Source organism: Cherax quadricarinatus, unplaced genomic scaffold (genome assembly GCF_038502225.1).
Source record: "Cherax quadricarinatus isolate ZL_2023a unplaced genomic scaffold, ASM3850222v1 Contig37, whole genome shotgun sequence".
Taxonomy (NCBI): Eukaryota; Metazoa; Arthropoda; class Malacostraca; order Decapoda; family Parastacidae; genus Cherax; species Cherax quadricarinatus.
The window spans coordinates 414,390-529,564 of record NW_027195063.1 but is presented as its reverse complement, the minus strand read 5'-3'; the positions used below and the strand labels follow the sequence as shown (position 1 = coordinate 529,564).

Genomic DNA, 115,175 nt, shown 5'->3' with positions numbered 1-115,175 from the left:
TTATTCCTTTATCACCCATTTTGTGCGCTATTACACCATAGTCACACTTTTGCAAAGTCTGTGAATAATACATTTGCATTGTGTTTGTCCTCCAGTGCATCCAGGACCTTGTCATAGTGGTCCAGTAGTTGAGACAGACAGGAGCGACCTGCTCTAAACCCGTGCTGCTCTGGGTTTTGTAATTGATGGGTATCTAGATGGGTGGTGATCTTGCTTCTTAGAACCCTCTCAAAGATTTTTATGATATGGGATGTTAGTGCTATTGGTCTGTAGTTCTTTGCTGTTGCTTTACTGCCCCCTTTGTGGAGTGGGGCTATGTCTGTTGTTTTTAGTAACTGTGGGACGACCCCCGTGTCCATGCTCCCTCTCCATAGGTTATTTAAGGCACGTGACAGGGGCTTCTTGCAGTTTTTGATGAACACGGAGTTCCATGAGTCTGGGTATGGGGTAGAGGGCATGGGCATGTCATTTTTTTTCTTTTTCAAAGTCTTGTGGTGTTCGGATAATATCAGAGATTTCTTTAATTGACCAAATTTTGAGTCTCGGTCATAAAAAAATAATTTAGATTGTCGACCCTTAGTCTAATTAACGTCTCAGTAAACACTAAGTCATATTGGGACTTCAATATCTCACACATTTCTTTGTCATCAGCTGTGTAGGTCTCATCTCGTCTAAGCAGCAGTCCAGTACTGGTTGTTGTTTACCCCTTAGATTTGGCATACGAAATTAAATATTTTGAGTTTCTTTCAATTTCCTTTATGGCCTTCAGTTCTTCCTGAGATTCTTGTCTCCTGTAAGATTCCTTAAGCTTAAGTTAGATATTTGCTATTTCTCTGACCAGTGCCTCCCTTCGTATTTCAGATATATTGGCCCCTCTCAGCAGCTCTGTGATTCTTCACCTTCGTCTGTATAGGAAGCATCTCTCTCTTTCTAGTTTACATCTTCTCTTTCTTTTTCTGAAAGGAATATGCCTTGAGCAGACCTCAAGTGCCACAGAGTTAATTCTTCCTAGGTAGAGGTTTGGATCCGTGTTGTTTAGAATATCTTCTCAGCTTGTTTCATTTAGGACATGGTTGACTTGTTCCCATTGTATGTTTTTGTTACTGAAGTTGAATTTGTTGAAGACACCCTCATAACTGACCACCTTATGCTGGTCAGAAGCCCTGGACATACATGTCTGTACCTCTATTATGTTGTGATCCGAGTATATTGTCTTTGATACCGTTAAATTTCGTATCAGATCATCACTGCTAGTGAAGACAAGATCTACTGTATTTTCCAGTCTTGTTGGCTCCACTGTTTGCTGGTTTAAAGTGAATTTGGTGCAGAGATTTAATAGCTCGTGTGTGTGTCAATTATCATCTGAGCTGCCTCCTGTGGTTACTTCTGCAAGACGTCTGTTCAGATGCAGGAAGCTTCCCTCCGCCGACCCCGATGGTATTTTGAGATTTTTTTTTAAGGGGAAGATTCTTTTGTGGATGTTGATAGTGGTGAGGGTAGAGAGAAGGAGAGGGAGGGAAGGAAGGAGGGAGGGGGGGGAGGGAAGGAGGGAGAGAAAAGCCAGAGGCTGCCTCAGTCTCCAACATCAGCTTTAAATCACTGATCACAGCCTCGGGTACACACACACACATACACACACCATGGGTATGTGGTCACTACGACTTGCTGTAAGGAAGTTTATGCTAAAAGCGTCCTTACAGCTATATACAATCTTGAGTTACATTGTGGCAACACCAGCAGTGTTGCTACACTATTCTTATTGATAGTTACATTGTGGGAACACCAACAGTGTTGCTACACTATTCTATGTGATAGTTACATTGTGGTAACACCAGCAGTGTTGCTACACTATTCTATATGATAGTTACATTGTGGGAACACCAACAGTGTTGCTACACTATTCTATATGATAGTTACATTGTGGTAACACCAGCAGTGTTGCTACACTATTCTATATGATAGTTACATTGTAGGAACACCAGCAGTGTTACTACACTATTCTGTATGACAGATACATTGTGGGAACACCAGCAGTGTTGCTACACTTTTCTATATGATAGTTACATTGTGGGAACACCAGCAGTGTTGCTACACTATTCTATATGATAGTTACATTGTGGCAACACCAGCAGTGTTGCTACACTATTCTATATGATAGTTACATTGTGGGAACACTAGCAGTGTTGCTACACTATTCTATATGATAGTTACATTGTGGGAACACCAGCAGTGTTACTACACTATTCTATATGATAGTTACATTGTGGGAACACCGGCAGTGTTGCTACACTATTCTATATGATAGTTACATTATGGCAACACCAGCAGTGTTGTTACACTATTCTATATGATAGTTACATTGTGGGAACACCAGCAGTGTTGCTACACTATTCTATATGATAGTTACATTGTGGGAACACAAGCAGTGTTGCTACACTATTCTATATGATAGTTACATTGTGGGAACACAGTAGTGTTGCTATACTATTCTATATGATAGTTACATTGTGGGAACACCAGCAGTGTTGCTACACTATTATATATGATAGTTACATTGTGGGAACACCAGCAGTGTTGCTACACTATTCTATATGATAGTTACATTGTGGGAACACCAGCAGTGTTGCTACACTATTCTGTATGATAGTTACATTGTGGCAACACCAGCAGTGTTGTTACACTATTCTGTATGATAGTTACATTGTGGCAACACCAGCAGTGTTGTTACACTATTCTATATAATAGTTACATTGTGGGAACACAAGCTAGTTGTGTTTCCCTGACACACAAGTCTTGTGGTGAAGGGTAGGTGTGTTGTTTGTGTTCTATACAAGTCAATCAATATTGTACTGACAGCTGATTGGTTGTCACATGTTGGTCTGGAAACATGACAGGTGTTGTTCTGACACAGGTGTTTGTGTTGTGTTTGGTCACGAAACACACGAACACACCACGGTATTGTGTTAACAACTGTTACAGCTGTGGTATTGTGTGTTGAGAATTGTTGGAGCTATGGTATTGTGTGTTGAGAATTGTTGGAGCTATGGTATTGTGTGTTGAGAATTGTTGGAGCTATGGTATTGTGTGTTGAGAATTGTTGGAGCTATGGTATTGTGTGTTGAGAATTGTTACAGCCATGGGGAAGTGTGTTAAGAATTGTTACAGCCATGGTATTGTGTGTTAAGAATTATTAAATCCATGGTATTGTGTGTTAAGAATTATTACAGCCATGGTATTGTGTGTTAAGAATTATTACAGCCATGGTATTGTGTGTTGAGAATTGTTACAGCCATGGGGAAGTGTGTTAAGAATTGTTACAGCCATGGTATTGTGTGTTAAGAATTATTAAATCCATGGTATTGTGTGTTAAGAATTATTACAGCCATGGTATTGTGTGTTAAGAATTATTACAGCCATGGTATTGTGTGTTAAGAATTATTACAGCCATGGTATTGTGTGTTAAATGTTATCCAGGTACATGTGTTGTGTGCCAGGATTATTACAGCCATGTGTGTGTATTAATGAGCGTAGTGTCAGCTATGGTATTGTGTATTAATAATTGTTACTGCCATGGTATTGTGTGATTTATTCTCTTCTACGATTCAGAAATACTTTTTTCAGCTTCATTGCTGCAGGTGTTCTTGTGTTCTGTGATCGTAACATCCAGGGACCTGGCAGTTTCTCCCACATATACTTTGCTACATCCCCCACATGGTTTATACTCCTGCACTCATGCCAGTCATTCTTGGGTATATGTACCGGGTTTCTAATAGTGGTTGAGGAGCTGGTGGATATTTTAGCTAGTTCTCTGTCAAAAAATTTAGAAATGTTAGTTTGGAAATAGGGTAGTTGATAAGTGAAACAGTCTGCCTATTAGGATTATTGAAGCTAAAACCCGTGTGCTCAACACAGAAACGATGTTTGACACCTCATGAAATTCAGTGAGGCTAAACTAGTGATTAATGAAGACGATTTAAGACGGAGAAAGTGTATAGAAGCTGCCCTAATTACTGTCAATCACACCAGCCATCAAAAGTGCGGTAGTTACACAGTCTCTAAATGAATTAGTCCTGCTGACTTCGACCTCTCTCTCTCTCTCTCTCTCTCTCTCTCTCTCTCTCTCTCTCTCTCTCTCTCTCTCTCTCTCTCTCTCTCTCTCTCTCTCTCTCTCTCTCTGACTCTCTCTCTGACTCTCTCTCTCTCTCTCTCTCTCTCTCTCTCTCTCTCTCTCTCTCTCTCTCTCTCTCTCTCTCTCTCTCTCTCTCTCTCTCTCTCTCTCTCTCTCTCTCTCTCTATCTCTCTCTGACTCTCTCTCTGACTCTCTCTCTCTGACTCTCTCTCTCTGACTCTCTCTCTCTCTCTCTCTCTCTCTCTCTCTATATATATATATATATATATATATATATATATATATATATATATATATATATATATATATATATATATATATATATATATATATGCAGTATGTCATCGTAAACAGGCGATTTATAGCATGCAAAATAAGCCATTAGCAGAGAGACAGAGAGACAGAGAGACAGAGTAAAAGAGAAGAATGGTGCAGCATTTCTGTAATGGGAGAAAGAAAGGTATTGTTGGGTGTAAAATAGTAAGAGACAGAGACTTCAATCTCTGAATGTACCAGCACAACACTGGCGGTGGTAGTGGTGGTAGTAGTGGTGATAGTGGTAGTAGTGGTGATAGTGGTAGTAGTGGTGATAGTGGTAGTAGTGGTGATAGTGGTAGTAGTGGTGATAGTGGTAGTAGTGGTGATAGTGGTGATAGTGGTGGCAGTGGTGGTGGTAGTGGTGATAGTGGTAGTAGTGGTGCTAGTGGTGGTTCAGTCAACTGGTGTCAACAACAGGTACATATCACTCACCTGTTTCTTACACTCATCCTGCAGCCACCAGCTAGACGCAGTGCTAGCCAGCTGGTGGCAGTGATAGCCAGCTGGTGGCAGTGATAGCCAGCTGAAGGCAGTGATAGCCAGCTGGTGGCAGTGCTAGCTAGCTGGAGGCAGTGCTAGCAAGTGTAGTGATGGCTAGACCATCCTAGTACAGGTCTAGTTAGCTAACTGCTGAGTCATTCTGACCTGTCAGTGGGAGGGTGGCCACCATGGTAATGCTGGAGCAGGTTGGCCAGGTGTTGGTATGACAGTGGTAATGGTTCATGGTAGTGCTGGAGATGGTTGGCCAGGTGTTGGTATGAGAGTGGTAATGGTTCATGGTAGTGCTGGAGATGGTTGGCCAGGTGTTGGTATGACAGTGGTAATGGTTCATGGTAGTGCAGATGGTTGGCCTGGTGTTGGTATGACAGTGGTAATGGTTCATGGTAGTGCTGGAGATGGTTGGCCAGGTGTTGGTATGAGAGTGGTAATGGTTCATGGTAGTGCTGGAGATGGTTGGCCAGGTGTTGGTATGAGAGTGGTAATGGTTCATGGTAGTGCTGGAGATGGTTGGCCAGGTGTTGGTATGACAGTGGTAATGGTTCATGGTAGTGCTGGAGATGGTTGGCCAGGTGTTGGTATGAGAGTGGTAATGGTTCATGGTAGTGCTGGAGATGGTTGACCAGGTGTTGGTATGACAGTGGTAGTGGTTCATGGTAGTGCTCGAGATGGTTGACCAGGTGTTGGTATGACAGTGGTAGTGGTTCATGGTAGTGCTGGAGATGGTTGACCAGGTGCTGGTATGACAGTGATAGTGGTTCATGGTAGTGCTGGAGCAGGTTGGCCAGGTGTTGGTATGACAGTGGTAGTGGTTCATGGTAGTGCTGGAGCAGGTTGGCCAGGTGTTGGTATGACAGTGGTAGTGGTTCATGGTAGTGCTGAGGAGGATGGCTGGCCAGGTGTTGGTATGACAGTGGTAGTGGTTCATGGTAGTGCTGAGATGGCTTGGCCAGGTGTTGGTATGGACAGTGGTAGTGGTTCAAGTGGTAGTGCTGAGCAGGTTGGCCAGGTGTTGGTATGACAGCAGTGGTTCAGGGATGCTGGCTGGTGTGTGGTTGGGACAGTGGTAGTGGTTCATGGCGGTGCTGGGAGATGGCTGGCCAGGTGTTGGCATGACAGTGGTAGTGGTTCATGGTAGTGCTGGAGTGGCTAGGCTGATCAGCCTGTTGGTATGACAGGTGGTAGTGGTTCATGGTAGTGCTGAGATGGTTGGCCAGGTGTTGGTATGACAGTGGTAGTGGTCTATGGTAGTGGGAGATGGCTGGACTTGGTGTTGGGTATGACAATGGTTAGTGGCTTGGCGGTAGTGCTGGAGCAGGTTGGCCAGGTGTTGGTATGACAGTGGTAGTGGTTCATGGTGGTAGTGCTCGAGATGGCTGGACCAGGTGCTGGTATGACAGTGGTGTGGTTCATGGTAGTGCTGGGAGATGGCTGACCAGGTGCTGGGTATGACAGTGATAGTGGTTCATGGTGGTAGTGCTGGGAGCAGGTTGGCCAGGTGTTGGTATGACAGTGGTAGTGGTTCAATGAGGTGCAGTTGGCAGGTGTTGGGTATGACAGTGGCCAGTGGTTCTTGGTATGCTGAGATGGTTGGCCAGGTGGTATGACATGGTAGTGGTTCATGGTAGTGCTGGAGATGGCTGGCCAGGTGTTGGTATGACAGTGGTAGTGGTTCGTAGTGCTGACAGGTTGGCCAGGTGTTGTTGGTATGACAGTGGTGGTTCATGGTAGTGCTGGAAATGGTTGGCCAGGTGTTGGTATGACAGTGGTAGTGGTCTGGTGGTAGTGCTGAGATGGTTGGGCCAGGTGTTGGTATGACAGTAGTGGTTCTGGGCGGTAGTGCTGGAGCAGGTTGATCAGATGTTGGTATGACAGTGGTAGTGGTTCATGGTAGTGCTGGAGATGGTTGGCCAGGTGTTGGTATGACAGTGGTAGTGGTTCATGGTAGTGCTAGAGATGGTTGACCAGGTGTTGGTATGACAATGGTAGTGGTTTATGGTAGTGCTGGAGCAGGTTGGCCAGGTGTTGGTATGACAGTGGTAGTGGTTCATGGTAGTGCTGGAGCAGGTTGGCCAGGTGTTGGTATGACAGTGGTAGTGGTTCATGGTAGTGCTGGAGATGGTTGGCCAGGTGTTGGTATGACAGTGGTAGTGGTTCATGGTAGTGCTGGAGCAGGTTGATCAGGTGTTGGTATGACAGTGGTAGTGGTTCATGGTAGTGCTGGAGATGGTTGACCAGGTGTTGGTATGACAATGGTAGTGGTTCATGGTAGTGTTGAAGCAGGTTGGCTAGGTGTTGGTATGACAGTGGTAGTGGTTCATGGTAGTGCTGGAGCAGGTTGATCAGGTGTTGGTATGAGTGGTAGTGGTTCATGGTAGTGCTGGAGCAGATTGATCAGGCGCTGGTATGACAGTGGTAGTGGTTCATGGTAGTGCTGGAGCAGGTTCATCAGGCGCTGGTATGACAGTGGTAGTGGTTCATGGTAGTGCTGGAGCAGGTTGATTAGGTGTTGGTATGACAGTGGTAGTGGTTCATGGTAGTGCTGGAGCAGGTTGATCGGGCGCTGGTATGACAGTGGTAGTAGTATACGGTAGTGGTAAGGCACTCAGGAGGCTGACCATGGGAGTTATGGTGGTGTAATATGGTAGCGGCGGCCATAGTTGCCGGAGAGCGGTCTGTGCTGGGTGATAACAGTGTGTGTGAGTGTGTGTGAGTGTGTGTGTGTGTGTGTGTGTGTGTGTGTGTGTGTGTGTGTGTGTGTGTGTGTGTGTGTGTGTGTGTGTGTGTGTGTGTGTGTGTGTGTGTGTGTAATTACCTAATTGTAATTACCTAATTGTGGTTGCAGGGGTCGAGACTCAGCTCCTGGCCCCGCCTCTTCGCTGATCGCTACTAGGTCCTCTCCCTCTCTGCTTCCTGAGCTTTGTCATACCTCTTCTTAAAACTGTGTATGGTTCCTGCCTCCACTACTTCACTTGCTAGGCTATTCCACTTCCTGACGACTCTATGACTGTGTACTCACCTAATTGTACTCACCTAATTGTGGTTGCAGGGGTCGAGACTCAGCTCCTGGCCCCGCCTCTTCACTGATCGCTACTGGATCCTCTCTCTCTTTGCTTCCTGAGCTTTGTCATACCTCTTCTTAAAACTATGTATGGTTCCTGCCTCCACTACTTCACTTGCTAGGCTATTCCACTTGCTGACAACTCTATGACTGAAGAAATACTTCCTAACGTCCCTGTGACTCGTCTGAGTCTTCAGCTTCCAGTTGTGACCCCTTGTCCCTGTGTCCCCTCTCTGGAACATCCTATCTCTGTCCACCTTGTCTATTCCCCGCAGTAGCTTGTATGTCGTTATCATGTCTCCCCTGACCCTTCTGTCCTCCAGTGTCGTCAGTCCGATTTCCCTTAACCTTTCCTCGTACGACATTCCCTTGAGCTCTGGGACTAGCCTTGTTGCAAACCTTTGTACTTTCTCTAACTTCTTGACGTGCTTGACCAGGTGTGTGTTCCAGACTGGTGCTGCATACTCCAGTATGGGCCTAACATACACAGTGTACAGTGTCTTGAACGATTCCTTATTAAGGTATCGGAACGCTATTCTCAGGTTTGCCAGGCGCCCGTATGCTGCAGCTGTTATTTGGTTGATGTGTGCCTCCGGTGATGTGCTCGGTGTTATGGTCACCCCAAGGTCTTTCTCCCTGAGTGAGGTCTGTAGTCTTTGTCCACCTAGCCTATACTCTGTCTGCGGTCTTCTTTGCCCCTCCCCAATCTTCATGACTTTGTATTTGGCTGGATTGAATTCGAGAAGCCAGTTGCTGGACCACATGTCCAGCCTGTCCAGGTCTCTTTGCAGTCCTGCCTCATCCTCGTCCGATTCAATTCTTCTCATCAACTTCACGTCATCTGCGAACAGGGACACTTCAGAGTCTATTCCTTCCATCATGTCGTTCACATATATCAAAAATAGCACTGGTCATAGAACTGACCCCTGTGGGACCCCGCTCGTAACAGGCGCCCACTGTGATACCCCTTTACGTACCATGACTCGTTGCTGCCTCCCTGTCAGGTATTCCCTTATCCATTGCAGTGCCCTCCCTTTTACGTGCGCCTGATCCTCCAGCTTCTGCACTAATCTCTTGTGGGGAACTGTGTCAAAGGCCTTCCTGCAGTCTAGGAAAACGCAATCTACCCACCCCTCTCTCTCGTGTCTTACTTCTGTTACCTTGTCATAAAACTCCAGGAGGTTTGTGATACAAGATTTGCCTTTCATGAACCCATGCTGGTTTTCATTTATAATCTTGTTCCTTTCCAGGTGTTCGACCACTCTCCTCCTGATAATCTTCTCCATGACTTTGCACACAATACATGTCAGAGACACAGGTCTGTAGTTTAGTGCCTCGTTTCTGTTTCCTTTCTTAAATATGGGGACTACATTAGCTGTCTTCCATTTCTCAGGTAGTTGCCCAGTTTCAAGGGATGTGTTGAAGATTGTGGTTAGAGGCACGCACAGCATCTCTGCTCCTTCTCTAAGGACCCATGGGGAGATGTTGTCCGGTCCCATCGCCTTTGAGGTGTCAAGATCACTTAAGAGCTTCTTCACCTCCTCCTCAGTTGTTCGTATGTCATCCAACACTTGTTGGTATATTCCCTCTTGATGTTCCCTTCTGTGCTGTCTTCCCACAGCCCTTCCTGTCTCTACTGTAAAAACTTCCTTAAATCTCCTGTTTAGCTCCTGTGTGTGTGTGTGTGTGTGTGTGTGTGTGTGTGTGTGTGTGTGTACTCACCTATTTGTGGTTGCAGGGGTCGAGTCTTAGCTCCTGGCCCCTGTGTGTGTTGTGTGTGTTGTGTGTGTGTTGTGTGTGTGTTGTGTGTGTGTGTGTGTGTGTGTGTGTGTGTGTGTGTGTGTGTGTGTGTGTGTGTGTGTGTGTGTGTGTGTGTGTGTGTGTGTGTGTTGTGTGTGTGTGTTGTGTGTGTTTTGTGTGTGTGTGTGTGTGTGTGTACTCACCTAATTGTGGTTGCAGGGGTCGAGACTCAGCTCCTGGCCCCGCCTCTTCACTGATCGCTACTAGGTCCTCTCTCTCTCTCTGCTTCCTGAGCTGTATCATACCTCTTCTTAAAACTATGTATGGTTCCTGCCTCCACTACTTCACTTGCTAGGCTATTCCACTTCCTGACAACTCTATGACTGAAGAAATACTTCCTAACGTCCCTGTGACTCGTCTGAATCTTCAGCTTCCAGTTGTGACCCCTTGTCTCTGTGTCCCCTCTCTGGAACATCCTATCTCTGTCCACCTTGTCTATTCCCCGCAGTATCTTGTATGTCGTTATCATGTCTCCCGTGACCCTTCTGTTCTCCATTGTCGTCAGTCCGATTTCCCTCAACCATTCCTCGTACGACATTCCCCTGAGCTCTGGGACTAGCCTTGTTGCAAACCTTTGTACCACCAGTGTCATTCTAACACCACCAGTGTCATTCTAACACCACCAGTGATATTCTAACACCACCAATGTCATTCTAACACCACCAGTGTCATTCTAACACCACCAGTGTCATTCTGCCACCACCAGTGTCATTCTAACACCACCAGTGCCATTCTAACACCACCAGTGTCATTCTAACACCACCAGTGTCATTCTAACACCACCAGTGTCATTCTAACACCACCAGTGTTATTCTAACACCACCAGTGTCATTCTAACACCACCAGTGTCATTCTAACACCACGAGTGCCATTCTAACACCACCAATGTCATTCTAACACCACCAATGTCATTCTAACACCACCAGTGTTATTTTAACACCACCAGTGCCATACTAACACGACCAGTGTCATTCTAACACCACCAGTGTCATTCTAACACCACCAGTGTCATTCTAACACCACCAATGTCATTCTAACACCACCAGTGTCATTCTGACACCACCAATGCCATTCTAACACCACCAGTGTCATTCTGTCACCATCAGTGTCATTCTAATACGACCAGTGTCATTCTAATACCACCAGTGTCATTCTAACACCTCCAGTGACATTCTAACACCACCAATGTCATTCTAACACCACCAGTGTCATTCTAACACCACCAGTGTCATTCTAACACCACCAGTGTCATTCTAACACCACCATTGTCATTCTAACACCACCAGTGTCATTCTAACATCACCAGTGTCATTCTAACACCACCAGTGTCATTCTAACACCACCAGTGTCATTCTAACACCACCAGTGTCATTCTGTCACCACCAGTGTCATTCTAACACCACCAGTGTCATTCTGTCACTACCAGTGTCATTCTAACACCACCAATGTCATTCTAACACCACAAGGGTCATTCTATCACCACCAGTGTCATTCTAACACCACCAGTGTCATTCTAACACCACCAGTGTCATTCTAACACCACCAGTGTCATTCTAACACCATCAGTGTCATTCTATCACCACCATTGTCATTCTAACACCACCAGTGTCATTCTGTCACCACCAGTGTCATTCTAACACCACCAGTGTCATTCTAACACCAAAAGTGTCATTCTAACACCACCAGTGTCATTCTAACACCACCAGTGTCATTCTAACACCACCAGTGCCATTCTAACACCACCAGTGTCATTGTAACACCACCAGTGTCATTCTAACACCACCAGTGTCATTCTAACACCAGTGTCATTCTAACACCACCAGTGTCATTCTAACACCACCAGTGTCATTCTAACACCACCAGTGTCATTCTAACACCACGAGTGCCATTCTAACACCACCAGTGTCATTTTAACACCACCAGTGCCATTCTAACACCACCAGTGTCATTCTAACACCACCAGTGTCATTCTAACACTACCAGTGTCATTCTGTCACCACCAATGCCATTCTAACACGACCAGTGTCATTCTGTCACCACCAGTGTCATTCTAACACCACCAGTGTCATTCTAACACCACCAGTGTCATTCTAACACCACCAGTGTCATTCTAACACCACCAGTGTCATTCTAACACCACCAGTGTCATTCTAACACCACCAGTGTCATTCTAACTCCACCAGTGTCATTCTAACACCATCAGTATCATTGTAACACCTTCTAACACTACCAGTGTTATTCTAACACCACCAGTGTCATTCTAACACCACCAGTGTCATTGTAACACATTCTAACACCACCTCTAAGTAAAGGGGCCAGGAGCTGTGACTCTACCACTGCAACAACAAACACATGAGCACATAAGTGCAAATAACCCACATTATTCATCACAGGTGAAAATTATCCAAGACAGACATAATGACGATATTATAGACAAGTTTGTACTCTATCTGTCAAGTGGTTACAGTGCAACAGATACCACAACGGTCTGTTGATGGTGCATGTTGAATGTTGCAACAGGCATGTTGCATGGATGTGCCACACGATAACAGGTTAACAGTAACTTCACTGGGTTATCCTGGCTGGCTAATGCTATATTGGGTTATCCATTTTCATGATTATTATTATTATTATTATTATTATTATTATTATTATTATTATTATTATTATTATTATTATTTCTTTTTTTTTTATTTGAACCATGATTTTAGTGGTTGCGGGGGAAGCCAGTGCAAGGCCTCATTCAGATGACCAAAAGTTCCAGCTGTGAACAGGACAGGCGTTTCCTGACCTGCATCAGGAAACACCTGTCCTGTTTCCTGACAAACATAATACCTAACATCATATGACCAACACCCACATCAGGAAACACCTGTCCTGTTTCCTGACAAACATAATACCTAACATCATATGACCAACACCTGCATCAGGAAACACCTGTCCTGTTTCCTGACAAACATAATACCTGCATGGACTGGAAAACCTGATCAATTTCGTACAGTGACAATCTAAAAACCCACTTCCGTGGTTTTTATGGAGATCTCGAGAACCTAACCCAATTTATTCCCTATGTCCTTGTGTTCACCTTACGAAAATTCCATCAACGCATCACTTTAGAGAACGTAACTATATCGTTATCGAATAGTCATTTATACTGTCTCTCTCACTCTCTTTCTTTCACAGGGTTACGACCCATGATGTGTAGGGTATTAGGTAGGGCCCGAGCCGGGGTTTCCGGGTAAGCCAGCTTTACCCAGGTGAAGCCAGGGATGGTCCCTTCCTCCACAAGCTTAACAGAAGGACAATGGGATTGCAACTGAAGCAAATGTAATTGTTTTCCCTCCCAGCAGACTGTGTTGAGGACCTGTGTGTGTGTGTGTGTGTGTGTGTGTGTGTGTGTGTGTGTGTGTGTGTGTGTGTGTGTGTGTGTGTGTGTGTGTGTGTGTGTGTGTGTGTGTGTGTGAGAGAGCCAACCAATAAACCACCATAAGCTTCACGATAGTTCCCTCTTTATATAATGGTTACCAACTACCATCATCTCAGCCAAAAATTAAACACATCCTTGTAAAATAAAACAGTCTGATAAAACGGCTTTAGTTACATTTCCTAAGAACTTCTATTACATTAAACCACCATTTTATGGCAGTAACCTTCTAAGTTACTACAAGTTACTACAAGTTACTACAAGTTACTACAAGTTACTACAAGTTACTACAAGTTACTACAACACAACCATACACACATTGAATTATACTTTTATCAACACTCTGAATGTTGGTAGTTATTTAAGGTTGTAGGATCCTGTGTTGAAGCTCTGAGTGTTCCTGTGTTGTGTTCCAGTTATATTAAGCTTAAGCTTGAAGGATCCTGTGTTGAAGCTCTGAGTGCTCTTGTGTTGTGTTCCAGTTATATTAAGCTTAAGCTTGAAGGATCCTGTGTTGAAGCTCTGAGTGCTCCTGTGTTGTGTTCCAGTTATATTAAGCTTAAGCTTGAAGGATCCTGTGTTGAAGCTCTGAGTGCTCCTGTGTTGTGTTCCAGTTATATTAAGCTTAAGCTTGAAGGATCCTGTGTTGAAGCTCTGAGTGCTCCTGTGTTGTGTTCCAGTTATATTAAGCTCAAGCTTGAAGGATCCTGTGTTGAAGCTCTGAGTGCTCCTGTGTTGTGTTCCAGTTATATTAAGCTTAAGCTTGAAGGATCCTGTGTTGAAGCTCTGAGTGCTCTTGTGTTGTGTTCCAGTTATATTAAGCTTAAGCTTGAAGGATCCTGTGTTGAAGCTCTGAGTGCTCCTGTGTTGTGTTCCAGTTATATTAAGCTTAAGCTTGAAGGATCCTGTGTTGAAGCTCTGAGTGCTCTTGTGTTGTGTTCCAGTTATATTAAGCTTAAGCTTGAAGGATCCTGTGTTGAAGCTCTGAGTGCTCCTGTGTTGTGTTCCAGTTATATTAAGCTTAAGCTTGAAGGATCCTGTGTTGAAGCTCTGAGTGCTCCTGTGTTGTGTTCCAGTTATATTAAGCTTAAGCTTGAAGGATCCTGTGTTGAAGCTCTGAGTGCTCCTGTGTTGTGTTCCAGTTATATTAAGCTCAAGCTTGAAGGATCCTGTGTTGAAGCTCTGAGTGCTCCTGTGTTGTGTTCCAGTTATATTAAGCTTAAGCTTGAAGGATCCTGTGTTGAAGCTCTGAGTGCTCCTGTGTTGTGTTCCAGTTATATTAAGCTCAAGCTTGAAGGATCCTGTGTTGAAGCTCTGAGTGCTCCTGTGTTGTGTTCCAGTTATATTAAGCTTAAGCTTGAAGGATCCTGTGTTGAAGCTCTGAGTGCTCCTGTGTTGTGTTCCAGTTATATTAAGCTCAAGCTTGAAGGATCCTGTGTTGAAGCTCTGAGTGCTCCTGTGTTGTGTTCCAGTTATATTAAGCTCAAGCTTGAAGGATCCTGTGTTGAAGCTCTGAGTGTTCCTGTGTTGTGTTCCAGTTATATTAAGCTCAAGCTTGAAGGATCCTGTGTTGAAGCTCTGAGTGCTCCTGTGTTGTGTTCCAGTTATATTAAGCTCAAGCTTGAAGGATCCTGTGTTGAAGCTCTAAGTGTTCCTGTGTTGTGTTCCAGTTATATTAAGCTTAAGCTTGAAGGATCCTGTGTTGAAGCTCTGAGTGTTCCTGTGTTGTGTTCCAGTTATATTAAGCTCAAGCTTGAAGGATCCTGTGTTGAAGCTCTGAGTGCTCCTGTGTTGTGCTCCAGTTATATTAAGCTCAAGCTTGAAGGATCCTGTGTTGAAGCTCTGAGTGCTCCTGTGTTGTGTTCCAGTTATATTAAGCTTAAGCTTGAAGGATCCTGTGTTGAAGCTCTGAGTGCTCCTGTGTTGTGTTCCAGTTATATTAAGCTCAAGCTTGAAGGATCCTGTGTTGAAGCTCTGAGTGCTCCTGTGTTGTGTTCCAGTTATATTAAGCTTAAGCTTGAAGGATCCTGTGTTGAAGCTCTGAGTGCTCCTGTGTTGTGTTCCAGTTATATTAAGCTTAAGCTTGAAGGATCCTGTGTTGAAGCTCTGAGTGCTCCTGTGTTGTGTTCCAGTTATATTAAGCTCAAGCTTGAAGGATCCTGTGTTGAAGCTCTGAGTGCTCCTGTGTTGTGTTCCAGTTATATTAAGCTCAAGCTTGAAGGATCCTGTGTTGAAGCTCTGAGTGTTCCTGTGTTGTGTTCCAGTTATATTAAGCTCAAGCTTGAAGGATCCTGTGTTGAAGCTCTGAGTGCTCCTGTGTTGTGTTCCAGTTATATTAAGCTCAAGCTTGAAGGATCCTGTGTTGAAGCTCTGAGTGTTCCTGTGTTGTGTTCCAGTTATATTAAGCTCAAGCTTGAAGGATCCTGTGTTGAAGCTCTGAGTGCTCCTGTGTTGTGTTCCAGTTATATTAAGCTCAAGCTTGAAGGATCCTGTGTTGAAGCTCTGAGTGTTCCTGTGTTGTGTTCCAGTTATATTAAGCTCAAGCTTGAAGGATCCTGTGTTGAAGCTCTGAGTGCTCCTGTGTTGTGTTCCAGTTATATTAAGCTCAAGCTTGAAGGATCCTGTGTTGAAGCTCTGAGTGCTCCTGTGTTGTGTTCCAGTTATATTAAGCTCAAGCTTGAAGGATCCTGTGTTGAAGCTCTGAGTGCTCCTGTGTTGTGTTCCAGTTATATTAAGCTCAAGCTTGAAGGATCCTGTGTTGAAGCTCTGAGTGTTCCTGTGTTGTGTTCCAGTTATATTAAGCTCAAGCTTGAAGGATCCTGTGTTGAAGCTCTGAGTGTTCCTGTGTTGTGTTCCAGTTATATTAAGCTCAAGCTTGAAGGATCCTGTGTTGAAGCTCTGAGTGCTCCTGTGTTGTGTTCCAGTTATATTAAGCTCAAGCTTGAAGGATCCTGTGTTGAACCTCTGAGTGCTCCTGTGTTGTGTTCCAGTTATATTAAGCTCAAGCTTGAAGGATCCTGTGTTGAAGCTCTGAGTGTTCCTGTGTTGTGTTCCAGTTATATTAAGCTCAAGCTTGAAGGATCCTGTGTTGAAGCTCTGAGTGCTCCTGTGTTGTGCTCCAGTTATATTAAGCTCAAGCTTGAAGGATCCTGTGTTGAAGCTCTGAGTGCTCCTGTCTTGTGCTCCAGTTATATTAAGCTCAAGCTTGAAGGATCCTGTGTTGAAGCTCTGAGTGTTCCTGTGTTGTGTTCCAGTTATATTAAGCTCAAGCTTGAAGGATCCTGTGTTGAAGCTCTGAGTGTTCCTGTGTTGTGTTCCAGTTATATTAAGCTCAAGCTTGAAGGATCCTGTGTTGAAGCTCTGAGTGCTCCTGTGTTGTGTTCCAGTTATATTAAGCTCAAGCTTGAAGGATCCTGTGTTGAAGCTCTGAGTGCTCCTGTGTTGTGTTCCAGTTATATTAAGCTCAAGCTTGAAGGATCCTGTGTTGAAGCTCTGAGTGCTCCTGTGTTGTGTTCCAGTTATATTAAGCTCAAGCTTGAAGGATCCTGTGTTGAAGCTCTGAGTGTTCCTGTGTTGTGTTCCAGTTATATTAAGCTCAAGCTTGAAGGATCCTGTGTTGAAGCTCTGAGTGCTCCTGTGTTGTGCTCCAGTTATATTAAGCTCAAGCTTGAAGGATCCTGTGTTGAAGCTCTGAGTGCTCCTGTGTTGTGTTCCAGTTATATTAAGCTCAAGCTTGAAGGATCCTGTGTTGAAGCTCTGAGTGTTCCTGTGTTGTGTTCCAGTTATATTAAGCTCAAGCTTGAAGGATCCTGTGTTGAAGCTCTGAGTGTTCCTGTGTTGTGTTCCAGTTATATTAAGCTCAAGCTTGAAGGATCCTGTGTTGAAGCTCTGAGTGCTCCTGTGTTGTGTTCCAGTTATATTAAGCTCAAGCTTGAAGGATCCTGTGTTGAAGCTCTGAGTGCTCCTGTGTTGTGTTCCAGTTATATTAAGCTTAAGCTTGAAGGATCCTGTGTTGAAGCTCTGAGTGCTCCTGTGTTGTGCTCCAGTTATATTAAGCTCAAGCTTGAAGGATCCTGTGTTGAAGCTCTGAGTGCTCCTGTGTTGTGTTCCAGTTATATTAAGCTTAAGCTTGAAGGATCCTGTGTTGAAGCTCTGAGTGCTCCTGTGTTGTGTTCCAGTTATATTAAGCTCAAGCTTGAAGGATCCTGTGTTGAAGCTCTGAGTGTTCCTGTGTTGTGTTCCAGTTATATTAAGCTTAAGCTTGAAGGATCCTGTGTTGAAGCTCTGAGTGTTCCTGTGTTGTGTTCCAGTTATATTAAGCTCAAGCTTGAAGGATCCTGTGTTGAATCTCTGAGTGCTCCTGTGTTGTGTTCCAGTTATATTAAGCTTAAGCTTGAAGGATCCTGTGTTGAAGCTCTGAGTGCTCTTGTGTTGTGTTCCAGTTATATTAAGCTTAAGCTTGAAGGATCCTGTGTTGAAGCTCTGAGTGTTCCTGTGTTGTGTTCCAGTTATATTAAGCTTAAGCTTGAAGGATCCTGTGTTGAAGTTCTGAGTGCTCTTGTGTTGTGTTCCAGTTATATTAAGCTTAAGCTTGAAGGATCCTGTGTTGAAGCTCTGAGTGTTCCTGTGTTGTGTTCCAGTTATATTAAGCTCAAGCTTGAAGGATCCTGTGTTGAAGCTCTGAGTGCTCCTGTGTTGTGTTCCAGTTATATTAAGCTTAAGCTTGAAGGATCCTGTGTTGAATCTCTGAGTGCTCCTGTGTTGTGTTCCAGTTATATTAAGCTCAAGCTTGAAGGATCCTGTGTTGAATCTCTGAGTGTTCCTGTGTTGTGCTCCAGTTATATTAAGCTTAAGCTTGAAGGATCCTGTGTTGAAGCTCTGAGTGTTCCTGTGTTGTGTTCCAGTTATATTAAGCTCAAGCTTAAGAACATAAGAACATAAGAAAGGAGGAACACTGCAGGAGGCCTGCTGGCCCATACTAGGCAGGTCCTTTACAATTCATCCCACTAACAAAACATTTACCCAACCCAATTTTCAATGCTACCCAAGAAATAAGCTCTGATGTGAAAGTCCCACTCAAATCCAACCCTTCCCACTCATGTACTTATCCAACCTAGATTTGAAACTACCCAAAGTCCTAGCCTCAATAACCCAACTAGGTAGACTGTTCCACTCATCAACTACCCTATTTCCAAACCAATACTTTCCTATGTCCTTTCTAAATCTAAACTTATCTAATTTAAATCCATTACTGCGGGTTCTCTCTTGGAGAGACATCCTCAAGACCTTATTAATATCCCCTTTATTAATACCTATCTTCCACTTATACACTTCGATCAGGTCTCCCCTCATTCTTCGTCTAACAAGTGAATGTAACTTAAGAGTCTTCAATCTTTCTTCATAAGGAAGATTTCTGATGCTATGTATTAATTTAGTCATCCTACGCTGAATGTTTTCTAACGAATTTATGTCCATTTTGTAATACGGAGACCAGAACTGAGCTGCATAATCAAGGTGAGGCCTTACTAATGATGTATAAAGCTGCAGTATGACCTCTGGACTTCTGTTTCTTACACTTCTTGATATAAATCCCAGTAATCTATTTGCCTTATTACGTACGCTTAGGCATTGCTGTCTTGGTTTAAGGTTGCTGCTCACCATAACCCCCAAGTCCTTTTCGCAATCTGTATGGCTAAGTTCTACATCATTTAATTTATAAGTACTAGGGTTATGGGCACTCCCAAGCTTCAGAACCTTGCACTTATCTACATTGAACTGCATCTGCCACTTTTCTGACCAAGAATAGAGTTTGTTTAAGTCCTCCTGAAGTTCCCTAACATCTACGTTTGAATCAATTATCCTACCTATCTTTGTGTCATCGGCGAATTTGCTCATATCACTAGTAATTCCCTCATCAAGATCATTGATATATATTATAAACAACAACGGGCCCAAGACTGATCCCTGTGGAACGCCACTTGTTACAGATCCCCACTCGGATTTAACCCCATTTATGGACACTCTCTGCTTCCTGTCAGTGAGCCATGACTCGATCCACGAGAGCACTTTTCCCCCAATGCCATGGGCTGCCACTTTCTTTAACAGTCTATGGTGCGGAACTCTATCAAAAGCCTTACTAAAATCTAAGTAAATAATATCAAATTCTTTATTGTGGTCAACAGCCTCAAAAGCTTTACTGAAGAAAGTTAATAAATTAGTTAGACAAGACCGGCCTCTTGTGAATCCATGCTGAGTATCATTAATCAAGCTATGCTTATCGAGATGGCTTCTTATAATCTCAGCTATAATTGACTCTAGTAATTTGCCTACAATTGAGGTCAGGCTTATTGGGCGGTAATTTGACGGTAACGACTTGTCCCCTGTTTTAAAAATAGGAGTTACATTAGCCATCTTCCACATATCAGACACTACACCTGTTTGAAGAGATAAATTAAAAATATTAGTTAATGGTTCACAGAGTTCCATTTTGCATTCCTTAAGAACCCTTGAAAAAACCTCATCAGGACCCGGCGACTTATTTTGCTTCAGTCTGTCTATCTGCCTCACAACCATCTCACTAGTGACTGTGATGTTACATAATTTATCTTCTTCTAGCCCACTGTAAAAATTAATTACTGGAATATTGTTAGTGTCTTCCTGTGTAAAAACTGAGAGAAAATAATTATTTAAAATCAAGCACATTTCATTCTCATTGTCAGTAAGGTGCCCATAGTTATTTTTAAGGGGACCTATCTTATCTCTAACTTTTGTTCTATAGACCTGGAAAAAACTTTTTGGGTTAGTTTTAGAATCCCTAGCAACTTTAATTTCATAGTCCCTTTTAGCTTTTCTTATCCCCTTTTTAATGTCCCTCTTAATGTCAATATACTGATTCATAAGATGACCCTCACCTCTTTTGATACGCCTATAAATTCCTTTCTTATGCCCTAGTAGATATTTGAGCCTATTATTCATCCATTTTGGGTCATTTCTATTTGATCTAATTTCTTTATATGGGATAAACGCTCTTTGAGCAGCATGTATAGTGTTCAGAAAACTGTCATATTGATAGCTCTCTTCGTTACCCCAGTCAACAGATGATAAGTGTTCTTTAAGCCCATCGTAATCTGCTAAGCGAAAATCTGGGACTGTTACTGAGTTATCGCTACTATCGTACTTCCATTCAATGCTAAATGTAATTGATTTGTGGTCGCTAGCACCCAGTTCCTCTGAAATTTCTAAATTATTAACAAGGGATTCATTGTTTGCCATAACTAAGTCAAGCAGGTTATTTCCCCTTGTAGGTTCTGTCACAAACTGCTTCAAAAAACAATCCTGAAATACTTCTAAGAAGTCGTACGATTCTAAATTCCCAGTCAAGAAATTCCAATCAACATGACTAAAGTTAAAGTCTCCTAGAATTACTACATTATCGTGCCTTGTGGCCTTAACAATTTCCTCCCATAGTAGTTTCCCTTGGTCCCTATCTAAGTTAGGGGGACGGTATATCACTCCTAAAATCAGTTTTTCATGCCCCTCTGAAAATTCTATCCAAACAGACTCTGTATGTGTTACTTCAGACTTAATACCCGTTTTTATGCAACAGTTCAAGCGATCTCGGACGTACAATGCCACCCCACCCCCCCTCCCAATACTTCTATCTTCTTGGAACAATTTAAAACCCTGAATATGACATTCCGCAGGCATGTCCCGACTTTTTGAATTAAACCACGTCTCAGTTAAGGCAAATACATCAATGTTACCTACACTAGCAACTAATCTCAACTCGTCCATCTTATTCCTAGCACTACGGCAATTAGCATAATAAACATTGAAAGACTCTCCTTTCTCTTTACCCTTCCTGCTCATTTCTATTTTTCTACTAAACCTATTACCGTCTTTATCACCCAAGGTCCCTGGCTTTTCAATATCTATCTCGTTCTTATTATTACTAGTTCCCCTAGAACTCGTAATATTACTACACTGGGACTTCACTGTTTTCCTGCCAAAACCCATACCACTAACTATTCCTAGTTTAAAGTCCTAACTGCTCCCTCCACTGCAGTTGCCAGTGCTCCCACCCCACACCTAGATAAGTGAACCCCATCCCTAGCATACATGTCATTTCTGCCATAGAAGAGGTCCCAGTTGTCAATGAATGTTACCGCATTTTCCTTACAGTATTTGTCCAGTATTTGAAGGATCCTGTGTTGAATCTCTGAGTGCTCCTGTGTTGTGCTCCAGTTATATTAAGCTTAAGCTTGAAGGATCCTGTGTTGAATCTCTGAGTGCTCCTGTGTTGTGTTCCAGTTATATTAAGCTCAAGCTTGAAGGATCCTGTGTTGAATCTCTGAGTGCTCCTGTGTTGTGTTCCAGTTATATTAAGCTTAAGCTTGAAGGATCCTGTGTTGAAGCTCTGAGTGCTCTTGTGTTGTGTTCCAGTTATATTAAGCTTAAGCTTGAAGGATCCTGTGTTGAAGCTCTGAGTGTTCCTGTGTTGTGTTCCAGTTATATTAAGCTTAAGCTTGAAGGATCCTGTGTTGAAGCTCTGAGTGCTCTTGTGTTGTGTTCCAGTTATATTAAGCTTAAGCTTGAAGGATCCTGTGTTGAAGCTCTGAGTGCTCTTGTGTTGTGTTCCAGTTATATTAAGCTTAAGCTTGAAGGATCCTGTGTTGAAGCTCTGAGTGTTCCTGTGTTGTGTTCCAGTTATATTAAGCTTAAGCTTGAAGGATCCTGTGTTGAAGCTCTGAGTGCTCTTGTGTTGTGTTCCAGTTATATTAAGCTTAAGCTTGAAGGATCCTGTGTTGAAGCTCTGAGTGCTTTTGTGTTGTGTTCCAGTTATATTAAGCTTAAGCTTGAAGGATCCTGTGTTGAAGCTCTGAGTGCTCCTGTGTTGTGTTCCAGTTATATTAAGCTCAAGCTTGAAGGATCCTGTGTTGAAGCTCTGAGTGTTCCTGTGTTGTGTTCCAGTTATATTAAGCTCAAGCTTGAAGGATCCTGTGTTGAAGCTCTGAGTGCTCCTGTGTTGTGCTCCAGTTATATTAAGCTCAAGCTTGAAGGATCCTGTGTTGAAGCTCTGAGTGCTCCTGTGTTGTGCTCCAGTTATATTAAGCTCAAGCTTGAAGGATCCTGTGTTGAAGCTCTGAGTGCTCCTGTGTTGTGTTCCAGTTATATTAAGCTCAAGCTTGAAGGATCCTGTGTTGAAGCTCTGAGTGCTCCTGTGTTGTGCTCCAGTTATATTAAGCTCAAGCTTGAAGGATCCTGTGTTGAAGCTCTGAGTGCTCCTGTGTTGTGCTCCAGTTATATTAAGCTCAAGCTTGAAGGATCCTGTGTTGAAGCTCTGAGTGCTCCTGTGTTGTGTTCCAGTTATATTAAGCTCAAGCTTGAAGGATCCTGTGTTGAAGCTCTGAGTGCTCCTGTGTTGTGTTCCAGTTATATTAAGCTCAAGCTTGAAGGATCCTGTGTTGAAGCTCTGAGTGCTCCTGTGTTGTGCTCCAGTTATATTAAGCTCAAGCTTGAAGGATCCTGTGTTGAAGCTCTGAGTGTTCCTGTGTTGTGTTCCAGTTATATTAAGCTCAAGCTTGAAGGATCCTGTGTTGAAGCTCTGAGTGTTCCTGTGTTGTGCTCCAGTTATATTAAGCTCAAGCTTGAAGGATCCTGTGTTGAAGCTCTGAGTGCTCCTGTGTTGTGTTCCAGTTATATTAAGCTCAAGCTTGAAGGATCCTGTGTTGAAGCTCTGAGTGTTCCTGTGTTGTGTTCTAGTTATATTAAGCTTAAGCTTGAAGGATCCTGTGTTGAAGCTCTGAGTGCTCCTGTGTTGTGTTCCTGTTATATTAAGCTTAAGCTTGAAGGATCCTGTGTTGAAGCTCTGAGTGCTCCTGTGTTGTGTTCCAGTTATATTAAGCTCAAGCTTGAAGGATCCTGTGTTGAAGCTCTGAGTGTTCCTGTGTTGTGTTCTAGTTATATTAAGCTTAAGCTTGAAGGATCCTGTGTTGAAGCTCTGAGTGCGCCTGTGTTGTGTTCCAGTTATATTAAGCTTAAGCTTGAAGGATCCTGTGTTGAAGCTCTGAGTGTTCCTGTGTTGTGTTCTAGTTATATTAAGCTTAAGCTTGAAGGATCCTGTGTTGAAGCTCTGAGTGTTCCTGTGTTGTGCTCCAGTTATATTAAGCTTAAGCTTGAAGGATCCTGTGTTGAAGCTCTGAGTGTTCCTGTGTTGTGTTCTAGTTATATTAAGCTTAAGCTTGAAGGATCCTGTGTTGAAGCTCTGAGTGTTCCTGTGTTGTGCTCCAGTTATATTAAGCTCAAGCTTGGAGGAACCTGTGTTGAAGCTCTGAGTGTTCCAGTTATATTAAGCTTAAGCTTGAAGGATCCTGTGTTGAAGCTCTGAGTGTTCCTGTGTTGTGCTCCAGTTATATTAAGCTCAAGCTTGAAGGATCCTGTGTTGAACCTCTGAGTGTTCCAGTTATATTAAGCTTAAGCTTGAAGGATCCTGTGTTGAAGCTCTGAGTGTTCCTGTGTTGTGTTCCAGTTATATTAAGCTTAAGCTTGAAGGATCCTGTGTTGAAGCTCTGAGTGTTCCTGTGTTGTGTTCCAGTTATATTAAGCTTAAGCTTGAAGGATCCTGTGTTGAAGCTCTGAGTGTTCCTGTGTTGTGTTCCAGTTATATTAAGCTTAAGCTTGAAGGATCCTGTGTTGAAGCTCTGAGTGCTCCTGTGTTGTGTTCCAGTTATATTAAGCTCAAGCTTGAAGGATCCTGTGTTGAAGCTTTGAGTGTTCCTGTGTTGTGTTCCAGTTATATTAAGCTTAAGCTTGAAGGATCCTGTGTTGAAGCTCTGAGTGCTCCTGTGTTGTGTTCCAGTTATATTAAGCTCAAGCTTGAAGGATCCTGTGTTGAAGCTCTGAGTGTTCCTGTGTTGTGTTCCAGTTATATTAAGCTCAAGCTTGAAGGATCCTGTGTTGAAGCTCTGAGTGTTCCTGTGTTGTGCTCCAGTTATATTAAGCTCAAGCTTGAAGGATCCTGTGTTGAAGCTCTGAGTGCTCCTGTGTTGTGTTCCAGTTATATTAAGCTCAAGCTTGAAGGATCCTGTGTTGAAGCTCTGAGTGTTCCTGTGTTGTGTTCTAGTTATATTAAGCTTAAGCTTGAAGGATCCTGTGTTGAAGCTCTGAGTGCTCCTGTGTTGTGTTCCAGTTATATTAAGCTTAAGCTTGAAGGATCCTGTGTTGAAGCTCTGAGTGCTCCTGTGTTGTGTTCCAGTTATATTAAGCTTAAGCTTGAAGGATCCTGTGTTGAAGCTCTGAGTGTTCCTGTGTTGTGTTCTAGTTATATTAAGCTTAAGCTTGAAGGATCCTGTGTTGAAGCTCTGAGTGCTCCTGTGTTGTGTTCCAGTTATATTAAGCTTAAGCTTGAAGGATCCTGTGTTGAAGCTCTGAGTGTTCCTGTGTTGTGTTCTAGTTATATTAAGCTTAAGCTTGAAGGATCCTGTGTTGAAGCTCTGAGTGTTCCTGTGTTGTGCTCCAGTTATATTAAGCTTAAGCTTGAAGGATCCTGTGTTGAAGCTCTGAGTGTTCCTGTGTTGTGTTCTAATTATATTAAGCTTAAGCTTGAAGGATCCTGTGTTGAAGCTCTGAGTGTTCCTGTGTTGTGCTCCAGTTATATTAAGCTCAAGCTTGGAGGAACCTGTGTTGAAGCTCTGAGTGTTCCAGTTATATTAAGCTTAAGCTTGAAGGATCCTGTGTTGAAGCTCTGAGTGTTCCTGTGTTGTGCTCCAGTTATATTAAGCTCAAGCTTGAAGGATCCTGTGTTGAAGCTCTGAGTGTTCCATTTATATTAAGCTTAAGCTTGAAGGATCCTGTGTTGAAGCTCTGAGTGTTCCTGTGTTGTGTTCCAGTTATATTAAGCTTAAGCTTGAAGGATCCTGTGTTGAAGCTCTGAGTGTTCCTGTGTTGTGTTCCAGTTATATTAAGCTTAAGCTTGAAGGATCCTGTGTTGAAGCTCTGAGTGTTCCTGTGTTGTGTTCCAGTTATATTAAGCTTAAGCTTGAAGGATCCTGTGTTGAAGCTCTGAGTGCTCCTGTGTTGTGTTCCAGTTGTATTAAGCTCAAGCTTGAAGGATCCTGTGTTGAAGCTTTGAGTGTTCCTGTGTTGTGTTCCAGTTATATTAAGCTTAAGCTTGAAGGATCCTGTGTTGAAGCTCTGAGTGCTCCTGTGTTGTGTTCCAGTTATATTAAGCTCAAGCTTGAAGGATCCTGTGTTGAAGCTCTGAGTGTTCCTGTGTTGTGCTCCAGTTATATTAAGCTTAAGCTTGAAGGATCCTGTGTTGAAGCTCTGAGTGCTCCTGTGTTGTGTTCCAGTTATATTAAGCTTAAGCTTGAAGGATCCTGTGTTGAAGCTTTGAGTGTTCCTGTGTTGTGTTCCAGTTATATTAAGCTTAAGCTTGAAGGATCCTATGTTGAAGCTCTGAGTGTTCCTGTGTTGTGTTCCAGTTATATTAAGCTTAAGCTTGAAGGATCCTGTGTTGAAGCTCTGAGTGCTCCTGTGTTGTGTTCCAGTTATATTAAGCTCAAGCTTGAAGGATCCTGTGTTGAAGCTCTGAGTGCTCCTGTGTTGTGTTCCAGTTATATTAAGCTCAAGCTTGAAGGATCCTGTGTTGAAGCTCTGAGTGCTCCTGTGTTGTGTTCCAGTTATATTAAGCTCAAGCTTGAAGGATCCTGTGTTGAAGCTCTGAGTGTTCCTGTGTTGTGTTCCAGTTATATTAAGCTCAAGCTTGAAGGATCCTGTGTTGAAGCTCTGAGGTCTCCTGTGTTGTGTTCCAGTTATATTAAGCTCAAGCTTGAAGGATCCTGTGTTGAAGCTCTGAGTGTTCCTGTGTTGTGTTCGAGTTATATTAAGCTCAAGCTTGAAGGATCCTGTGTTGAAGCTCTGAGTGTTCCTGTGTTGTGTTCCAGTTATATTAAGCTCAAGCTTGAAGGATCCTGTGTTGAAGCTCTGAGTGCTCCTGTGTTGTGTTCCAGTTATATTAAGCTCAAGCTTGAAGGATCCTGTGTTGAAGCTCTGAGTGCTCCTGTGTTGTGTTCCAGTTATATTAAGCTCAAGCTTGAAGGATCCTGTGTTGAAGCTCTGAGTGTTCCTGTGTTGTGTTCCAGTTATATTAAGCTCAAGCTTGAAGGATCCTGTGTTGAAGCTCTGAGTGTTCCTGTGTTGTGCTCCAGTTATATTAAGCTCAAGCTTGAAGGATCCTGTGTTGAAGCTTTGAGTGTTCCTGTGTTGTGTTCCAGTTATATTAAGCTCAAGCTTGAAGGATCCTGTGTTGAAGCTCTGAGTGTTCCTGTGTTGTGTTCCAGTTATATTAAGCTCAAGCTTGAAGGATCCTGTGTTGAAGCTCTGAGTGTTCCTGTGTTGTGTTCCAGTTATATAAAGCTCAAGCTTGAAGGATCCTGTGTTGCAGCTCTGAGTGCTCCTGTGTTGTGCTCCAGTTATATTAAGCTTAAGCTTGAAGGATCCTGTGTTGAAGCTCTGAGTGCTCCTGTGTTGTGTTCCAGTTATATTAAGCTTAAGCTTGAAGGATCCTGTGTTGAACCTCTGAGTGCTCCTGTGTTGTGTTCCAGTTATATTAAGCTCAAGCTTGAAGGATCCTGTGTTGAAGCTCTGAGTGTTCCTGTGTTGTGTTCCAGTTATATTAAGCTCAAGCTTGAAGGATCCTGTGTTGAAGCTCTGAGTGCTCCTGTGTTGTGTTCCAGTTATATTAAGCTCAAGCTTGAAGGATCCTGTGTTGAAGCTCTGAGTGTTCCTGTGTTGTGTTCCAGTTATATTAAGCTCAAGCTTGAAGGATCCTGTGTTGAAGCTCTGAGTGTTCCTGTGTTGTGCTCCAGTTATATTAAGCTCAAGCTTGAAGGATCCTGTGTTGAAGCTCTGAGTGTTCCTGTGTTGTGTTCCAGTTATATTAAGCTCAAGCTTGAAGGATCCTGTGTTGAAGCTCTGAGTGTTCCTGTGTTGTGTTCCAGTTATATTAAGCTCAAGCTTGAAGGATCCTGTGTTGAAGCTCTGAGTGCTCCTGTGTTGTGTTCCAGTTATATTAAGCTCAAGCTTGAAGGATCCTGTGTTGAAGCTCTGAGTGCTCCTGTGTTGTGCTCCAGTTATATTAAGCTCAAGCTTGCAGGATCCTGTGTTGAAGCTCTGAGTGTTCCTGTGTTGTGTTCCAGTTATATTAAGCTCAAGCTTGAAGGATCCTGTGTTGAAGCTCTGAGTGTTCCTGTGTTGTGTTCCAGTTATATAAAGCTCAAGCTTGAAGGATCCTGTGTTGCAGCTCTGAGTGCTCCTGTGTTGTGCTCCAGTTATATTAAGCTTAAGCTTGAAGGATCCTGTGTTGAACCTCTGAGTGCTCCTGTGTTGTGTTCCAGTTATATTAAGCTTAAGCTTGAAGGATCCTGTGTTGAAGCTCTGAGTGCTCCTGTGTTGTGTTCCAGTTATATTAAGCTCAAGCTTGAAGGATCCTGTGTTGAAGCTCTGAGTGTTCCTGTGTTGTGTTCCAGTTATATTAAGCTCAAGCTTGAAGGATCCTGTGTTGAACCTCTGAGTGCTCCTGTGTTGTGTTCCAGTTATATTAAGCTTAAGCTTGAAGGATCCTGTGTTGAAGCTCTGAGTGCTCCTGTGTTGTGTTCCAGTTATATTAAGCTCAAGCTTGAAGGATCCTGTGTTGAAGCTCTGAGTGTTCCTGTGTTGTGTTCCAGTTATATTAAGCTCAAGCTTGAAGGATCCTGTGTTGAAGCTCTGAGTGCTCCTGTGTTGTGTTCCAGTTATATTAAGCTTAAGCTTGAAGGATCCTGTGTTGAAGCTCTGAGTGCTCCTGTGTTGTGTTCCAGTTATATTAAGCGTAAGCTTGAAGGATCCTGTGTTGAAGCTCTGAGTGCTCCTGTGTTGTGTTCCAGTTATATTAAGCTCAAGCTTGAAGGATCCTGTGTTGAAGCTCTGAGTGCTCCTGTGTTGTGTTCCAGTTATATTAAGCTCAAGCTTGAAGGATCCTGTGTTGAAGCTCTGAGTGCTCCTGTGTTGTGTTCCAGTTATATTAAGCTCAAGCTTGAAGGATCCTGTGTTGAAGCTCTGAGTGCTCCTGTGTTGTGTTCCAGTTATATTAAGCTCAAGCTTGAAGGATCCTGTGTTGAAGCTCTGAGTGTTCCTGTGTTGTGTTCCAGTTATATTAAGCTCAAGCTTGAAGGATCCTGTGTTGAAGCTCTGAGTGTTCCTGTGTTGTGTTCCAGTTATATTAAGCTCAAGCTTGAAGGATCCTGTGTTGAAGCTCTGAGTGTTCCTGTGTTGTGTTCCAGTTATATTAAGCTCAAGCTTGAAGGATCCTGTGTTGAAGCTCTGAGTGTTCCTGTGTTGTGTTCCAGTTATATTAAGCTTAAGCTTGAAGGATCCTGTGTTGAAGCTCTGAGTGCTCCTGTGTTGTGTTCCAGTTATATTAAGCTCAAGCTTGAAGGATCCTGTGTTGAAGCTCTGAGTGTTCCTGTGTTGTGTTCCAGTTATATTAAGCTTAAGCTTGAAGGATCCTGTGTTGAAGCTCTGAGTGCTCCTGTGTTGTGTTCCAGTTATATTAAGCTTAAGCTTGAAGGATCCTGTGTTGAAGCTCTGAGTGTTCCTGTGTTGTGTTCCAGTTATATTAAGCTTAAGCTTGAAGGATCCTGTGTTGAAGCTCTGAGTGTTCCTGTGTTGTGTTCCAGTTATATTAAGCTCAAGCTTGAAGGATCCTGTGTTGAAGCTCTGAGTGCTCCTGTGTTGTGTTCCAGTTATATTAAGCTTAAGCTTGAAGGATCCTGTGTTGAAGCTCTGAGTGTTCCTGGGTTGTGTTCCAGTTATATTAAGCTCAAGCTTGAAGGATCCTGTGTTGAAGCTCTGAGTGTTCCTGTGTTGTGTTCCAGTTATATTAAGCTCAAGCTTGAAGGATCCTGTGTTGAAGCTCTGAGTGTTCCTGGGTTGTGTTCCAGTTATATTAAGCTCAAGCTTGAAGGATCCTGTGTTGAAGCTCTGAGTGTTCCTGGGTTGTGTTCCAGTTATATTAAGCTCAAGCTTGAAGGATCCTGTGTTGAAGCTCTGAGTGCTCCTGTGTTGTGTTCCAGTTATATTAAGCTTAAGCTTGAAGGATCCTGTGTTGAAGCTCTGAGTGTTCCTGTGTTGTGTTCCAGTTATATTAAGCTCAAGCTTGAAGGATCCTGTGTTGAAGCTCTGAGTGCTCCTGTGTTGTGTTCCAGTTATATTAAGCTTAAGCTTGAAGGATCCTGTGTTGAAGCTCTGAGTGCTCCTGTGTTGTGTTCCAGTTATATTAAGCTTATTCAGCTACACAATAATATAATCATCACATTTATCTAAATTACTCACCAGGACAGCCAAAGAAAGTCACACAAAGTGACTTATTTCCAGTGGGGTTCTTGTATTACCAGTGGGGTTCTTGTATTACCAGTGGGGTTCTTGTAATACCAGTGGGGTTCTTGTATTACCAGTGGGGTTCTTGTATTACCAGTGGGGTTCTTGTATTACCAGTGGGGTTCTTGTATTACCAGTGGGGTTCTTGTATTACCAGTGGGGTTCTTGTATTACCAGTGGGGTTCTTGTATTACCAGTGGGGTTCTTGTATTACCAGTGGGGTTCTTGTATTACCAGTGGGGTTCTTGGTTCTTGTATTACCAGTGGGGTTCTTGTATTACCAGTGGGGTTCTTGTATTACCAGTGGGGTTCTTGTATTTCCAGTGGGGTTCTTGTATTACCAGTGGGGTTCTTGTATTACCAGTGGGGTTCTTGTATTACCAGTGGGGTTCTTGTATTACCAGTGGGGTTCTTGTATTACCAGTGGGGTTCTTGTATTACCAGTGGGGTTCTTGTATTACCAGTGGGGTTCTTGTATTACCAGTGGGGTTCTTGTATTACCAGTGGGGTTCTTGTATTACCAGTGGGGTTCTTGTATTACCAGTGGGGTTCTTGTATTACCAGTGGGGTTCTTGTATTTCCAGTGGGGTTCTTGTATTACCAGTGGGGTTCTTGTAATACCAGTGGGGTTCTTGTATTACCAGTGGGTTTCTTGTATTACCAGTGGGGTTCTTGTAATACCAGTGGGGTTCTTGTATTACCAGTGGGGTTCTTGTATTACCAGTGGGGTTCTTGTATTACCAGTGGGGTTCTTGTATTACCAGTGTGGTTCTTGTATTACCAGTGGGGTTCTTGTATTACCAGTGGGGTTCTTGTATTACCAGTGGGGTTCTTGTATTTCCAGTGGGGTTCTTGTATTACCAGTGGGGTTCTTGTATTACCAGTGGGGTTCTTGTATTTCCAGTGGGGTTCTTGTATTTCCAGTGGGGTTCTTGTATTTCCAGTGGGGTTCTTTAATAACAGTGGGGTTCTTGTATTACCAGTGGGGTTCTTGTATTTCCAGTGGGGTTCTTGTATTTCCAGTGGGGTTCTTGTATTACCAGTGGGGTTCTTGTATTACCAGTGGGGTTCTTGTATTACCAGTGGGGTTCTTGTATTACCAGTGGGGTTCTTGTATTTCCAGTGGGGTTCTTGTATTTCCAGTGGGGTTCTTGTATTACCAGTGGGGTTCTTGTATTACCAGTGGGGTTCTTGTATTACCAGTGGGGTTCTTTATTACCAGTGGGGTTCTAGTATTACCATTGGAGGTTCTAGTATTACCAGTGGAGGTTCTAGTATTACCATTGGAGGTTCTTGTATTACCATTGGAGGTTCTATTATTACCATTGGAGGTTCTTGTATTACCATTGGAGGTTCTAGTATTACCATTGGAGGTTCTAGTATTACCAGTGGAGGTTCTAGTATTACCATTGGAGGTTCTAGTATTACCATTGGAGGTTCTAGTATTACCATTGGAGGTTCTTGTATTACCAGTGGAGGTTCTAGTATTACCATTGGAGGTTCTTGTATTACCATTGGAGGTTCTATTATTACCATTGGAGGTTCTTGTATTACCATTGGAGGTTCTAGTATTACCATTGGAGGTTCTAGTATTACCAGTGGAGGTTCTAGTATTACCATTGGAGGTTCTAGTATTACCATTGGAGGTTCTAGTATTACCATTGGAGGTTCTTGTATTACCAGTGGAGGTTCTAGTATTACCATTGGAGGTTCTAGTATTACCATTGGAGGTTCTAGTATTACCATTGGAGGTTCTTGTATTACCATTGGAGGTTCTAGTATTACCATTGGAGGTTCTTGTATTACCATTTGAGGTTCTAGTATTACCATTGGAGGTTCTTGTATTACCATTGGAGGTTCTAGTATTACCATTGGAGGTTCTAGTATTACCATTGGAGGTTCTAGTATTACCATTGGAGGTTCTAGTATTACCATTGGAGGTTCTAGTATTACCATTGGAGGTTCTAGTATTACCATTGGAGGTTCTAGTATTACCATTGAAGGTTCTTGTATTACCATTGGAGGTTCTAGTATTACCATTGGAGGTTCTAGTATTACCATTGGAGGTTCTAGTATTACCATTGGAGGTTCTAGTATTACCATTGGAGGTTCTAGTATTACCATTTGAGGTTCTAGTATTACCATTGAAGGTTCTAGTATTACCATTGGAGGTTCTAGTATTACCATTGGAGGTTCTAGTATTACCATTGGAGGTTCTAGTATTACCATTGGAGGTTCTAGTATTACCATTGGAGGTTCTAATATTACCATTGGAGGTTCTAGTATTACCATTGGAGGTTCTAGTATTACCATTGGAGGTTCTAGTATTACCATTGGAGGTTCTAGTATTACCATTGGAGGTTCTAGTATTACCATTGGAGGTTCTAGTATTACCATTGGAGGTTCTAGTATTCTTAATATTAAATCAGTAAGTAGCTTCAGGAAGTTTACATCTGGAGTTAGTTAACACAGAGAGTTCATGCTGGACCCTAATGGAAATATGTAATAATAACAATAATAATAACGATTATCATCATTATTATTATTATTATCGTAAAAAACCTTCACGTAAGAACATAAGAACATAAGAACGAAGGAATACTGCAGAAGGCCTACTGGTCCATGCGAGGCAGGTCAAGTCTCCTACCGGCTTAAGCCAATGCACCCAACCTAGTCAGGTCAGGTCACATTGACTTAAGGGAGGAACACGGCAACCGACCTGGTAGCACAAGCTAGTCAGGTCCAACTCACACCCACCCACACCCACTCATGTATTTATCCAACCTATTTTTAAAGCTACACAACGTTTTAGCCTCTATAACTGTACTTGGGAGTTTGTTCCACTCATCCACAACTCTATTACCAAACCAGTACTTTCCTATATCCTTCCTGAATCTGAATTTTTCCAACTTAAAACCATTGCTGCGAGTCCTGTCTAGGCTAGATATTTTCAGCACACTATTTACATCCCCTTTATTTATTCCCAGCCATTAATAACCTACCACCTGTTCCATACACTTGCAACATCTGCAACATTGCAACGTGGCTGGTGGCCTGGTGGCTAAAGCTCCCGCTTCACACACGGAGGGCCCGGGTTCGATTCCCGGCGGGTGGAAACATTTCGACACGTTTCCTCACACCTGTTGTCCTGTTCACCTAGCAGCAAATAGGTACCTGGGTGTTAGTCGACTGGTGTGGGTGGCATCCTGGGGGACAAGATTAAGGACCACAATGGAAATAAGTTAGACAGTCCTCGATGACGCACTGACTTTCTTGGGTTATCCTGGGTGGCTAACCCTCCGGGGTTAAAAATCCGAACGAAATCTTATCTTATCTCTTATCTCTCTATCCATCCTATCACACGCCCTTTGCAAACCCATAAATGTAACGGTAAGACCTCTTTACTTATATCTTAAATATTGAATTTGAAGTTGAAAAAACTCGTAAACTTTTGGTTTAAGAGTTTTAAACTTACGTGCAGAAGAACTTAAAACAAGTTTTACTGAGAGTGATTCTATAATTAACGAAGAGAATGGTAGTTTATCCAAACACACTCACATGATGACACTGGACAACCAGCACGGTTTCAGGGAAGGAAAATCCTGTGTCACAAACCTACTGGAGTTTTATGACAAGGTGACAGAAGTAAGACAAGAGAGAGTGAACATTAAAATGGTATAAAATACCGACAGGTTGTTAGGTAAGACACATATGCAACAGTTAGGTATCTTTATTATTGTTGCATATGTCTTACCTAACAAGACAAGAGAGAGACGGGTGGATCGACTGCATTTTTTTGGACTGCAAGAAGGCCTTCGATACAGTTCCTCACAAGAGGTTACTGCAAAAGCTAGAGGATCAGGCACATATAACAGGAAAGGCACTGCAATGGATCAGAGAATATCTGACAGGGAGGCAACAACGAGTCATGGTACGCGACGAGGTGTCAGAGTGGGCGCCTGTGACAAGCGGGGTTCCACAGGGGTCAGTCCTAGGACCTGTGCTGTTCTTGGTATATGTGAACGACATAACGGAAGGGATAGACTCAGAAGTGTCATTGTTTGCAGATGATGTGAAGTTAATGAGAAGAATCAAATCGGACGAGGATCAGACAGGACTACAAAGAGATCTGGACAGGCTACAAGCCTGGTCCAGCAACTGGCTCCTTGAATTTAACCCTGCCAAATGCAAAGTCATGAAGATTGGGGAAGGGCAAAGAAGACCGCAGACACAATATAGTTTAGATGGCCAAAGACTGCAAACCTCACTCAAGGAAAAAGATCTGGGGGTGAGTATAACACCGAGCATATCTCCTGAGGCGCACATCAATCAGATAACTGCTGCAGCATACGGGCGCCTGGCAAACCTACGGATAGCGTTCCGATACCTCAGTAAGGATTCGTTCAAGACTCTGTATACCATTTACGTCAGGCCCATACTGGAGTATGCAGCACCAGTTTGGAATCCACACCTAGTCAAGCACGTCAAGAAATTAGAGAAAGTGCAAAGGTTTGCAACAAGACTAGTCCCAGAGCTACGGGGATTGTCCTACGAAGAAAGGTTGAGGGAAATCGGCCTGACGACACTGGAGGACAGGAGGGTCAGGGGAGACATGATAACGACATATAAAATACTGCGCGGAATAGACAAGGTGGACAAAGACGGGATGTTCCAGAGAAGGGACACAGACACAAGAGGTCACAATTGGAAGTTGAAGACTCAGATAAATCAAAGGGGACACAGCAACAAGGGGACACAGCAACAAGGGGACACAGCAACAAGGGGACACAGCAACAAGGTGACACAGCAACAAGGGGACACAGCAACAAGGGGACACAGCAACAAGGGGACACAGCAACAAGGGGACACAGCAACAAGGGGACACAGCAACAAGGGGACACAGCAACAAGGGGACACAGCAACAAGGGGACACAGCAACAAGGGGACACAACAACAAGGGGACACAGCAACAAGGGGACACAGCAACAAGGGGACACAGCAACAAGGGGACACAGCAACAAGGGGACACAGCAACAAGGGGACACAGCAACAAGGGGACACAACAACAAGGGGACATAGCAGCATGGGAACATAGCAACAAGGGGACACAGCAACAAGGGGACACAGCAACAAGGGGACACAGCAACAAGAGGACACAGCAACAAGGGGACACAGTAAGAAGGGGACACAGCAACAAGGGGACACAGCAACAAGGGGACACAGCAACAAGGGGTCACAACAACAAGGGGACACAGCAACAAGGGGACATAGCAACAAGGGGACACAGCAACAAGGGGACACAACAACAAGGGGACACACCAACAAGGGATCACATCAACAAGGGGACACAACAACAAGGGGACACAGCAACAAGGTGACACAACAAGGGGACACAGCAACAAGGGGACACAGCAACAAGGTGACACAACAAGGGGACACACCAACAAGGGATCACAGCAACAAGGGGACACAACAACAAGGGAACACAGCAACAAGGTGACACAACAAGGGGACACAGCAACAAGGGGACACAGCAACAAGGGGACACAGCAACAATGGGACACAGCAACAAGGGGACACAGCAACAAGTGGACACAGCAACAAAGGGATACAGCAATAAGGGGACACAGCAACAAGGGGATACAACAATAAGTGGACACAGCAACAAGGGGATACAGCAATAAGGGGACACAGCAACAAGGGGACACGCAACAAGGGGACGCAGCAACAAGGGGATACAGCAATAAGGGGACACAGCAACAAGGCGACACAGCAATAAGGGGATACAACAATAAGGGGACACAGCAACAAGGGGATACAGCAATAAGGGGACACAGCAACAAGGGGACACAGCAACAAGGGGACACAACAACAAGGGGGCACAACAACAAGGGGACACAGCAACAAGGGGACACAGCAACAAGGGGACACAGCAACAAGGGGACACAGCAACAAGGGGACACAGCAACAAGGGGACACAGCAACAAGGGGACACAGCAACAAGGGGATACAGCAATAAGGGGACACAGCAACAAGGGGATACAGCAATAAGGGGACACAGCAACAAGGGGATACAGCAATAAGGGGACACAGCAACAAGGGGACACAGCAACAAGGGGACACAGCAACAAGGGGATACAGCAATAAGGGGACACAGCAACAAGGGGACACAGCAACAAGGGGACACAGCAACAAGGGGACACAGCAACAAGGGGACACAGCAACAAGGGGACACAGCAACAAGGGGACACAGCAACAACGGGACACAGCAACAACGGGACACAGCAACAAGGGGACACAGCAACAAGGGGACACAGCAACAAGGGGACACAGCAACAAGGGGACACAGCAACAAGGGGACACAGCAACAAGGGGACACAGCAACTAGGGGACACAGCAACAAGGGGATACAGCAATAAGGGGACACAGCAACAAGGGGATACAGCAATAAGGGGACACAGCAACAAGGGGATACAGCAATAAGGGGACACAGCAACAAGGGGACACAGCAACAAGGGGACACAGCAACAAGGGGACACAGCAATAAGGGGACACAGCAACAAGGGGACACAGCAACAAGGGGACACAGCAACAAGGGGACACAGAAACAAGGGGACACAGCAACAAGGGGACACAGCAACAAGGGGACACAGAAACAAGGGGACACAGCAACAAGGGGACACAGCAACAAGGGGACACAGAAACAAGGGGACACAGCAACAAGGGGACACAGCAACAAGGGGACACAGAAACAAGGGGACACAGCAACAAGGGGACACAGCAACAAGGGGACACAGAAACAAGGGGACACAGCAACAAGGGGACACAGCAACAAGGGGACACAACAACAAGGGGACACAGCAACAAGGGGACACAGCAACAAGGGGACACAACAACAAGGGGACACAGCAACAAGGGGACACAACAACAAGGGGACACAACAACAAGGGGACACAGCAACAAGGGGACACAGCAACAAGGGGACACAGCAACAAGGGGACACAGCAACAAGGGGACACAGCAACAAGGGGACACAGCAACAAGGGGACACAGCAACAAGGGGACACAGCAACAAGGGGACACAGCAACAAGGGGACACAACAACAAGGGGACACAACAACAAGGGGACACAGCAACAAGGGGACACAACAACAAGGGGACACAGCAACAAGGGGACACAGCAACAAGGGGACACAGCAACAAGGGGACACAGCAACAAGGGGACACAGCAACAAGGGGACACAGCAACAAGGGGACACAACAACAAGGGGACACAACAACAAGGGGACACAGCAACAAGGGGACACAACAACAAGGGGACACAGCAACAAGGGGACACAACAGTAAGGGGACACAGCAACAAGGGGACACAACAACAAGGGGACATAGCAGCATGGGAACATAGCAACAAGGGGACACAGCAACAAGGGGACACAGCAACAAGGGGACACAGCAACAAGGGGACACAGCAACAAGAGGACACAGCAACAAGGGGACACAGTAAGAAGGGGACACAGCAACAAGGGGACACAGCAACAAGGGGTCACAACAACAAGGGGACACAGTAAGAAGGGGACACAGCAACAAGGGGACACAGCAACAAGGGGTCACAACAACAAGGGGACACAGCAACAAGGGGACATAGCAACAAGGGGACACAGCAACAAGGGGACACAACAACAAGGGGACACACCAACAAAGGATCACATCAACAAGGGGACACAACAACAAGGGGGCACAGCAACAAGGGGACACAACAACAAGGGAACACAGCAACAAGGTGACACAACAAGGGGACACAGCAACAAGGGGACACAGCAACAAGGGGACACAGCAACAATGGGACACAGCAACAAGGGGACACAGCAACAAGTGGACACAGCAACAAGGGGATACAGCAATAAGGGGACACAGCAACAAGGGGATACAACAATAAGTGGACACAGCAACAAGGGGATACAGCAATAAGGGGACACAGCAACAAGGGGACACGCAACAAGGGGACGCAGCAACAAGGGGATACAGCAATAAGGGGACACAGCAACAAGGCGACACAGCAATAAGGGGATACAACAATTAAGGGGACACAGCAACAAGGGGATACAGCAATAAGGGGACACAGCAACAAGGGGACAGCAACAAGGGGACACAACAACAAGGGGGCACAACAACAAGGGGACACAGCAACAAGGGGACACAGCAACAAGGGGACACAGCAACAAGGGGACACAGCAACAAGGGGACACAGCAACAAGGGGACACAGCAACAAGGGGACACAGCAACAAGGGGATACAGCAATAAGGGGACACAGCAACAAGGGGATACAGCAATAAGGGGACACAGCAACAAGGGGATACAGCAATAAGGGGACACAGCAACAAGGGGACACAGCAACAAGGGGACACAGCAACAAGGGGATACAGCAATAAGGGGACACAGCAACAAGGGGACACAGCAACAAGGGGACACAGCAACAAGGGGACACAGCAACAAGGGGACACAGCAACAAGGGGACACAGCAACAAGGGGACACAGCAACAACGGGACACAGCAACAACGGGACACAGCAACAAGGGGACACAGCAACAAGGGGACACAGCAACAAGGGGACACAGCAACAAGGGGACACAGCAACAAGGGGACACAGCAACAAGGGGACACAGCAACTAGGGGACACAGCAACAAGGGGATACAGCAATAAGGGGACACAGCAACAAGGGGATACAGCAATAAGGGGACACAGCAACAAGGGGATACAGCAATAAGGGGACACAGCAACAAGGGGACACAGCAACAAGGGGACACAGCAACAAGGGGACACAGCAATAAGGGGACACAGCAACAAGGGGACACAGCAACAAGGGGACACAGCAACAAGGGGACACAGAAACAAGGGGACACAGCAACAAGGGGACACAGCAACAAGGGGACACAGAAACAAGGGGACACAGCAACAAGGGGACACAGCAACAAGGGGACACAGAAACAAGGGGACACAGCAACAAGGGGACACAGCAACAAGGGGACACAGAAACAAGGGGACACAGCAACAAGGGGACACAGCAACAAGGGGACACAGCAACAAGGGGACACAGCAACAAGGGGACACAGCAACAAGGGGACACAACAACAAGGGGACACAGCAACAAGGGGACACAGCAACAAGGGGACACAACAACAAGGGGACACAGCAACAAGGGGACACAACAACAAGGGGACACAACAACAAGGGGACACAGCAACAAGGGGACACAGCAACAAGGGGACACAGCAACAAGGGGACACAGCAACAAGGGGACACAGCAACAAGGGGACACAGCAACAAGGGGACACAGCAACAAGGGGACACAGCAACAAGGGGACACAGCAACAAGGGGACACAACAACAAGGGGACACAACAACAAGGGGACACAGCAACAAGGGGACACAACAACAAGGGGACACAGCAACAAGGGGACACAGCAACAAGGGGACACAGCAACAAGGGGACACAGCAACAAGGGGACACAGCAACAAGGGGACACAGCAACAAGGGGACACAACAACAAGGGGACACAACAACAAGGGGACACAGCAACAAGGGGACACAACAACAAGGGGACACAGCAACAAGGGGACACAGCAACAAGGGGACACAGCAACAAGGGGACACAGCAACAAGGGGACACAGCAACAAGGGGACACAACAACAAGGGGACACAACAACAAGGGGACACAGCAACAAGGGGACACAACAACAAGGGGACACAGCAACAAGGGGACACAGCAACAAGGGGACACAGCAACAAGGGGACACAACAACAAGGGGACACAACAACAAGGGGACACAGCAACAAGGGGACACAACAACAAGGGGACACAGCAACAAGGGGACACAACAACAAGGGGACACAACAACAAGGGGACACAACAACAAGGGGACACAGCAACAAGGGGACACAACAACAAGGGGACACAGCAACAAGGGGACACAGAAACAAGGGGACACAGCAACAAGGGGACACAACAACAAGGGGACACAGCAACAAGGGGACACAGCAACAAGGGGACACAGCAACAAGGGGACACAGCAACAAGGGGACACAGCAACAAGGGGACACAGCAACAAGGGGACACAACAACAAGGGGACACAGCAACAAGGGGACACAGCAACAAGGGGACACAGCAACAAGGGGACACAGCAACAAGGGGACACAGCAACAAGGGGACACAGCAACAAGGGGACACAGCAACAAGGGGACACAACTGGAAGTTGAAGACTCAGATGAGTCACAGGGATGTTAGGAAGTATTTCTTCAGTCACAGAGTTGTCAGGAAGTGGAACAATCTGGAGAGTGACGTAGTGGAGGTAGCATCCATACATAGCTTTAAGAAGAGGTATGATAAAGCTCATAGAGCAGGGAGAGAAAACCCAGTAGCGAGCAGTGAAGAGGCGGCGCCAGGAACTGTGACTTGACCCCTGCAACCACAAATAGGTGAGTCCACACACACACACACACACACACACACACACACACACACACACACACACACACACACACACACACACACACACACACACACACACACACACACACACACACACACAAAAGACCTGTTGTTGGCCTCAGTAATTAATAATTACCTTGCCTCATTAGGCTCATAATTGCGTGTTATCCTCCTTTGTAATCTTCTGAGGGCAGACAAGTTGCATTCTGGACTCCTCCTCACCTAGATGTACTCACCTACATGTACTCACCTAGTTGTACTCACCTAAGAAGAGGCATGATATAGCTCATGGAGCGGAGAGTGACCTAGTAGCCACGAGTGAAGAGGCGGGGCAGGAGCTATGACTCAACCCCTGCAACCACAACTAGATGAGTAGAGTTTGGTGAGTACCTAGATGTACTGAACAAGGACTGTGATAAGTCACACTATGTACATAACTGTACTTATGTGTACCTGTCCCTAAATACACCTACTAACTTACCCACCTAGATGTACTCCCCTGGATGTACTCACCTAGTAGTACTCAGTCTGAAGTGAACACCATGGCCTACGTTTGTACTTAATACATGTACACTGCAGGAAAAAAATTATTTGTATTTGTAGATGTACTCAGCTAGAAGTACTCAAGGAGATGTACTCAGCTAGAAGTACTCAAGGAGATGTACTCAGCTAGAAGTACTCAAGGAGATGTACTCAGCTAGAAGTACTCAAGGAGATGTACTCAGCTAGAAGTACTCAAGGAGATGTACTCAGCTAGAAGACGGGCTGTGACTGGTGAGTACACTTCAAGACTGACTCAGGGGTGACAGTCTTCACTGGAGTGGTAATCATTATTGTTTTTGCTTAACTCTGGGGTATTTTTGTGATCCAGGATTGTATAGTGAGAATGATGGGGGTATTGCCTTCTAGGTAGAGGGAGGGAGGGAGGGAGAAGTGAGAGAAGACAGCCTTTGTTAAGTATTACGTTCACTTCTACTGCTACTACTACTACTACTACTACTACTACTACTACTACTACTACTACTACTACTACTACTACATAAAAATGAGGGAACAGTGAAGTAGGCCTACTGGCCAGTGCTAGGCAGGTCCAACTCACACTCACAACAGTTTGTTCCACTTATCTACACCTCTGTTCAGCCCTTTACCAACACGTCTCATCCAGAGAGACAGGAGACAGGCACACGGAGGCTCATGACTTCCTCCGACAGGAAGAGGTCACCATGTTCCCAGGACAGAACTCGGGTTTGGAAATGCGGGGTGCAGTTCTGGCGAAGAAGCTGTGAGACTACTCCCTGGTCTCACGGGGACAACGATACAAGTGAAACCAAGCCGGGCCAGTGAGATAGGTATGCATCAAGAAATACCCATCACAACCTCTTAAATACCGTATGGCGAGGGTTGGCTGGGAGTACGATCTTCGAAGTCCAGTGGAAGGCACAGAGGTCCCTTGCCGATCAGTCTAGCTAAACCGTCAGCAGACAACAAATTCACTCATGAACAAAGGACACCACGACACACCGTATGTTGCTATAATTCACCCGGAGAAAAAATACGGTCTGAAGATATCAGTCCCCAAATCTGATAAGAGAGTTTTTTCTGGCTCCCAGAAACAGCACGGGTCCTGTGAGGTATTGTAGAAGGTGAGCGACCTGGAATCACCATTCGTTCTCAAAGAACTCAGATTCATAGAGCAGGTGATAAAAAGACATGACTCTTGATGCAGTCCATAGTACCACAAACATCCTAAAAGTTGAGCGACTCCGAGCCAAGAAGGACAGCATACCTACGAGGCAGGTCTTGATCCAACACAGACGACCTCTCAGCTCAACTGGATCTCCGTTGCTGAGGAAAATACCAGGTTAGAACGTACAACCCTGAACCTTTGAAGTGGTTTAGGTGCCGGAGGTACAACCATCTCAGTGCCTGATGTCAGTTTAAAGAAGAATGTGACATCTGTGGCGGGTCTCAACTTACCAAGGACTGCTTGGGTAATCTGAAGAGCGGTGAGGCTACGGAACCTCGGTGTCTGAACTGCAGCAAGAAGCATCATGCCTGGAACCTGCACTGCCTGGAACCTGCACTGCCTGGAACCTGCACTGCCTGGAACCTGCACTGCCTGGAACCTGCACTGCCTGGAACCTGCACTGCCTGGAACCTGGACTGCCTGGAACCTGCACTGCCTGGAACCTGCACTGCCTGGAACCTGCACTGCCTGGAACCTGCACTGCCTGGAACCTGGACTGCCTGGAACCTGCACTGCCTGGAAAGGCTCCGCCGGGCCATTGCAGCATGGAAACCCCCGTTTGTCAAGCCTCCAACATCAAATAGAGCCCCACCACTGAGCAGCAGCCTCGTCCAGAGGAGGCTACACTAACATGGAATCCAGTGCCACTTTCCCAGCTACAGTGATGAAAGACGGAGTCGCATCGTTGCTTAACCAGCTTCCGATTCTCCTGCTCAAACTCCCACCTGACAAAAACAGCCAACGGGCCCCATGATGCCCCATTACAACCAACGCGTCAACCCTAACACCGCAAGTCACCAACGAGAAGCACTATAGCCCAGGAAAACACTATCACACCCTTCACTAACATATAAGCGACCTGATGCACTAAGATGAAAACAAAAGACGTTGAGAACTACCCTAAAGACCTTCAAGAACATACCCATGATGACCAGAACAGAGGCCATGCGTTTATTTGCGAAGTTACCCGACCACCCAACACCTGACCCACAGATAAAACGCCTGGGTAAGGTCATCTGGCCTCCCAGATGACCTCACCCAGACACAAAACGCCTGGGTCAGGTCATCTGGCCTCCCAGATGACTTCACCCAGACACAAAACGCCTGTGTCATGTCATCTGGCCTCCCAGATGACCTCACCCAGACACAAAACGCCTGGGTCAGGTCATCTGGCCTCCCAGATGACCTCACCCAGACACAAAACCCCTGTGTCAGGTCATCTGGCCTCCCAGATGACCTCATCCACACACAAAACGCCTGTGTCAGGTCATCTGGCCTCCCAGATGACCTCACCCAGACACAAAACGCCTGTGTCAGGTCATCTGGCCTCCCAGATGACCTCACCCAGACACAAAACGCCTGGGTCAGGTCATCTGGCCTCCCAGATGACCTCACCCAGACACAAAACGCCTGTGTCAGGTCATCTGGCCTCCCAGATGACCTCACCCAGACACAAAACGCCTGGGTCAGGTCATCTGGCCTCCCAGATGACCTCACCCAGACACAAAACGCCTGGGTCAGGTCATCTGGCCTCCCAGATGACCTCACCCAGACACAAAACGCCTGTGTCAGGTCATCTGGCCTCCCAGATGACCTCACCCAGACACAAAACGCCTGTGTCAGGTCATCTGGCCTCCCAGATGACCTCACCCAGACACAAAACGCCTGGGTCAGGTCATCTGGCCTCCCAGATGACCTCACCCAGACACAAAACGCCTGTGTCAGGTCATCTGGCCTCCCAGATGACCTCACCCAGACACAAAACGCCTGGGTCAGGTCATCTGGCCTCCCAGATGACCTCACCCAGACACAAAACGCCTGTGTCAGGTCATCTGGCCTCCCAGATGACCTCACCCAGACACAAAACGCCTGGGTCAGGTCATCTGGCCTCCCAGATGACCTCACCCAGACACAAAACGCCTGTGTCAGGTCATCTGGCCTCCCAGATGACCTCACCCAGACACAAAACGCCTGTGTCAGGTCATCTGGCCTCCCAGATGACCTCACCCAGACACAAAACGCCTGGGTCAGGTCATCTGGCCTCCCAGATGACCTCACCCAGCTATCCTATATTAAATATATCACAGTGAAGCCAGTCCTTATACGGAACATCATAGGATTAAGCCCAGCGTCAGGACGCAGATCCTGACGAATCAATTAACCAACTCTATTACCAAACCTGTTCTTTCAAATCTTCTTTCTAAATCTAAATTTCTCTAACTTGAGTCTTGCGTTGGTGAGATATTTTTATCACGTTATTTCTATCCCCTTTATTTATTCCTGTATTCCATTTATACACTTCAATTCTACCTCCCTTAATTCTACGTCTCTCCAGAGAGTGTACGTTCACTGCCCTGAGTAGGATAGACAGTGCCATGAGTAGGATAGACAGTGCCCTGAGTCTATCATCGGGGGATAGTGCCCTCAGTCTATCATCGTAGGATAGACAGTGCCCTGAGTCTATTATCGGGGGATAGTGCCCTCAGTCTATCATCGTAGGAGAGACAGTGCCCTGAGTCTATTATCGGGGGGATAGTGCCCTCAGTCTATTATCGTAGGATAGACAGTGCCCTGAGTCTATTATCGGGGGGATAGTGCCCTCAGTCTATTATCGGGGGGATAGTGCCCTCAGTCTATTATCGTAGGATAGAGAGTGCCCTGAGTCTATTATCGGGGGGATAGTGCCCTCAGTCTATCATCGTAGGAGAGACAGTGCCCTCAGTCTATCATCGTAGGATAGACAGTGCCCTGAGTCTATTATCGGGGGGATAGTGCCCTCAGTCTATCATCGTAGGAGAGACAGTGCTGAGGGACTGACCACCTTGTTCCAGACCATGGTGCTGGACTCTTCTCCAGGCTGAGGGACTGACCACCTTGTTCCAGACCATGGTGCTGGACTCTTCTCCAGGCTGAGGGACTGACCACCTTGTTCCAGACCATGGTACTGAACTCTTCTCCAGGCTGAGGGACTGACCACCTTGTTCCAGACCATGGTGCTGGACTCTTCTCCAGGCTGAGGGACTGACCACCTTGTTCCAGACCATGGTGCTGGACTCTTCTCCAGGCTGAGGGACTGACCACCTTGTTCCAGACCATGGTACTGAACTCTTCTCCAGGCTGAGGGACTGACCACCTTGTTCCAGACCATGGAGCTGAACTCTTCTCCAGGCTGAGGGACTGACCACCTTGTTCCAGACCATGGTGCTGAACTCTTCTCCAAGCTGAGGGACTGACCACCTTGTTCCAGACCATGGTGCTGAACTCTTCTCCAGGCTGAGGGACTGACCAACTTGTTCCAGACCATGGTGCTGAACTCTTCTCCAGGCTGAGGGACTGACCAACTTGTTCCAGACCATGATGCTGAACTCTTCTCCAGGCTGAGGGACTGACCAACTTGTTCCAGACCATGATGCTGAACTCTTCTCCAGGCTGAGGGACTGACCACCTTGTTCCAGACCATGGTGCTAACTCTTCCGCGGGACGGTCCATAACCAGGCCTGGTGGTGGATCAGAACCTGATCAACCAGGTTGTTACTGCTGGCTGCACGTAAACCAACGTAGGAACCACAGCCTGGCTAGTCAGATACTGTGTCTGTCCAGCTCCCTCTTGAAGACAACCAGGGGTCTTGAAGACAACCAGGGGTCTTGAAGACAACCAGGGGTCTTGACAACCAGGGGTCTTGAAGACAACCAGGGGTCTTGAAGACAACCAAGGGTCTTGAAGACAACCAAGGGTCTTGAAGACAACCGGGGGTCTTGAAGACAACCAGGGGTCTTGAAGACAACCAGGGGTTTTGAAGACAACCAGGGGTCTTGAAGACAACCAGGGGTCTTGAAGACAACCAGGGGTCTTGAAGACAACCAAGGGTCTTGAAGACAACCAAGGGTCTTGAAGACAACCAAGGGTCTTGAAGACAACCAGGGGTCTTGAAGACAACCAGGGGTCTTGAAGACAACCAGGGGTCTTGAAGACAACCAGGGGTCTTGAAGACAACCAAGGGTCTTGAAGACAACCGGGGGTCTTGAAGACAACCAGGGGTCTTGAAGACAACCAGGGGTCTTGAAGACAACCAGGGGTCTTGAAGACAACCAGGGGTCTTGAAGACAGCCAGGGGTCTTGAAGACAACCAGTGGTCTTGAAGACAACCAGGGGTCTTGAAGACAACCAGGGGTCTTGAAGACAACCAGGGGTCTTGAAGACAACCAGGGGTCTTGAAGACAACCAGGAGTCTTGATGACAACCAGGAGTCTTGAAGACAACCAAGGGTCTTGAAGACAACCGGGGGTCTTGAAGACAACCAGGGGTCTTGAAGACAACCAGGGGTCTTGAAGACAACCAGGGGTCTTGAAGACAACCAGGGGTCTTGAAGACAACCAGGAGTCTTGAAGACAACCAAGGGTCTTGAAGACAACCGGGGGTCTTGAAGACAGCCAGGGGTCTTGAAGACAACCAGGAGTCTTGATGACAACCAGGAGTCTTGAAGACAACCAAGGGTCTTGAAGACAACCGGGGGTCTTGAAGACAACCAGGGGTCTTGAAGACAACCAGGGGTCTTGAAGACAACCAGGGGTCTTGAAGACAACCAGGGGTCTTGAAGACAGCCAGGGGTCTTGAAGACAACCAGTGGTTTTGAAGACAACCAGGGGTCTTGAAGACAACCAGGGGTCTTGAAGACAACCAGGGGTCTTGAAGACAACCAGGGGTCTTGATGACAACCAGGGGTCTTGAAGACAACCAGGGGTCTTGAAGACAACCAGGGGTCTTGAAGACAACCAGGGGTCTTGAAGACAACCAGGAGTCTTGAAGATATACACCTCTCAGTGTATATACACTGAGATATACACCTCTCAGTGTATATACACTGAGATATACACCTCTCAGTGTATATACACTGAGATATACACCTCACAGTATATATACACTGAGATATACACCTCTCAGTGTATATACACTGAGATATACACCTCACAGTATATATACACTGAGATATACACCTCTCAGTGTATATACACTGAGATATACACCTCACAGTATATATACACTGAGACATACACATCTTAGTGTATATACACTGAGATATACACCTCTCAGTGTATATACACTGAGATATACACCTCTCAGTGTATATACACTGAGATATACCTATCTTAGTGTATATACACTGAGATAAGAACATAAGAACATAAGAAAGGAGGAACACTGCAGGAGGCCTGCTGGCCCATACTAGGCAGGTCCTTTACAATTCATCCCACTAACAAAACACCTCTCAGTGTATATACACTGAGATATACACCTCTCAATGTATATACACTGAGATATACACTTCACAGTATATATACACTGAGATATACACATCTCAGTGTATATATACACATCTCAGTGTATATATACACCTCTCAGTGTATATGTACACCTCTCTGTGTATATACACTGAGACATACACATCTCAGTGTATATATACACCTCTCAGTGTATATATACACCTCTCAGTGTATATACACTGAGACATACACCTCTCAGTGTATATATACACCTCTCAGTGTATATGTACACCTCTCTGTGTATATATACACCTCTCAGTGTATATACACTGAGACATACACATCTCAGTGTATATATACACCTCTCAGTGTATATATACACCTCTCAGTGTATATACACTGAGACATACACCTCTCAGTGTATATATACACCTCTCAGTGTATATATACACCTCTTAGTGTATATACACTGAGACATACACATCTCAGTGTATATATACACCTCTCAGTGTATATATACACCTCTCAGTGTATATACACTGAGGCATACACATCTCAGTGTATATATACACCTCTCAGTGTATATATACACCTCTCAGTGTATATACACTGAGACATACACATCTCAGTGTATATATACACCTCTCAGTGTATATATACACCTCTCAGTGTATATACACTGAGACATACACATCTCAGTGTATATATACACCTCTCAGTGTATATATATACACCTCTCAGTGTATATACACTGAGACATACACATCTCAGTGTATATATACATGCTTATTGTATTTATATTCAATAAAATACAATTTGTATTTCATTACGGATGACAGAGAAGCGCTAAAGCCTTATGGAAATGGCATGTAATGGGCAGTGGTAGTTGGGTAGTGGTGGGCAGGACAGAGAGAGGGTATCAAGAGAGAGGCAGCAGTCAGTACCCAGCCAGCACTGGCAGTGAGTGTGTCTACGTGTGTATACTGGATATATACGTGTGTGTATACTGGATATATACGTGTGTGTATACTGGATATATACGTGTGTGTATACTGGATATATACGTGTGTGTATACTGGATATATATGTGTGTGTATACTGGATATATACGTGTGTGTATACTGGATATATACGTGTGTGTATACTGGATATATACGTGTGTGTATACTGGATATATACGTGTGTGTATACTGGATATATACGTGTGTGTATACTGGATATATACGTGTGTATACTGGATATATACGTGTGTGTATACTGGATATATACGTGTGTGTATACTGGATATATACGTGTGTGTATACTGGATATATACGTGTGTGTATACTGGATATATACGTGTGTATACTGGATATATACGTGTGTGTATACTGGATATATACGTGTGTGTATACTGGATATATACGTGTGTGTATACTGGATATATACGTGTGTGTATAGTGGATATATACTTGTATAGCCCTCCTAGGGGGGTCAGTCCCTTGACGGATAGGGGGGTTAGCCCCTCAACCTAGACAGATAGGGGGGGTCAGTCCCTCAACCTAGACAGATAGGGGGGGTCAGTCCCTCAACCTAGACAGATAGGGGGGTCAGTCCCTCAACCTAGACAGATAGGGGGGGGTCAGTCCCTCAACCTAGACAGATAGGGGGGTCAGTCCCTCAACCTAGACAGATAGGGGGTTCAGTCCCTCAACCTAGACAGACAGGGGGTCAGTCCCTCAACCTAGACAGATAGGGGGGTCAGTTTCTCAACCTAGACAGATAGGGGGGTCAGTCCCTCAACCTAGACAGATAGGGGGGTCAGTCCCTCAACCTAGACAGACAGGGGGGTCAGTCCCTCAACCTAGACAGATAGGGGGGGTCAGTCCCTCAACCTACACAGATAGGGGGGTCAGTCCCTCAACCTAGACAGATAGGGGGGTCAGTCCCTCAACCTAGACAGACAGGGGGTCAGTCCCTCAACCTAGACAGATAGGGGGGTCAGTTTCTCAACCTAGATAGGGGGGTCAGTCCCTCAACCTAGACAGATAGGGGGTCAGTCCCTCAACCTAGACAGACGGGGGGGTCAGTCCCTCAACCTAGACAGATAGGGGGGTCGGTCCCTCAACCTAGACAGATAGGGGGTCAGTCCCTCAACTTGGACAGATAGGGGAGGTCAGTCCCTCAACCTAGACAGATAGGGGAGGTCAGTCCCTCAACATGGGGTCAGTCCCTCAACCTAGACGGATAGGGGGGTCAGTCCCTCAACCTAGACGGATAGGGGGGTCAGTCCCTCAACCTAGACGGATAGGGGGGTCAGTCCCTCAACCTAGAGAGATAATGGGTCATTCCCTCAACCTAGACAGTTAGGGGGGTCAGTCCGTCAACCTAAACAGATAGGGGGGTCAGTCCCTCAACCTAGACAGATATGGGGGTCAGTCCCTCAACCTAGACAGATATGGGGGTCAGTCCCTCAACCTAGACAGATAGGGGGGTCAGTCCCTCAACCTAGACAGATATGGGGGTCAGTCCCTCAAACTAGACAGAAGGGTCAGTCCCTCAAAATAGATATGGGGGTCAGTCCCTCAACCTACAGATAGGGGGGTCAGTCAACCTAGAAAGATGTGGGGGTCAGTCCCTCAACCTACAGATAGGGGGGTCAGTCAACCTAGAAAGATGTAGGGGTCAGTCCCTCAACCTAGACAGATAGGGGGGTCAGTCCGTCAACCTAGACAGATAGGGGGTTCAGTCCCTCAACCTAGACAGATAGGGGGGTCAGTCCCTCAACCTAGACAGATAGGGGGTTCAGTCCCTCAACCTAGACAGATATGGGGGTCAGTCCCTCAACCTAGACAGATATGGGGGTCAGTCCCTCAACCTAGACAGATATGGGGGTCAGTCCCTCAACCTAGACAGATAGGGGGGTCAGTCCCTCAACCTAGACAGATAGGGGGGTCAGTCCCTCAACCTAGACAGATAGGGGGTTCAGTCCCTCAACCTAGACAGATAGGGGGGTCAGTCCCTCAACCTAGACAGATATGGGGGTCAGTCCCTCAACCTAGACAGATAGGGGAGTCAGTCATTCAACCTAGACAGATAGGGGGGTCAGTCACTCAACCTAGACAGATATGGGGGTCAGTCCCTCAAACTAGACAGATGGGTCAGTCCCTTAAAATAGACAGATAGGGGGGTCAGTCCCTCAACCTATAGATAGGGGGGTCAGTCAACCTAGAAAGATGTGGGGGTCAGTCCCTCAACCTAGACAGATAGGGGGGTCAGTCCCTCAACCTAGACAGATAGGGGGGTCAGTCCCTCAACCTAGACAGATAGGGGGGTCAGTCCCTCAACCTAGACAGATAGGGGGTCAGTCCCTCAACCTAGACAGATAGGGGGGTCAGTCCCTCAACCTAGACAGATAGGGGGGTCAGTCCCTCAACCTAGACAGATAGGGAGGTCAGTCCCTCAACCTAGACAGATAGGGGGGTCAGTCCCTCAACCTAGACAGATAGGGGGGTCAGTCCCTCAACCTAGACAGATATGGGGGTCAGTCCCTCAACCTAGACAGATAGAGGGGTCAGTCCCTCAACCTAGACAGATAGGGGGGTTCATCAACCTAGACAGATGGGGGGGTCAGTCCCTCAACCTAGACAGATAGGGGGGAGTCAGTCCCTCAACCTAGACTGATGGGGGGTCAGTCCCTCAACCTAGACAGATAGGGGGGAGTCAGTCCCTTAACCTAGACAGATAGGGGGGAGTCAGTCCCTCAACCTAGACAGATAGGGGGGAGTCAGTCCCTCAACCTAGACAGATAGGGGGGAGTCAGTCCCTCAACCTAGACAGATAGGGGGGAGTCAGTCCCTCAACCTAGACAGATAGGGGGGAGTCAGTCCCTCAACCTAGACAGATAGGGGGGAGTCAGTCCCTCAACCTAGACAGATAGGGGGGAGTCAGTCCCTCAAACTAGACAGATAGGGGGGGTCAGTCGCTCAAACTAGACAGATAGGGGGGGTCAGTCCCTCAATCTAGACAGATAGGGGGGTCAGTCCCTCAACCTAGACAGATAGGGGGGTCAGTCCCTCAACCTAGACAGATAGGGGGGTCAGTCCCTCAACCTAGACGGATAGGGGGTCAGTCCCTCAACCTAGACAGATAGGGGGTCAGTCCCTCAACCTAGACGGATAGGGGGGTCAGTCCCTCAACCTAGACGGATAGGGGGTCAGTCCCTCATCCTAGACAGATAGGGGGGTCAGTCCCTCAACCTAGACAGATAGGGTGGTCAGTCCCTCAACCTAGACAGATAGGGGGGTCAGTCCCTCAACCTAGACAGATAGGGTGGTCAGTCCCTCAACCTAGACAGATAGGGTGGTCAGTCCCTCAACCTAGACAGATAGGGGGGTCAGTCCCTCAACCTATAATCGAATGAAAGATTTCTGGGCGTAACGTTGAGGTTATAAGACACACAGTGGCTGCACAATCATAAATCGTCACCTAATCAACACAGGATCGAGTCAGACAAAAGATAATCTTCAATTCTCTTATCAGGAGTCCACAAGAGGATCAGAGATAATACTCAATCCCATTAAGATACCCTCACAGATATTTGTCACTTGAGATATCTGTACATAGCGTTGGTGGCTCAGAGATGCTGGAACGATATCGTTCCAGACCATGATGCTGAACTCTTCTCCAGGTTGAGGGACTGACCACCTTGTTCCAGACCATGGTGCTGGACTCTTCTCCAGGCTGAGGGACTGACCACCTTGTTCCAGACCATGGTGCTGGACTCTTCTCCAGGCTGAGGGACTGACCACCTTGTTCCAGACCATGGTGCTGGACTCTTCTCCAGGTTGAGGGACTGACCACCTTGTTCCAGACCATGGTGCTGAACTCTTCTCCAGGCTGAGGGACTGACCACCTTGTTCCAGACCATGGTGCTAACTCTTCCGCGGGACGGTCCATAACCAGGCCTGGTGGTGGATCAGAACCTGATCAACCAGGTTGTTACTGCTGGCTGCACGTAAACCAACGTAGGAACCATAGCCTGGCTGGCTAGTTACTGTGTGTCTGTCCAGCTCCCACTTGAAGACAACCAGGGGTCTTGAAGACAACCAGGGGTCTTGAAGACAACCAGGGATCTTGAAGACAACCAGGGGTGTTGAAGACAACCAGGGATCTTGAAGACAACCAGGGGTGTTGAAGACAACCAGGGGTGTTGAAGACAACCAGGGGTGTTGAAGACAACCAGGGGTGTTGAAGACAACCAGGGGTGTTGAATACAACCAGGGGTGTTGAAGACAACCAGGGATCTTGAAGACAACCAGGGGTGTTGAAGACAACCAGGGGTGTTGAAGACAACCAGGGGTGTTGAATACAACCAGGGGTGTTGAATACAACCAGGGGTGTTGAAGACAACCAGGGATCTTGAAGACAACCAGGGGTGTTGAAGACAACCAGGGGTGTTGAAGACAACCAGGGGTCTTGAAGACAACCAGGGGTCTTGAAGACAACCAAGGGTCTTGAAGACAACCAGGGGTCTTGAAGACAACCAGGGGTCTTGAAGACAACCAGGGGTCTTGAAGACAACCAGGGGTCTTGAAGACAACCAGGAGTCTTGAAGACAACCAGGAGTCTTGACAACCAGGGGTCTTGAAGACAACCAGGAGTCTTGAAGACAACCAGGAGTCTTGAAGACAACCAGGGGTGTTGAAGACAACCAGGGGTGTTGAAGACAACCAGGGGTGTTGAAGACAACCAGGGGTGTTGAAGACAACCAGGGGTGTTGAAGACAACCAGGGGTGTTGACAACCAGGGGTGTTGAAGACAACCAGGAGTCTTGAAGACAACCAGGGGTGTTGAAGACAACCAGGAGTCTTGAAGACAACCAGGAGTCTTGAAGACAACCAGGGGTGTTGAAGACAACCAGGGGTGTTGAAGACAACCAGGAGTCTTGAAGACAACCAGGGGTGTTGAAGACAACCAGGGGTGTTGAAGACAACCAGGAGTCTTGAAGACAACCAGGGGTGTTGAAGACAACCAGGAGTCTTGAAGACAACCAGGAGTCTTGAAGACAACCAGGGGTGTTGAAGACAACCAGGAGTCTTGAAGACAACCAGGAGTCTTGAAGACAACCAGGGGTCTTGAAGACAACCAGGAGTCTTGAAGACAACCAGGAGTCTTGAAGACAACCAGGAGTCTTGAAGACAACCAGGGGTGTTGAAGACAACCAGGAGTCTTGAAGACAACCAGGAGTCTTGAAGACAACCAGGGGTGTTGAAGACAACCAGGAGTCTTGAAGACAACCAGGAGTCTTGAAGACAACCAGGAGTCTTGAAGACAACCAGGAGTCTTGAAGACAACCAGGGGTCTTGAAGACAACCAGGAGTCTTGAAGACAACCAGGGGTCTTGAAGACAACCAGGGGTCTTGAAGACAACCAGGGATCTTGAAGACAACCAGGGGTCTTGAAGACAACCAGGGGTGTTGAAGACAACCAGGGGTGTTGAAGACAACCAGGAGTCTTGAAGACAACCAGGGGTCTTGAAGACAACCAGGAGTCTTGAAGACAACCAGGGGTGTTGAAGACAACCAGGAGTCTTGAAGACAACCAGGAGTCTTGAAGACAACCAGGAGTCTTGAAGACAACCAGGGGTGTTGAAGACAACCAGGAGTCTTGAAGACAACCAGGAGTCTTGAAGACAACCAGGAGTCTTGAAGACAACCAGGAGTCTTGAAGACAACCAGGGGTCTTGAAGACAACCAGGGGTCTTGAAGACAACCAGGGGTCTTGAAGACAACCAGGGATCTTGAAGACAACCAGGGGTCTTGAAGACAACCAGGGGTGTTGAAGACAACCAGGGGTGTTGAAGACAACCAGGGGTGTTGAAGACAACCAGGAGTCTTGAAGACAACCAGGGGTGTTGAAGACAACCAGGGGTGTTGAAGACAACCAGGGGTGTTGAAGACAACCAGGAGTCTTGAAGACAACCAGGAGTCTTGAAGACAACCAGGAGTCTTGAAGACAACCAGGAGTCTTGAAGACAACCAGGGGTCTTGAAGACAACCAGGAGTCTTGAAGACAACCAGGAGTCTTGAAGACAACCAGGGGTGTTGAAGACAACCAGGAGTCTTGAAGACAACCAGGGGTGTTGAAGACAACCAGGAGTCTTGAAGACAACCAGGAGTCTTGAAGACAACCAGGGGTGTTGAAGACAACCAGGAGTCTTGAAGACAACCAGGAGTCTTGAAGACAACCAGGGGTGTTGAAGACAACCAGGAGTCTTGAAGACAACCAGGAGTCTTGAAGACAACCAGGGGTCTTGAAGACAACCAGGAGTCTTGAAGACAACCAGGAGTCTTGAAGACAACCAGGGGTCTTGAAGACAACCAGGAGTCTTGAAGACAACCAGGAGTCTTGAAGACAACCAGGGGTGTTGAAGACAACCAGGGGTGTTGAAGACAACCAGGGGTGTTGAAGACAACCAGGGGTGTTGAAGACAACCAGGGGTGTTGAAGACAACCAGGGGTCTTGAAGACAACCAGGATCCATACATAGCTTTAAGCAGAGGTATGATAAAGTTCATGGAGCAGGAAGAGTTACGAAGTAGCGGCCAGTGAAGAGGGTGAACCAGGAGCTGTAAATCGACCCCTGCAACCACAACTAGGCGTGTACACGCACACGCACACACGCACACGCACGCACGCTCATATGATCCCAGTCCCTTAGGCCTATATAAGGCCTAATCTCGCTGTGTGTTAGTCTGAGTCCAGTCAGTGATATACACGAGTGATACTGTGTCGCCTTGTGGGTGAATACACTGTGGATAACTGGGACAAATTTTCAGATACTCGTTGAAGCCGAGACCTTTCATGTAGATAAACCCTGGGTAGCTAAATTAGGCTGGACAGCTGAGGAAAGTGGAGGGGTAGGTTCAACAGGAACCTGCCTAGTATAGTCCAGTAGACTTACTGCACTAATTGGTGTGTCGAGACAACACAGTAAGTGTCAGGGGCCCAAGACTGTTCAACTGCCTCCCAGGATACATAAGGGGGATTACCAGTAGATCCCTGGTTGCCTTCAAGACCCCTGGTTGTCTTCAAGACCCCTGGTTGTCTTCAAGACTCCTGGTTGTCTTCAAGACTCCTGGTTGTCTTCAAGACCCCTGGTTGTCTTCAAGACCCCTGGTTGTCTTCAAGACTCCTGGTTGTCTTCAAGACTCCTGGTTGTCTTCAAGACCCCTGGTTGTCTTCAAGACCCCTGGTTGTCTTCAAGACCCCTGGTTGTCTTCAAGACCCCTGGTTGTCTTCAAGACCCCTGGTTGTCTTCAAGACTCCTGGTTGTCTTCAAGACCCCTGGTTGTCTTCAAGACCCCTGGTTGTTTACCTGGAGTTTTCCTGCAGAGAGTTCTGGGGGTCAACGCCCCCGCAGGCCGGTCTGTGACCAGGCCTCATGGTGGATCAGAGCCTGATCAACCAGGCTGTTGCTGCTGGCTGCACGCAAACCAACATACGAGCCACAGCCCGGCTGATCCGGAACTGACTTTAGGTGCTTGTCCAGTGCCAGCTTGAAGACTGCCAGGGGTCTGTTGGTAATCCCCCTTATGTGTGCTGGGAGGCAGTTGAACAGTCTCGGGCCCCTGACACTTATTGTATGGTCTCTTAACGTGCTAGTGACACCCCTGCTTTTCATTGGGGGGATGGTGCATCGTCTGCCAAGTCTTTTGCTTTCGTAGTGAGTGATTTTCGTGTGCAAGTTCGGTACTAGTCCCTCTAGGATTTTCCAGGTGTATATAATCATGTATCTCTCCCTCCTGCGTTCCATGGAATACAGGTTTAGGAACCTCAAGCGCTCCCAATAATTGAGGTGTTTTATCTCCGTTATGCGCGCCGTGAAAGTTCTCTGTACATTTTCTAGGTCGGCAAGATCCCTGGTTGTCTTCAAGACCCCTGGTTGTCTTCAAGACCCCTGGTTGTCTTCAAGATCCCTGGTTGTCTTCAAGACCCCTGGTTGTCTTCAAGACCCCCTGGTTGTCTTCAAGACCCCCTGGTTGTCTTCAAGACCCCCTGGTTATCTTCAAGACCCCTGGTTGTCTTCAAGACTCCCTGGTTGTCTTCAAGACCCCTGGTTGTCTTCAAGACCCCCTGGTTGTCTTCAAGACCCCCTGGTTGTCTTCAAGACCCCTGGTTGTCTTCAAGACCCCCTGGTTGTCTTCAAGACCCCCTGGTTGTCTTCAAGACCCCCTGGTTGTCTTCAAGACCCCCTGGTTGTCTTCAAGAGGGAGCTGGACACACAGTTCCTGACCAGCCAGGCTGTGGTTCCTATGTTTACGTGCGTCCAGTAACAACCTGGTTGATCAGGTCATGAACCACCACCAGGTCTGGTCATGAACCGTCCCACGGGGGCGTCGACCCCCAGTGACTTCAACAATGATTCCCTCTCTAAACTGATGCACTGAGCACACAGACTTCACCCAACTCAGGGACTGTTACCTCAGACTCCTGACCCTCGACCATTCTTCTGTATATTGGACTGAAGAAAGCCACTTTCCTGCGAAACGTTTTTAGAATAAAGTTGTCTCAGAGCGTGGGCGAAATGTTCCACGTAGGATATTGTGTATATACCAGATGGAGAGCATAGCAGTGGCAAGAATAGACAAGGAATAGGCAAGAATAGACCTTAAGAATGGGAAGAGTAGATAGAGATGGATTAATAATGCTTATTTCTAGCAGTACACTGCTGTATAGCCCTTGTGGTTTAGCGCTTCTTTGATTATAATAACTACCAGTATATGATACAACTTATACAGACCATAATAATAATAATAATAATAATATTACTACCAGTACCTGACACAACTTATACAGACCATAATAATAATAATAATAATATTTATTACTACCAGTACCTGACACAACTTATACAGACCATAGCTGACACCTATGACATACTACTATATAGAAAGTTCCTTGTTATGTAGGGAATTTCCTGCAAATTAGGCCAGTTTTGTCCCCAGGATGCCACCCACACCAGTCCACTAACACCCAGCTACCTACTTACTGCTGGGTGAACACGGACAGCAGGTGTCTTAAGGAAACCGGGGATCGAACCACGGACCTCGGTGTGAGACCCGAGCGCCTTACCAACCCAGCTACGGGAAGGATTAGGTCAGGAGAACATAAGAATGAACAAGGATGAATTAGACACGAGTGTACAGGTATATTTAAGTGCAATTATTGTATATAGTGCAAATTACCCTCCACAACAACCTAAACAACCCGAAATAATGTAAAATGAATGAATTTGTTAACGGCATTGGGACTATTATCCGTTGAAATGGTCATTAGAAAGTAATTATTGTATCAGTACTGATAAGACGTTCTTAAGATTGGTACCCCAGAGACGAGGGGCAGTATCTAAGGTAGATAGTGACTTGTCTCTAGTGTGTGTTGTGTGTAGGGATCAGTGTTTGTTGTGGTCAGTGGTGCTGTGGCCAGTGGTGCTGTGGCCAGTGTTTGCTGTGGCCAGTGGTGTTGTGGTCAGTGTTTGCTGTGGCCAATGGTATTGTGGTCAGTGTTTGTTGTGCCCAATGGTAGTGTGGTCAGTGGTGCTGTGGCCAGTGGTGTTGTGGTCAGTGTTTGCTGTGGCCAATGGTATTATGGTCAGTGTTTGCTGTGGCCAATGTTAGTGTGGTCAGTGGTGCTGTGGCCAGTGGTGTTGTGGTCAGTGGTGTTGTGGTCAGTGGTGTTGTGGTCAGTGGTGTTGTGGTCAGTGGTGTTGTGGTCAGTGTTTGCTGTGGCCAATGGTATTGTGGTCAGTGTTTGCTGTGGCCAATGGTATTATGGTCAGTGTTTGCTGTGGCCAATGGTAGTGTGGTCAGTGGTGCTGTGGCCAGTGGTGTTGTGGTCAGTGGTGTTGTGGTCAGTGTTTGCTGTGGCCAATGGTATTGTGGTCAGTGTTTGCTGTGGCCAATGGTATTGTGGTCAGTGTTTGCTGTGGCCAATGGTAGTGTGGTCAGTGGTGCTGTGGCCAGTGGTGTTGTGGTCAGTGGTGTTGTGGTCAGTGTTTGCTGTGGCCAATGGTATTGTGGTCAGTGTTTGCTGTGGCCAATGGTATTGTGGTCAGTGTTTGCTGTGGCCAATGGTGTTGTGGTCAGTGGTGTTGTGGTCAGTGGTGTTGTGGTCAGTGGTGTTGTGGTCAGTGGTGTTGTGGTCAGTGGTGTTGTGGTCAGTGGTGTTGTGGTCAGTGGTGTTGTGGTCAGTGGTGTTGTGGTCAGTGGTGTTGTGGTCAGTGGTGTTGTGGTCAGTGGTGTTGTGGTCAGTGGTGTTGTGGTCAGTGGTGTTGTGGTCAGTGGTGTTGTGGTCAGTGGTGTTGTGGTCAGTGGTGTTGTGGTCAGTGGTGATGTGGTCAGTGGCGCTGTGGTCAGTGGCGCTGTGGTCAGTGGCGCTGTGGTCAGTGGCGCTGTGGTCAGTGGCGCTGTGGTCAGTGGCGCTGTGGTCAGTGGCGCTGTGGTCAGTGGCGCTGTGGTCAGTGGCGCTGTGGTCAGTGGCGCTGTGGTCAGTGGCGCTGTGGTCAGTGGCGCTGTGGTCAGTGGCGCTGTGGTCAGTGGCGCTGTGGTCAGTGGCGCGGTGGTCAGTGGCGCTGTGGTCAGTGGCGCTGTGGTCAGTGGCGCTGTGGTCAGTGGCGCTGTGGTCAGTGGCGCTGTGGTCAGTGGCGCTGTGGTCAGTGGCGCTGTGGTCAGTGGCGCTGTGGTCAGTGGCGCTGTGGTCAGTGGCGCTGTGGTCAGTGGCGCTGTGGTCAGTGGCGCTGTGGTCAGTGGCGCTGTGGTCAGTGGCGCTGTGGTCAGTGGCGCTGTGGTCAGTGGCGCTGTGGTCAGTGGCGCTGTGGTCAGTGGCGCTGTGGTCAGTGGCGCTGTGGTCAGTGGCGCTGTGGTCAGTGGCGCTGTGGTCAGTGGCGCTGTGGTCAGTGGCGCTGTGGTCAGTGGCGCTGTGGTCAGTGGCGCTGTGGTCAGTGGCGCTGTGGTCAGTGGCGCTGTGGTCAGTGGCGCTGTGGTCAGTGGCGCTGTGGTCAGTGGCGCTGTGGTCAGTGGCGCTGTGGTCAGTGGCGCTGTGGTCAGTGGCGCTGTGGTCAGTGGCGCTGTGGTCAGTGGCGCTGTGGTCAGTGGCGCTGTGGTCAGTGGTGTTGTGGTGCTGTGGTCAGTGGCGCTGTGGTCAGTGGCGCTGTGGTCAGTGGCGCTGTGGTCAGTGGCGCTGTGGTCAGTGGCGCTGTGGTCAGTGGCGCTGTGGTCAGTGGCGCTGTGGTCAGTGGCGCTGTGGTCAGTGGCGCTGTGGTCAGTGGCGCTGTGGTCAGTGGCGCTGTGGTCAGTGGCGCTGTGGTCAGTGGTGCTGTGGTCAGTGGCGCTGTGGTCAGTGGTGCTGTGGTCAGTGGTGTTGTGGTCAGTGGTGCTGTGGTCAGTGGTGTTGTGGTCAGTGGCGCTGTGGTCAGTGTACAACACTTGGGTATCTTGTTTCTCCACACAATGGCTTCATTAGTCCAGTACAAAGACGAATGGTGAATTTGAGAATGAGTTTGAAGTAATCAGTCCCTGAGACTGACGAAGCCACTGTCTGCTGAAACTTCCCAAATGTATCAACTTTTCGGTTCCCTGAACGTTTATCTACACCGTGGACAGTTTCTGAACATCCTAAAAACCGTGGAGCACTGCAGTAGGCCTACTGGCTCATGCTAGGCTGGTCGAACTCGCTCGTATTCGTGTGAATGTGATAGTGTATAGAAGTCCGACAAGTCGATAAAACACATGTACCATAATTAGGTACCTTTATTCCGAAACTTCTCGCCTACACAGTAGGCGTCTTGAGTCAAGTACAGAGGCAGTGGAGATGTAGAGCCGATGCAATCAGTATATTACTCTTGAAGACATAGTTCTGAGGTGGTCAGTCCCTCATCCTGAAGGGTTCCGCTCCAGAGTCTGCAACAGTGTCAAGTTGAAACACCAGTATGGAGACTTGTATACTGTCACTGGAGGAGCCAGTACTGCAGTAGGCCTACTGGCCTATGCTAGGCTGCTCCCATCCATAACCACTCGTGTAAGTTAATTTAGGCACGGGTACACACACACACACACACACACACACACACACACACACACACACACACACACACACACACACACTGTGTACACTGTGTATGTTAGGCCCATACTGGAGTATGCAGCACCAGTCTGGAACCCATACCTGGTCAAGCACGTCAAGAAGTTAGAGAAAGTACAAAGGTTTGCAACAAGGCTAGTCCCACAGCTCAAGGGAATGTCGTACGAGGAAAGGTTAAGGGAAATCGGACTGACGACACTGGAGGACAGAAGGGTCAGGGGAGACATGATAACGACATACAAGATACTGCGGGGAATAGACAAGGTGGACAGAGATAGGATGTTTCAGAGAGGGGACACAGGGACAAGGGGTCACAACTGGAAGCTGAAGACTCAGACGAGTCACAGGGACGTTAGGAAGCATTTCTTCAGTCATAGAGTTGTCAGCAAGTGGAATAGCCTAGCAAGTGAAGTAGTGGAGGCAGGAACCATACATAGTTTTAAGAAGAGGTATGACAAAGCTCAGGAAGCAGAGAGAGAGAGGATCCAGTAGCGATCAGTGAAGAGGCGGGGCCAGGAGCTGAGTCTCGACCCCTGCAACCACAATTAGGTGAATTAGGTGAGTACACACACACACAGATTGGACACAGCAACAAGGGGACACAGTAACAAGGGGACACAGTAACAAGGGGACACAGTTGGAAGCTGAAGACACAGATGAATCACAGGGATGTTAGGAAGTATTTCTTCAGTCACAGAGTAGTCAGTAAGTGGAATAGTTTGGGAAGCGATGTAGTGGAGGCAGGATCCATACATAGCTTTAAGCAGAGGTATGATAAAGCTCACGGTTCAGGGAGAGTGACATAATAGCGACCAGTGAAGAAGCGGGGCCAGGAGCTGGGACTCGACCCCTGCATCCTCAACTAGGTGAGTACACGTACGTACGTTATACATAGAAACATGTGTAAATTGATTTTAACCCCAAAAAGTCATTGATTTGTTTCACTGGGATCCTAACGTTACTCTGCCATACGTATCCTGTATTTTGTAATATCAGACGCATTGTTGATGGCGACTCACAAGTCCAGAGTAATTAAATCTGCCTATCCAATCTCCGTGACTGTTTTAATAACTTACACGTGTGTAGACTGTGTGTGTGCTGTGTGTGTATGTGTGTGTTGTATGCTGTGTGTTGTGTGTTGTATGCTGTGTGTTGTGTGTTGTATGCTGTGTATTGTATGCTGTGTGTTGTATGCTGTGTGTTGTATGCTGTGTTGTGTGTTGTATGCTGTGTGTTGTATGCTGTGTGTTGTATGCTGTGTGTTGTATGCTGTGTGTTGTGTGTTGTGTGTTGTGTGTTGTATGCTGTGTGTTGTATGCTGTGTGTTGTATGCTGTGTGTTGTATGCTGTGTTGTGTGTTGTATGTTGTGTATTGTTTGTGTGTGATGTGTGTGTGCGTTGTGTGTATTGTGTGTGATGTGTGTGCGTTGTGTGTATTGTGTGTGTGTGATGTGTGTGTATTGTGTGTGTGTGTGTGTGTGTGTGTGTGTGTGTGTGTGTGTGTGTGTGTGTGTGTATGTATGTATGTATGTATGTATGTGTAACGTGCCCCCTTGTTGCCGAGTCCCATCTCTGAAACATTCTACCGTGTCCACCTTGTCAATTCCTCTCAGTATTTCATACGTTATCATGTCTCTCATGTCCTCTAGTGTCGTCAGGTTGAGTTCCCTTAACTTCTCCTCGTAGGACATACCCTTTAGCTCCGGGACTAGTCATGTTGCAAACTTTAGCACCTTCTCCAATTTCCTGACGTGCTTGACCAGGTGTGGATTTCAAACGGGTGCTGCATACTCAAATATGGGCCTAACGTACATGATGCACAGTGTCGTGACTGACTCCTTACTAAGGTGCCGAAACTGTTCTGAGGTTTGCCAGGCGCCCATATGCTGCAGCAGTTATTTGGTTGATGTGCGCCTCAGGAGACGTGTTCAAACAAGACCCTTTTTCTTAAGTGAGGTTTGCAGCTATTGATCCCCTAACCTGTACTCCGTATGTGGTCGTCTTTGTCCTTCCCAATGTTTCATGACTTTGCACTTGGTGGGGTTAAACTCCAGGAGCCATTTGTTGGACCAAGCTTGCACCCTTTGTAATCTTACGTGAACCTCGTTGGCTTGTATTATCCTCATTAGATTCACATCAGCAAACAGTGATACCTCTGAATCTATCCCTTCTGTCATGTCATTCACATATACCAGAAACAGCACCGGTCCTAGGACTGACTCCTGTGGAACCCCGCTAGACACAGGCGCCCACTCTGACACCTTGCCACGTACCAAAACTCGTTTCCTTCCTGCCAGGCATTTCCTGATCCATCGCAGTGCTCTCCTTGCTATTCCTGCCTGCTCCTCTAGTTTTTGAATCACTCTTGTGTGGTACTGTGTCAAAAGCCTTCTTGCAGTCCAAGAAGATGCAGTCTACCCATCTCCTGTTTTCTGTTATCTTGTTGTAAAGCTCCAATAGCTTTGTGACAGGATTTGCCTTCCCTGAAGCCTGTTCCTTTCTATGTGCTCATCTCTTCTGATAATTTTTCTCCATGACTTTACATGTCAGTGACACCTGTCTGTAGTTTAATGCTGCCTGTCTCCTTAAAAACGAACTAAATTTGGTGTTCCACACCTCAGGCAATTGACCTGTTTCGATATATTTATTGTAGATTATTGTTAGTGGCACACACAGTTCCTCTGCTCCCTCTCTCAGGACCCATGGAGAGAGATCTAGGCCCACTGCCTTTGCAGTATCTTGTTCCCCTACTAGTTTCTTCACATCAGTTGCATGCAGTGTGTCCAGCACTTGCTGGTGCACCCTACCACCTCAGTTTGCTGGAAGCCTCTCTCTCCATTGTGAATACCTCCTGAATCGTGAGCTGAGCTCCTCACATAATTCCTGGTCGCTTCCTGTGAGCTCCCCTCCTTCCTTCCTCAGCCTAATTACCTGATCCTTGACTGTTTTTAGTCCTGATGTTGCTGTATAACAACTTTGGGTCATATTTGGCTTTTGATGTTATGTCATTCTCATATTGTCACTTGGCCTCTCTCCTTATGTATGCATATTCGTTTCTGTTTCTTCTGCTCAAATCCTTGTCCTTTGTCTTCTACACTTTTTCCATGTTCTTGCACACTTGGCTTTGGCTTCTTTACACCTCTAGTGAACCATGGGCTCACTCTGGCCCACAGGATGGGTATGGGGTGCATAATAAACATATTAAACTAACTAAAGGCTCACTCTGGTCTCATTTACCCTTGGCATGAACTCCTCTGCCTTTCTGCACTTAGAGGTCACTTGTTCCACCATTTTATTTACTCTCTCTCCCTTTAGTTCTATCCCCCACTGCATCTCATGCAGGAATTGCCTCATACCTGTGTAGTTGCCTTTTTAGCAGTTTGGCTTCTCCTGTCCTTCTCGTGCTGCTTCATCCTCCACTGTTAACTCTACAAAGTATTCAAAACTCAGAACATGTGATCACTAGTGCCAAGGGGCCTTTCATATGTAATAATACGAGGTCCAGCTTTGCTGGTTCATCCTCTCTCTCTCTCTCTCTTTTTCTCTTTCTCTCTTTATCTCTCTCTCTCTCTCTCTCTCTCTCTCTCTCTCTCTCTCTCTCTCTCTCTCTCTCTCTCTCTCTCTTTCTCTTTTTTTTTTACACAGGGTTTGACAAGGTTAAGGATCCCTAGCTTTATTGACAAGCTATTTACAGGTTAAGGATTCCTAACTTTATTGACAAGCTATTTACAGGTTAAGGATTCCTAACTTTATTGGCAAGCTAAGAGCTGTTACCTACATCAGCTCATTTGAAAGCATTTTTATTGTTATGAGACATACAAGTAGGAAACAGGATGAAGTTGGAGCCATCTGTGGGCCAGCATTTTCATTTGATCAACTGACTTTATCTCGTTGACATCATTATGCTGTACGAATGTGTTCCATAATCGAGTCATCCTGGGTATGTATGATCTCAGATGGAGTGATGTTCTGGAGAAGGGAACAGCCAGAGTGAAGTTGCTGCTTTCTGCCCATCTTGTGTCATAAAAGCTTGTTTCACGCTGTCCTCGAAGTGGATCCAAGTGTGGCACTTTGACAATATTGGCCTTGTACATAACAGTAAGGCCACCCACATCCCTCCTATGTTGAAGGCTCTGCTGAAATGACATCTATCCAGGATGGGTCAAGGCAAGAGATGAGACGTCTTGCTCTGTTCTCTACTCTGTCAAGCAGTCGCAAATGAGAGGGAGGGCAGGCAAACCAAGAAAGTGGAGCATACTCAAGGTGTGAGCGTACTTGTGCCTCGTACAGAATCTTGCAACCCCTACTGTCAAGTAGATGCGAGATACGGTGAAGTGTTGTAAGCTTCCTGGCTGCCTTGTTTGCAAGATTTACAACATGGTTCTTCATGGTTAGTTTGGAGTCAAATTTCACCCCAAGGATATCAACTTCTTCTCCAGGTGCCAACATCGTCCCATTCATCCTTACTACTGCACCAGCATTACCATCATGGTGCCTAGAGACAATCATCATCTGCGTTTTCTCAGGTGCAAATGTTACTTGCCATCTCTCTTTCTCTCCCTTTCTCTTTCTTTCTCTCCCTTTCTCTTTCTCTCCCTTTCTCTTTCTTTCTCTCTGGTTGTATCCCTAACATGTTGGTGCATGAAGTTTTCCAGTACTGTCTCCAGGATCTTAGTTCTCCATGCTTCTGGTCCCCCATGTGGCTCAAGGTTTTCCCAATCAGTTTCCTTGTGATTGAAATCCCCCATGACCAGTAACTTTGTCCTACCCATATGGGCCCTTCTGACCACCTCTGCTAGTATATCCATCATGGCTCTATTGCTCTCATCATACTCTTGTCTTTTTCTTTTGCTGCTCAGTGAAGGGTTGTATATTACTGCTATCATCACCTTTGGACCCCCCCCCCTTCCTCTGAAGTGTTCCTAGAATGAAGTCATCTGCTTCCCATCTGTCTATTCCTCCCATTTCCTCGAAACTCCACTGTTTTTTTTATTAGCAGTGCAACTCCTCCCCCTCTATTCCCTCTCTTTCCTCGGGATTTGATATCCAGTTGGAAAGATCACATCTGTTATCCCTGTGAGTGCTATGATGTCCAGGGATGCTTCAAAGATTCATTCTTGGGTTCTTGCCACTCCTCTCTTATGTTATTCCATCTGCATTGGTGTACCATACCTTCAGGTTCTTTATAACTCATTACAATTGTGACCAGGTGTGGACGTATCAGTGGTTCATTACTTTGTAATTTGTTCATGACTGTAACCATGTATAGGAGTGAGGCTGATTCATTACCTTTGTAATTTGCCATGATTGTGACCAGATCTACCTGGAGTTCATTACCTTTGTAACTAGTTCAGCTATCATAACTTTGGGGTCCAGTCACTGGACCCATTATGTACCTTTGTAATCTTTTGACTACCACCCACAGGATGGGTATGGGGTGCATAATAAAGATATTAAACTAACTAACCTTCAGGTTCCTTTCCAATACTGTATTTTGGGAGGAAGGAGAGGTTGGTGCAAACTGGGGTGTGTGGAAGGCAGGGCAGGATATTATAGAAGGTTGCTACGATGGTGGTATTAGTGCTGGGGGGAGCGACTATGGTTTGTTTCTGGTTATGTTTGGTTGGTATGGGGTGAGCATATGTTTGGTATTCCCCCTGAGGCTGAGCTTTCCTGTCTGTCGATACCTGTCCTGTGACTCTCTTCTTCCACTGGTGTATTCTTACCCTCACTCTTGGTTGCTCCTGTTCTTTTCGTGTTTTGTCAGTTTGACTGAGCGATTCTTTTTTTTTTTCCTCGAATAGCCCCCTCCTCCCAAGTCTGTGAAAATTTGCTCGCTGGAACATGTCCTCCTCTCCTGTTGTTATGATGCTCTTGTCTCCCAATGTCTCTCATCATAGATGGTCCCTTCAGCCTCCTGAACTCCCATGAATTATTGACCTCTTCCTCTCTCCCCATTTCTTCTCCTTCCATATTCCTGTATCCAACTGAAGTATCTTTGCTGTTACCCTTATATGCTGGACACCACAGTGGCCTGATATCACTTCAGGGGACTAATTAGCTTCATCCCCTCCTTCAGTCCCCCTCACTGTCTGCTGATGTTCCTGTTTCTATCATCACGTTCTTTTTGGTCCTCATCTTTATATCCAGCTTCACCACTTCCAGTTCTTCATTCAGTCTCAGTATCTTTGCCTCGGCAGCTACAGCTCATAACTCCCACTTCTTGTTCTCTGCAGATGTCTTCTCCATTATTGGACTGCAAAGTTTGTTTAGCCTTTTATCCCACTCTTGTTTCACTTTGCTCTTAAGGTTTTCTTTCCATTCTTCCTTCTCAGACCAGCCATCCTGTGTACTCCCCTAACTGTGGTTGCAGGGGTTGAGTCACAGCTCCTGGCCCCACCTCTCTACTGTTTGCTACTAGGTCCACTCCCTGTGTGTGTGTGTGTGTGTGTGTGTGTGTGTGTACTCACCTAGTTGTACTCACCTAGTTGAGGTTGCAGGGGTCGAGTCCAAGCTCCTGGCCCTGCCTCTTCACTGGTCACTACTAGGTCACTCTCCCTGAACTGTGAGCTTTATCATACCTCTGCTTAACCTGGAGTTTACCTGGAAAGAGTTCTGGGGGTCAATGCCCCCGCGGCCCAGTCTGTGACCAGGCCTCCTGGTGGATCAGAGCCTGATCAATCAGGCTGTTACTGCTGGCTGCACGCAAACCAACGTACGAGCCACAGCCCGGCTGATCAGGAACCGACTTTAGGTGCTTGTCCAGTGCCAGCTTGAAGACTGCCAGGGGACTGTTGGTAATCCCCCTTATGTATGCTGGGAGGCAGTTGAACAGTCTCGGGCCCCTGACACTTATTGTATGGTCTCTTAACGTGCTAGTGACACCCCTGCTTTTCATTGGGGGGATGTTGCATCGTCTGCCAAGTCTTTTGCTTTCGTAGCAAGTGATTTTCGTGTGCAAGTTCGGTACTAGTCCCTCTAGGATTTTCCAGGTGTATATAATCATGTATCTCTCCCGCCTGCATTCCAGGGAATACAGGTTCAGGAACCTCAAGCGCTCCCAGTAATTGAGGTGTTTTATCTCCGTTATGCGCGCCGTGAAGGTTCTCTGTACATTTTCTAGGTCAGCAATTTCACCTGCCTTGAAAGGTGCTGTTAGTGTGCAGCAATATTCCAGCCTAGATAGAACAAGTGACCTGAAGAGTGTCATCATGGACTTTGCATCCCTCGTTTTGAAGGTTCTCATTATCCATCCTGTCATTTTTCTAGTAGATGCGATCGATACAATGTTATGGTCCTTGAAGGTGAGATCCTCCGACATGATCACTCCCAGGTCTTTGACGTTGGTGTTTCGCTCTATTTTGTGGCCAGAATTTGTTTTGTACTCTGATGAAGATTTAATTTCCTCGTGTTTACCATATCTGAGTAATTGAAATTTCTCATCGTTGAACTTCATATTGTTTTCTGCAGCCCACTGAAAGATTTGGTTGATGTCCGCCTGGAGCCTTGCAGTGTCTGCAATGGAAGACACTGTCATGCAGATTCGGGTGTCATCTGCAAAGGAAGACACGGTGCTGTGGCTGACATCCTTGTCTATGTCAGATATGAGGATGAGGAACAAGATGGGAGCGAGTACTGTGCCTTGTGGAACAGAGCTTTTCACCGTGCCTGCCTCGGACTTTACTCTGTTGACTACTACTCTGTGTTCTGTTAGTGAGGAAATTATAGATCCATCTACCGACTTTTCCTGTTATTCCTTTAGCACGCATTTTGTGCGCTATTACGCCATGGTCACACTTGTCGAAGGCTTTTGCAAAGTCTGTATATATTACATCTGCATTCTTTTTGTCTTCTAGTGCATTTAGGACCTTGTCGTAGTGATCCAATAGTTGAGACAGACAGGAGCGACCTGTTCTAAACCCATGTTGCCCTGGGTTGTGTAACTGATGGGTTTCTAGATGGGTGGTGATCTTGCTTCTTAGGACCCTTTCAAAGATTTTTATGATATGGGATGTTAGTGCTATTGGTCTGTAGTTCTTTGCTGTTGCTTTACTGCCCCCTTTGTGGAGTGGGGCTATGTCTGTTGTTTTTAGTAACTGTGGGACGATCCCGTGTCCATGCTCCCTCTCCTGCCTCGTGTGTACTCACCTAGTTGAGGTTGTGGGGGTCGAGTCCGAGCTCCTGGCCCCGCCTCTTCACTGATCGCTACTAGGTCCTCTCCCTCTCTGCTTCCTGAGCTTTGTCATACCACGTTTTAAAGCTATGTATGGTGTGTACTCACCTAATTGTACTCACCTAATTGTGGTTGCAGGGGTCGAGACTCAGTTCCTGGCCCCGCCTCTTCACTGATCGCTACTGGATCCTCTCTCTCTCTGCTTCCTGAGCTTTGTCATACCTCTTCTTAAAACTATGTATGGTTCCTGCCTCCACTACTTCACTTGCTAGGCTATTCCACTTGCTGACAACTCTATGACTGAAGAAATACTTCCTAACGTCCCTGTGACTCGTCTGAGTCTTCAGCTTCCAGTTGTGACCCCTTGTCCCTGTGTCCCCTCTCTGGAACATCCTATCTCTGCCCACCTTGTCTATTCCCTGCAGTATCTTGTATGTCGTTATCATGTCTCCCCTGACCCTTCTGTCCTCCAGTGTCGTCAGTCCAATTTCCTTTAACCTTTCCTCGTACGACATTCCCTTGAGCTCTGGGACTAGCCTTGTTGCAAACCTTTGTACTTTCTCTAACTTCTTGACGTGCTTGACCAGGTGTGGGTTCCAGACTGGTGCTGCATACTCCAGTATGGGCCTAACATACACAGTGTACAGTGTGTGTGTGTGTGTGTGTGTGTGTGTGTGTGTGTGTGTGTGTGTGTGTGTGTGTGTGTGTGTGTGTGTGTGTGTGTATACTCGCCTAGTTTGAGGTTGCAGGGGTCGAGACTCGGCTCCTGGCCCTGCCTCTTCACTGATCACTACTAGGTCCTCTCCCTCTCTGCTTCCTGAGCTTTGTCATACCTCGTCTTAAAGCTATGTATGGTTCCTGCGTCCACTACATCACTTGCTAGGCTATTCCACTTCCTGACGACTCTATGACTGAAGAAATACTTCCTAACGTCCCTCTGACTCGTCTGAGTCTTCAGCTTCGAATTGTGACCCCTTGTTTCTGTGTCCCCTCTCTGGAACAACCTGTCTCTGTCTACCTTATCTATTCCATGCAGTATTTTGTATGTCGTTATCATGTCTCCCCTGACCCTCTTGTCCTCCAATGTCGTCAGTCCGATGTCCCTCAACCTTTCTTCATAGGACATACCCCTGAGCTCTGGAACTAACCTTGTTGCAAACCTTTGCACTCTCTAATTTCTTGACGTGCTTGACCAGGTGTGGGTTCCAAACTGGTGCTGCATACTCCTGTATGGGCCTGATGTACACAGTGTACAGAGTCTTGAACGATTCCTTACTAAGGTATCGGAATGCTAAGTTTTGCCAGGCGCCCATATGCCGCAGCAGTTATCTGGTTGATGTGTGCCTCCGGAGACATGCTCGGTGTTATGGTAACCCCAAGATCTTTCTCCTTGAGCGAGGTTTGCAGTCTTTGGCTACCTAGTCTATACTCCATCTGCGGTCTTCTTTGCCCTTTTCCGATCTTCATGACTTCGCATTTGGTGGGGTTGAATTCGAGAAGCCAGTTGCTGGACCAGGTGTCCAGTCTGTCCAGGTCTCTTTGAAGTCCTGCCTGATCCTCATCTGATTTAATTCTCCGCATTAACTTCGCATCATCTTTGAACAGGGACACTTCTGAGTCTATCCCTTCCATCATGTCATTCACATATACCAAAAATAGCACTGGTCCCAGGACCGACCCCTGTGGGACCCCGCTCGTCACAGGCGCCCACTGTGATATCTCATCACGTACCATGACTCGTTGTTGCCTTGTGTGTGTGTGTGTGTGTACTCGCCTAATTGTACTCACCTAATTGTGGTTGCAGGGGTCGAGACTCAGCTCCTGGCCCCGCCTCTTCACTGATCGCTACTAGGTCCTCTCTCTGCTTCCTGAGCTGTATCATACCTCTTCTTAAAACTATGTATGGTTCCTGCCTCCACGACTTCACTTGCTAGGCTATTCCACTTCCTGACGACTCTGACTGAAGAAATACTTCCTAACGTCCCTGTGACTCGTCTGAGTCTTCAGCTTCCAGTTGTGACCCCTTGTTTCTGTGTCCCATATCTGGAACATCCTATCTCTGTCCACCTTGTCTATTCCCTGCAGTATCTTGTATGTCGTTATCATGTCTCCCCTGACCCTTCTGTCCTCCAGTGTCATCAGTCCAATTTCCCTCAACCTTTCCTCGTACGACATTCCCCTGAGCTCTGGGACTAGCCTTGTTGCAAACCTTTGTACTCTCTAATTTCTTGACGTGCTTGACCAGGTGTGGGTTCCAGACTGGTGCTGCATACTCCAGTATGGGCCTAACATACACAGTGTACAGTGTCTTGAACGATTCCTTATTAAGGTATCGGAACGCTATTCTCAGGTTTGCCAGGCGCCCGTATGCTGCAGCAGTTATTTGGTTGATGTGTGCCTCCGGTGATGTGCTCGGTGTTATGGTCACCCCAAGGTCTTTCTCCCTGAGTGAGGTCTGTAGTCTTTGTCCACCTAGCCTATACTCTGTCTGCGGTCTTCTTTGCCCCTCCCCAATCTTCATGACTTTGCATTTGGCAGGGTTGAATTCGAGAAGCCAGTTACTAAACCACATGTCCAGCCTGTCCAGGTCTCTTTGTAGTCCTGACTCATCCTCATCCGATTTAATTCTTCTCATGAACTTCACATCATCTGCGAACAGGGACACTTCAGAGTCTATTCCTTCCATCATGTCGTTCACATATATCAAAAATAGCATTGGTATTACCTTTGTAACTTGGTCATGATTATGACCAGATCTAGTTCATTACCTTTGTAACTAGTTCAGCTATCAAAACTTTGGAGTCCAGTCCCTGGACCAATTATGTACCTCTGTAATCTTTTGACTACCACCCACAGGATGGGTATGGGGTGCATAATAAACATATTAAACTAACTCCTAGAACTAACCCTTGTGGGACCCCGCTCATCACAGTCCTCAAATTTACACTTTGAGAATAAAATAAAACGATTAAATATACAATGCAATTTCAGCCATTTATTTTGCTCTTTTTATAATTGACAGTTGTGTTGAGGCGAGTGTTTGTATCTTGTGTTGGTTGTCTTTATTGTTGTGTGCTGTCCTACCAGTGTTTGTATCTTGTGTTGGTCGTCTTTATTGCTGTGTGCTGCCCTACCAGTGTTTGTATCTTGTGTTGGTCGTCTTTATTGCTGTGTGCTGTCCTACCAGTGTTTGTATCTTGTGTTGGTCGTCTTTATTGTTGTGTGCTGTCCTACCAGTGTTTGTATCTTGTGTTGGTCGTCTTTATTGCTGTGTGCTGCCCTACCAGTGTTTGTATCTTGTGTTGGTCGTCTTTATTGTTGTGTGCTGTCCTACCAGTGTTTGTATCTTGTGTTGGTCGTCTTTATTGTTGTGTGCTGTCCTACCAGTGTTTGTATCTTGTGTTGGTCGTCTTTATTGTTGTGTGCTGTCCTACCAGTGTTTGTATCTTGTGTTGGTCGTCTTTATTGTTGTGTGCTGTCCTACCAGTGTTTGTATCTTGTGTTGGTCGTCTTTATTGTTGTGTGCTGTCCTACCAGTGTTTGTATCTTGTGTTGGTCGTCTTTATTGTTGTGTGCTGTCCTACCAGTGTTTGTATCTTGTGTTGGTCGTCTTTATTGTTGTGTGCTGTCCTACCAGTGTTTGTATCTTGTGTTGGTCGTCTTTATTGTTGTGTGCTGTCCTACCAGTGTTTGTATCTTGTGTTGGTCGTCTTTATTGCTGTGTGCTGCCCTACCAGTGTTTGTATCTTGTGTTGGTCGTCTTTATTGCTGTGTGCTGTCCTACCAGTGTTTGTATCTTGTGTTGGTCGTCTTTATTGCTGTGTGCTGCCCTACCAGTGTTTGTATCTTGTGTTGGTCGTCTTTATTGCTGTGTGCTGCCCTACCAGTGTTTGTATCTTGTGTTGGTCGTCTTTATTGCTGTGTGCTGCCCTACCAGTGTTTGTATCTTGTGTTGGTCGTCTTTATTGCTGTGTGCTGCCCTACCAGTGTTGCTTTACAACCTCTGCTTTCCCTGGAGTTGACCTTACAACCTGTGGATGCTTCTACTGCTTCCAGTATTGACCTCGCTGCCTCCATTTATCTCTACTGCCTCCGTCTTTGGCCTCGGTGACTCCGTCTTTGGCCTCGGTGACTCCGTCTTTGGCCTCGGTGACTCCGTCTTTGGCCTCGGTGACTCCGTCTTTGGCCTCGGTGACTCCGTCTTTGGCCTCGGTGACTCCGTCTTTGGCCTCGGTGACTCCGTCTTTGGCCTCGGTGACTCCGTCTTTGGCCTCGGTGACTCCGTCTTTGGCCTCGGTGACTCCGTCTTTGGCCTCGGTGACTCCGTCTTTGACCTCGGTGACTCCGTCTTTGACCTCGGTGACTCCAGATGCCGCTACTGCCTTCGGTATTGACTCCAGCACCTCTACTGCCTCCATCAACCCTCTGTCACCACAGTTAGTGAGAGGCACTTCAATCTTTGCTAACAAATCCTGACACACTCATATTTTCGTCCCTTCCCTTTAAAAACATTAATAACAGTAATTTACTAACAAATCAATTACCACTCTTAACTACAAACACGTTTAGGCCTGTAAAGGACACAAACTGGATTTGTACATATCTGGTACACCTTGAAGTGCTGTATTTACAAGTCTGGTATGTGTTAAACCAGAGTTGTACATGTTTGGTATGAGTTAAACCCGATTTATACAGGTCTGGTACGAGTTTCAACCTCGGATAACACCGTGATATCACTGGCAGTGTACAGGTGTACAGTAAACCACAGGACTCTACAAAATGATGATGTGTAACCAGAGGACATCCTACGCCCGCATCAGCTACCAGTCTATCGGCGAGAGGTCTATCAATAGACAGGATTGTTGCAGCTCCATCCTGCCCCGTGGTTTGAAAGTTGAGCTGTTATTGTGCATCTATGTTGTGATCTACTGGGCATACCTGTTCGTGGGGGCCCTCCTCTTCTCTCGAATTGAGGGCCCCTTAGAGATGGCCAATATTAAGAAAATTAGGAATCTGAGAAATGATTTTCTTAAGTCACATTCCTGTGTGGCAGGTAAAGATGTTTTATTATAAGTTAAATTTTACTCTTATCTGTTGTTCTTTCTCATCTCTTACGTTTCTTTCATCTCTCTCATGTTTTTATCTTTCTTACTCGTTTCTCACATTCCTATCCTTTTTTTGTCTTTAATTTCTTTCACCCTCCTGTCTCTCTAATATTTCTCACTCTATAATCTCTTAAGTAAATCTCTTCTAGCATCTCTCATTCCTGTCTTCTCTCATTTCTCCATTTTTCCTCATTACCTCATCTCTCCAGTAAAAAAATCTAAGTATTTAATTCTATCTATTTCTCACAGAACTGGCATGATGCCGATAGATAGGAAGGGATTTAGGCAGGACCCTAATGGAAATAAGTCACTTTGACTTTATTGGGTTATCCCAGGTTCTCTACACATATGCTGCTATATGATAATCTATTTAACTGTATTTGTGTATATCTGAATATAATTTGAGATCAAGTTTTTTCAATGCTATAGAAAGTTTATGGTGAGCGTGGGTGTGTACAGCCACACACGGTAAATTCTTCTATAAATACAGCAGTATAGTATCTTTATTTCTACAAGTACAGTGGACCCTCGAATTTAGTAGTGCCATTTCTGTATGCAAAACTATTTTTATTATCTATAAAATGTGGAAATATAAACACATATGCAGTATAATGTGATCCTTTATTGACTACGTTTCGCCCACACAGTGGGCTTTTTCAAGTCACAAACAGAACCCACTGTGTGGGCAAAACGTAGTCAATAAAGGATCACATTATACTGCATATAGTGCTTATATTTCCATTGTGTCGGTATTTTATACCATTTATTTCCATCTATAAAATGTATTTTTTGTTAATATTTTTGGGTGTCTGGAATGGTTTAATTGGATTTACATTATTTCCTATGGGAAATATTAAAAAAAAATACGTTTTATAGATAAAAATAGTTTTGCATACAGAAATGGCACTACTAAATTCTACTGTATATGATACAACTTATACAGACCATAGATGACATCAGTGACATACTTCTACAGTCTCTCCTCACTTAACGACAAAGTTTTATTCCTAAGACCACATCGGTAACCAAATTTGTCACTAAGCAAGGAGCATACTATAATGGTAGTGGGTTTGTGTCAACCATCTTTGATATTGTTTTAATGTCACTTTTGCACCATTTATAACATTTCTGTTATATTTTTAAATGTTTATACAATAGTGTACTGTACATTGTAATAAACAGAATAGAGGAAATCAGCTCTAATATTCATTATTTAGGCATGCATACTGGTCAGAGAGCCCGTCGTAAATCCGAGCAGTCGGTAAGCGAGTACATCGCTAAGTGAGGAGAGAGTATATGTAGAAAGTCCCTTGTTAGGCATAGCATTTCCCACAAATATGTCAATTTTGTCCCAAGATGCCACCCACACCAGTCCACTAACACCCAGGTACCTACTTACTGCTAGGCAAACATGGACAGCAGGTGTCTTAAGGAAACACTTCCTAATGTTTTCCAGCCGTACCGGGGATCGACCCCCGGACTTCAATGTGAGAGAGCTGAGTGCGCTACCAACCCAGCTATGGGACATCCTAAAACTGTGATTTATATTTTGTGAATTGATAGTTGATTTCCCGTACTCGTGTACGCATATACTCTAAAGGCCTTTCCGTGTTCTATATTCAATTTTTTGTTTTTTAATTTTATAATTTTTTTAATATATTTTTTCATAAACCCATTGTGAAGAGGAGCTTTATAAGTAGCGTAAGTTTATTTAGGCACAGGTTGACACGAGTACAATTATCAGTGTAAATCAACCCCCAGGATAACCCCCCCCCCCAAAAAAAAAATCAGTGATGTTGTAATTTAACGACAGACAAAATTAAAAATTTTTTTGCAAATGTGACTGAAAAAAAATTCATAATAGAATAGCACATAGAAAAGTCTTTTATATTGTGTGATTTTTGTTAAGGTGGTTGAAAAAGACATCTAAAATAACACATGAGAGGCCTTCATAGTACAGTGGACCCCCGCTTTATGATCACCTCCCAATGTGACCAATTATGTAAGTGTATTTATGTAAGTGCGTTTGTATGTGTATGTTTGGGGGTCTGAAATGGACTAATCTACTTCACAATATTCCTTATGGGAACAAATTCGGTCAGTACTGGCACCTGAACATACTTCTGGAATGAAATAATATCGTAAGTCGGGGGTCCACTGTATGTGCTATTAAATTTTGAGTAAACCTTTGCCAATACAATTACAAAAGTAAGATTATTTAGGTACAGGTACACTTACGTACAATTATCATACATAGTAATATGTATGTAAATTACCTACCAGGATAACCCAAAAAAAACTCAAAATTTAAATATTTTCTTTAATGCAGTACAGAGATAATATAGTTACATGTAATTCAATATTGTTAGGTACAAAAACCACTATCATGGTATTTCTGGCAGACTAATACTGATGTTTAAAGACTATTTACTAATTATAGATACTAGCCTGGAACCTAGCTTGCTGTAATAGCAGGACCACCTTCTGTATAGATTGCTAAGTAGTATTTCTTAAATATACAAAAGAGAGAGAGGTGTCTCAGTGACTTGTATCCATTGGGGAGCTTTATTGTAAAGTTTACTATACATACTTAAAAAAAAAGGAGCTTGGTTTCCATTCCGAGCTTTCTTAATAAAGCTTATCATTGTGCCAGTGTGCGTTGTATCAGCTTGACAGTTTAACAGCCACTTACCCCAGGAAGAGAGAGGTAAGGAAGGGTAAGTGGTCTAGCCACTTAAACTGAGATTAAAGAGGGGTGCCTTCGACCACATTCATGAGCTGGGTTGCTATGGTACTACATCAATTTTAATCATTTACATTCAGCACACATTTAAAAAAAAATATTGATTTATGATTCGTGCAATGCAGAATGTCCGATTGAAGAAATACCTGTGGCAAGCAACCTCACTTCAATTTTTTAAATTCTCAGTTTTACATGATATAAAATTAATTTACCTAATCTATCTTAGAAATTGTTCCAGTTGCAGTTTTGTGGGTTATTCATGAATTGTTCCAGCCATGATATTACGGATTATTTGTTAATTCAGCTATGATACTGTAGATTATTTGTTAATTCAGCAATGATGTTGTACATGAATTGTTCCAGTGACGTTTCTGTATTGTTCCAATATTGTTCCAAGGTATTGACTCGCTGGTCTGTCTTTCAAAGAGTGTTCCTGATCCACAGATTCCGACCTGGAGGAGCTCATAGTGGAAATAATCAGCGCCAACAACCGTGGTGTGTCTGCTGCCAAGAACGTCACTAGTGAACCTAACTGGTCGTTTGGACAGAGTTTCTTCTTCTCCAGCACCATCGTAACTACCATAGGTAACGCCATCCTCTGATTACCACTGTAACTACCATAGGTAACACCTTCTGATTACCATCATAATTACCATAGGTAACAGGCAAGTGTTTACCATTGCCAAACCCAATGTCTTCTCCCTTCAGTACTATCATTACAATTATAGGCAACCTCTAGTATAATTAACAACATTATATGTAAATTATTCAGTTATCACAACTACGGATAACTTCTCGTTAATTTTATCACAATTACACATAGGGCAGCTTTAACTACAGTAGCGACATGATTACAAAGAAACCACACCATGGGTTCAAACCGTACCGCAGGTTCAAACCACACTCGCGGTATGGTTTTTTACTACTACAGTAGGCCTACTGACCCATGCTAGGCTGGTCTACACACACAACCATTTCCACTCATTTGTCAAGCCTAAAATATTTGCTCCTCCATGGGAAAGTGGGTTAGAATCCTTTCTCTAAGTCATGCATGTCATAAGAGGCGACTAAAATGCCGGGAGCAAGGGGCTAATGACCACTTCTCCTGTATACATTACTAAATTTAAAAGAAACTTTCATTTTTTTGTTTTGGGGCACCCCGCCTCGGTGGGATACTGCCGGTGCTTTGAAAGAAGATTGAAGAAGTTACTGTTATGTAGTCGATTCCCTAATAAATGATGCTCCTACATACAGAAATTTTTCATAAATGAGACTGAAAAAGTGCATCGAGAATTGAATAGTATGTACTAGGAAGGTTATTCAAGGACCCCAATGGAAATAAGTCGCTTTGACTTTTTGGGGTCATCCTGATGAGTAATTTACACACATGTTAAACTATTTATGATTGTATATGTATGATAATTGTACTTGTGTAACTATACCTAAACGTACTTGCTTTGCGTTATTCAATTCTGCCATCAGCTTCGATACTGGTCTAGTAGCAAACCATCGACCTTTACAATTTTTAATATTTACTGAAGGGTAAAGCTGTGTTGGTGCCACATATTCAATGATTCATTGACTGTTATATCAACCTACAAGGCTTCTGTTTTCAGGTTCCAGAGTACTGTCCTTGCTTACACTGTGGGTATACACACTAATGGTTTGGGTCCTGGGGACCTTATTCACTCCAATAAAATGTCCTAAATGCCCACATGTCGATCCACGTGTTGGTAGCATATTCCAGATTTTCAACACCTTACATACACTGCCCCAGATACTCCATTGCCCTAAATACCCATGTATCTATCCGGAACTTGGTAACATCACCTGACATACACTGTCCCAGTCACTCCAGTGCTGTACAACTCTGGCATTTTACTGTACTCACTCCAAGGAACTTTTCTTTCCAGATTTGTATGACTTTGCATGTGTTCGGATTAAACTCCAGCATCAACTTATTCAACCATAACAACAACCTGTCTAAATTCCTCCTGGAGTCTCTCCCCATTGGTAAATGTAATTATAATTCTCATTAGCCTGACGTCATCTGCAAACAAGGACACGTATGACTAGTTTCCCCTCTGGCAGATGATTAACATAGAACAGATACAGTAGTGATTCTAGTACTGGTCCTTTGAGTACCTCGCTTCTTACCCTCACCCATCCTATTCTCTCTTATGGTCACTTTTTGTTTTGTTTAGGCACTCGTCTTTCGCTTTCTTAATTCCTTGAAACTGTCACTCCTGCCTGCTTTTAGAATATGTGCAGCATAGTTATATTTCTGTGAGGTACTGGGTCACTAAACTTGCAAAAGCAAAAGACTCTGCAGGAGATGCAACATTCCCCCAATGAAAAGCAAAGGTGCCACAGGTACACTAAGAGACAACACAGTAAGTGTCAGGGGCCCAAGACTGTTCAACTGCCTCCCAGCATACATAAGGGGGATTACCAATAGATCCCTGGCTATCTTCAAGAAGGTGCTGGACAGGCACCTAAAGTCAGTACCTGATTAGCTGGGCTGTGGTTCATACAATGGGTTATGTGCAGCCAGTAGTAACAGCCTGGTTGATCAGACCCTGATCCACCACATGGCCTGGTCTCGAACCAGACCGCAGTGGCGTTGAGCCCCAAAACCCTCTCCAGGTATACTCCATGTAGGTCATTCAACACAAGAAGTGATGGAGGCTGGATCCTCCATCAGTGTGTGGGTCATACAACACAAGAAGTGATGGAGGCTGGATCCTCCATCAGTGTGTGGGTCATACAACACAAGAAGTGATGGAGGCTGGATCCTCCATCAGTGTGTGGGTCATACAACACAAGAAGTGGTGGAGGCTGGATCCTCCATCAGTGTGTGGGTCATACAACACAAGAAGTGATGGAGGCTGGATCCTCCATCAGTATGTGGGTCATACAACACTAGGAGTGGTGGAGGCTGGATCCTCCATCAGTATGTGGGTCATACAACACTAGGAGTGGTGGAGGCTGGATCCTCCATCAGTGTGTGGGTCATACAACACAAGAAGTGGTGGAGGCTGGATCCTCCATCAGTGTGTGGGTCATACAACACAAGAAGTGGTGGAGGCTGGATCCTCCATCAGTATGTGGGTCATACAACACTAGGAGTGGTGGAGGCTGGATCCTCCATCAGTGTGTGGGTCATACAACACAAGAAGTGGTGGAGGCTGGATCCTCCATCAGTGTGTGGGTCATACAACACAAGAAGTGGTGGAGGCTGGATCCTCCATCAGTATGTGGGTCATACAACACTAGGAGTGGTGGAGGCTGGATCCTCCATCAGTGTGTGGGTCATACAACACAAGAAGTGGTGGAGGCTGGATCCTCCATCAGTGTGTGGGTCATACAACACTAGGAGTGGTGGAGGCTGGATCCTCCATCAGTGTGTGGGTCATACAACACAAGAAGTGGTGGAGGCTGGATCCTCCATCAGCGTGTGGGTCATACAACACTAGGAGTGATGGAGGTTGGATCCTCCATCCACTAAGCAGAAGACTGACACTACTCTTGCAACCAGACTTTCCTGAAAAACCTTCCAAACAAAGCAATATCCATCCCATCCACCCTCAACTCTCTAGTATACATTTGTAGCTCCAGTTATGGAGCTGTGCTTGTCGTGTCCTCTTATCATTGATTTTCTAAATTTTCTAATGCACTAGCACTTACTACATCATGATGTATTCCATTGGTCTACCAGTCTGCAAAGAAAAAAATTTAGTGTCCCCTTCTCTACATATTCCTTGGTTTACAAAGTGGCCTCTTGTTTAAATTATTATTATAATCAAGAAGCGCTAAGCCACGTCTTGTTTAAAAAAACCCACAATGTCCTCTTACCCGTGTTGCAGGTTCAAAATAATGTTTATCTAATCTTTCACAATACAGTAGACCCTTGAATTTCGTCATCCCTTTTCTATATGTAAAACTCTAGTTATTCTCTCTAAATTGTATTTTTTGTTAATATTTCCCATAAGAAATAATCCATTCCAAACACCCAAAAATATTAACCAAAAAATATATTTTATAGAGAATAATTATAGTTTTACGTACAGAAAAGGAATGATGAAATTCAAGAGTCCACTGTAATGGTAGAAGTTCCAACAATGTTTGGTAAATGGACACCGATGCAAGTAATGTGACATTTATTGTGGCAATTTTTTGCTCTCCAGGAGCTTTAAGCTGCTACACCTTGACAAAGTTCCTGGAGAGCAAAACGTAGCCACGCTAAAATGTTACATTAGTTGCATCTGTCTATCATCTTTGATGTCCATTTATTACCTTATGTATATTTATCCCTCTGTCTGTCAGCCAGGCGGCCATCTCCAGCACTCTCATAACCACAGACCGATAGCACTAACATCCCATATCATAAAAATCTTTGAAAGGGTCCTAAGAAGCAAGATCACCACCCATCTAGAAACCCATCAGTTACACAACCCAGGGCAACATGGGTTTAGAACAGGTCGCTCCTGTCTGTCTCAACTATTGGATCACTACGACAAGGTCCTAAATGCACTAGAAGACAAAAAGAATGCAGATGTAATATATACAGACTTTGCAAAAGCCTTCAACAAGTGTGACCATGGCGTAATAGCGCACAAAATGTGTGCTAAAGGAATAACAGGAAAAGTCGGTCGATGGATCTATAATTTCCTCACTAACAGAACACAGAGAGTAGTCGTCAACAGAGTAAAGTCCGAGGCAGCTACGGTGAAAAGCTCTGTTCCACAAGGCACAGTACTCGCTCCCATCTTGTTCCTCATCCTCATATCCGACATAGACAAGGATGTCAGCCACAGCACCGTGTCTTCCTTTGCAGATGACACCCGAATCTGCATGACAGTGTCTTCCATTGCAGACACTGCAAGGCTCCAGGCGGACATCAACCAAATCTTTCAGTGGGCTGCAGAAAACAATATGAAGTTCAACGATGAGAAATTTCAATTACTCAGATATGGTAAACATGAGGAAATTAAATCTTCATCAGAGTACAAAACAAATTCTGGCCACAAAATAGAGCGAAACACCAATGTCAAAGACCTGGGAGTGATCATGTCGGAGGATCTCGCCTTCAAGGACCATAACATTGTATCAATCGCATCTGCTAGAAAAATGACAGGATGGATAATGAGAACCTTCAAAACTAGGGAGGCCAAGCCCATGATGACACTCTTCAGGTCACTTGTTCTATCTAGGCTGGAATATTGCTGCACACTAACAGCACCTTTCAAGGCAGGTGAAATTGCCGACCTAGAAAATGTACAGAGAACTTTCACGGCGCGCATAACGGAGATAAAACACCTCAATTACTGGGAGCGCTTGAGGTTCCTAAACCTGTATTCCCTGGAACGCAGGAGGGAGAGATACATGATTATATACACCTGGAAAATCCTAGAGGGACTAGTACCGAACTTGCACACGAAAATCACTCGCTACGAAAGCAAAAGACTTGGCAGACGATGCACCATCCCCCCAATGAAAAGCAGGGGTGTCACTAGCACGTTAAGAGACCATACAATAAGTGTCAGGGGCCCGAGACTGTTCAACTGCCTCCCAGCACACATAAGGGGGATTACTAACAGACCCCTGGCAGTCTTCAAGCTGGCACTGGACAAGCATCTAAAGTCAGTTCCTGACCAGCCGGGCTGTGGCTCGTACATTGGTTTGCGTGCAGCCAGCAGCAACAGCCTGGTTGATCAGGCTCTGATCCACCAGGAGGCCTGGTCACAGACCGGGCCGCGGGGGCGTTGACCCCCGGAACTCTCTCCAGGTAAACTCCAGGTAACTCATCTTTGTAGAATACCAGGAAACACTTGCAAAAGCTTTCTTAAAATCCTAGGTAAATACAGTCTGCCCGTGGAATTCCAGCAGGTTAATGAGAGGACTTTAGCCGTGTTGGTCGTTTCCAATGATGGTTTTTACAGGCTTTTCTACCCTAGCAGCCCAGCCTTCGGCCAAGCTTCCTTACTGAGCACCTGATCAATCAGGCTGTTGTTGTTAGAGGCCAACACAGCCATCACAACCTGATGTACTGTGTGTGTGTGTATTGTGAGCGTATGTATCGTGTGTGTGTGTATATATATAATTGCTTGTGTGAAATAGTCAGCATCGGTGAAATAGATGTGCCAATTTCAGGACAGAATTGGAAAAATGCATTATTTTTAAAACTATTTAATGGAAGCTCCATCTAAGTTGTATCATGTACTAAGTTGGATATATTATGTACTAAGTTCTATAGTGTACTTGTAAAAATAAATATGATTATTATTATTAGTTTCCACACCAACAGGTTACGGTCACGTTCATCCTCTCTCCGAAGGCGGCAAGATCTTCTGCATCATCTACGCTATAATAGGGATCCCCATGACGTTCATCCTGTTGACTGCCCTGGTGGAGAGACTCCTGGTACCCGCTACCTGGTTGTTATACTGGCTCAACTCTAAGCTCGGACATTTGTATCAGGTACGACCTCCGAGTACAGTAAGTCCTCGACTTAAACATGTTGGGGACCTTTTGTATTGCGTATAATATTAATATATGCAATACAATATTGATAATATACACATTACAGAAGATTCTCGACACATTCATAAGTCTAGGACTCTCAATAATATTTTTTTTTTTTTCAACCTCACTACTGTAAATCTTGTTAATTATGACATTTCTGGCTACCTTGCTTTAGTAATAAAGTAAAAAAATGAATAATTAGAATTGACCACTCCATAACCTACGTCTAGTTTTAAGAAGTGTGTTAGTATTAGTCTGCCTAGAATGTTGAGCCATCCTAGTGGCTTTCTGTGTACTTAATACTGTATAAAATGTTAAGTGACCTTACTGTCTATATACTGACCTTAACTATATAGTTAGTGACTTTGTCTATATGCATAGTGACCTTATTGTCTATATGCATAGTGACCTTGTGTAGTTAGTGACCTTGTCTATATGCATAGTGACCTTGTGTAGTTAGTGACCTTATTGTCTATATGCATAGTGACCTTGTGTAGTTAGTGACCTTATTGTCTATATGCATAGTGACCTTGTGTAGTTAGTGACCTTGTCTATATGCATAGTGACCTTGTGTAGTTAGTGACCTTATTGTCTATATGCATAGTGACCTTGTGTAGTGACCTTATTGTCTATATGCATAGTGACCTTGTGTAGTGACCTTATTGTCTATATGCATAGTGACCTTATTGTCTATATGCATAGTGACCTTATTGTCTATATGCATAGTGACCTTATTGTCTATATGCATAGTGACCTTATTGTCTATATGCATAGTGACCTTGTGTAGTGACCTTATTGTCTATATGCATAGTGACCTTGTGTAGTGACCTTATTGTCTATATGCATAGTGACCTTGTGTAGTGACCTTATTGTCTATATGCATAGTGACCTTATTGTCTATATGCATAGTGACCTTATTGTCTATATGCATAGTGACCTTGTGTAGTGACCTTATTGTCTATATGCATAGTGACCTTGTGTAGTGACCTTATTGTCTATATGCATAGTGACCTTGTGTAGTGACCTTATTGTCTATATGCATAGTGACCTTGTGTAGTGACCTTATTGTCTATATGCATAGTGACCTTGTGTAGTGACCTTATTGTCTATATGCATAGTGACCTTGTGTAGTGACCTTATTGTCTATATGCATAGTGACCTTGTGTAGTGACCTTATTGTCTATATGCATAGTGACCTTGTGTATTTAGTGACCTTATTGTCTATATGCATAGTGACCTTATTGTCTATATGCATAGTGACCTTATTGTCTATATGCATAGTGACCTTGTGTAGTGACCTTATTGTCTATATGCATAGTGACCTTGTGTAGTGACCTTATTGTCTATATGCATAGTGACCTTGTGTAGTGACCTTATTGTCTATATGCATAGTGACCTTGTGTAGTGACCTTATTGTCTATATGCATAGTGACCTTATTGTCTATATGCATAGTGACCTTGTGTAGTGACCTTATTGTCTATATGCATAGTGACCTTGTGTAGTGACCTTATTGTCTATATGCATAGTGACCTTATTGTCTATATGCATAGTGACCTTGTGTAGTGACCTTATTGTCTATATGCATAGTGCCCTTGTGTAGTGACCTTATTGTCTATATGCATAGTGACCTTGTGTAGTTAGTGACCTTGTCTATATGCAGTGACCTTGTGTAGTTAGTGACCTTATTGTCTATATGCATAGTGACCTTGTGTAGTTAGTGACCTTATTGTCTATATGCATAGTGACCTTGTGTAGTTAGTGACCTTATTGTCTATATGCATAGTGACCTTGTGTAGTTAGTGACCTTATTGTCTATATGCATAGTGACCTTGTGTAGTTAGTGACCTTATTGTCTATATGCATAGTGACCTTGTGTAGTTAGTGACCTTATTGTCTATATGCATAGTGACCTTGTGAAGTTAGTGACCTTATTGTCTATATGCATAGTGACCTTGTGTAGTTAGTGACCTTATTGTCTATATGCATAGTGACCTTGTGTAGTGACCTTATTGTCTATATGCATAGTGACCTTGTGTAGTTAGTGACCTTATTGTCTATATGCATAGTGACCTTGTGTAGTTAGTGACCTTATTGTCTATATGCATAGTGACCTTGTGTAGTGACCTTATTGTCTATATGCATAGTGACCTTGTGTAGTTAGTGACCTTATTGTCTATATGCATAGTGACCTTGTGTAGTTAGTGACCTTATTGTCTATATGCATAGTGACCTTGTGAAGTTAGTGACCTTATTGTCTATATGCATAGTGACCTTGTGTAGTTAGTGACCTTATTGTCTATATGCATAGTGACCTTGTGTAGTGACCTTATTGTCTATATGCATAGTGACCTTGTGTAGTTAGTGACCTTATTGTCTATATGCATAGTGACCTTGTGTAGTTAGTGACCTTATTGTCTATATGCATAGTGACCTTGTGTAGTTAGTGACCTTATTGTCTATATGCATAGTGACCTTGTGTAGTTAGTGACCTTATTGTCTATATGCATAGTGACCTTGTGTAGTTAGTGACCTTATTGTCTATATGCATAGTGACCTTGTGTAGTTAGTGACCTTATTGTCTATATGCATAGTGACCTTGTGTAGTGACCTTATTGTCTATATGCATAGTGACCTTGTGTAGTGACCTTATTGTCTATATGCATAGTGACCTTGTGTAGTTAGTGACCTTATTGTCTATATGCATAGTGACCTTGTGTAGTGACCTTATTGTCTATATGCATAGTGACCTTGTGTAGTTAGTGACCTTAGTCTATATATTAGTTACTTAACATTATTGGGTCATGCTAGGTTAACTGCTACACAATTACTATATATAAAATTGTGAGTTTCACCTTGTCCTTGATGCTGGCGAAGAGCTCTTCATCCAAGGAATTGGAACAAGCTTCCCTTGGATCAAGTTTGGTTGCTCGAGCCCTTAATAACCTTCAGATTTAATGTTCTCATTAATGATTATTAATGACAGTTCAAAATTTAATTTTTTTTTTTTTAATATTTTTTTAGTTTGTGGTCAAATTAGTTTCGGAATTGTATTAATATAACAATTCTGGGATCTATGGTTAAGATGGGTGGCCCGGTGGCCTGGTGGCTAAAGCTCCCGCTTCACACACGGAGGGCCCGGGTTCGAGTCCCGGCGGGTGGAAACATTCGACACGTTTCCTTACACCTGTTGTCCTGTTCACCTAGCAGCAAATAGGTACCTGGGTGTTTGTCGACTGGTGTGGGTCGCATCCTGGGGGACAAGATTAAGGACCCCAATGGAAATAAGTTAGACAGTCCTCGATGACGCACTGACTTTCTTGGGTTATCCTGGGTGGCTAACCCTCCAGGGTTAAAAATCCGAACGAAATCTTATCTTATGTAAGGGAATAAAGCGCTAAACTGTGTTGTTGTTGTTGTTCCCACCTCCAGGACTCAAGGCTGGTTAGCCGGACTTGAATGAGGGGCGTTGATATTTTGCAGTTCGATAACTGTAGTGTAGGCACGCCTCTGGTAAAACAGTAATGGAGTGAACTATGATGAAAGTGTTTCTTCTTTCTTTTGGGTTGCCCTGCCTCGGTGGGGAAACGACCAGCATCTTGATAAAAAAAAGAGCCCTAAACCCATATGGGTCATACTGCTGCAGGGAGGGTTGTGCAGAAGTAGGACTGTGCAAAGGGTAAGAGTGAGCGAGGGTTAGGGATATGTGGATAAAATTTAGCGGAGGTCAAGTTAGAATCAGTCGGTTAACAGGTTTGGGATAACGCATAGGAAATTTGCTTGGAGGACAGTAAAAAAAAAAAAATTTGTTCTTTTCAAAATGTAATGAACAATGATTAACAAGATAGGACACTTCTGCTGAAGAGGACCTCAGTTGGGGATATTATTATTATTATAATCACAAGCGCTAAGCCACAACGGCTATACAGCGCTGCAGGGTAGGGAAGGAAGCGAGGGTATTAGGAGGCAGAAGGGAGGAGGGATGATCAGTAGGTTACAGAAAACAGCGGGGCAGGGGATAGTGCAGGGGTAGAGGGTAGCAAGAGATTGAGGTAGAAAGGGCTGAAGGTATCAGTTTGTGAAGTAAGTCAGCTGTCAAAAAGTCAATAAGAGAGTCCGGATGAAAGGTGGGTCCATCAGCGAGAAGGGAAGGTAAAGAGAGAGCAGCGGAGTGAAGACGACGATTGAGGTAAATTCTGCGTGCTCGTTGATAAAGTGGGCAGTCTAACAGAATGTGGCTGACTGATAATAGAACCTGACAACTCTCACAGAGAGGAGCAGGGCGCCTCTCCATGAGATATCCATGAGTAAGATGAGTGTGGCCAATGCGAAGACGGGAGGGAGTAGTCTTCAGTTGGAGATAGACATAAAGACTTCCATTCTTCGTTTTTGTCTTGTGTGGGATTTCCTCTTTCATATTTCGTCACGTTTAGGCTGACTGTCTTGTGGTATTAGGAAAATCTTCATTTAATCATTTCTTACAACAATCTGAGTTTACAGACTGTATGGCTTTGAGGGATGTAAAAATAGATTTACTGCTAAAGCTCCTGGGCCATGGAGAATACATGTATAGCAGTAGAAGCTTGGTAGCTCAGACAGTAGAGCATTGGACTTGTTAATTTATGGACTATGGTTCAAGCCTCCCACTCATCTTTCTCTCTAATCATAACTGCTTCCTTGGACAAATAATCCCTACTGGATAAGCAAAGTTTGAAAAATCTGGCAAACTAGAGCATATATTCTGAATACACAAGCTGTATTTGAATTTATCCATGTTGTATAACCAAATTTATAAATTTGTTTAGAATACAATATGTGGTTTAAATGTGATAGTTAGGTACAAAGAAAGTCACTAGCATGCTGTGCACTTCAAGCAGATTAATACTAGTGAAACCATATCATGGGTGGGGACCTCCAGACGGACACGTTACACACTCCTAAGAATAAGACGTAGGTTTCCGGGTTGTAAATTTTAGTTTTGCATTATTATGAGACGGCAAATATTACATTTAGTACAATTACAACAGAGGTGTAGCAAAAACATTATGAGTGGCACAAGTTACAATAGTGCAGTTTTAAGTGTGCTTTTATACTTTAAACTGCAGCGCTGTATAGCCCTTGTGGCTTAGCGCTTCTTTTTGATTATAATAATAATAATAATATACTTTAAACTGATTCAGTGATTTTAAGTTAACTGGGATTTCTTAAGTAGTTTCAAACTGGAAGGTATTGTTAATAATTGTATAATTGTACTGTTGATTGTATAATTGTATTTCTTTTTGTATAATTGTATTGTCAATTGTATAACTGTATTGTTGATGACTATCAGTGCATTGTTGATTGTATGACTGTATTGTTGATTGTATAACTGTGTAGTATTAACTGCATAACTTTGTATCGTTGCAACATTTCAGCCGTTCAACATACGTGTGTTCCATCTAGCCATCATTGGGACAGTCTCCTTTGTCCTCTTCATGGTGTTCCCATCACTAATCTTTGCCAAGCTGGAACCAGGCTGGGACTTCCTAGACTCCCTCTACTACTGTTTCATCTCCCTCACTACTATTGGTCTGGGGGACTACATACCCGGAGATGCACAAGACCAGCCCATGAGACCGCTTTACAAAGTTTGCATCACAGGTGTGTTGAATTTTTTTTTTTATTAACATATCGGCCTTTTCCCACCAAGACAGGGTGTCCCAAAAAGATAACATTCATCATCATTCACTCCATCACTGTCTCTGAAATGGTATAAAATACTGACAAGTTGGTAATTTAGATGTGTGCAACAGTTGGGTATCTTTGTTGATGCGTTTTGCCTATGCTCTAGGCTATTTCAGTCAAATACAGCAACTATGCCATCTAGGAATGACAAATCACAGAATCTGTGGGGTTTGAAGCCATGGCAAGTGATCTTAAAATGCCAAGTGATTTGTTTGCAATCATGACAAGAGGTGGCCGGGCTTAAGGAATGTGGGTTTACCTTCCTCAGCTGGTGCAGCCAAGAATACCTATCAAAGGTACTGTCTATGACTTTGTACTCGTGATGCATTTGTGTAGATTGCCACTGTTATATGGTAAGTCCTTGACTTAAACACACTGAAAATCTTCTGTACTGTTTTTAATATCGTTAAACACAATAGTGTTAATATTCTTCTTTCAATGCACTGGCCTTATCCCACCGAGGGAGGGTGACCTAAAAAGAAAAACAAAAGTTTCTCTTTTTAACTTTAGTAATGTATACAGGAGAAAGGGTTACTAATCCATTATAGCACATATGACTTACAGAGGAGATATTCTGTTCCACTTCCAAATGGAGATAAGAGGAAATAAACAAGAACAGCAACTAGTACGAAAATAGAAGAAAACCCAGGTTGGTAGACAGCAACTGCCCAGGGAGGTACTACCATCCTGTGGTAGTAGGCTGGTAGACAGCAACTGCCCAGGGAGGTACTACCATCCTGTGGTAGTAGGCTGGTAGACAGCAACTGCCCAGGGAGGTACTACCATCCTGTGGTAGTAGGCTGGTAGACAGCAACTGCCCAGGGAGGTACTACCATCCTGTGGTAGTAGGTTGGTAGACAGCAACTGCCCAGGGAGGTACTACCATCCTGTGGTAGTAGGCTGGTAGACAGCAACTGCCCAGGGAGGTACTACCATCCTGTGGTAGTAGGCTGGTAGACAGCAACTGCCCAGGGAGGTACTACCATCCTGTGGTAGTAGGCTGGTAGACAGCAACTGCCCAGGGAGGTACTACCATCCTGTGGTAGTAGGCTGGTAGACAGCAACTGCCCAGGGAGGTACTACCATCCTGTGGTAGTAGGCTGGTAGACAGCAACTGCCCAGGGAGGTACTACCATCCTGTGGTAGTAGGCTGGTAGACAGCAACTGCCCAGGGAGGTACTACCATCCTGTGGTAGTAGGCTGGTAGACAGCAACTGCCCAGGGAGGTACTACCATCCTGTGGTAGTAGGCTGGTAGACAGCAACTGCCCAGGGAGGTACTACCATCCTGTGGTAGTAGGCTGGTAGACAGCAACTGCCCAGGGAGGTACTACCATCCTGTGGTAGTAGGCTGGTAGACAGCAACTGCCCAGGGAGGTACTACCATCCTGTGGTAGTAGGCTGGTAGACAGCAACTGCCCAGGGAGGTACTACCATCCTGTGGTAGTAGGCTGGTAGACAGCAACTGCCCAGGGAGGTACTACCATCCTGTGGTAGTAGGCTGGTAGACAGCAACTGCCCAGGGAGGTACTACCATCCTGTGGTAGTAGGCTGGTAGACAGAAACTGCCCAGGGAGGTACTACCATCCTGTGGTAGTAGGCTGGTAGACAGCAACTGCCCAGGGAGGTACTACCATCCTGTGGTAGTAGGCTGGTAGACAGCAACTGCCCAGGGAGGTACTACCATCCTGTGGTAGTAGGCTGGTAGACAGCAACTGCCCAGGGAGGTACTACCATCCTGTGGTAGTAGGCTGGTAGACAGCAACTGCCCAGGGAGGTACTACCATCCTGTGGTAGTAGGCTGGTAGACAGCAACTGCCCAGGGAGGTACTACCATCCTGTGGTAGTAGGCTGGTAGACAGCAACTGCCCAGGGAGGTACTACCATCCTGTGGTAGTAGGCTGGTAGACAGCAACTGCCCAGGGAGGTACTACCATCCTGTGGTAGTAGGCTGGTAGACAGCAACTGCCCAGGGAGGTACTACCATCCTGTGGTAGTAGGCTGGTAGACAGCAACTGCCCAGGGAGGTACTACCATCCTGTGGTAGTAGGCTGGTAGACAGCAACTGCCCAGGGAGGTACTACCATCCTGTGGTAGTAGGCTGGTAGACAGCAACCACCCAGGGAGGTACTACCATCCTGTGGTAGTAGGCTGGTAGACAGCAACCACCCAGGGAGGTACTACTACCTTGCCAAGTGAGTGTAAAACAGAAGCCTGTAATTGTTTTACATGATGGTAGGATTGCTTGTATCTTATCTCATAAACCTGCAAGATTTCAGGTACGTCTTGCTACTTACACTTAGGTCACACTACACATGCATGTACAAGCATATATATATATATATATATACACACACACACCCCTCTGGGTTTTCTTCTATTTTCTTACTAGTTCTTGTTTATTTCCTCTTATCTCCATGGAGAAGTGAAATGGAGTTCTTCCTCGGTAAGTCATGTGTGTCGTAAGAGGCAACTAAAATGCCAGAAGCAAAGGGCTAGTAACCCCTTCTCCTGTATACATTACTAAAGTTAAAAAAAAGAAACTTTTGTTTTTCTTTTTGGGTCACCCTGTCTTGGTGGGATATGGCCAGTTTGTTGAAAGATCATTATTATACACAATACAGGTCCCCAACATGTTCCTAGGTTGAGGACTTCCTGTATTATGAATATTATACAGTGGACCCCCGGATAACGATCAGCTCCCAACTCGACCAATTATGTAAGTTTATTTTTGTAAGTGCTTTTGTAGGTGTATTTTTAGGGGTCTGAAAAGGACTAATCTAATTCACAATATTTCTTATGGGAACAAATTCGGTCTATAACGGCACCCAAACAGACTTCTGGATTGAAATAATATCGTTATGCGGGGGTCCACTGTACACAATTCAGGAGGTCCCAAATATGTTTGTAAGTCAAGGACTTACTGTCTGTCAGTGTAGGAGTATTATGATTTCATGAATCAGAAATATATTAAATGTTTACATCTCTTCAGGTTACCTACTGCTGGGACTGACCTTTGTGATGCTCATCCTTCACCTCTATAATGACATCCCCCAGTTGAACCTGGGACTCTTCCTCCTAAGGGGTTCAGAAACCTCCCCAGGTGACCCTGAACGCATGAGGCTCAGTGGAACAGGGGGCATCACGCCAAAGTATACACAGGTAAGTGCTGGTTTATTTGCAATGGGAAAGTCGCAAATAATTAAGGTACCTTCCATTGGGAAGGTACCTTAATTGTTTGTATTAAGATGAACAACAACATAAAATGATGATTAACACTTAGCCTAGTACTCTAAAACAAATGTAGGTGCTCCATAACAAGGCATACCAGGCTCTTCTATTTATGAATTTTTATAGATCCAATATAGAACATGAGAAAATATAGAATGCAGATTGGTCAGATGATGTCAGGTAAAGACAGACAAAATATAACCATAATTGACACTGTCTAGTACAGTGGACCCCCGCATAACGATTACCTCCGAATGCGACCAATTATGTAAGTGTATTTATGTAAGTGCGTTTGTACGTGTATGTTTGGGGGTCTGAAATGGACTAATCTACTTCACAATATTTCTTATGGGAACAAATTCGGTCAGTACTGGCACCTGAACATACTTCCGGAGTGAAAAAATATCGTTAACCGGGGGTCCACTGTAATCTAAAATGAATGTGGGCGACACCTGACATAGCATTCCATACTCTTCTATATATCATCTTCATATATCCAATACAGAACATGAGAAAATATAGAACAGTATATAGTGGACAGGTGAGGTCAGGTAAAGGCACCAGTGCATATATGTCACCTGACAATGCTGTGTGTGTTTGGGTAATTGAGAATTCTCATAAGTGTTGTACAGCAATCAAGGTGCTGCCAGACATTGCCACTCCTGTAAAAGCTAAGTCACATATCCTGGTACACAAACAGTTTCACTTGCATCGTTATTATTACATAGGGGTGCACTAAACCCATAGGGTTCATGCAGTGCCTTGAGAAATGGAAGATTTTCAGGATTGATTCAAGATATTGGAGCATTAGTCCATTTCCTTAGATCAAGGGCCTCTCGCCAGCATCAAGGAACCTTCTTGGAGGGGTTTCACTTGCATGTATGAGAAAGCAGGAAGGTAGCTCCTGTATCTTAGGTGAAGAGCTTCTTCATTACTGGAGTGATATTAACCCGTAAACTGTCCAAACATGTACAGTGGACCGCCCGGTTTACGATATTTCATTCCAGAAGTATGTTCAGGTGCCAGTACTGACCGAATTTGTTCCCATAAGGAATATTGTGAAGTAGATTAGTCCATTTCAGACTCCCAAACATACACATACAAACACACTTACATAAATACACTTACATAATTGGTCGCATTGGGAGGTGATCGTAAACCGGGGGTCCACTGTATATACGTTTTTTCAACATTTGAAAGTACAGTATGTAAAAAAAATTTTTTGTTTTTTGTACACTTCAAAATGTGTAAAAAAAACTTTGATCTACTTTTTTTTATTATTTTTTTTTTTTATCACACTGGCCGATTCCCACCAAGGCAGGGTGGCCCAAAAAAGAAAAACTTTCACCATCATTCCCTCCATCACTGTCTTGCCAGAAGGGTGCTTTACACTACAGTTTTTAAACTGCAACATTAACACCTCTCCTTTGAAAATATGTAAAAAAACATAGATCTACTTTTGTAGCGCTACACATGTGAACGTAGATCTGCTGGGACCGTTTACGAGTTAAATACAGGAGGATCCCATTCATACAGTCTAAATATGAGACTGGCCGTCCTTCCCTTACACAACAGTTGTACGAAAATGGTGAGAACTGTAGAGTAGCGGTAAGAACACCAAACATAATGAACAATGGCTTAATTGAAAGCCAACAATAACGTGTAGCACCGAAGAGGTGCTGTATACGCAGGGCTCGCCTGTATATAAGAATGTAAAAATGGAGGAACACTTCAGTAGGCCTACTGACCCATACAAGGCAGGTCCTTATCAAAACCACTACTACCTAAAGCTACCCAACAATTTACTCCCGTACCCCAAACACCAATCAAACCCAGCCCTTCTCACTTGTATATTTGTCCAATCTCTCTCTAAAGCTATCCAGGGTCTTAGCCTCAATTACCCTACTTGGAAGACTGTTCCAAGGACATAAGTATTGTTTGAAAACCAATACTTACTTACATCCTTTCTAAATCTAAATTTATTTAACTTAAATCCGTTATTTCTGGCTCTTGCTTGATTCAATATCCTCAGTATTTTATTAATATCGCCTTTGTTTATGCCCAGCATCCACTTTGTTAGAGTTTTACTATACATCTAATGGCAATAATTTCCACTTAATTTGCTATTACATTGATTAAATTACCCTATATAAGCTCTAAGTAGCATTTAATATATGGCTACATTCTCTACCTCCATTTTGAAATCTCACGGATTTGTGTTAGTTGTTATATACGGAATTTGTAGAGCGAGTTTAAAAATGTGAAAAAACTATCTGGATCTTTAACTCTTACGTGTTGATAGGATCACCGAACAAGACTGTTCATTACCCTGTCATTTTTGTATAAATAGGTAGTAAAATTACAGGTAATAATAGTAATGGGCACAGGGAATAATTGTAATACTATATTAGTAATGAGTGAATGGAGACAAATGGTTTTTAATACTTGACGTGCTGTTGGAGTGTGAGCAAAGTAACATTTATGAAGGGGTTCAGGGAAACCGGCAGGCCGGACTTGAGTCCTGGAGATGGGAAGTACAGTGTCTGCACTCTGAAGGAGGGGTGTTAATGTTGCAGTTTAAAAACTGTAGTGTAAAACACCCTTCTGGCAAGACAGTGATGGAACATAAGAACATAAGAAAGAAGAAACACTGCAACAGGCCTACTGACCCATGCGGATTAGACCAATGACCCACCCAGTCTGGTTATCCCCACTCAAGGATGGAGCACTGTACCAGACCCAGCAACAAAGCTAGTCAGGTCCAGCTCACACCCACCCACACCCACTCATGTATTTATCTAACCTATTTTTAAAACTACACAACGTTTTAGCCTCAATAACTTACTCGGGAGTTTGTTCCACTCATCCACAACTATTACCAAACCAGTGCTTTCCTATATCCTTCCTGAATCTGAATTTTTCCAACTTGAACCCATTGCTGCGAGTCCTGTCTTGGCTGGAAATTTTCAGCACACTATTGACATCCCCTTTATTTATTCCTGTTTTCCATTTATACACCTGGATCATGTCCCCCCTAATTCTATGCCTTTGGAGAGGGAAGATTTCTGATACATGGGATCATCTTGGTCATCCTCCTTTGTACGTTTTCCAGAGCATTTATATCCATTCTGAGCAGCATAGTCTAAATGAGGCCTAACCAAGGATATATAGAGTTGAAGAACAACCTGAGGACTTCTATTATTTATACTTCTAGATATGAAGCCAAGAATTCTGTTAAGCTTTATTGCGAATACTAATGCACTGTTGTCTTGGTTTTAGATTACTGCTAACCAGAACTCCTAAATCCTTTTTGCAATTGGTAGTATTAAGATCTACATTATTTAGTTTATATGTGGCATGGTTATTTAACTGTCCAACATTTAGAACTTTGCATTTGTCAATATTAAACTGCATCTGCCACTTCTCCGACCATTGAGTCAGTCTATTCAAATCATCCTGGAGTGCTCTAATGTTCTCAATAGAATGAATTGGACGGCCTATTTTGGTGTCATCAGCAAATTTGCTTATGTCGCTATTTATTCCCTCATCTATGTCGTTTGTGTAAATTGTGAACAACAAGGGGCCCAACACTGACCCCTGAGGAACACCGCTTGTGACGTGCCCCCATTCTGATTTCTCCTCATTTATGCAAACACTCTGCTGTCTATTTGTCAGCCATGCCTCTACCCAGGAAAAAATTTCTCCTCCTATTCCGTGTGCCTTAAGTTTCCTCAATAGCCTCTGATGTGGGACTCTATCAAAAGCCTTACTGAAGTCCATATACACAATATCATATTCATTACCATGATCTACCTCCTCAAACACCTTAGTGAAAAAAGTTAGTAAATTCGTAAGACAGGAACGCCCCTTTGTAAAACCGTGTTGAGAATCGTTAATCAATCTGTGCCTGTCAAGATGGCTACGAATTGCTTCGGCAATTATTGATTCCATAAATTTTCCCACTATGGAGGTAAGGTTTATTGGTCTATAGTTCGAAGCCAAGGACCTGTCGCCTGCCTTGTAAATAGGTATTACATTTGCCATTTTCCACTTACCAGGCACTACGTCAGTTTGTAGTGATATGTTAAAAATATTAGCCAAAGGTATGCTAAGTTCCTCTTTACATTCCTTTAACACCCTTGCAAACAGTTCATCACGACCTGGGGATTTGTTAGGTTTTAGTTCCTCTATTTGTCTGAGGACAATGTCACTAGTTACCGCTAACGTACATAGTTTATCATCATCCTGTTCTACGTATTATTATTATTATTATTATAATCAAAAAGAAGCGCTAAGCCACAAGGGCTATACAGCGCTGCAGGGCAGGAAGGAAGCGAGGGCATCAGGTGGCAAAAGGGAGGTGGATGAGTAATAGGTTACGGATAACAGCGGAGCAGTGGATGGTGAAAGGGTAAAGGGCAGCAAGAGACTGAGCTAGAAAGGGCTGAGGGGAGTGCGTAAGGTATCATCATCAGAGTTTGTGGAGTAAATCAGTCGTTGTCAAGAAGTCAATGAGAGAGTCAGGATTAAAGGAGGGTCCATCAGCAAGAAGGGAAGGTAAAGAGAGAGTAGTAGAATGAAGACGACGTTGGAGGTAAATTCTGCGTGCTCGTTGATAGAGGGCAGTCTAACAGAATGTGGCTAATCGATACTTGAACTTGACACTGCTCACAGAGAGGTACAGGGTGCCTCTCCATGAGATACCCATGAGTAAGACGAGTGTGGCCAATGCGAAGATGGGAGAGAGTGGTCTCCCAACCACGGCACTGATGACAAGAAGACAGCCAGTAACCTATGCTCAGTTTAATAGAATGAAGTTTGTTACCAAGCAGAGTTGACCAACGTTGTTGCCAACGGGCGCGAAGGTGGGCAGCTATTGTAGCAAAATAGTCCAGAAATGGAACACCTCTATACGAAATTGGTAGGTCATGTACTGCTGACCGCGCAGCAGTGTCTGCCTGTTCATTGCCCTGTACGTCAACATGACCAGGGACCCAACAAAAAATAATCTTTTTATGCTTCGTAGAGATATGGCGTAGCCAAAGTTGGATACGGAGAACTAGGGGGTGAGATGTATCAAATTTTCGTATAGCCTGTAGAGCACTAAGGGAGTCTGAGACTACCACAAATGATGACACAGGCATAGATGCGATACGAATAAGTGCTGCAAGAATGGCATACAGTTCAGCAGTAAAAATGCTAGCCAAAGATAGTAAATGCCCCCGCACGACGCTGTCCAGAAACACTGCTGCGAATCCGACCCCGTCTGAAGACTTAGAGCCATCTGTGTACACAGCGGTGGCATGAGAATGGGAGTGGAAGTGATCAAGAAAAAGAGAGCGGGAAGCCACCATAGGCAGTTGAGCTTTCGAGCAAGGGAGTGACAAAGAACAGACCCGAACAGCTGGAACTTCCCAGGGGGGTAGGGAAAAATGAGATGCTACATGAACATATAAAGGTGGTAACTGAAGGGAATACGAGTGAATGTAGGCGAAGAGAAAAGCGACGGAGCAAACAGGGGCGGCGAACGAATAAAGAATGTCTACTAATATCGGTGACCATTCTATAAATGGAAGGATTGTGTAGATCGTGAGAGCGTACATAGTAGTGAAGGCAATGGGCATCACGGCGATCAGACAAGGATGGAACATTCGCTTCTGTATAGAGGCTCTCAACAGGGGAAGAGCGAAAAGCACCAAGGCACAAACGTAATCCTTGGTGATGGATAGAGTTAAGGCTAGAGAGAGTAGCAGGAGAGGCCGCGGAATAAATCTGGTCACCATAATCGAGTTTCGATAAAACGAGGGCTGAATGTAGGTGAAGCAGAGTTCGACGATCAGCTCCCCAAGAAAGATGAGCAAGGGTTTTAAGAAGGTTTAGCCGGCTGTGACAAGTTGCCTTCAGAGAGGTAATGTGAGGTTTCCAGGATAACCTACGGTCAAAGAGAAGACCTAGAAACCTGACTGTATCACGTTCGGGGATAAGGGAGCCATAGAGATACAAAGGATGATCGGAGATAACAGAGCGTCTAGTGAAAGTAATTTGGTGAGTTTTGGTACTTGAAAATTTAAACTCATGCGTGGTGGCCCAAGTGGAAACACGGTCGACCGCATGCTGGAGAGAAACTGCAATAAGATGACAGTCAGCGCCTGCACAAGCAATAGCGAAGTCATCAACATAGAGTGATGACCAAATATTGGGTGGAAGAACAGAGGCCAAATCATTTATAGCAAGGAGAAAAAGTGTTGTGCTTAGAACACATCCCTGAGGGACACCTTCAGCTTGGACGAAGTCCGGGGAAAGAACATTATTGACTCGAACACGGAAATGTCTGTCAGTTAAAAAGTTCTTAAGGAAGGATGGTAGATTGCCTCGGAGGCCTAAGGAATGGGCCTGGGCCAAAATATTATACCTCCAAGTTGTCATATGCCTTCTCAAGGTCAAAAAATATGGCAATAACTTAGTGATTATTCGCAAGGGCATTACGAACATACGTATCCAAGCGTAGTAAGGGGTCTATGGTAGAACGACCCTTACGAAAGCCATATTGACTAGCGGAGAGACTGTTGTGTCTCTAAATACCACATTAAACGTCGATTTACGAGACATTCCATCACTTTGCAAACTGCACTAGTAAGAGCGATGGAACGTTAGTGGGAGGCATCATGTCCTGTAGTACCCGGTTTGCGGAAAGGGAGAAAAATGGCAGATTTCCACAGCTGGGGAAGAACTCCTTGTGCCCAAATGAGATTGAAGAGGTGTAAGAGGACTACAAGGGCTGACTGATGTAAATGTTGTAACATACGAATATGAATGTCGTCAGGCCCAGCTGCCGATGATCGGCAAGCTGAGAGCGTTGCCTCCAGTTCTTGAAGTGTAAAAGGCACATTATACTGTTCTTCTCTGAGAGAAGAAAAGTCCAAGGGTACTAACTCTCTGGCAGACTTTGAGGAAAGAAACGAGGGGCATAGATGGAGCCCTCGGGAAGTATGGACCAGATGTGTGCCAAGTTCAATGGCAACGTCGAGAGGGTTTGCTACATCAACACCAGCGACCCGTAGAACAGGAGCCGGGTCAGCAGAGTATTTACCACTCAATTTCCTCGCTTTTTTCCAGACTGCACTCATAGAAGAAGCAGAGGTGATGGTGGAAACATAGTCTCGCCAACAAGTGCGTTTAGCTTCACGGATGACACGGCAAGCGATCGCACACTTCTGCTTAAAATCAAGAAGTCTCTCAGCGGTTCTATTGTACCGGTACCTGCCCCATGCAGCACGTTTCAAACATACTGCACGAGCACAAGCAGGAGACCACCAAGGCACGCACTTCTGAGAATGCCTGCCTGAGGTTTGGGGTATAGAATGAGAAGCTGCGGTATAAACTGAAGTCGAGAAGATGTGTAGGAGCTCATCAATGGAGGATGAAGAACGAACCTCACTAAAAGCAGTGAGATGTGAGTAAAGATCCCAATTTGCCCGATCAAATTGCCAGCGAGGGCTACGGAAAGGTGGTGAATAGGAAGGAGAAGTAAGAATGATCAGAAAATGATCGCTGTCATGTAAGTCCGGTAGAACAGACCAGGTGAAGTCTAGTGCAGTGGAGGAAGAGCAGACTGATAGATCGATGCAAGAGAGAGTATGAGTACGAGGATCAAAATGGGTGGGAGTACCCGTATTTAAAACATGGAGGGGGTGAGAGGCGAGAAAAGCCTCCAACTGGATGCCACGTGAGTCACAATGAGACCCCCCCAGAGGAAATGGTGGGCATTAAAATCACCAAGTAACAGAAGTGGTGGTGGTAAGGATGAAACAAGAAAGGCAAAGTCTGGGATAGAAAATGCTCGAGAAGGAGAGAGATATAAAGAACATATTGTAAACCACTTATTCAAGTGGATACGGGCTGCAGTGTAATGCAGCGAGGTATGGACAAATAGTTGACAGTACAGAATATCATTGCGTAGAAGAAGGGCACTTTCATTAAAGGTCCCATCTGAGAAAGGATCCGAAGAATACAATAAATTATAGCCTGAGATAGGTTGGAAAACAGCCGAGTGTAATTTTGGTTCTTGTAAGCAAGCACCAACAGGGGAAAACCTGGAAAGCAACATCTGAAGCTCACCCCGATTACCCCTGAGGCCGCGGATATTCCACTGTAAATAGACCATGATTGGTGATGAAGAAAATACCAGGAATCTGTAGGTAAAGGCACCTACGGACTAGAGGGGTTAGAAAAGTCAACGTGTGGTGGCATTGGAAGACGTTCAAGTAGCGAAGGAACAGAGCGTTGCGAAGAATGGGGTTGTGAAGATGGAGGAGAGGGAAGAGAAGGAACAGGAAGTGAATCAGTGTCCATTGAAGGTTTAGTCTCTGCAATATATTCTGAAATGGCTTTGAGTGTTTCTGAATTCAAAGATGTATGGGAGATCATATTGGAGATAGAAGGAGGGTGAGTAAAGATTGGGACAGTAATGGACTGTACCAAAGTAGAGGGGGAGGGAAGAGTGTAAGGGACTGGAGATGAAGTGTGGGGGGGGACAGAAGAGGCAGAAGAGGGAGAAACTTGGGAGGGGACGGGGGTGGAAGGCATAGTACGAGGAGGAGGGTGAATCTCCACACTTGTAATAGAGCCAGAGAGAGGGGAAGAACTAGGTACAGAGACTGGAAAGGTAAAGTGTGGAGGTGGAAGAAGGGAAGGAAGGGGCAAAGAAGATTTGAGCAATGTGGATTTTTTGGACTTCTGAGTAGAGGGGGGATTGGTATTAGGTGTCGTACGAGGTCTTGTCGATACTGGGGCTTGTGAGGAAGGACGCGAAGATGTGAGAACAGACTGAGTTGTAGTCGGGACGTCAGAGCCAAGGACAGCAAAAGGATTAGATGCCGGAGTGGCTATGGGAGGGGTAACAACAGAGGAGGCTGCAGAAGATGGGACCCCAGAAGTGGGGGGGATGTTTGGAAACACGAGAATAAGAAACACGGGGTAGTCTCCCTTGGAGGCAGAGATGAGTAACTGCCATAGCACAAGGGAGACCTTCTGCCTCTTTGAGGCAACGGATTTCATGTTCATTTAAGTAGACCTGGCAACGGCGGGAGTGCGAAGGGTGAGCTTCATTACAATTAAGGCAAGATGGAGGTTGACTGCAAGATGTATTAGAATGGTCGTCGGCACCACAGACTGGGCATTCGGCCATAGATCTGCAATATTTCGCTGGGTGACCAAAACGCCAGCAATTTCTACATTGTTGCGGTGTAGGTATCACCTTTCGAACTTGTAACCGATGTCCCGCGACATATACAGAGGACAGGAGTTCTCGGCTGTCAAAAGTTAAACGAGCCACATTGCAAGGGTAACGTCTCCGCCCCCGGGCAGGAAGGACATAAGTGTCTACTTTGAGGATTGGGAGATCCTGGAGTTCCAGCTGTTCAAAAATGTCATTGCCACATGACTGGAAATTCTGTTGGACTATGGTATGGGGGCAGAATGACAGTACCACTACAAGAATTGAGAGAAAAATGTTTTTCAATAGTGACAGGAGTAGTATCGATATTCGAAAGGAGAGAAAGATCATGAGCTTGGGTAGCATTCTGGACAGTGACGATGCGCGTACCGCTCTTGAGAGCACGAAATGAAATATGACGCAGGAGCGCTTTGCCAATACTATGGTCAGAAAGGTAGGCAGAAGAAGAAGTCGGTCTTAAAGTAAAGAATTTAGTCCATTGTGTGGTCCGAAACTGAGCGTGGAGAGGGAGTGCTTGACGTGTCGGTCTTTTCCGAGTAGAATGGGAAGGTAACGAAGGAGCATCATCAGGAGATTGACGTTGGCATTTAGGAGTAGGACCGGAGTTGGTCCGGCGTGAAATGGGCGGGCGATTCGAAAATTGCTGTACCGTAGAGGGAGAAGCCGGAAGCATAGTCAAAGGAGAGCGGAGGTCAGACAAATCGAAGGAGTCAGTCGAAGCCCTGGTACCTGAAGCGGGTGAGGAAACAGCACCAGCAAGAGGTACAGGGGCATCAGGAGTGTTCGAAGAGTGGTCTAAACACAAGGCAGGGTCAGAATGGGGTGCGGTATCAAGAAGGGGCCCGGGGGTAGTGGGTTCATGGATTGGGTTCTCCATGGTTAGGTTACTCCTTTGCTTTTTGTTTTAAAGAAAGAAGAAAAGAAAATAAAAATAAAAAAAAGAATAAAAAAAGGGGGCAGCGGGGAGGAATAGTTCCCAGGAGGAATGAAAGGGCCGGAAATCTCCCTCCGCGCCCAAGAGGACCTCAACACCGCTAGTAGCGCAGATGCAGCATGGAACCCGTGCCATACCCTACCCTTCATGCCAGTAAACCAGCAATCCGGGATAGCAACCTCACATCTGCCGAGCTACCTCGGTGGACAAAAGAGAGGGCGGCCGGATATCCACCACAAAGCATACCTCCTTCGGCCACCACCCCCGGAATCCGAAAGGTGGCTTCCAGAGATACACCCATCGCCCGAAAAACACCCAAAGCTACTCCAGGATACCGGAGAGGGATCGGGACATCCCCAGGCAATCCAGATTCCACGGCAAACTACGCCACCGCCAAGAACCTCAACGGAATGGGATGGACCCCGGTGTCCTTTCCCCTACCTAGGAACTAGCGCGCCTGTGGGAGAAATCCCAAAGGCCAAAAAGAGGAAGGGCAAAAGGGAGGGGTGGGGAGGAGGAGGAGGAATGGAAAAAGGGGAGGATGGGATAGGGGAGGGGAGAATGGGGGGTAATTAGGTTCGGTCTGAGGAAGAAGACCGACAGGTCTAATTCCTCAGACCAAGAGCCTCTTCACCATGCCAAGGAGCCCCCCTTGAAGAGGGTGGCCCGTTCTACGTAATCTATTATTTCAGGAATATCGCTAGTATTTTCCTGGGTGAAAACTGAGAGGAAGTAGGTATTTAGAATTTCACACATATCCTTATCACTGTCAGTGATCTGACCAGAGTTACTCTTAAGTGGGCCAATCTTGTCCCTAATCTTACTTCTGTATACCTGAAAGAACCCTTTTGGGTTAGTCTTTGAATCCCTTGCGACCTTAGCCTCATAATCCCTTTTTGCTTTTCTTATTCCTTTCTTTATTTCTCTCTTTAATTGAATATATTGATTTCTTAACTGCCCATCCCCTCTTTTGATACGCCTATATATGCCTCTCTTTTGACCAATGAGATGTTTTAATCTATTATTCATCCATTTGGGATCATTTTTGTTATATCTAATTAACCTACTCAGAACAAAAGTTGTCTGGGCAGCTAGAACTATGCTCTGAAAAACGTCATATTGGCAACCAAGATCACCTACCTGACCCATAGTCAGGTCATCCCAATTTAGCCCACCCAGGTAATTTTTCAGTCCCATGAAGTCGGCCAAGTGAAAATCTGGGACAGAGATTTGATTGCAATTATCTGGGTAATTCCATGATATATTGAAACTAAGTGATTTGTGATCACTTTCCCCAAGCTCATCATTAACCTCAAGATTATTAATTAGTGAATCTTTGTTGGCAAGAACCAAGTCAAGCAGATTGTTTGCTCTAGTTGGTTCTGTCACAACATGTTCTAAAAAGCAATCCTGAACCGTATCAAGAAAGTCACTAGACTCAAGATTTCCTGTCATATTGTTCCAATCAATTTGTCTAAAGTTAAAATCTCCCATTATCACAACATTTTCATATCTAGATGCCTTATGAATTTCGTCCCATAACAGCTTACTGCACTCCCTATCAAGGTTTGGAGGCCTATAAATCACACCCAAAATTAATTTGTCACGTCCCTCGAGAAACTGTAGCCAAACCGATTCTGTGTTCGATGTTTCTAATCTTATATCATGTCTAAGACAACAATTTAAATTTTCTCTGACATACATCGACACTCCACCACTCTTCCTGTTGACCCTATCAGTGTGGAATAGTTTATAACCCTGTATGTTGCATTCAGAAGGCATTTCTCTATCTTTCAGGTTGAACCAGGTCTCTGTTATACCAATATCTATATTACCTACACTTGCAAGTAATTTTAGCTCATCTATCTTATTTCTTAGACTCCTACTATTTGTATAGTAAACCTTAAGGGAGTTAGTCACTCGTTGCCCTCTACTATCTCTGTTTGTTGATCAATTGATTTGCCATTACTAGCAACTTCATTTTGAATATTGTCTTTTAAACATATCCCTGAGGTATCCCGGTAATAACTGCTGTTTTTAACCCTAATGCTGCAGCCTGATTGTTTCCCACAAACACCCATACCTCTATAATCTATCAGTTTAAATTCCTAGATAAGTCATCAATTACCCTCTCAATTGAATTGGCTAATGCAACCACTCCATCCCCAGAGAGATGAGTGAAAGTTTTTCTTTTTTGGGCCACCGTGCCTTGGTAGGAATCGGCCAGTGTGTTAATAAAATATATTAGTAATAAATATAGGCAATAATTAGGACTCGAGTCATGGTGACTGCACTCTGAAGGAGGGGTGGAGATATGTTGCAGTTTTTAAACTGGAGTGTAGGCATGCCTCTGGCATGACAGTGATGGTGTGAATGATGATGAAGTGTTTCTTTTTTGGGGGGAAGGTCACCCTGCCTTGGTTAATAAAAAATAATAATCACCTGTATTATTATTTTTTTTTTTTTCAACACTTCGGCCGTCTCCCACCAAGGCAGGGTGACCCAAAAAAGAAAATTCCCAAAAAGAAAGTACTTTCATCATCATTCAACACTTTCACCACACTCACACATTATCACTGTTTTTGCAGAGGTGCTCAGAATACAACAGTTTAGAAGCATATATGTATAAAGATACACAACGTATCCCTCCAAACTGCCAATATTAATGTATTATTAATATTATCATTATTCATTAAGTTTACTGAGTATCAATGAGCCTAACATATATGAACTCTCCAGCAGCACAATGACCAGACTGTCCGCCAGAGTGTGAAGGTTGTGTCTAGGCCAGTAGACTCTCCCAGCCCCGAGGAAGACACCACACCCGTCCATGCACAGATGCCGCCAATAATCTCAGGCAACCCGTGAAGATAATCCATTTTCACGTAATTTATTGTATCGCTGGTTTAGATCTTCCTTGCTAGCTAATATATTGAAATACATTGACTTCCATTACTCCAGAAAAACACTAAAAATGCCTGAATTACTCTCTGCACCAATTTTAGAATGTAAGCATTATAGTCATCGATGTTGCAGTTCACCAAAGTTAAATAGCCCATGTAGTATTTTAATTGTATATTTCAAAGAAATTACGCTCTTGTTACAGGAAAGAATATACCTATAAATCTGCTGTGGCATATATAAGAAGGTTGACTACCTGTACACACTAGAGTTGATCGTGAACAATATTATAAAGATGTTAGAAATATAAAGAGAATGGCTTTAATATTGTTATGCACAAGCAAGATTATTCTTGTAAGTTTGCAATTGATGTACAGCTAAATATATATATATATAAAAAATTATATATATAGTATATATAAATATATATAAATTTTTTCATGCTCCGAACTTATTTTTTACTTGTGAATTTAAGGGTTATTTTGATATATTTAATTTTACACTATGTATATGCTGGCAAGTGTTTATTTTTGGTTCACTGTTGTGACACATTTGGGAAGCATTGTATTACTAGTCTTCAGGAGATAAGTATCATGTCAGGGCTCCCGTGTAACACGAGTGAGTGAGCACAGGACGAGCCTGGCCACTGGCCGGGCTCCGGGAGTAGAAAGGACTCGCGAAACTCAGAGGTATAAAGGAGCTTACAGTGACTATCTCGTAACTTGCATCGTGGAACTGAAATTCTTTGGTGTACTTAATAATGTGGTGTTTATCTTAGTGTATCATTATGAATAAGATGTGCATCTCTTTCAAAACTTTATTTTTTTGCCTTTCCAAGAACATGGTTTGCTCCCAGGCCATCCACTCAAATGTGCAAACATTTTGGTTGAAAATTCTGTATAGCCACGGATGTTGCTGGAGGTCCAACTTAGGCAAGCAAGATACATGGATCAAAGTATTATACAGTATAGGACGTCCTCATCATACGAACACATTGGGGACGTCCTGAATTCTGTACAATAATGATATAATGATATACACAATACAGATGATTCTCAAAGGGCTTGTAAGTCAAGGACTCGCTGTACTTGCTAACTCAGCACTGAATGACCCATAAGGGTTTAGCTTTTTTATGAATACATTAATTATGTGGTAGTGGAATGCTATTGGACAGATGATTCTGTGTTGGGTTTGTGGTAAAACACTTATGGACATCAAATGATGAACTCTCAAATAAACTAGAGTAGATGAATGTATTTGTACAATGTTTGGCTTTGTCTTAACACTACACATGTCTGTTATTAAAGATGTTATCAGTTATGGAAATTTAAAATGCACGTTTGTGTGTGTGTCATTTGTAAGTGCGAGTTTTTTTTTTTTTTTTTTTTTTTTTTTTTTTTTTTTTTTTTTTTTGGGGGGGGGGGAGGACTACATATGTAAATTCTTAAATTTTTACAAATGTTTGTCCGATCATTCTGTTTATGTTGGCATTTAGGGGTTTAAAGTGTTTTGAGTGTTAACTATATATTTTGCCCATGTTCGCAACTAACCTACAATTAGCCATTTCAGGGTCCACAGGCCCTCTCAGAGACTTGTTCTCAGGGTCCCCCCAAATTTAAAAAAAAAAAAAATCTTTTCTAATGAAAAGATAGAGAATCTTTTCCCGATCATAATGACACCAAAAGTATGAAATTTGATGGAAAACTTATGGAATTATGCTCTCGCGAAGTTAGCAGTCTCGACGATGTTTACGCATTGCCCACTTTGAGCCCTATTTTCAGCCAATTCCAGTGTACTAGTCGACAAAAATCATAACTATTTCACTAGAACTCCATTTTTCTATCAAATGAGTGCAAGAAACCACCCATTTACCGATTTCAACTATCCAGTACAGTGGTCAGAATTTAGCAATTTTGCCAATTTCACACAAATTTCAAAAGATGCCAATTTCCAAATAGGGTCCAGAATAAACAAGAAAGACATTCTTGGCACTAAAATAACATTTCCTCTGTTCAGTAGTCACGTCTCAAGGCCCCTCTTACATTCTTTTGCTTTCCATTTTGAATTTTTATTCTCGCAAAAAATAGAAGATTTACTGTTATGCAGAAATGGTATAAATAATATCGGCGCACTTGTGAAAGAATATTAGACTCGCCAACTGACGTGTATTGGACGCATAGCATGATTTGTTTACTTTTGAACTTTGGTAATATGTCTTCCATTCTATCAAATAAGACCAGAATATAACAATAAATACCATACGAAAATACAGTGCAAATTTGCTGTTTTAATCCAAAAACACGGTCAGTTTTTTTTTTTTATCATTATGCACTGTGTGCTGCAGGAATTTTTTTTTTTTTTTTATACTGCACACACTGACCACATAGACCCATTCTTTCATATGTAGGCCTACCAGCTTTCTCACTAGATTTGAAGGGCCTAGAATTTGAGTACTAGTACGTCAAGGACCCTGGCATGTAAGCCATACTAGTGCGGTCGAAACCCTGAAAGGGTTCGACTAGCTTTTTGTCCACTGTGGACCAAAATATAAGTCTGTGGTCCTGGGAGGACCAGGGTGTACTCTTGGCAAATTGTGGGTTAGTTGTAATTAGTTCCGGCAGTGATATTGTGACTTATTTTTTTATATATACATGTATTGTCCAATTGATTTTAGTTAATTGTGAATGCAAATTATTTTTATTAATATTAAAAAATGAATTAAACTCAGTATGCAGGTGTCAGTATTTGTGGGTCGTGTAGTTGTTAAGGGGACAATAAGTGTCCAGTACTATACTACAATACACAGATACAGTATTGTATTAACTTACGTGTCGATGATTCTCAGTTTACGGTTTATTGAGAAATGTTTTGAACTGCAACTATCATACCCAAAAATTTAATAAATATATTTAGTTCTTTAAACCGCCTATTGCTAACAGCCTAGTGTTAGTTCGTGTCGATGAATATTACAGATCTCCAAAGGTAAAATAAATCTGCACGTGTTCACAGCTAACCTTGATTTGGAAAAGAAATTAGCCAATATTAATGTTCCTCCTGGAACATTATGGTCCTGGAAGTACCAAAACATCAGACAATTGTAAGAGTTGCGAATTTTTCAACCCACATTACTCAAATCCAATTATGACACATTCTAAAAAAAAATAATAAACATATACGTATATATGCAGGTCCACATCCCTTTATCTGAAACCCTTGGGGCCAGTATCGTTTCCAATTTCAGAATTTCAGATAAAGGGTTGTGGGCCTGTATATATATTGCAAACAATGGCAGACAGGTGATCTTAATGGAAGACAAGGCACGGGGGATGAGGGAGATTTTTAGCTTAAGTACTTTCACACTTCTCAGTACATCAACAGAGGAATGAGGGGAAGTTTTCTCAGAGGACAGTAGTGTGACTCCCACCAGCATTTGAGTGCAGGTACTGTACCTACCCCCCCCCCCCCCTCCAGAGTGCAGGTACTGTACTTCCCACCATCTCCACCCATCCCCCAGAGTGCAGGCACTACTTCCCACCACCATCCCTCCTTTAGAGTACTGCCACTATACTTCCCACCTCCAGGACTCGTGTCCACCTAACTGATTTACTTGAATCCTTTCATAAATCTTACCTTGCTCACACTCCAACAGCACATCAAATAAAACCACTTACCCCTGCTTACTCCTGTCTAACATGCACATACACACACACACACACATGCATGCCTGGATGTCCAAGCCCCTAGCACTCAATGCCTCCTTTACCCCCTCCCTCCAAGCTTTCTTAGAATGATCCTTACCCATCCATCCCAGGTTTATATCCTCTTCTAGATATTCTATTTTGCTCCATCCTCCCTAAATGCCCAAACCACCTCAACAACTCGGCCCTCTGAATAATACTTTTACTAATCCCACACTCCCAATTCTCTGCTTAATACAGTATTCACACTACACATTACCCTCAAACCTAATATCTTTACTGCCTGCAACATTCAAAGCCCAAGCTTCACACCCATACAGCAATGTTGCTACCACTACATTGATAAATTTCCTTCATGGAGTCATGGATATGAATCCTTGTTCCCACAGATGCCTCAATGTACCATCTTTTTACATTTGTCAATGCCATGGTTCACCTCATTTTTCATAGAACTATCAACAATACAGTATTAATTCTTCTAGGCAAAGGATTTAATATTAATTCCCCAAGTACTCTCATTTACTGTAAAATTTAAACTTTTAAAAGCAGTCAAGTGAGCCAGTGTACGAGTAAGATGTATCGGGCAACTTTTTTCCCAACACATAAATAGAACGGAAATGATCACATCATTGCTTTGGTAATAAGATATACGGTCTCAAAATACCTATACAGTCATCTATCTATCTATCTATCTCTCTCCAAATTAATTTTTTTATATGGTAGTGAGGTCTTCTAAAACTGAATATCACACATTATGAAGGCCTTTCTGAGCACTATTCAACTTTGGATGTGCTTTTTCAATGATGCAAAGAAATCACTATACAGAGAAGCTTTATAAGAGCTGACTATACACATTTCTGTCACGTAAGGTCAATCTACCAACAAGACTCGTATCTACTGTGCTACTGGAAGCCATCAACCAAACCTCTGTATCGTACAATACAGCCTCTCCTCATTTAGCGACGTACTTGTTTACTGACGCCTCAGACTTACAACGGACTCTCTGACCAGTATGCATACCTAAATAATGTACCATATTTCGCGGCTTGTAAGATTTGTTTTAGTTTCAATGACTCGGCATCGGAAGTAACTGGGAGAGCTACAGCACATCCCAAATCAAATCAAATCAAAGTTTATTCTCTATAAGGATTACAATGCAGGGTTTACAGATTTTGGGTATTGTGTGGTTTACATGGAATAAAATACTAATTACAGAGGGGGCCACTAGAACACCTAGCATGGCTAGGCATTTCGGGCAAACTTAGATTAATTCTTAACCCTAAATTATAACAATTTGTAGAGTAAGTTGACTATATACTAAGTGACAAATACTAGTTTGTGAGTTTAGTAATATGAATGCTTTTGTTTTGGCACAATACATAGTTTCTATATTGGAGTATCACAGGCAAACTTATGACTAGTTAGGAATCATTATTTTAAGATTAGGATACATATTTCTGTGCTTATAGTCAAATGGGCGAGTGAGTGAGCGAGTTCCCATCACTGACCTTCAGTTTATAGGACACAGGCTGGTTTTTGGACATCTTATGAGGAAAAACATGCATCTAATAAGCTGCAAAATACAGTATATTAGAGCTGATTTCCTCTATTCTGTTATTACAATATACAGTACACTACTGTATAAACATATAAAAATATATCAGAAATGTTATACAGCTTCTCCTTTCTTAGCAACGTACTCGTTTACTGACTTACGACGGGCTCTCTGACCAGTATGCATACCTAAGTGTATTTTTCAGCTGATTTCCTCTATTCTGTTTATTACAATATACAGTACACTACTGTATAAACATTTAAAAATATACCAGAAATGTTATAAATGGTGCAAAAGTGACATTAAAACAATATCAAAGATGGTTGACACAAACCCACTACCATTATAGTATGTTCCTCACTTAGTGACGAATTTGTTTACCAACTTGGTCTAAGGAATGTAACTCCGTCATTAAGTGAGGAGAGGCTGTACATGTAATACCCCCATGTATAAACAGATGCAACATTTGTAAACCTTCATTAGGATACATTCCATTCGTCTGTCAATGACTGTTGTACATTCATCTAATTTATGCAACTAAAGCAGTTACGTTTTTATTTGTAATTAAAATATTCTGGTATGAAATGTGTGTACATTATAATATACCATTTAAAAAAAAAATAATAGCCTGGAGTAACGTGTCATAAATACTGACTGATGTAAAGTGAGGAATATCTTGTACAGAACATGAAACAAGAAAGATCTGTATATTTTGTTAAGTCAGACCCTTTTTGGTGGTTAGGTGTATATATTACAGGGGGATTAATATTACTACTACTGCTACTACAGTAGTCCTTCCGTATCCACAGGGGATATGTTCCAAGACCTGCCGTGGATGCCTGAAACCACGGTTAGTAGTAAACTTCATGTGTTGTTTTTCGTTTATGTACATACTGTACCTACGATAAAGTTTAATTGATAAATTATGCACAAGTGAAAATTAGCACTTTTTCACTGATGAAAGCACTTCACGGCTTCTCTTAGGCTTTGGACAACTGCCACCATCACTAATGTGCTTTAGGGTCATTATTAAGCAACATTCAGGGTTATTTTCAGGCCACAGCAAACTTTAGATAACTGAAACTGTGGAAGCCCAATCCATGGATGCAGGGGTCTACTGTACCACTATTAATACTACTACTATTACTACTAATAATAATATACTACAGTATGTCTATTCAGTGCCTGGAGAGTGTGAAGTTAATAGTATTAATCTATTTAAGAATAAGTGTAAAGGTCGTAGAGCACCTGGCGAGTGGAAGGTACTCAGGTCTGAGACAAGGGAAGGGCAGCTTCAATTCATTGCAACAAGAACCTTTCATTAGCATCAAAGTGCACTCTGAAGGGGTTACAGTGGGAGGTCCCCCTCAAGGGGCTCTTGATCTAGGGAATTGGATCGGTGCTCCACTTCCTTCAATTGTCTGAATGCCTTCCATCCCCCCCCCCTTCCCCACAGGCAATGTATAATTCCTATAAGTAGCATTCCCCCATGATAACAGTGGAAGGTACGCATACTTCTCAATGTAACATACACACCTACCTACCTAAAAGGGTCTTCGAGACCAAAACGTACGCATGAGTTTCGTGTTTCTGTCCAAGTTCTCTCTTGCTCTTCCCATATAAAAACGCTGGAGTGCTGCTGTGAACAGACCTGTGGTGGAAAGCACACATATAGCAACAGATTTTAATCATTACTACGCTTCACCTACATTTCAACTGTCTGTGGTTCATTTGCTAGTAGGTTTAATGTTTGGTTTTGATTATAATAATAATAATAATAATCATGAGTCACCTACAGGATGTTTTATCAGATATTACCTGACAGGTACAGTACTCCCTTATTACTCTAATCATAACCAAGCACTAAACCTGTAAGGGTCACTACTCCATAAGGTCTCCTGTAGACAGTGGCAACTTCAGAATCTCTGTATAGGAGGAGCTTAGGTTAAAGGTTAGTGTAGTTTAAAGCCTGTCGACTACACGAGGAGTCATTAAGGCTGCATATAACCTGTTCATCACCAGATAAGAATATTTTAATTCTTACATTGGGGTTGACTACACGTGCTGAGACATATACCTCTGTGTATATGCAATGAAAGACATACACCTTTGTGTACACAGACACATGTACCTCTGTGTACATACACTGAGAGACATACACCTCTCAGTGCACACACACTGAGACATACACCTCTCAGTGCACACACACTGAGACATACACCTCTCAGTGCACACACACTGAGACATACACCTCTGCGTATATATCTACCTAGGAGAGGCTAAGAGGTGACAATCTGGGGGAAGTGGAGGTTAAGGTACTTAACCTGCATCATTTATTTTTGTTAGGTAAATGACACAGATGCAACAAATGTGACATTTTACTGTGTCGACATTTTGTTCCCCGGGAACGTCATCAAGTCGTTAAGTGCTCGACAAAGTCCCTGAAGAACGAAACTTTGCCAAGATAAAATATCTAATTTGTTGTACATGTGACCTTTTACCTGACATACTGCCCATAATTCCATTGTTATTTTTATTTGGGGGGCTCTGGGGGCCTGAACCCCCCTAACACCACCACAGGTTATTGGTGAAACATCATAACAAGGGATTTCCTTCTATTGTGTCGTTTTAAACACGTACAAAAAATTGCTGTTTAAAGTGGCTCCTACATCATTCAAAACTATTTTTAAATTGATCAAACACCTCCCTCTTGAAGTGCGCTATTTCTTTACCTAATTAGAGACGAGTGGCAATAGGAGTCAAAAACAACGTTAACATAAGGAAGATCATAGCTCTGAATTTAGGTATAGTATTTTTTTCTGATAGAATATTACCTATTTGTATCAAAAGTTATTTTTGTAAGTTATTTAAAGTATAGTATTAATATTTGAGCTCGGGACCGTTAACCCCGAGTCTATTATTCAACATGTTATATTTTAGATAATATTAATAAGTTGAAGATGTATATTGTAAAAATTTTGTGCCAAAAAATTGTGCAGGATATAGGCCTATGTCCCTTCAAATATTTCAGGAATTTGTTACAGGCCTACTGTCCCTTCAACCATTCCAGAATTTTATTCCTTATAAGCCTACTGTCCCTTCAAACATTCCAGGATTTTGTCCCTTGTAGGCCTGTCCCCTCAAACATTCCAGAATTTTGTTCCTTATAAGCTTACTATCCCTTCAAACATTCTAGGATTTTGTTCCTTATAGGCCTACTGTTCCTTCAAATAATCCAGTATTTTGTTACTTATAGGTCTAGTCCCTTCAAACATTCCAGCATTTTGTTCCCTATAGGCCTACTATCCCTTCAAACATTCCAGGACTTTATTCCTTTGCAAACTTGCGATGTACGACCCACACGGGTTTGCCACACATTTTTGTGAATACATAATTACCCTACAAGCTATTTTCTACATTTGTGATAATATTTAATATGTATACTTTTTTGTATATTTAGTTATCAACGTTGATTCATATTTAAGAAGAACTATGAAATAGACTTTGTAAAATATATAATACTGGGAGTTATCAACTTAAAATACTTCAAGTTACAAACACCTGTACTTGCAAACACTTGTACTTGCAAACACCTGTACTTACACACGTAGTTTAGGAACCAAGTAATACTTCACAAATGTTGAGTTGCCAGACAAGCATCACGTGTGAAACACAACCATCCTTTGTGCTGTTTTTACACACAAGTTTTTTGGTTTAAACACAAGATACTGGACGTGTTTGATTTTTGAAACACAAAAAAGTGACCCTCATAACTTAAAACACTGAGAACACAACACATTTGTAACTTAAAACACCAGGAACACAACACATTTGTAACTTAAAACACCAGGAACACAACACGTTTGTAACTTAAAACACCAGGAACGCAACATGTCTGTATATTGATGACGTCCAGTATTTACCATTAATGAGCAAACTGCCTTTAATATTAATGCTAGAATATAATCCTTGTAATTCATTATTGTAAAAAGCAATCTATATTGTCCCTCATGTTTGTTAAGATGGTGTGTTTGTGTATTATTCTGTTAATGTGAAAATACTTTCTCTAACCTACCTTAGGGTACCAATGCCTTCTCTTGCCTACCTTAGGGGTACCATTGCTTTCTCTAACCTACCTTAGGGGTACCATTGCTTTCTCTAACCTACCTTAGGTTACCGATGCCTTCTCTCCCCTACCTTCGGGTACTTACGCTTTCTCTCGCCTACCTTAGGGTACCATTGCTTTCTCTTAGGCTATTGATGGTTTCTCTTGTCTACCTTAAGCTACCAATGCTTCTCCATACCTTGAGTGCTGATGGGTCCATCTGCCTTAGGGGACTGATCCTCTCTCTAATCTACCTAACAGTACCCATGAACTTTTAAGAGTGTTGTTAACTCAGTAGAAAATCTGTTGACTTAACCTTAGTGTTAATGGCATTAAATTCAATAAATTATGTCCGTAAATGTGCCGAAAATTCATAATACACGAGGGCAACAATTCAGTGGCATGACTGGTATTCGAACCACCGATCTGGGATTACCCGCTTCTTGCCGTGGCAACAGTACCAGAGAGAGTCGGGAAGTTTCACTCAGGCTGAAATTTGGTTACACTTTTGATCCAGTTATGATACAAATGAAACTTGACACAGTTGTATGTTAAAAAAAAAAACTTTTTATGTAAAGAATTTCAGGCAAACTATTCCTAACACTATAGTGGTCAATTCTAGTCGTTGTGCAGAATTCGTCCAGATGGCAGTTTCGAATCCCAGTCACTTCACTTAGATGTCAGTAAATACAGATATCTGGCACTGCCAATTAAGGAGAAAATGTTTGTGGATCATTTATGTCCAGGTATTCAATGCTGTGGTATAAACAATGGTAATAAATACCGACATATTAGTTTAGAAAGACATGTAACTAGGACATATTTATTAGACAACATTTTGGTCCCGGGACCTTGATCACCTCTAACACGCTGAGGTTATATAAACTGTCTTTTTAACCTGTGTGTACCAGAAGTGATCAATATCCCAGGACTTAAACACTTTCTAATATGTCTTAGTGTTTACTAACCTGTTTTTCTAAAG

At 44.4% G+C, this 115,175-nt stretch overlaps 1 protein-coding gene across 5 annotated transcripts; it reads left to right on the top strand.

Moving 5' to 3' along the window:
• The first annotated feature begins 48,017 nt into the window (after positions 1 to 48,017).
• On the top strand, positions 48,018 to 105,650 carry LOC128700977 (potassium channel subfamily K member 6-like). 5 transcript variants are annotated; one of them, XM_070079902.1, is made up of 7 exons: positions 48,018 to 48,106; positions 73,136 to 73,493; positions 76,733 to 76,873; positions 82,596 to 82,768; positions 88,226 to 88,451; positions 91,527 to 91,696; positions 104,677 to 105,650. In XM_070079902.1, the coding sequence occupies exons 2-7, from the start codon at positions 73,220 to 73,222 to the stop codon at positions 104,800 to 104,802; spliced, it is 1,110 nt and encodes a 369-aa protein (XP_069936003.1). In that variant the 5' UTR covers positions 48,018 to 48,106; positions 73,136 to 73,219; the 3' UTR covers positions 104,803 to 105,650. The 5 variants fall into 5 exon arrangements, with proteins under 5 accessions (XP_069936003.1, XP_069935999.1, XP_069936001.1 ...); XM_070079898.1 differs by having other exon boundaries at positions 104,674 to 105,650; XM_070079900.1 differs by having other exon boundaries at positions 48,064 to 48,082; positions 104,674 to 105,650.
• The last annotated feature ends 9,525 nt before the right edge of the window (positions 105,651 to 115,175 follow it).

Coding starts and splice junctions, on each gene's coding strand:
- LOC128700977 (XM_070079898.1), top strand. CDS start 73,220: ATGATGATGTGTAACCAGAGGACATCCTACGCCCGCATCAGCTACCAG. Junction 73,494..76,732: donor GTCACATTCCTGTGTGGCAG/GTAAAGATGTTT, acceptor CCTGATCCACAG/ATTCCGACCTGGAGGAGCTC. Junction 76,874..82,595: donor CACCATCGTAACTACCATAG/GTAACGCCATCC, acceptor CCACACCAACAG/GTTACGGTCACGTTCATCCT.